Below are 144,179 nucleotides of genomic sequence, written 5' to 3'. Positions count from 1 at the left end.
ATTTTGTTTTTAATTTTTCTTTACATCTATTTTTGTGAAATATCTGTCTATCTCTCTGTTTATTTCTAAAACATCCTCTTTTCTCTATCTATCTATCTATCTATCTATCTATCTATCTATCTATCTATCTATTTAGGTAGCTATTTTATATCTTTCTGATCAATATGTCTTAGGTTTGCCCTATAATCTCTAATTATTTGCATATTTCTTTGTTTCTCTCTCTAGATTGTGCATGAAAATTGTGTGCTATTGTAGGCATTTTTGTTATGTGTTGTACTTGAGAGTATTTGTGGCTTTATGCTAATTGTGTATATTGCATATTGATTCACCTGTATTTGCATGTGAAATGAATATATGTGCACTGTACTGAGGAGTCTGTACCGTACAGGGGATGTCTGGCAATGATTGCCTCTCTCAATGCTAATTGTGGAGAGGAGCCGCAGTGCATTGCTCCAGAGATATCACTGACTTATCTGAAGTTAGGATCCGACCTTTCCATCTTAGCTCTGGAGACAGATGTCAATTAAATATGTATAATTGTCTGAGTGGTTGTATATTTACCATAAGAACCTTTGCTGATTGAGATATATATGTGTATATATATATATATATATATATATATATATATAATGTATTTTTGTGTCTTTAAAGTATTTCTGCTCCAAATTTCTACATTATCATAGATATCAGGATTACAACAAAGGTGAGTTGGCAAAGTTTACATCATCGAACTTTGAATTAACTCCTGTTTAAATGGTCTTATGATTTCCCTTCAATCTGATCAACTAATAAATGGGTTGCACTTTCAGGAACTGATGGAGTTTAATAAAGGCAAATAGGCTGTTCTGTATGCAAGGGAATTTACACTTAATTTGTGAATGAGGTGAAGCTCTGCTGACTTTCATCCTCCAATCAAGTGCAAGGAAAAAAAATAGAACAAAAATACTGAGGGTTTTTTTTTGTTTTTTGTTTTTTACTGTTCACCAAATTCACTAAACTAAGGAAAAATTCAATTGCAAAGTGTAAATTCCTTCTCAAAGTAGTCTACGTGCCTTTAGTAAATCAACCTATGTGTCTCCTGGACTCTGATTTCATTAATACACTCTTGTACAACTATTATTTAACAATACATTATTTACTAAAAATTGGACCACTCATAATCTGGTGCAGATGTGCATGGTAGCCAATCATCTTATAACTTCAGCTTGTTCATTTAAGCTTTGAAAATAAAACCTGAAAGCTGATTGGTTTCTATGCAGAGCTGCACCAGGTTTTGTATTTTCCAGTTTTAGTAAATAACCACCATAAAGTTTATAGTTTATGCATTACACAGACTTCAAGTGAAGTCAAATTAATATTTTATTTCATTGTATCCAAAAAGAGTATTTTTTTTTCAATATACAGACAATATAAAAACTGCATATGCTTCAGTGCTTCTTTAGGACCCCATCTCTCTTCCCCACTGGTTGTACCCCAGAGATAAAAAGTCTTTGGTTATTCATAACTAACAGAAAAGAAGATGTTTCTCCCTATCAGTCAGATCCTTTCATTTTCAAATCTGCATCAGAAATAGTGAGCTGAAATCTGATTGGCTCTAGCCAACGCCCCTCTCCTCTTCCCCCTGCTTGTGTGGAATGTCCCCTGTTAGTGATGAGCACAATGTTCATAAATTAACGAACAGAATGAATTTGAAAACCAACACAGCAACCAAATCTGTACAGGGCTCTTCATCTAGTAAGAGGGAAAACAATGTTAATACTGAAACGTGTATGGAATATCAACCCAAACTCTTTCACATATCAAGTCACAAAGCTGGCACACCAGGATAAGGATAAAAAAATAAAAAAAATAAAAAAATATATAGAAGTTACTTTTTTAATTTAACATTTATATATATATATATATATATATATATATATAAATGTTAAATTAAAAAAGTAACTTCTCAGCAGAGCCCATTGAGTTAAAAATAATAATACATTGCTACATAAAGATCCTTATTCCCCTGATAAAGCTTTGTGAATTGAGCCTGTCAGTGATATGGAAGTAAAGAAGCACTGGATGGGGCAGGAAAGTGCACATATACAGGACCATGAATCCCTCTAGTAAAGTATCTTGCATAGGACGAATTAAGGTGTCCGTTTGTGAACCAGAGAATAGCTGCGATTCAACGGATCTCAGCTATTCTCTGGTCATTCACAGTTTATAACACTCAGGAGATCCTGTCAGCCCTTCTCTGGAGATCTGTGTTCTCCGTCCAGATTCTCCAGCCCAGAGCTGGAGAATCAGAGGGACCGCAAACTAAGCAGAGATAATTTACCTCTGCTTAGTAAACTGGATTTTACTATAATCTGGAGAGATTATAGTAAAATGAGCCGTTTTTCACAGTTTGTAGACCGTTATCCAGCGTTTGGAAACCGTTCTCCCTTCGTTCGGAGAACTGCTTCATAAACTGCATTCACAGGAGAACTTTGTTCTCCGAGAATGCCGGAGAACTGAGCAGCGATCTATTACCTCTGGTTCACAAACGGACACCTAAATTAGATAAATGATGTGGGTTCAAGTTTTTTTTTTTTTTTCTTAAAAAGGTACAAAAATAAGTGTACATGCTGTAGGCAGATAATAGTAAGATATCATAATAATAATAATAATTAAAAAATAAATCCTCCCCTTCCCTACAGTGATAGGTCAGAAACGCAAACTGACAACCTATTAATTCCTGGAAGTGGCTTTGTGATATGGAAGAAGAAGAAGTTGATCGCCTTGCGACAGTCTGTAACAATGTGCGATTTTTATACGTCCCCATCGGTAAGGCTGTAGTATTTGCCGGGGTTGGGGAAGCACAGGTAGGGGATGGTGCTCCCTGGGTAGATGACAGGGAAGGGCATTGGCAAGACGCACCTATTCAAGAAAGAACTGTCTTTGTAGAGGACTGAGAGATCCCCAGCAGTTTCCCCAGATCCGGGACCCTCCAGTTCTGCTGACATCTGTCTTTTCAGCTTGTTCCTTCGGTTCTGGAACCAGATTTTCACCTGGGTCTCAGTTAATTGCAAGGAGTTCGCTAAACAGGCCCGCTCGGCACTGCTGAGATAGCGCTTCATGTCGAAGGTGGACTCCAGCTGGAAGATCTGGCTCTTGGAGAAGATGGTCCGGGTCTTCTTCTTGGCCAGGAGTTTGTTCTTCTTACCGAGCAGGTCGGGCGATGGTGAGGGCCCATCCACCAAGCTGTCAGCGATGTCTCCCCTGTAAGGTAAGTCTCTGTGCTTTGGGGACTGCTCAGTGCAGTAGCTAAGGCTTTGGGTGGAGGTCAGGAGGCATCTGGTGTCTGCAAAAGAAAATCCCAAAAAACAAAAAAGAAATAAAAAGATATGTAAACTGTAACAATAATTTTCCTCCTGTTTGAGGTTTTCCTCGATCTGTGCAAATAAAATGTAGCTGTTCATCCAGCAAAAAATCATGTGAGCTCCTAAGTATAATTATGTGTGCTTTCTGCCTCTGGACTGCTATCAGTTAGCTATGTTCCTACTATAGCCATGAACTACAAACACCTCCCTAAGTGGTGTTCTCTGCCTCTGGACTGCTATCAGTTAGCTATGTTCCTACTATAGCTATGAACTACAAACACCTCTCTCTGTGGTGCTCTCTGCCTCTGGGCTGTTATCAGTTACCTATGTTCCTGCTATAGCCATGAACTACAAACACCTCCCTCTGTTGTGCTCTCTGCCTCTGGACTGTTATCAGTTAGCTATGCCCCTGCTATAGCCATGAACTACAAACACTTCCCTCTGTTGTGCTCTCTGCCTCTGGGCTGTTATCAGTTAGCTATGCCCTTGCTATAGCCATGAACTGCAAACACCTCCCTCTGTTGTGCTCTCTGCCTCTGGACTGTTATCAGTTAGCTATGCCCCTGCTATAGCCATGAACTACAAACACCTCCCTCTGTTGTGCTCTCTGCCTCTGGGCTGTTATCAGTTAGCTATGCCCTTGCTATAGCCATGAACTGCAAACACCTCCCTCTGTTGTGCTCTCTGCCTCTGGACTGTTATCAGTTAGCTATGCTCCTGCTATAGCCATGAACTACATACACCTCCCTCTGTTGTGTTCTCTGCCTCTAAGCTGTTATCAGTTAGCTATGTTCATACTATAGCCATGAACTACAAACACCTCCCTAAGTGGTGTTCTCTGCCTCTGGGCTGTTATCAGTTAGCTATGTTCCTGCTACAGCCATGGACTACAAACACATCCCTCTGTTGTGCTCTCTGCCTCTGGGCTGTTATCAGTTAGCTATGTTCCTGCTATAGCCATGAACTACAAACACCTCCCTCTGTGGTGCTTTCTGCCTCTCGGCTGTTATCAGTTAGCTATGTTCCTGCTATAGTTATGAAGTACAAATACCTCCCTCGGTGGTGCTTTCTGACTCTGGACTGTTTTCAGTTAGCATTGTTCCTGCTATACCCATGAACTACAAACACCTCCCTCTGTTATGCTCTCTGCCTCTGGACTGTTATCATTTATCTATGTTCCTTTAATAGCCATGAACTACAAACATCTCCCACTGTCATGGAGAAGAGAGGGAGGTGTTATGTAGTCCTGAAACAGTAGGGTTGGTTTACTGAAAGCAAATAGACTGTGCACTTTGCAAAATGCAGTTGCTCCAGAGCTTAGTAAATGAGGTAATGTTTTACTTTACAATGAATATCCAATTAGGGCAAGAAAAATAAAAAAAAACAGCATTTTTGCTTGAACATGATTGGCTGACGGAAGTCAGCAGAGCTTTTGCTCATTTATTAAGCACTGGAGCAACTGAGCTTGCAGAGTGCAGCTGCACTTTACAAAGTGCACAGTCTATTTGCCTTTAGTAGATCACCCCCTGTGATACACTTCCTATCCTGGGATGACAATGCTGCCCAGAAAGGTTGTCACCCTAGAACAGGAAGTGAGTTAATGGCATGATTGCCAGGTTAATATGAAGGAAAAAGTATGTGGAAAAAAAAGAAAACTAATGCAGCCATGACATCTAAAGACTGATAAACTGGGGCTTTAGATACATTTTCAAATTGATTACATGGTATAATGAAGGAACGATGGGACACTGGTGATCTCACTGGTGATGCAGATCTGATTAGCACTAAAAACCTTTTTATTTTGGGCTATTTCTAAACTATAATCTCCATAGAATGTACTTTTTTGGAATTCTACAGATGACTTCCCCAGCTCTTCAGATAAAACTCTGCAGGTCACTTGCTTCTATATACTGATCTCAAACTATGCCACACTAGGTTAAAGGATCATCATTACCAAGAATATTATATTAATTATATTATATTATATTATATTATATTAATGTTATGTCCTGCAAACTGCAAGGTGTATTGATGGTATCCACTAGATGAATCATGTTTCGTTTTCCCCTACTTATTGACATTTTCTCCACATTTATTAGGTGCAGACCAAGCTATCCAATACAGTGACAGTGACAGTAACAGGGGCAAATTATAAGCAAAGGGGGGGGGACATTTATTGGCTGCAACTAAAATTTTTATTATATTTATTTTTTATTTGAAAGATGCAACCATTTGGATTGTTGCAAGCGCCCTTGGAAAGTTTTGGCTCAATCACTATCACTTTTTCTGGACAGCTTGACCTGCACATAAATTTATTGGAAATGCAAATGAGGGCATGCGAAAGGGAAAAAAAGTGTTCTTCTAAATAAATGTTGCCTATATATATATATATATATATATATATATATATATATATATTAAAAAAAACACTGCATACATTTATCGTAATATTTTTCTCCATTTTGGTCCTCCAAAACCTCCATAGAACTTTGGAACTGAATTAAAAAGTTCCACCCAGACACAATGTATTTTACCTTATTAATATATAGGAATGATGACAAAAAGCTGCGCGGTATTTACACAGGATCAGCTGCATTCGTTGGATTTAATTGCACAATTAGAATATGACATTGGGGATCCATTTTCATGATCATTTCAGAGCACAGACCAGTCAATACAATCAGGATTTATTGCTATACAATTAACGTCAATCCATAGGCAGATTTCAGGGGCTGGGGTCCATGCCTAATATTGAGAACCTCTCTGTGCTGACCTGTGGCTGAGTGGGCTCAGCCTGCTTGCGCTGGGACTTGTAGTTCTCCAGCAGCTGTAGAACCTCAGGCTGGCTTATCCTGGATTAGTGTAGAGGGTGGGAGTCTCCCATATGGTCATTATATATGGTCCCAGATTCCGGAGTCCCAGCTGTACTGATTCCCAGCCGTCAGATGCTCTGTCCTGGGGACACCAACTTTAACCCAATATAATAGGAATATTATACCATGAGTCGTACTATCAGCAGCTGAAATCTCAGTTCATAACTGTTCGTAAATCATCAAATTAAGGATTGTTTAAATGTCATAACGATCAATTGATATCTCCAATATCTCTATAGCTACATAATAGCCCCAAGTTATATATATATATATATATATATATATAGTACATATGTATATAATTTTATTATTTTCTTCTTCTTTTTTTAACGGTGGAGAGTACCAACAGGCAAAGATAATCTATCCAGGTAACCAGACATGTCCTCCCTCAAAAAGCACCAAAATAAATAAAACTATTGGGGATGCCTGTATTCTCTAGAAGTAATGCATTATGCTCTCTGTGCTATAACCCCTTTGTATTCTATATCCCCCTGTATTATGGATGTTTGTGTGTTACATTGTTACATATATAGGATATTATAGAAAGAGTTTCTGCAGCATTACAATAATTACATTCATATCTTCATAAAAAATAAGTGAACACTGTGTAGAACAATTAGATGTATGATAGTGCCACATTCTTGACTTGTATATAGTATGAGTATTTATTACATATATATCTTCATAACAATAAGTGAACACTGTGTGCATTTAATAATTAGATGTATGGTAGTGTCATATAAATCACACACACACATATATATCATAATATAGTAGGAGTATCTACATCATTACAATAATTGATACATACACACACATCATGCTTGCAGTTAAGAGATGAATGGTAGTGTAATGTATATATCATATGCAGTATAATATAATAGGAGTATCTATAGCATTGGAAAATTAAAACAGGTGTATACATATCTTGCTGATAAATATGTGAACACTGTCTCCATTAAATTGACAGAGTCATGATAGAGTAATGTAAATAACATATAGTATAAAGTATCTACAGCATTGGAATACATATATATATATATATTGCTGACAAATAAGTGAACACTGTGTGCATTAAATTAACAGATGAATGATAGTGTAATGTAAACAACAAACAACATCTATAGTATAGAGTATCTAGAGCATGGGAATAAGTGTGTACACATATATATTGCTGATAAATGAGTGAATAATCTGTGCATTGAATTAACAGATGAATGATAGTGTAATGTAAATAACTTGTATATAGTATAGAGTATCTACAGCATGGGAATAGATGTGTGTGTGTATATATGTATATATATATATATATATATATATATATATATATATATCTTGCTGATAAATAAGTGAATGATCTGTGCATTGTATTAACAGATGAATGATAGTCTAATGTAGTAATGTAAATAACGTATATATAGTATAGAGTATCTATGGCATGGGAATAGGTGTGTGTGTATATGTATATATATACATATATATATATATATATATATATATATATATATATATGATACGTGAATAATCTGTGCATTGAACAGATGACTGATATTGTAATGTAAATAACGTATATATAGTATGGTGTATCTATAGTATGGGAATAGGTGTGTATATATCTTGCAGATAAATACGTGAATAATTTGTGCATTGAATTAACAGATGAATGATAGTGTAATGTAAATAACTTATATATAGTATGGAGTATCTATAGTATGGGAATAGGTGTGTGTGTGTGTATATATATATATATATATATATATATATATATATATATATTGCAGATAAATACGTGAATAATCTGTGCATTGAACAGATGAATGATAGTGTAATGTAAATAACTTATATATAGTATGGAGTATCTATAGTATGGGAATAGGTGTGTATATATCTTACTGATATATAGGTGAATTAACAGATTGATGATAGTGTGATATAAAGACCTGTACATATAGAACTTAGATTATGACAATATATTAGAAGTATACTATACTTATATTTAATGCATTATGTTGGCACCCACATAATAATATGAATGTTACATTGTACCCACAGTGACTGTAGACATTACATGGCCATTTACATGCATGCAGACATGGGTGACAGCCCCAGTGTATACAGTGATTGGTAGCATACAGAATGCGCTGACTGCTCTGGCTGTACCCCCTGTTACAATGGTGCCTGCTCCTGTGTGTGTACCTTGTGCAGTCAGTAAGGGGCTCCTCTTGTCTTCTGTGGCCCTCCGCTCCTCATCTGGCTCCGCTGAGTGTTTGCACAGCTCTCTGCTGTCATCTATGGACCTCTCTATGAAGTCCCTCTGTGTCTTGCTGCCCTCCGATCTCCTGGAGTTTAACTTCAGGATGCTGTCGATGGTGAAGTTTAAGGAGAGGGGTTTGCAGGCATCTTGGCTTTTACTCATGGTGGGGCGGCTGCGTTGCGCTCAGGAGGAGTGCGGGACCTAGAGAGCGCCGATCCGCGGCACAGGGAGCTGCATCGCCCGCACAGCTCTGTGGACTAGGGGAGCATGTAGAGTCCCAGGCAGACACAGACAGGAAGGCAGCACAGCCTTGCTCTCCCATTACATGACACAGAGTGGAGGAGGGGCATGCACTGCACACTCTGCACTGACACTGCACAGCACACTGAAGGATTATTTGGGGTGAAAGGAAAGAGGACACAGACACCAATGTGAGAAAAGCACGTATTATCCGCTTTATATTCAGCCAAAAGCTCTTCTGATTGTTTAATAAGCTTTTAAGTGGTCAGATGTAGAATCATTAATGCGACACACTTGGGTTGCTTTACTAAAGGAGTTGAGCATGTGCACTTTGCAAGGGAATTTTCACTTAGTTTGGGGAATGTGGTCAAAATTAATTTTGCAAAGAATACCCAACTGTACAAGGAAATTTTTTTTTTTTTAAACCTGCATTTTTATTTGCACATGATTGGAAAATGGAAGTGAGCAGAGCTTCCTATCCTTCACTAAGCAAGCTGTGGCTATACACTGATAGGCTGAAGGAAAAAAATCGAACCGATTCCTCCATGCATTTTATATAACTTCCATGGATAAATGCCCTGCTGCAGCTTTTCAATTGTAGCAGCTGGCCCTGCCAACTGTGGAAGCACCCCAACAGTTCCTGCTTCTGATTGGATGGGGAATTTCCCTTTCAAACTGAAAATTCACTTTGGTAAGTGAACAGCCTATTAGCTTTAGTGAACCAGCCTCACTGGCTAAAAGCTGAAATTTAGATATGGCAATTTTTTTATAGGTACATTCAGGGGCATCCCTAGGGTTGGTGTCACCCGGTGCAGTAACACTTGGTGACACCCCCTCCGACGATCCCTGCAGAATGGATCGGATCTGCGAATTGAGCATAATGGATCAGACTTTCCAAATGGTCAGTCCGCCCCTGTACTGCACATACATACATTGGTCCAAGCTGGACCAATGTAACCAGTAGCGTCCCGAGGCAGGTGTGGGGGGTGTGTGCCGCCCTGGGTGACACCTACCGCACGGGGTGACACCGGACCCGCTCCATGAAAAGGTAAGTTGTAAAGCAAGCCGACGGTCCCTGCAGGATGGATTCAATCCATCCTGCGGGGATCGCCGGCTTTCTTTACAACTTACCTTTTCATGGAGCGGGTCCGGTGTCACCCCATATAGGTTGCATGCTGACGATCCCCGCAGGATGATTCGGATCTGCAGTTTGAGCATAATGGATCGGAGTCCAATCCATTATGCTCCCCAATCTGCATATCCGATCCATCTTGTGGGAATCGTCGGCATGCAGCCTATACGGGGTGACACCAGACCCGCTCCATGAAAAGGTAGGTTCTAAAGAAAGCCGACGATCCCTGCAGGATGGATCAGATCCATCCTGCGGGGATCGTCGGCTTGCTTTACAACTTACCTTTTCGTGGAACGAGTCCGGTGTCACCCTGTGTGGTAGGTGTCACCCAGGGCGGCACACACCCCCCACACCTGCCTCAGGACGCTACTGGTTACATTGGTCCAGCTTGGACCAATGTAAGTATGTATATGTATGTGCAGTACAGGGGAAGACTGACCATTTGGAAACTCGGCCACTGCCCGAGGGCCCAGGGTCAGTAGAGAGCCCCATGAGATGCCCCTGGTACCTTTTTCATAGGCTTTTTTGAGTTTGGGCAAGGACACAGGGGCCCCATGATCCCCTATTGCCTGGGGGCCCCATGAGTTGTCAGTCCGCCCCTGGTGCAGTACCTGTAGGTGGTCCTGCTGGCATCACTCTGTCCGACATGCTTCCATATGAAATTAAAGGAGCCAAGCAGAAAATTGTCAGCCAAATAGCGCCTGCATCCAATATGATGCAGCTGCTCTTCTAGTATTCTAATAACTGAAGCTGTGGACTATGGTGTCCTTTTATGAAACAGAGATCAGCGGCGATCCTGAGGATCGTTGCTGATCTCCGATCATTAGTGGTTTAGGAAACAGAGATGATCAGAGGAGAACATATACTACACTAATCATCTCAGCACACAGATGGCCAGTGTATGAAGGAGCGATGTCAGCCCTTCACTGGAGATCTGTGTTCTCCCTCCAGATTCTCCAGCCCAGAGGTGGAGAATCAGGGGAACCGCAAACGAAGCAGCGGTAAGTTACCACTGCTTAGTAAACGGTGTTTGACTGATCTCTTACTGTAATCTTACAAGATTACAGTAACAGCAGCTGTTTTCTAGCGTTCAAAGTGTTTGTAGATTGCTTCTCCCTTCATTGGGAGAAGTGATCTACACCGCTTCATAAAAAGGCATTCAGGGAGAACTCTCTCCTCTGAGAATGCCATTGAACTGAGCAAGGGTCATTTACAGCTGCATGATAAAAGGACACCTATGTGAATACAATAGCCAACAGAAGAGATTCCTCCATCCACGCTGTTTAGCATGAATGGGGGAATTACGCCAGAAATCTTACACAGTATGGCCAGCATTGGTGTCCGTTTATGAACCAGCAGTAATAGATCGCTGCTCAGTTCTCCGGCATTCTCGGAGAACACAGTTCTCCTGTGAATGCAGTTTATGAAGCAGTTCTCCGAATGAAGGGAGAACGGTCTCCAAACACTGGAGAACGGTCTACAAACTCTGGAAAACGGCTGATTTTACTATAATCTCGCGAGATTACAGTAAAAGATCAGTTTACTAAACAGAGGTAAATTATCTCTGCTTAGTTTGCGGTCCCTCTGATTCTCCAGCTCTGGGCTGGAGAATCTGGAGGGAGAACACAGATCTCCAGTGAAGGGCTGACATGATCTCCTGAGTGTCATAAACTGTGAATGACCAGAGAATAGCTGAGATCCGTTGAATCACAGCTATTCTCTGTGTCATAAAAGGACACCATAGTCAGCAAGGCGATGTGCAAATGCTATAACCAAGCATCCAATCAAGAAATCATTATTTATTGGTGTGAGTATTGCAAGGTATTATCTGATTGGCTTCTTTGGGTTATTGTAATTGCTCAACTATGTCAAACGATATACTCATTAATGAAAGACAGCGCTTAATAAGTGGTCCTCACTGCTGTGGATTAGTGATAAGCTGAATGCACCTGGGTTTGGTTCGAGTAGGGTCCTAGATTGTAAGCTCCAAGGAGCAGGGCCCTCCTATCCCTCTTGTATTGATCTGTATTGTTTCTGCATTGTCTCCCGTTATATTGTAAAGCACTGAGCAAACTGTTGGCGCTATATAAATCCTGTATAATAATAATAATCATAACATTAGACAAGATTGGATAAAGTTTCAGAACTCCAGTGAAATCAATGGGAGCAGAACCTGTAAAATGGAAGCATGGGGAGCTGTCACTGCTGGGACAACACACTGATTATTGCTAGCAGCTATAGCCACTGGCAAAATCGCCTCCTAAAAATCCAACTTGCTTGTTGTACCCAAGTCGGTCAATGGATGGACTTGGGTACAATTAGCCTGCCCATACATGGTTCAAATATCGACCGGTATCTGCTGAACAGGCCGAGATTCAAATAATCTATGGCCAGCTTTAGTTTACTTTTCAATATAGTTCAACTTCAGGAATTCTGTTTATTGCAATGGGTCAGCTTGGCTCAATGCAAGCAAGCATAGATGACATCTGAAGGGCTGCTGGGAATGTTATAAATCTTTGTAGTAGTCTGTGCTACAGTGATAGCCCTGATCTTCCAAGAATTGCTTGCTCAGCACCTCCACCATTCATAGAATGCTTTGTACTTTCTTCAAAGAATACAATTCATTCACTGATTGGACGAGGTGGAGTGGAGGGGTCATAATGTCCACCTGGTCCAATCAGAGAATGCCATTAAAAAAATATAAGGTGTTCTATAAAAAGCGGGGGTGCCAATTGAGCAACCCCCTGTGGTCAGTGTGCGGTGGGGAAGCTGCTCACGCAGAACCCGGAAAATCTGTGCCATCATTGTATGCAGTGCCAGTTACTACAGTGATACACAGCATTACCAATGCCACCACATTTATGTTCAAACCTTGATGGTAAAATTACAGAGTGTAACTGACTGATAGCTATGGACACCATATGCTTTCTTATGGAATTTGATCCCTGGAGTCTTTAGCATCATCTACTGCGCACTGAACTGACTGAGATGATGATGATTTATGCTACTTAAGGTGAATTTCACGGCATTTTATTAAATATTCATAAACTGTATGTTAAGGACCAGGCTTCTATCCCCCTACTTGAAGAGCAGTTGCTTTCAAAGCCCTGGTCTTGAAAGACAATAAGATGGATACATAAAAAATGAAAAATTTGGGCAATTACCTTTGCAAAATATTATTTCAATAAGATATAGTGATTATGGTTTACAAAGAAAGCCAATTCAGTGATATATATATATATATATATATATATACAGTCAGGTCCATAAATATTGGGACATCGACACAATTCTAACATTTTTGGCTCTATACACCACCACAATGGATTTGAAATTAAACGAACAAGATGTGCTTTAACTGCAGACTGTCAGCTTTAATTTGAGGGTATTTACATCCAAATCAGGTGAACGGTGTAGGAATTACAACAGTTTGCATATGTGCCTCCCACTTGTTAAGGGACCAAAAGTAATGGGACAGAATAATAATCATAAATCAAACTTTCACTTTTTAATACTTGGTTGCAAATCCTTTGCAGTCAATTACAGCCTGAAGTCTGGAACGCATAGACATCACCAGACGCTGGGTTTCATCCATGGTGATGCTCTGCCAGGCCTCTACTGCAACTGTCTTCAGTTCCTGCTTGTACTTGGGGCATTTTCCCTTCAGTTTTGTCTTCAGTAAGTGAAATGCATGCTCAATCGGATTCAGGTCAGGTGATTGACTTGGCCATTGCATAACATTCCACTTCTTTCCCTTCAAAAACTCTTTTGTTGCTTTTGCAGTCTGCTTTGGGTCATTGTCCATCTGCACTGTGAAGCGGCGTCCAATGAGTTGTGAAGCATTTGGCTGAATATGAGCAGATAATATTCCCGAAACACTTCAGAATTCATCCTGCTGCTTTTGTCACCAGTCACATCATCAATAAATACAAGAGAACCAGTTCCATTGGCAGCCATACATGCCCACGCCATGTCACTACCACCACCATGCTTCACTGATGAGGTGGTATGCTTAGGATCATGAGCAGTTCCTTTCCTTCTCCATACTCTTCTCTTCCCATCACTCTGGTACAAGTTGATCTTGGTCTTATCTGTCCATAGGCTGGTGTTCCAGAACTGTGAAGGCTTTTTTAGATGTCGTTTGGCAAACTCTAATCTGGCCTTCCTGTTTTTGAGGCTCACCAATGGTTTCCATCTTGTGGTGAACCCTCTGTATTCACTCTGGTGAAGTCTTCTCTTGATTGTTGACTTTGACACACATACACCTACCTCCTGGAGAGTGTTCTTGATCTGGCCAACTGTTGTGAAGGGTGTTTTCTTCACCAGTGAAAGAATTCTTCGATCATCCACCACAGTTGTTTTCCGTGGTCTTCCGGGTCTTTTGGTGTTGCTGAGCTCACCGGTGCGTTCCTTCTTTTTAAGAATGTTCCAAACAGTTGTTTTGGCCACGCCTAATGTTTTTGCTATCTCTCTGATGGGTTTGTTTTGTTTTTTTTCAGCCTAATGATGGCTTGCTTCACTGATAGTGACAGCTCTTTGGATCTCATCTTGAGAGTTGATAGAAACAGATTCCAAATGCAAATAGCACACTTGAAATGAACTCTGGACCTTTTATCTGCTCATTGTAATTGGGATAATGAGGGGATAACACACACCTGGCCATGGAACAGCTGAGAAGCCAATTGTCCCATTACTTTTGGTCCCTTAACAAGTGGGAGGCACACATGCAAACTGTTGTAATTCCTACACCGTTCACCTGATTTGGATGTAAATACCCTCAAATTAAAGCTGACAGTCTGCAGTTAGAGCACATCTTGTTTGTTTCATTTCAAATCCATTGTGGTGGTGTATAGAGCCAAAAATGTTAGAATTCTGTTGATGTCCCAATATTTATGGACCTGACTGTATATATATATATATATGCTATATATACTATACTATATATCAGTTGCATATAAAATAAATGCATTCATTATTGTGGGGTTTTATTTTTTACATTTTCCTGGAGTTCAGTTTCAAATACATTTTTGTAATTCAAATAATAGGAATACTTAAAGTCTTGTCAGGAGGAGAAGGCAGGGTGAGCAAAGGGTGAGCTATCAGAGGGGTTGATTTCCTAGAGAACAATTCACTTGGAATTATTGTTCACTCAGGATTCGCGGTGGATCGCTTTTCAGAGGAATTCGACAGGTGGTGAAGAGGTGATATGTTGCCTTTTCACAACCTGTTTTAACCCTGAAAATGCTGACCCTTGAATGGGCCACGTTCAGTGGAGCTAAAACCCGGCGACTGTGACATCATACTGCGTAACAACCGAAGCACGTGTAGAGCTGTAAGTGCATGATTAGGTGAATGTTCAAGGGAAGTAATACTGTGGTTCATCAGCCTTCCCAGGCCGCACATCTGAATGTGCTCTAAGTTTAGTAAATAGGGGGAAGCTGCATTCATTTCAGGACTGACTGATAAAACTGTTCCATATACACTCACCGGCCACTTTATTAGGTACACTTTGCTAGTACTGCGTTGGATCCACTTTTGCCTTCAGAACTGCCTTAAATCTTGGTGGCATAGATTCAACAAGGTGTTGGAAATATTCTTCAAATATTTGGTCCATATTGACATTATATTATCATGCAGTTGCTACAGATTTGTCAGCTGCACATCCATGATGTGAATCTCCCCTTCCACCACATCCCAAAGGTGCTCTATTGGATTGAGATCTGGTAACAGTGGAGGCCATTGGAGTACAGTGAACTCATTGTCATGTTCAAGAAACCATTGTGAGATGATTTGAGCTTTGTGACATTGTGCATTATCCTGCTGGAAGTAGCCATTAGAAGATGGATACACTGTAGTCATAAAGGGATGGACATGGTCAGCAACAATACTCAGGTAGGCTGTGGCATTTAGATGATGCTCAGTTGGTGCTAAGGAGCCCAAAGTGTGCCAAGTACATATCTCCCACACCATTACACCACCAACACCAGCCTGAACCATTGATACAAGGCAGGATGGATCCATGCCTTCATGTTGTTTATGCCAAATTCTGATCCTACCATCTGACTGTTCAAGCTGAAATTGAGACTCATCAGACCAGGAAACATTTTTCCAGTCCTCTATTGTCAATTTTGGTGACCTTGTTAGAATTGTAGCCTCCCTTTCCTGTTCTTAGCAGAAAGGAGTGGCATCCAGTGTGGTCTTCTCCTGCTGTAGGCCATCTGCTTCAAGGTTCTACATGTTGTCAGAGATGGTATTCTGCATACCTTGGTTGTAACGAGTGGTTGTTTGAGTTACTGTCTGCCCATTCTCCTCTGACCTCTGACATCAACAAGGCAATCATACAACTGGCGCCCCCTGGATATTTTCTTATTTTAGACAATTCTCTGTAAACGCTGGAGATGGTTGTGCGTGAAAATCCCAGTAGATCAGTAGTTTTTGAAATACTCAAACCAGCCCATCTGGCACCAACAACCATGCCACGTTCTGATGGTTGAACATCAGAAAGTCATCTTCACCACATCTACATACCTAAATGCGTTGAGTTGCTGCCATGTGATTGGCTGATTACAATTTGTGTTACCAAACAATCCAACAGGTGTACCTAATAAAGTGGCCAGTGAGTGTATGTATCTCTGCTGTCTTTCATAGTCAGTGTGCTATCTCTTGCCAATGCACTGCTTATTTCATGCTTGGACCCAAAGTCAAGTGGCTACACAAACACATGCAAGACTCAATTTGGATTCTGACCCATAATTCAAAATTTTTTTTCACCTTCATGCATTTGTTCTTTTAGATGAATGAGAATTCTTTAAAGGTAAGTTTTCATCTCATTTACTAAGCTGTGAAAGCTTACCTTACAAAATGAACTCTACGCCGTTAGTAAATCAATCCTAATCTCTCCTCCAACTTGCCCCTACCTGCACTGAACTGGCCATAGACGTACTGATCTGCCCAAGTGTGGACGTTCAATATAGATAGGTACACTACCTTGGCTATCACATTATTATAGTCAGATGGAAGGCTTAATGGATTATGGGAGAGATTCCCTATCCTCAATATAACTCAAAGCTGAACCCTAGGCAGATATAAAAGACACAAATTAATTCAGCTCTGTCATTTTTAATACATTTAACCTGCTATCAGCCTCTTGTAGTTCCTGTACAGAAGAGCTGGAGTGTGAGAAGAAGAAGCAGCAGCACAAGAAGCCAAACAATTCACATGGTGCAAAGAAGCATGCGAATAAGAGGAGAGAGCAGAGTGACAGAGCTTTTCACTGTGCTGCTTCTACTTTCTCTTTTCAGTCACAGAATGGGGGAGGGTCCAGGATGACCCGGACCTAGTGGAAGTGGGTTGAATATTGCTAGCCATCATGCTAAGGACATCTAGCAGAAGAAACAAAGCCTCTTGTAGTTCCTGTACAGAAGAGCTGGTGTGTGAGAAGAAGAAGCAGCACAATAAGCCAAAGAACTCACATGGTGCAAAGAAGCATGCTGATAAGAGGAGAGAGCAGAGTGACAGAGCTTTTCACTGTGCTGCTTCTACTTTCACTTTTCAGTCACAGAATGGAGGAGGGTCCAGGATGACCCGGACCTAGTGGAAGTGGGTTGAATATTGCTAGCCATCATGCTAAGGAAATATAGCAGAAGAAACAAATATTGCAGGGGAAATCTCTTAATTGAAAGTCAAAATTGCAGTAAAAGTTGGTTTTGTTTGTTTATCTTTTAACAATATATTCATGTTCAGAAACAACATTTTTGGCTGATGAGATTTTGAATAGGCTGCTTAACTCAATGAAATGCACTTCAATGCACAAAATTGAGCTACTTTGTGTGGCCCTTTGGAGGTGTTGTGGCTGCATTCTTGGTCTTCTATATTTTTCAAGTTGACATCCTCTACTTTTGATAATTGTGTTTTGATCAACTTTAGCATACTGGGCTTTCAGAACTGAACCAACTAATCTTGAAAATGTTATCCTAATTGCTCATTATCACTTCCATAAATGAGTCCTATAAACAGAAAATGATCATGAGGATTTGTTGCATGCCCTTTCCAAAGGAGCACTATCATTGTCCAGATAAATATTTAAAGGAGCGATATACTGCTTACTTCTCCAGCAGCCCATGTTCCCTACCTTCACTGCTTTCATGTCCTGTGGCCTCCATCAAATTATTGTGTCCCCTGCTGTAGACCATGGTTCCATCCAACTAACCATATTTGCTTAGTGGCGTCACCTAAACCAATTTTTATGTCCCCTGCTGAGGGCCATGGTTCCTTTTTCCTACCCTATGGACATGACCATATTTGCTCAATGGCGTCACCTAAACCAATGTTTGTGTCCCCTGTGGGCTGTGGTTCCATTTTCCTACCCCATGGACATGACCATATTTATTCAATGGCATCACCTGGGATCCCCTGTACATCACTTACCAAACATGGTCATATACATGTTAGGTCAGCTGGGATACCCTGCCCCTTTGTTTACATTTACATTTATCTGTGCACCAGAACTATCATTTGCAGCAAGTAGTTGTCAGGATGGATGTGTCAGTAGGTTTTTTCTTGGCAGTTTCTACATACCTTTTACTCATTCACATAGGGTGGGGTAGGTATTTGAGGGTGCCTTATTCTAAATGGGCCTTCCATATGCTGATTAGTCCCCATCCTAAAACCCCACAACCACCGGGTCAGGGCTGTGGGGAAGAGGCCCTTGTCCTCCTCATCAAAATGCTTTATCATGGGGAGTTCCCTGGCAAAGTACCCTCCTCATGTTGGGGGCATGCAGGCTGGAATGCTTTAAAAGGGAGAAGTCTGGTAGGAATTTTAGGGGCAGATCCCACCTTTTTTTTATCTGTAGCTTTCATTGGTTGTTATGGTGCATTATAACAAGGAATGACAGTGCATCCCCCAGCATCCTATCAAATGATAATATCATTGGTTGCTAGGATGCAGACTGTCGGTCTTCAAAGCATCCTCGGTTGCTAGGAGGCAGGCAGTTGCTTGCATTCTAGCATCCAAAGGTGCTTATGCCTGCACATCTGGAAGTTTTTGTTTAGTGGCAGTGGTAATTCTGCTACTACATGTATGACTTCAGACTGCAGGTGAAGGTTGGCTCTGGCAGGAAAACACCCTATTTAGATCTCCCTTTCTACTGTGAACACTGAAGGTTCACAGAAATCCTGTGCAGCCGGATTTGCAAACTCCATCCGTACTGAGAACTACTGACTAGGCTCCCAAGGTCGAATGCATACTGCTTCCCTATAAATTAGCCAGCCCTTCATTGACTAAATTCTCTGGATTGGTGGGGAAATTCTGTGAAATCTCAGTCACACTCTTCTGATTATGCAAAACTATGCCACAAATCCCACACATTTTTCTCTAGGCATGGGTTCTTTAACAATGGAGAACAAGCCAAACACTTCCAAACCAGTCAGTGTTGTTTAGTCCTTGAAGGGTATTGGGATACCACATATGCTGCTCTGTCGCCATCCAAAGGTGTTAGTTATAAGTTAATTGATTGTTATTTTAGGCGGTCTTGGATGAAAAGTGAGTAAATTAAGAACATGTGATACAAAACCCTGGATAAATATTCTACCACGAATCCGGCACGCCGTGCTACACTGTTTTTAAACTGAGAATGTGGATGTTTGAAATTACAGACTTTAGGTCATATAATCCTGGATAAATCTCTTTGTCACAGTACATGTTGCTGAGTTCCGTGACCTTACACAACCCAACAGAGCTCAATAATCCAAATGACATGCCGCAATACCACAGCAAAGCCTTCGGTATATTATAGTAGAACAGTAGATAAACCCATTCTTGTTATCTATCAACTTCATTCTTTCCTTTCTCATAAATAAATGTTAGAATGGCAATACATGGGCCAATGTATATTAGCAATATGCACAACCTGACCATTACAAGGGGTAGAACATTATCTGATAAAGCACATTGGTATAACATCATAAAACCCATTGGTGTTGATTTACTAAAACTGAAAAGTGCAAAATCTGGTGCAGCTGTGCACGGTAGCCAATCAGCTTCTAGCTCAAGCTTGTTCAACTAAGCTTTGAAAAAAAACCTGGAAGCTGATTGGTTTTCATTCAGAGCTGCACCAGATCTTGCACTCTCTAGTTTTAGTAAATCAACCCCAATGGTTCTCTGACTTCCATCTTTATACAGGACTAGTTATCAGTTTCATTTGTAGTAATCTGATTCTCCATACTGAATTGTTATAATAGCTCTGAGACTACCTAAAGTAACCCTGTCAGCACCCAGTCACTTGTGTTATTATTATAATTATTATTCAGGATTTATATACTGTAGCTCCAGCAATTTGCACATCACTTTACAATATAAAGGGAAATAATCAAATTACAATACAATAAAAGAGGGCTAGGATGGCACCTATCATGAGAGCTTAGCCTTGCCATAGATGGAGTGAATTCCAGGAAAGAAATTTGCTTGATTCCCCCATGAACACAGGAAATGACAAAGGAAATCCCTTCCACTGAGCTTTTTATGTTCTCTCAGCTTGGGGGGGGGGCATCCCCGCCGGGAGAACACATTGATTATTGCTAGCAATAATCACATGTAAAATCCAGCAGGCTGGTTGTACCCAAGCTGATCGATCAATCACCTTGGGTACATTCAGCCTGCCCATACATTTTTGAATCTCAGTCATTTCTTGCTGTCCCACCTGAGATCCAAATCGTCTGTGGCCAGCTTTACAATCTAATAGGGTGAGGCAAGCGGAACAAAAAGATAATAACTGTGAGGGATGTGCTGCTGGAAGAATTAAAAGTTCATAGAAACATAGAAACTTTTTTTGTTGACTCACTACCTCTGCTGGAAGTCTATTCCAAGCATCAACTACTCTTTCATAACAATAATACTTTCTAAGATTAGTTTTGAACTTTCCCCATAGTTTGAGGTCATGTCTCTGTGTTCCTGATCTTGGCTTCATATTGAAAATCCATCCCTCCTGAACTTTATTCATCCCCTTGATGTATTTAAAGGATTCATTCATGTCTCCTCTTTCCCTTCTTTACTCCAGACTGTACATATTAAGTTCTTGAAGTCTCTCCTGATATATTTTATCCCCCAGACTTTTCATTATTTTTGTTTCCTGTCCCTGGACTCGTTCTATCAATATCTTTTTGTAAGTGAGGTCTCCAGAACAAGACACAGTATTCTAAAGGAGGTCTTACTAAAGATCTGTAGGGGACATCCTTCTTCCTGCTGGCAACCCCCCTAGTGTTAGGTGGAGGAAGGATAGGCTTCCCTGAAGAGATGAGTTTTTCAGAGATCACCAAAAAGGAGAAAAGAGAAGGAAATAGCTGAATAGATTGAGGCAAGGAGTTCCAGAGGTTGGAAGAAGCTCTGGAGAAGTCCTGGAGGCCAGCATGGGAGGTGACAAGAGAGTTTGAGAGCAGGAGGTCTTAAGAGGAGCAGAGAGGACAGTTTGCATGATATGTTCAGACAAGATTGGTGATGTAGCTGGGAGTTGTGAATGGTTTTGTATGTTGTTGTTACTATTCTAAATTGTATTTGTTGGCCAATCGGAAGCCAATGGAGAAATTGGCAAAGAGGGGTGGCAGACACTGAATGGTGGTAAGGTAGATGAGTTTGACAGCAGCATTCATGATAGACTGAAGAGGGGATAGCTTTACAGGTGTGTGAAATACCTGCTCCCCCACTACACGGTATGGTTTCTTCCACCGGCTGATACATTACTACAGCACATCTGAGCTGACAGGAAGGACTATTGAGTGTGGTGGGGGAAACAGGTATTCAACCCAGCCTGTCAGCTGAGAATAGGTAGACTTTCAACAAATGGGAAAGATGTATATAGAACCTCTTTTTCAAGTATGTAGTTCTTAACAAGTGACTCTTCAAAGCCTAACTTTTTTTTTTGTTTAGGTAGAATGGAGAAGGATTGCACTCTGTGCTCCTGTTCGGGACAATCGCCCTTTCTATTTGTCCTGTTTACCATTATCATTGAAAGTGAAAGAAAAAGAAAATCCCACATTTTGGGTTCTCCGCGAAAAGGTAATAGAATGGACATTTTCCGATGGGGACACTAGTTCTGGTAACAATCAAGGATTCTCACTTTGGAGGTATTTTCTCACTTCCTGTTTTTACTATGGGACAGGAAGTAAAGCAAATTTCCCCAACTGGACATAGATTGCAAAAAAAAACTGACGGGGGTTATAACTTTCCCTTACTCTATCCAAAATGAAAAAAAAAGCTTTGCTTATAGTTATACTTTAAAGAGTGCAGAGAACCTGTGTCGGGTTTTTACTGTATTATGTGATCCCATTGGGGAGGGTTACCCTTACTTCTTGTCAGGACATGAAGTGCTGGTAAAATCTCCCTAGTGGGAACTTCTGTCAGGTTATTATTACTGTGTGTCTCTGTCTGAGTAAGAGCCACTTTCTTCATTTCACCCTCAGAGGAAGTGATATGAAATATCTCCAACCTCACACCTTTTCCTCTACAAAATAACTATATCTTATATGAGGGACAGGGTGCCCTTTCACATATAGGTATGATTGTCTTTCACAATAAGAACCCTACATTGCCCGGCTACGGACACAGAAGAACTGCACGCCTTCAAATGATATATTGTACTGCGCTTCATGGTCCCATTATTTGAATAATCCCTACGCATTAGAGCAGCATCCACTATAATTCTCTAGACTACCTATTATAATCAGTACTCTTTTTTTTTGGTTTAGTTTACTCAACTGCTATAATGTGATCTTTTGTATCAGGGTAATTCACACTTCAAATAAACAACTTATGACCCGTCTGCGCTACGGGAGATTAAGACAGATGTTTATGCGCGGACTGTGCTCCGTATCCGTATATGACTTGTTATGCCTTTCTTATTTCAAAATAAAATAAAACTTTTTTTTGGAAAAAAAAAATCAAAGAAATATCTCCAACAAAGTAAAGGAAAGCAATAAGAACCTGACAAAATTATTCCCTAGTCTATCCAAAAGAGAAAGTTTTGGCTGGAGTTGGGATAACTCTCTCAGGCCCCCTGTCAATGTACACCACTACAGTCACCTGTTGCATTTAGGAGGGACACGCAGAACCGAGGCCCGCTCCACCTGTCCAGTGTATCTCCGCCACCTCTCTTCCAGTAATTAAATGAAGTACACACTTCATGACAGGCTGCTTGCTAGACTTTTACCCTAGGTAACCGCTTGCTGTCTTCCTACCTCAATGTGCCTACTAATCCAAACTGGAAACCATGTGTATGTCAATACTTACATACACCACTTTGGAATAACTTCAGACGAGGCAAAGTTCAACACTTTACTGGAACACGTAATCATGGCAGATGACAAGGGTAACAGTCCTTTCCCTATCTAGCTTAGTCCCTAACTCAGGCTTTTGGCAGCCCCAGCATACCTGCACAAGCAAGAGTCCATCCATGGAGAGTCCTTTTAGACGGTGCTCCAACACACTTGGAGCTGCAGGGCGAACTGCAGATCCCAGACACACCCCTACATGTTGAAGGCACTGGCAGACATATTGGTCGCAGGACTCTAGGCCTCATTGGCTTTCAGCATTTCAGTTCTCTCTTAGGGCAAGCAAGGCTCTCTCTCTTACATCTTGCTGGCTGCCTATGTCTTCTTTCCCATGCAGCAGGCTCTGTGTCTGGGCAGAGCCCTCTCCCCCTTTATTAACAGCACAGGGAGAGAGACAAAGCCCAGAAAAATGTGGGAAACTGTGTTAACTCTTTCCCTTCTGGCTGGGGCAGCAGCTGTCTCACTAAACAGCATTTCAACCTGCTTACACACTGAAGTGCCATTTCTGCTCTGACAAGGAGGGAATACAGTTAAATAACAGTACACACACCTATGCCAGAGAGGTAAGGCAGCACTATTATAGCATCTTAAGAGTGTATATTCAGATTAAAAGGTATAGGGGCAATTTAAAGTGGGTATAAACCCTTACAGTTACCTAGTGAACTATCCTCAAGTGATACACAGAGATGAAACAAATCCTTCTCCATAAGTTGTACCTGTTTGTCTGCAGTAACTCTGCATCTGTCAAAGTGCTAAATTTATAAGCTTGTCTGAGAGTTCAGAAAACGGGCTGGGAGCTAAAGTTATACTCTGCAGAGATCAGTGAGGAGAGCTGATTGCAAGGAATAGACCCCCCCCCCTTACCACCACACACACACACACACACACACACACACACACACACACACACATCCCTTCACATAGCTCACAGGAACAGAGCTGAGGCTATCAATCAGTTTCAGGTTCCTCCCTGTCACCATTTTTATCTTGGTGTCAGGAAAACTTATGCAGAAGTTTCTTATGCAGATAGCAGAGGAATCGCACAGCAGACAGAAATAACACTTAATGTTCTTAACTGAGATAAGTACACACTATAGGAGGATATGTTTTGTTCATATTTCATATCTGAGGGTAACAACCTCTTTAAGGAAACATAACACATGTGGTATTTTATTTTCTACTATATGTTTCCCATGCATATGTTTTTTGCTCATTTATGTGGTCACAATGATGTTTTTAATTCACTAAAGATTTTATTGCACAGAAAATGCCATTTTTATTATATTAATGTTATTCATTGTTATTGTATTTTATAAGTCAGTTTGCAATTGTTGTAGAGATTTGCGCTTCTTTGTCTGCTGGTGTTAACTGTGAAGTTCTCTGACATGGCATCTAGCTAACATGAAAAACATTTCTAATATGTTGCTTCTGTAGTTTGGTCCGGTACCTCAACTGTAAACTCAACAAGCCCATTTTGATCCTGTCCCTGGTGGCAACAAGATTGGTAATTGGTGCAGTTGCTTGCGCATGCTATCTCCTTCCTTGGCTGAAATGCTAGAAAAAATTGCAACAAGGGAGCAGTGGCAGAGTGACTAGTCGATGGGTTCGGCCTGGGAAGCAACAAAGCCATAGCAGCACAAGTATGGTTTCTTTGCCCCATAGTTATTGCCCTCTGCATTGGGATCTCAGTAGTGACATAGGAATCTTCAAGCTTTCTTTATTTTTTTTTAAGCCAGACTCCAAAATCCAATGCACTCATCACTTGTAAATTTTATGTTGGCTACACAGGTTTTTTTTCAGTATTGATCCAGTTGACTGATGTGATCCACCAACAAAAGTTTAGAGTGAGAGGCTACATGAACAGGTTGTAGGTAAACCTTTGCTCCTGTGGCAGATCAATTCTAAATCGAACTGTAGCCTCCCTGGCGGTATTCCCGAGTGTAGCTCGGGGTAAAGTTTCAGTACCACAAGCGGTAACCCCGAGCTACACTCAGGCTTACCATGCGTCGCTGCTCCGCGATCCCTCGGACACTTACCTTGTCCTGCGCTCCCGCGATGTCCCTCCTGCAGTGTCCCCAGCAATGTAATCCAGCGGATGCCGGCATCTGTCTTCTGGGTTCCGTCATCTGCGAGCGTCGAGACGTACGGGGGACGGAACGGCAGGAAATTTGAAAATGACAAAAAGTGACATTCACAAAAATCACTAAAATCACATAGTAAAACATTACTGTATCAAAGCATTTCACATACATTTTGTCCGAGTGCCTTGTCCTGTGCCCTGCCTGCATTTTTACTGTTCTTTCTACCTGGAAACTGAGAAAAAAAAAAAAGCGTCCCTTTAGGTCAAAAGTGGTTTTAGACCGGCTAGAGAACAGCGATAGTAAATTAGAACTACTTGCAGAATTGAGTGATAATGATTTGTGGGGAAATTTGTTATCAGACACTGAAAACGATTTTGCGACTTTGCTCAGTGACGTGCGAACTTGGCGCCATATTTCAAATTTCAGTGTTTTTGGTTTGATTATATTATTGAATTAAATTTATTATTATATTATTATTTTTTCTGATTATTTATTAAATTATAATTTATGATTTTGTGTTTCAAGTTTTATCCTACCCGGGATGTTTACTAGACTCTTGTTCGGACAGATTTCATTGAGTTATTTCTAAGAATTACAGGCCTACAATATAAAATGCCAAATTTCCATGCAAAATAATGGTACCGCTTTCAGCACCAAAAATCTGAAATAATCATACCGCTAGGGAGGTTTTACCAGCAACTACAGGCTTTACCATGATGGTGTAAGAATAGGATATAGTGAAAATGACTCCCTTAGTACATCAGGTTCTGTGATAGATCATTTGACTGCTAGCCATTTTCCTGACACAAAGGTCATAAATCTGCTCATTTTCACCTCTTTGGTGTAAAGTTGAATTATAATAGCCCTCATTAACCTCTGATAACTGTCAGGTCAGGAGGGCTGACTTACAAAGCCCTGTGGCAGGTTACAGTTTTGAACATTATAGATTTTCTCACTGAAACGTTGCAGTTTGCCCAGACTAGACGTTTTTACTGCAATTGTAATAGTAATAGTAAATAATTTCAAAATGTTTGAGTAGACATTGTGTATATGTATATATATATATATATATATATATATATATATATATATAGTAAATAGATTGTTTTTGGCTTGAGAAACACCTACACCTATAAATACAATCACTTTTATTTTTGTAGCCATTGGGCTGTTCACTTTCAAAAGGAGGTTGCAATTTGCAATTGAATTTGCCCCAGAGCTTAGTGAGTGCACTTGATAGGGTATTCTTTGCTATCCCACTTTTAGCACTAAGCTCTGGGGCAAATTCCCTCTGCAAAGTGAACAGCCTATTTGCCTTTAGTAAATCACAGTAATATACTTAAGCTGGTCATACATTGATGGAAATTCAATCAATGCAGCAGGGACCTACCAAATTTCAATCATTGTGTGGCCAACCCTGCTTGACAGAAGTTAAACGTTTGATCGATAGTTGATGGTTCCCTAACTAAGATCCTAATATGAGATAAAACTTTGGAGGTAAAAATGATGTTTGTCCCCATCGCACCCAATACACATTATATCATTAAATGATTCATCGGATTGCTATAATAACAGCCATGGCTGGTCCCTTGTAAGGGCCCATTTAGATTTATATACAGTATGTGGTTTTGTAGTGTTAGGTGGGTGTGTTTTTCATTGGCCAGCCTAGATTTCATGCACTGAAAAGTATTTTAATACCCATGTTTAATGTGTATGTTCGCCTTTTCCGGAAAAAATAAATAAATAAAAGGTGAGCTAGCACCCTACACCCTCTCCATTCCCCAGGTCCCTGCCGCACTTACCTTTGTAGGTGATGAGCTGTCAGTGCCCACACAGTCCGAGGATTTGAAATCTCTGCTATTCTTCCTCTTCTTTCCGTAGGGCTTCTAGTATGGATCAGAGTGTTTCTGACTGGTCAGCACCAGCACATGACCATTTTCACCTATCAGAATTTCTCTGGTCTGTCCCAAAAGCCCTACAGCAAGAAGGGGAAGAAGAAACAGGATTTCCAATCTTCAGACTGCTACACCAGCTGTATGGGCACTGATAATTAATAAACAGGTATTGCCTTTTGGTATATATAAATGTATCATCCTAAAATGTATTACTGTGTTTTGTTCTTGTTCTTTATGTTTGTTCATTATGGCTCTGCTTTTGATTCTAGAGATATATACCAGATCTCCCTGAAGAAGGGAGCTTTAACCTGTGAAACGCGTCAGTGTTATTTACATCTGCGGTATATAGTAACAGTGACATGGCCAACGGGTGACCAGATATGATTATTGCACCACATCCCTTAAAATTGCAAATATTCAATAGAGAAGATGGGACTTTCAGGGTGCATGAACAGGAATACCAAACATATTAAAAAGTTATATAATTTTTATTTCGTATTTTTATAAAAAAACACAACAAAAAAGGAAAAAATACAGAAACATAAAAACAATTTCAGTACTAAGAGTAAAACTGACATTCAAACTTGGTTATATGATTGTAATTACTCCCTACATGTTTCGCCCTCATGGGCTTCTTCAGGGGAGATTTTTTTTAAGAGATTTCAACCGCCGAGGCAGTCTAAAGGTATATCAAAGGAAAATTATACAATTACCAAACAACTTTAATATATCCAATACAACGTATTTACTCATAAATATATATATATATATATATATATATATATATATATATATATATGGGACTCAATGGCTCACCCTGGATGTGAAAGCTCACAGAGCTAGGAGGAAATAACCTAACAAAGATCTTAATTGGCCTACATGTCCAAAACAGTTGTAGAGGATATAATGAGCACATCCACATCCAGGGTGAGCCATTGAGTCCCATATATATATATATATATATATATATATATATATATTTTTTTTTTTTTTTTTTTACTAAATACTTTGTATTGAATATATTAAAGTTGTTTGGTAATTGTATAATTTTTCTTTGATATACCTTTAGACTGCCAGGTGAGCCATTGAGTTCCATATATATATATATATATATATATATATATATATATATTTATGAGTAAATACGTTGTATTGGATATATTAAAGTTGTTTGGTAATTGTATAATTTTCCTTTGATATACCTTTAGACTGCCTCGGCGGTTGAAATCTCTTCAAAACAATCTCCCCTGAAGAAGCCCGTGAGGGAGAAACATGTAGGGAGTAACTACAATCATATAACCAAGTTTGAATCTCAGTTTTACTCTTAGTACTGAAATTGTTTTTATGTTTCTGTATTTTTTACTTTTTTGTTGTGTTTTTTATAAAAATACGAAATAAAAATTATATAACTTTTTAATATGTTTGATATTCATGTTCATGCACCCTGAAAGTCCCATCTTCTCTATTGAATATCGGCGTTATATACATTCCATTTTCCTTATTTACTTTATAAGCAATCTTGGAGCTATCAACATCAAGCCTGATGCTCTTATTGTTACAACATGTAATGGTATATGTTTTTAGAGAGCATATTTATGCTCAATTTTTGTACTACAATTATGTCTTTTAACATTGTACAATAAAGTGATGATTTTTATAATACTTGTATGATTTGTTGTTGGTATGGTCCCTAAAAAGTTCCAGGAGCTTTTCTAGTTAGGGTTTTTGCATTTTTCAGTGTTTCTATAATAAAGGAGGTGTTATCAGTAAAATCCAGTGACAAGGTAGACACTGTTATCTATACGGGTTTCCTTCCCTTCTTTTTTTATATGGTATGCAGTAGAGGGATATGCTTTGTTCGTATTTCATGTGTGAGGTTTGCAACCACTTTAAGGATCAGGAATAATTTTACGGCTGTATTACAGCCCTGCGAATGAGGCCTACATTTTTTATTTTTTTATTTGCAGTGTATGAGTCACATATTGAACTGATCAATCACTAAAATAAATGTAAACTTTTACTGGATGGCATTTTAGTTTGATAAAGCTTAATGAATCATAAATCATTTCTTTTTTTAATTGTTGTATCTTAGTACTTTTGATCTCATCCAAAATCTTTGCAGCCACTACTTGTCTATATGCGCTCACTCCAGCAGTGGCTTCATGTCATTGCTCAGGGTGGGCTTCCTGATATGACAGTGGAGGAACAACACCTCTGAAAGGGTGACAACACACAATTAGGAGATGGAACAAAGTTGTCACACTACAACAGAAAGTGTGTAGGCAGAGACCTATATGGCAGGTTTTCGGGGTATTATTTTAATGAATGCTACAGACTTAAAAATATTTGAAATTACTTTTAAACATGACATTAACCACTTCAATACCGGGCACTTATACCCCCTTCCTGCCAGGCCAATTTTCGTACTTTGAATGACAATTACGCAGTGATGCAACACTGTACCCATATAAAATTTTTGTCATTTTTTTTTTACACAAATATAGCTTTCTTTGGTTGGTATTTAACCAGCACTGAGTTCTAAATAAAACAAAAAACACCTGAAACTTTTGAAAAAAAAAACCCCGCACTTTTCTTCGTTTCTGTTATAAAATTTTGCAAATAAATAACATTTCTTCATAAATTTAGGTCAAAATGTATTCTGCTACATTTCTTTGGTGAAAATAATAATAATAATTGAATTTATATTTTTTTCAAATGTTTCTTTTATTTTTTTTATTTTTTATAAAATGTTTTCTTTTTTTTACTATTTTATTTTTCAGCACACTGTGACCAAAGCAATACATTGTTACCATAGTACCATTGAACTTCTCTGGGCAAGTGATCAGGATTTTTTTTTTAACACATTATGATTGCTAATACCAATGTATTTCATTGATATTTGCAATCATTGTTACTGAATGAAACTGATTAATTCAGACTTTTGTTGTGATTAGTTGTGATTGTCAAAGCTGATCACATGATACAGATGGGCTGTGATTGGCCCTTTCTGTATCATGTGCCTTGACCAGTCACAGCTAGCAACATAATTGTATACAATGGAAGCCATCCATTGTTTACAATCGATATTTGATCTCCTGTGATTGGTCACAACGGTCAGATGACACTTGCAAAGGGCCGTCGTAGTGATATGTCATCAGCTGTGACAGCCGGTGACAGATCATACCGCTGCACGGCCCCGCGGCCGCATGAGTGGCTCATTTTGACAGGACGTCATATGACGCCCAGTCACAATGGCGAGTCTCCCACCCGGCCATCAATCTGCTATAGGCCGGGCAGGAAGGTGTTAATATGTTAATGTTAATATGAGATTTTAGTGATTGGGTTTATATTTATTTTAATTGATATGAATTCACACTCCGCATAATACAGGGCTCGACAAATCCCTGGCGCCAGGTCGCCATGGTGACTGGAAATTGCGTCCTGGCGCCTGGGCTACACTGCAGTAGTAATCTGGACTCATCTTCCCATGTGCCCCCCCCCCCTGCAGGTGCATCGGTCGGGCTGTCCAGTGCTCAGTTGTGGGAACCGGCGCCCTCCTCTGGTAGGCGGGGCTGTGATGAGCGCGGTACGCCTTCCACTCTGACTGAGGGTTTCCCCTTGCTTGCTCTTACTGCCCACCCACCTCTGACATCTCCTTCCCAGTTTGACAGCTGGGTGCTTGGATTGCAGTGATGGGTGCCAGATTCCTCTGGTGAGTGGACAAGGAGTTTGGGGCAGCTGGCTGTTGCTTCAGTTCCTTTTATTCACCCCTCACCCCCACTAAGAGGGAAACACAGATTTAGGTTAGGTAACAGAACAGATCCAATCTCATTATCCGAGCAGCCTCATCAGTGCTTCCTATCAGTGCTGCCTATCAGTGCCTCCTCATCAGTGCCACCTATTAGTGCCCATCAGTGGCCATTAGTGCAACTTATCAGTGCCTATCAGTGCCACATATCAGTGCAACCTAATCAGTGCCACCTATCAATACCTCCTCATCAGTACCTATCGGTACTTCCTCATCAGTGCCACCTATCAGTGCCCATCAGGGTCACCTATCAGTGCCTCCTCATCAGTGCTACCTATCAGTGCAGCCTCATCAGTGCACATAAGTTCAGTCTATCAGTGCCCATCAGAGCACATCAGTGAAGAAGAAAAATTACATATTTGCTAAATTTTATAACAGAAACTAAACAACTTTTTTTTTAAATTAATTTTTGGTCTTTTTTCGTTTGGCACCAGGCGTGAACAATTCCTATTGCCCAATGCCTCAGGGCGCCGGGCAGTTACTTTAAAAAAATGGCTCCTAACTTTTTTAGCTGGCCCCTAGATAAAGCAAATTTGTCAAGCCCTTGCATTATATATATGTGTGTGTGTGTCTGTCTCCAAAAAAACTTGCCTTGAGCTACTTTGATATTTCTGTAAGTACTTCTATCACATTTATTGTTCATGGATGTCCCCAGTCTTGCACTGTAATATGCATGTGTACTGACATTCCTGTGACTTGCCTGCTAGCCATCACTCACAGGTATTTCTTTGAATTCTTTGAAGTAGCAAAAGAACAAAACAGCTGAGTACTGCATGTGCTACTTACTGTTCTATTTGCATTAACAGGTCATTTTTCTGGACAGGTTGTTGAAAGATCCACCTCCTCCAAGTCAATACAGTACACCGATGAAGAATGAATCTCCTAAAAACTTGATCTTCAAACGATGAAAGTATCACGCACAATACTTAACTACATCAAGTGCACTAATATAGATACAAACACCTTATGTATTAGAGGGAAAGTTCTATGTTGCCGTCCAAAACTGGTGTCGATTGGGTACACACATACTGTATGTCCACCCATCCACACTTAAGAACAATGGTGAAATTAAATGGCTTGGATGCTGAAAACTTAAGTCAATATAAAAAAAGAAAGAGAATGATAAAGTTTTTTTGTTATTTGTAAATGCACCATTTCATATTTCTAACAAATCAAATGATTTAAATAATATTTGGTTTGTTAAATACAGTATGGTGAAAAGAGGTTAAAGGAAAGTGAACATTGCTTGCCCCAGATAGCAGTGTGACCTGCACTTTGTAAAGTAAGAGTGCAGTCAGTCTCATAAATTTCAATATTTTGTAAAGCAATTTTCAGGAACATGCTGTTGCTTAGCCACTGGAGTTTTTTTTTTTTAAAGCAAAATGGATATTTCACTTTTCAAAAAATTTAATTGGATATTCAAAATGAACCTAAACTTACCATATTCATTAAGCTGAGACACCAATCTGTATTCCTATAGTAACTTAGCCTCATTGCATACAATCTGAATGTTTAAAGTGATTGTAAAGGTATTTCTTTTTTTTAATAACAAACATGTCTATACTTACCTGCTCTGTGCACAGAGCTGCCCCGATCCTCCTCTTCTGGGATCCCCCGCCAGCGCTCCCAGCTCCTCCTCCCCTTCCAAGTGCCCCATAGCAAGTCACTTGCTATGAAGGCACTCATGAGGGCTTGATCCAGAGCTTGGCTCTGTGTGTACAGTGAAACGCAAAGCACGGCCTAACCCTGCTCCCTCCTCCCTCCTCACAGGCTGTGATTGACAGCAGCAGAAGCCAATGGTTTCTGTTGCTGCCTTCATGGCCAGTGAGAAGAGAAAGCAGAGAAAGACGTTGCTCTCGGGCACAGAGCTGAATCGAGATTAGACTCAGGTAATTATTTAGGGGGTGCTTCTGAACACAAACATTTTTTTCCCTTATGCAGAGAATGCAGAGAAAGAGGTAAAAAACCTTCTACTTTTACAAGCACTTTAGACAAGTACATGTCCAATATCAAAAAGTTTATGAAATTTAATTGCACATTTTCTTTACATTAAAAAATGCTCCTTTCCAACAACCTCCTACTGAAAGTGTTCAAAGTGAATCCTTCTTTATCATATGTTTTAAGCTATGAGAACATACCCTTTAGTACCTCAGCCTGTCACATCTGCACTTTTTCCTGTAGAGCAGTGATCTCCAAACTGTAGCCCTCCGGCCAAATGGGGCCCTTTGCTTGCTTTTATCTGACCCTTGGGCCATTATTACCACCACTGTCAGCTGCCAATAACATCAACAGGGCACTATTCCTTTCAATGACACCAATGATGAGGCACTATTCCTCCCACTGAAACCAATGATAGGACACTATTCCTCCCAGAGACACCAACAATGGGGCACTATTCCTCCACCTGACACCAACGATGGGGCACTTTTCCTCCACCTGACAATAATGATGGGGCATTATGCCTCCAGCTGACAACAACGATGGGGCACTATTCCTCTACCTGACAACAGCGATGGGGCACTATTCCTCCAGCTGACACCAATGATGAGGCAATATTCCTCCAGCTGACACCAATGATGGGGCACTATTTCTCCACTTGACACCAACGATGGGGCACTATTCCTCCAGCTGACACCAACAATGGGGCACTGCTAACTCCCACTGATACAAAGACATTTTCTACTCCAGCTGGCCACTCCCAAAGTTTGAAGGATAGTAAACTCGCCCTTTATTTAGAAAGTTTGGAGACCCCTGCTGTAGAGTATCGTCTCAATGGACTTCAAAATAGTACATGTCAAAATCTAAACATTTATCACATTCAAGCAAACATTTTCTTCACATTATAAATGATGCTCCTCAGCAAATCCTAAGTTAGAAATGGCCAAATAAAAAAAAAGACAAATGAAACATAGATCCAAACTTAGTAGAGTTAAATAAACAAAGAGCAGCACCCTCTTAGGTTCTTCCACTGCTGCAGCCCTATGCAGGTACTTGTCTGAGTAACAAAAAATGTATCCTCAAATATTTTATTCAAGAGAAAGGGGTCCGAAAATAATTTCTTCAAAAGTGGAGCTTGGCCTTAGGGCCTAATTTAAACTTAAGTCCTTAAAATGGCTGAGATATGCAAAGAGGGAATGGGAATGACCTTATACAGCACAAAAACACGACTTTAACATGCCTACATTAAGAGATTATTGGGACTGAAAATAGTTTTATGCTACAGTTGCCCGGATTGCTTTGAAAACCAGGGACAGAGATGGAAAGGACCTTTAAATGTCCTTGGAAACCCAAAAAGCAAGTTATATCACTGGTAAATGTTATTTTTAATTATTATTTTTTGTTAGAACTTACATTTTCACTTGCAGTAAAGAACATGCATAATCAATTCTATACAGATCTGGGATGTTTGTAATCACTGCATGTTTATGTTCTACATTAAAATATAAAATTAAAGCTAGAGCAAAGAAAACTAGAACTAAAGTGAAGTTGTTGCCCATAGCAAACATTTAGGTATCGTTCATTCAATGGAAACAGGCAACACAGAATCTGGTTGATTACCATAAGTCAGTGTTTCTCAACTTGGTAATGTAAGTGACCCTTTATTAAATCTGCTTTTTGCCAAGTGCCCTCTTATGCAAGTCATTATTCTAAAGCACCCCTTGAGAAGAGTACATGTATAACCCCCAACTGTGCATAAATGTTCTCCAAACAACCAGATTAGGTTGATTTATTAAAGGAATTGAGACTGTACACTTAGTTTAGAGAATGTTCATCCAACCATGTCCAAGTAAAAGTCCTGTTTTTGACATCCTTTGTACACTGTTTGATGAGCACAGCTTTACTTTATTAAGGTGCTAAACTAAGTGAACATGCACCATGCAAAGTGAACAGTCTCCAGTCAGTAAATCAACCCAATATTTTTTAAATAACTGAAATTGATTTCTGATATATGCTTTGTCCATGGTTAATTATATGCTAAATTCCCTAGGTGTTATGATGACTTTGAACCCACCAGAAGTACCACATTGGGGTAGAACCAGTGTTTTGTTCAATTTTGTTTTGATCCAGTCTTCCTACACTAGACCAACATCCTAACACAATTAAAAAAGCAAAAAAGTAAAAAAACCATGAAAAAACCTACAAGAATTTCTTTGGAAGTACAAAAAGAAAGGTTTATTTGCGCCATCATGTTGTTGTATTGTTTGCAGTGACTCCCAAGTCAAAGCTATTGCACGTTTTTAGTTGAAATGCAAGAAAATCAAGTATGCTGTAAATAGCGATATGCAGTTCATACAAAACAGGTAGGCAAAATAGTCCCAACAGGGATACAAAGTTCTCAGACCAGTCCGGTCATCTGTGATCTTATAAAGGGTACTGAGTTTGGGAAGGTGGTCAAGGGATAGTTGACAGAGCTGGAGAAGCCTACCAAGGGTGGGGAGATGTGTGGCAAGCTGAAACCCAAGGAAGTGGCAGGAGAGTTCTCATGGTACAGTATGGGCACCCTGACTATCCTTTGGGTTGTATGGGAGATATTGGCAGCCTCCAGGTCAGCGGCCAGTTGCCTTTTCCATTTGTTCCTGCGGTTCTGAAACCAGATTTTTACTTGTGTCTCTGTGAGATGGAGGGAGGCCGCTAGGCCAGCTCGTTCAGAGCTGCTCAAGTACCTCTTCATGTCAAAGGTGGACTCCAGCTGAAAGACCTGGCTCCTACTGAACACAGTGCGGGTCTTCTTCTTGCGGGATGACCTCTGTTCTGAGTCCTGCTCAGCTTTCTCCTCCTCCTTGCAGGGGAAGTCCTCTCTCTTGTCTTCAGAGGCATCATTGCTATGTTTCCTGTATCCTCTATTGTAGTGTCTCTCTGCACCTTCTGAGATCTCAGGAGAATCTCTATCACTTGCTGCATGAGAAAGGAGAGGTGAGTGATAGACATTAGAAACATCTACAATCAGGATTGTTTACCCAATAAAAAGAAATTACAAACTGTTTCTATAGCGGTATAGGATATATTTAAAAAAAAAATTGAAAATAGGTAAATAAATAAAAATGAAGAAACATATATATTCACGTGACTTGCTTTCCAGTTATTTCAAAACTGTCAATTAACACTATGGAGTTGAATTACTAATGGAGTAGTGGCTACTCAAAAAGTGAATGTTCTCTGAGTTTAGTGAATAAGGTTAAGCTCAGCTGTGATCATTTAGAAAATAAAATTGTATGCAAAAAAAAAAAGATATATAGAAATGAGATTATTTGGTAGTATATGATTTGCTGATTGAAGTGAACACAGCTTCACACAGCTTATTATGCAGTAAACATTCACTTTTAAAAGTTAACATTCTCTTTGCTACATGAACGGTCTGTTGTAAATTGACCCATATGATGTCTCCATGAGCCCAAAAGGCTGTGACTACAAACCATGCAGGACAACACGGGTTCTCATTTCACAGTGAATAATAGCAAATAGGAGGAATATGTATTCACTTTTAATATCCAGTTTTCTGGGAGGAATATAATAAAAAAATAATAATAATTTTTGTTAGCACATGATTGGTTTATTGAAGTGAACAGAGCCTTAACCTATTTACTAAATGCATGAACATTTATTTTGAAAAGCAAACTATTCCTGAGAATTTTGGACTTTTCCATACATTACTGTGAATGTTATAAATATTTTTACACCTGTTTCATGCCCCTGGCCCTTTAATTGCACAATTGTTGAACCCCCATTTAACAGGAACTGGGAAAAGTGCAGCTGTTAAAAAGTGAAGTATCTACTCTCCTAAACCAGGCGTTTAGCACAATTTGTCTCATATTACGATTATTGGAAGCCGGTGGCAACCATTCTGCATTTCACCATTAACAGACAGGAGGTTCTGAACAGCCATGCACAATTTATTTTTTTTTCAACATGTGTATGACTGTTAGAGGCTTGAGAAACCCATAAGTAACAGCTATTTTTTTTATTTAAAAAAAATATGTTTTGAGGTTAGAGGGCCAATGTAAATGGGAGTACTTGGCAGAGTTCCTCTTTAATGTGTGCAGAAACAACGTGCAAAGTGCAAAAACCAATCAACCCTGGAAATCAGACTTCATCTGCTACTCATATGACTGTAGGAAAGAGAAAACTGAAGATTATTTTCTCGCCTTCCAAAAAGAGTATATTTAACTAATAATGAAGTGAAGCATGCATCTACAGCCCTCCCTTCTAGGATAATTAGATCTATTACTTTGAGCTCCCAATAATCACTGTACAACACAGGACAGTTACAAATGCTGCTGCAGACAGGTGAATGATTAATACAGCTTCAAGTACAATGCCTGTCCAGATGTAATAGGGCTGAAGGAACTTTTCATGCAAGGGGTAACAAAAAAACCCCAAAACAAAACAAAAAAATATGAAACCCACAGGAAAGAAGTGGAACAGTTACAATAACCAATCCAATACCTTGTTTCATTATCCCAGGGACTGCAAAATGAGACTAATTGCTTGTCTTGGGCAGCTTTTGCTCTAGTTTTTTATATTACCCCAGTGACACTTCAGATACCATGGTACTAGAAGTCACAGCAAGCATGTTCTAAAATATTATCAGAAATATTGCCCTAAGCTACCTACCCTCATCCCTACAGATCCTTACATAAAGTGAAATTAGAAGGAGAAAAATAATCTATAATTATATAATTGAAATATATATATCAATTTTTTTTATACAATGTGTGTGTATATATATATATATATATATATATATATATATATATAACATATGATACAGGTATATAATGAAATACAACTCGCTCCCTGTAATTATATATATGCTGTATGTACTTTTTTCTGGATTTCTGTCAAGCACCCAATCAGAAAATACAATCCTCCCCCCTCCCCAATCCAACCCTGCAGGGCTATTTCTAGGACACCCATGTTAACTGGGCTAACTAAAAATATAACTCTGTAATTCATTCCCACCATGCACAGCACATCTTTTAAATTTCTAATGACAATATTCTATAATTCAAAAAGCAAAAAGTAGCACACACAAAAAAAATTCACATGCAGGTTGCTAGATTTTTTTTTGTTCCACTTGCAGTCATTCCATGTCTGAACAAAATACTGTCTTTGAATTGTTAAAGGCTGAGAAGAATTCACCATAGTTTGTTACATGTGAATGATGTGGTGACAGGTAGAGAGTATGGGCGGGGCTTAGACCACCAGGGTCTTTGAGTTCTGTCCAGACTATGTGACCTCTTGGGAGGCCAATCAGCACGCTGGTTTAATTAGGTGTAACATTTTAAATATATAATCTAAATAAAAACGGGTCGATTTTTGGTTACTGTATGACATATTTTATTCAGCAATAACATTGTTTTTGCATCATTGCTGTTTATATAATACCCCCTGTGTGATTGATAATACCCCCCCATCCTCGCTTTTCTATTGTTAGTATGACAGTAGTTATAGAGATATGTGTAAATAGAATGCAGAAATTAATGAATAAATATATCCCATCAAAACAATATGAAGTACAAATTAGTTGTTGTCGGACATTGTTTTCACATTTACATTTGACATAATACATCCTCATATTTCATCTTATTATTTCTATTGGGATTAGAAAGGTGTTTGCCCGTATCATGAATGTATTGTGTGATTTTGTTAGATTCCCCATAGTCTAATTATAAAGCGTTCTCTGCTCCCAATTTATTGAGCCCACCAATGCAAAAATCAACAATATAAAATCATCGACTTTGGGATCAAAAGTCAATCCGATTAGATAGTCCTTTAAGACTACTTACAGAGAGATCCTCCGGTAATATGTATCTGTTTATTAGTAGTTGCTGTGAGAATGAGACCTTTCCAGACTCAATCAATGTTCATTGCACTCCGAAGATTTCACTGCTTGTTGCAGACAATTGTTTGCAGGATGATGTGTATGTGAGCTGTCGGAGCATGCTCCATAATGGGCCTAGGCTGGGACTTGGAGCTGACTCAGGACTGTCAGAATAATTCCACATATAGGGCAAAATCCAGGGGTACCTGGGACCCCAACCCAACCCATGAGCCTGGAGCCTGGCATTGCTACAAGGCAAATAACACTACATAGCTTCATGCATGGATGGGTTACATTTCATGGCAAACTAAAGGCTGTTGTTATTTTCATTATTATTATTATTAGTAGTAGTATTAGTAGTGCTATTATTATTGTTATTAGTAGTAGTAGTAGCAGTAGTAGTGCTATGATTTTTATTAGTAGTAGTAGTGCTATTATTATTATTATTATTGTTATTATTATTAGTTGTAGTAGTGCTATTATAATTATTAGTAGTAGTAGCAGTAATAGTGTTACTGATACTATTTTAATATATTACTACTGCTACTACTATTATGGTATTCATAGTAAAAATAATAGCAGTAGCAGTAGGAATAGTGGTGGCAATAGTAGCAGAAATATCAATATTGTTCTTGCTGTTATTATCCTGTTACCTATTATATAATATATATAATTAACATACAGTATATTGTATGTATTCTTATACAAAGGGAATTGGATATCATTAATCCCATTATTTTCTAAAACGTAAGACCACAATAAAATGTTCTCGGTAAAATTACATGATTTTTATTATTTTAACAACCACGTCCGTTGGTAATCTAAATTTGACATGACAATAATGACCTGCATGACTGGAAATGAACACAAGCTGTAAAGAAAATGATTTATTTTGTAAAGAATACTTTTAGGTTAGTCTTAATAATTATTAAACAGTATTAACATCAAAGGAATAATAATACTAATTACGACAACATTAATAAAATATAAATAAACGGTGCTTATTAAATATTTTAAGAGCAATTATTTTTAATTTTATATATATATATATATATATATATATATATATATTCAATAGCTCTTAAATAATTATAAAAGATTGTGATGTATCCAAATATTAAAATAATCGATGGATCTAATGTTAAACTATATGTTCCCTGGTATAAAAAAAAGTCTTGAGCAGCTTATGCTCTAGTTTTTTATATTAACCCAGTGACACTTCAGATGTGATCGCACTAGAAGTCACAGCAAGCCTTTTCTAAAATATTATGAGAAATGTTGCCCTAAGCTACCTACCCTCATCCCAATAAATCCTTAAGTAAAGTGAAAGTATAGGGAGAAAAATAATATATAATTATTGAATTGTTAAATATTATATCTCAGACAGCATTCCATCTATCTGTTTATCTATTACATTTTTATTCATCCATTAATATTTATCTCTCTATTTTCTATCTCTATCTATCTATCTATCTATCTATCTATCTATCTATCTCTCTCTCTCTATCTATCTATCTATCTATCTATCTATCTATCTATCTATCTCTCTCTCTCTCTCTATCTATCTATCTATCTATCTATCTATTTATCTATCTGACATAATTCCATATATATATATATATATATATATATATATATATATTAGGTTTTTTTCTATCTTTTCTACCTGTCTGACATCATTCCATATATATATATTAGTTTGTGTTATCTGTGTTATATCTATCTAGCTATTATCTCTATCTATCTATCTATCTATCTATCATCTATCTATCCATTACATTTGTATTCATCCATCAATATTTATCTCTCTATTATCTATCTATTTATCTATCTATTTATTTATCTATCTGACATCATTCCATATATATATATATATATATATATATATATATATATATATATATATATATATATATATATATTTTAGGTTTTCTTCTATCTTTTCTATCTATCTATCTGACATCATTCCATATATATATTTTAGGTTTTTTTTTTTAATCTATCTATCTATCTATCTATCTATCTATCTATCTATCTATCTACCAATCTATACATTACATTTGTATTCATCCATCAATATTTATCTCTCTATTATCTATCTATCTATCTATCTATCTATCTATCTATCTATCTATCTATCTATCTGACATCATTCCATATATATATATATATATGAGGTTTTTTTTTCTATCTATCTATCTATCTATCTATCTATCTATCTATCTATCTATCTATCTGACATCATTCCATATATATATATATATATGAGGGGGTTTTTCTATCTATCTATCTATCTATCTATCTATCTATCTATCTATCTATCTATCTATCTATCTGTCAGACATCATGCCATGGCAGCACAATTTATTAGGGGCTCCCAGGATCATCCTCAGGACGTATTTTGCTAAGAGGAAGTCGGAAGGAAACATAAAAGATTCATGCATTCAGCAGGTCGATGAGCACTAATAAAGACTAATGACAACAGTGGGTCGAAGAGCTGACACTTACTTTCCGGACTGGTGCAGCCTATGTAGGTGGCCTGAGCCCTCCTGTACCACTCCATGGTGTTCTCCCGCAGGGGGTAGCTGCCATGCTGGGGGTTGTAGTTGTAGGGGGAGAGCTGGCAGCAGACGGAGCTCAGATGGCTCACTGGCACTCCATTAATCTGCACCGGGTGCCCATCCTCCGGGCTGGCCCGTTTCTTGGCGTCCTTGGCCTCGGTGCCCAGCAAATTCTCGATGAAGAAGGAGGAGACCCTGGCCGGGGTAGAGCTCTGGCTTTCCGTGGAGTCATCCGGCATGGTGGACGGGTGCTGCACGCCTAGGCTCTTCGCTGCTGCCGGAGGACGGACGGTGCCCAGGCACGGCTCAGCCCCACCGCCTTCTATGGGGAGCGATGGTGCAGCAGCTGAGCAGTCATCTCCTCCTCCGAGCAGCGCTGCTCTCCCACACAGCCATAAAAAGACGATCGGGAAGCAAATAGAAATGTCAGGCCAGTTCACCGATGTGCAGGATTTCTCCGATTGGACGAGAGTGATCAGCAAATTGGATTATTCAAGGGGAGAAAAGAAGGAGAATTGCTGGGGATAAGGAGGAGGATGAGCCGAGTTCACTTCTCTGCCTAGTAGTGTGTGCCTGGGGGCCCTAGAAGTGCCTTGTCAGTCAGGAGCTTTATTTAGGTCAATTAGGGAGGCAAATCAAACTGCAGGAGAGAGAGAGGGAGAGAGAGAGAGAGGGAGGCTGGAATTCCCAGGAGAAATGACAGGGAGGGGAGTTAAAGGCATGGAGAGGAAAGGGGAGGAGAGGCAATGAGGTTAAAGGACAGAAGAGAAAAAGAAGAAAGACATTCAGAGAGGAGGAGAGGAGGAGGGGACCCCACAGGGCAGGTGTATGGGGGGCACTAATGCACCGATTGTATACACTCATTGCAGTAACCCATCCAGACTTCACATGACTATATCTCTGATCATTTTACAAGGACACCAACAAATATCTATTCAAGTATGTATTCTTAAAGCACCACTTGGTGACTTGTACCCACAGGTAAGGCTATAATAACGGTAGGTAGCAGAAATATCTCCTAAATGTGCACCAAGTAGGAGATATTCACGATTTCTGCAGCCAATGCCATCACCGGAGCATGTGCTCTGCGCTCTGAATGATAGCATATTGAATATATCAACTAAAACAAAAACAACCTGAGCCACAAGAACATATTCATATTGAATATATTGTCCATTCAGAGCAGGGGCGGACTGACAACTCATGGGGCCCCCTGTAATAGGGGATCATGGGGCCCCTGTGTCCTTGCCCAAACTCAAAAAAGCCTATGAAAAAGGTACCAGGAGCATCTCATGGGGCCCCCTACTGACCCCAGGCCCTCGGGCAGTGCCCGAGTTTCCAAATGGTCAGTCTGCCCCTGATTCAGAGCACTGTGCCGAGATTGTGTTTCCTGTGCACATGCGCGAGAGTGATGGCATTGCAGCTCGCCCATTCAAACGGCCAGAGCCTGCATATCCAGAAGGGAGAGCGGGTGATGATGAAAGCCCTGTCAGTAGTGACATCGCACTGTTGGAGGGCTTCATTTTAGCATGGGTTCACACTGATGTGGTGCAGAATTTGCAGTGTTTTCTGTGCAAATTTTGCACTGCACCACAATCACACCCCGCTCATGTGAACTGCTACGGGTGTGCATGTTAGCAACATCCCAAAATCGGTCCGCAAAACGCAGTGCGATGTGCAGAATCGGATCGCATGAATGTGAATACCCATGAGATCTGATTCTAGTGCGGACCAAAAAAAGGGTCCTGCACCTTTTTGGTGCGGATGCGGTGTGATTTAGGCCATACAAAATGTGTGGCTCCAATCGCATCGCACACAATTTCGCATGTGATATGCACAGGAATGCAGTGCGGTTCCTGTGCAAATCACATGTGATATACCGCCACACCGCATATGTGTGAACCCAGGCTAAAAGCTAGTATGCCGTGCATACTAGCACATTATGCAATTTACTTGCAGGAGGATTCTTTTTTTACAGCCTTTACTACTGCTTTGAATTATAAAAGTCCATGCTATTGCTCCCAGCTTCTTTTAAATCCCAAAATGTCTTTTTCTTTTTTTTTTTTTTGCTGCTGTGATCCGACTTCCAGTTAGACGGTGGCTCCATGATTCTTCTGTATGCAGAAACATAGCCAGGACATTTTCTTCTCCCACTGGTCACAGTTCGGCCACCCTAAAGTTTGAAGGACAGCAAACTGGCCCATTGTTTAGAAAGTTTGAAGACCCCTGCACTAGGCAAACTAGGTGGTGGCCTAGGGCGCACTGCCACCTAGGGATGCATGGGCGCAGCACAGGCCAGCACTGTCTCTGTGTGGAATGCCACCATGTCATGAATGATCCTCCAGCTGAAGGGAGGGGCAGCAAAGGGGAGGAAGAAAGGACAGAGGAGATGCCAGTTGTCTAGGGCCAGTGTAGCAGCTGAGCTGCTGCTCCTTCCAGTGTTCCTCCCAGACTCAGTCCCTTACTACAAGCCAGCTGGGGGCTGCTGATCACTTTGGAGTTCCAGCACTTCTCTTCCCATTCATCAGCGGAGGTGGAGCTGTGCCTGTGAGGAAGAAAATGTCTGACTCTGATGTCTCATATCTGTGTGAGTGTGACCTGGTCGGCCAGCCGGCCGCCCATCCATCACATGTGCGATGTGTCAGTGAATGATGATATCATCACAATCCCACAGCCTGCTCTTGTAGTGCCTGCTGGGCCCGCTGATCTGTGTCAGTGTTAGTGGTGATGTGTTGTGTTGGATCTGTCACTGTGTGAGATTGCTCAGTTCAGGTGTGTGGGGGCTGGGCTGCCTGTTGTCACATAGTTTTATCCCCCCCCCCCCCCCCCCCCCGTTGCCTGGGGAATTCCAGCCTGGGATCTGTCAGAGTGTAGATCCATCGCCCTCCACTCACTGCAACTGTCACTCCGCCACTGCCAGCCACAGATATAGTCCGTCCGTGACAGTAGGGCGCAAGTAGCTGGTCTTGTCTGGGGCACACAAAAGTCTAGCACCGGCCCTGGTTACAAGGAGGCAGAAAACAGTAAGCAATAATTTAATGAAAAAAAGATTACAAGGCCATAAACAGTGGATTGTATTTGAAGAATATAATTTAGTGTCACTTTAAGATCACTGCACTAGGTGCAATGCTAGACCCTGCCAACCAGGGAAAATGCCCCATGTCTTCTGCTGAGTGCTACAGGTGCCCTTTGAAATAAAGAGATGAAATACATTTTATGCGTTATACCATTTTGGAACATTATATTTTTTTACCAGTAGTGACATTGCAGTTTTTGGACTAATTCATTTTTGTTCAGTTAAAAAGATTAGATTTAGATTTGGCCCAAAGTGGTTATCATGGTATCTTGCCAGCCCCTCAATATTTGAATCTGCATGCCCAGAAGTGCCCCTGGTGTATTAGGGTCCTAGAAATGCCCCTACAACCTACACATTACCCAACCTTTGTACAATCTCCTTTAGGGCTCACTCACCCCAGCGGCTGCTTTCTATGGCAGTTCCTGGTATGTCTTGTGAAGGAAGCAGTGCTGATGTTTCATATAAGTTAGAACTCAAGGTAAATTGCTTTGTCTATGCATTGTGGCTGCCTTGGTCAAGGCTGCCCAGTGCAACCCAACACATACGGTGCAAACAGGCCCTAACGGTAGCCATACATATTACATTCTGACTATACATTCTTTGTACATTTATTTTTAGATTTACCAAATCTATGTAATATGAGGACCTACCTCATCTATCCCATCAATTTATATCCAGTCAGGCGGGTCCTTATACTACATAATTTTTGGTAGATCTAAAGGAGATACTACAGATTGCAACGTGTATGGTGGGCTTAAGAGTTTCAAAAACTCTAATATGAGGACTTACCAATTGATTGTATTGGACCTATCTAATCGATTTATATTTCTTCAGGCAATCCCTTGAACTACATAGTTGTTGGTAGATCTAAAGGAGATTGTGCAGTCAGATTGTAATGTGTGGGGTGATGTAGATGAACGCTAAACTTTACTACAGCTATGTGTTCATCTGTGGCCAAAAACAGCCTAACACATACATTTCCCAAATTTCACAAATACATTTGGATTGCAGTGTAGTGCATTTGTGTATCCTTCCTTGGGAAGTGACAGGTAGCTACACAGCTCTGACCTTTTGCACTATCCCTTTGGTTTACTGCAGGAACATTACAAATTGTAGCTGGGTCCCCTGGATTTGGACCTAAGCTCCTCCACAGGGTGCCTTGTGAATGATCCAGCTCTGGTTAGAGGACTCAGAGTTTGGGTGGCCAAGAGGTGGCCATGCACCAGACAATTGCCCACCTAGAAGGCCATGCCATCCTGACCTATCCACTGATGTTATCCATTACAATACAATTTCTTCCTGATTTGGCTAATGGTTGAATATGGTACATACACAATGAAAGCTTAACCCCCTTTTCTACACTGCAAAGGGAATAATTGGTGATTGGATGCAAAAGATGTCAAACATCTTGGTGTGCAAATTACTTGTGTAACAACAAGGCAAAGAGCACAGTGCAAATGGTAGTAGCCTAGAGCAACTAATCATCAATCATTGATGTCACTGGTTTCTATAGGTAATTGCATTGGGTACATCATGGCTGCTGCTAGAGGTTTGGGTATGAACACAGTTGCAGGAGCACTGGTGGGCTCTTGTAGTTAGAAAAGGCCATGAACAATTGAGCCTGGCACAGTGACCCCAGACTGCCCTACTTTCTAAGAACTTCCTGCCCCCTTCCCATGTCCATCATGTCTCATTTCAGCAGCCTGCTCTCCCTTTTATCTACAAAGAGAGACCTCTCCTACATGGCACAGCTACATCCAACAGCATGACAGCTAGGAACCAGTCTACAATGCATGGACTCCAGAGGCTGATCTGCCATCTACAATGTATATGTGTATATTCACTCTTCTGTACCTGCATACTTCCTCCTCACAAGTATATGACGCATAGAATGTGTACTATGTGTAGGAGCATTGCAGTGCTATAAAATACTGTACATGATGCAGTATTGATCATGTTTGAAAGATGTGTTGTCATACTCTGTGTGTGTATGCATGTATGTAAAGCCCTTCCTCTTTTATTGTGTCAGACCCATCACTATGGACTTAGTGGATTCAGATGCCCCATGGTTCAGTCTCAATCTCTCTCTCTCTATATATGTATATATAATATGCCCCTTCAGTCCATGCCCTACCCCCCCCCCCCTAATTATTGTCGCTCCCGGTACTCCATGGCTCAGCGGTTCAGTATATATATATGTATACTGTATATATTGTATATATATAATATTCCTCTTCAGGCCATGCCCCCCCCCCCCAATTGTTGTGTTTCCTGGTACCCCCCCCCCCTCTCTCTCTCTCTCTCTCTCTCTCTCTCTCTCTCTCTCTTTCTTTTCCATGCCCTAAACACCCCTCATGGCTCAGTATATATATATTGTATGCCCCTTCAGTCCATGGTACTCCATGGCTCAATGGTTCAGTGTATATATATGTATATATATATATATATATGTATGTATGTACTGTATATACTGTAAATATATAATATTCTGCTTCAGTCCATGACCCCCCAATTGTTGTGTTTCCTGGTACCCCATGGCTCAGTAGATATATATATATATATATATATATATATATATATATATATATATAATATTCCCTTCAGTCCATGCCCCCCCCCTAAATTGTTGTGTCTGCAGGTGCCCCAGGCAGGCCCAGTGCCCCCTCCATACTCAGCGCTGTACACAGCAGTCTAGTCATTGTCAGGCTCAGCCTCCTGTATGGCTCATCTATTGAACTGGGTGTCCAGTGTAGCAGAAAACCAATCGCTTTTGACATTCCGTGTTACACACTCGGCTGGTTTTTTACACGTTGTGTAAAGATGTCAGTCAGTGCGGTCCCCCCCTCCCCCTCTTACAGGGTGTAGATGAATCTTCTGGTTTGGGTTGATTTTGCTCCTCTGGTGTCATTCTCCTAGGAGAAAGCTGACATTTCGCTCAGGGTGAATGTCTGGGTGTCTGTATAGTCGGTGGATGATGGGTGGGATGGAAGAGAAGATCCCCGGATCATGTAAGTAGAGCGATGGTGGGGGATGGGGTGATTGGTTGGGGGGGGGGGGGGGGGGTTCGGGCGTGCTCAGTTTCTGCATGAAGTCCCTCATTGCTGGCCGGACCCGGAGCGGAGCCCCCGCAGAGGACACATCCATCCCATATCCATTATTCATCCTCCCCGCACACGGCCGCCTGCCCTCCGCTTTATTATGCCAGAATGTACCTAGTAAATATTTTAGGTGACTTTAGAACAACGTTGTCGGAGGATGTTTTATAACTTGTTTTGTCTTTAAAACTGCGTCCACCCAGAAAGTGTTACCGAATAACACAGCGAGGGGTACAAGGACCGGGAGACCGACAGCAACAACCGTCCGCACCGTCCGCACATCACACCCCATTATGTATAGATATATCCCGACACATGCAAGGGGTCTGTTATACCTCCCTCCCCATGTCTATACATTTATTTCTGTGTGTCCCCACATTATATATGTGTATATATACATATACTGGATAGATAGATAGATAGATAGATAGATAGATAGATAGATAGATAGATAGATAGATAGATAGATAGATAGATAGATAGATAAAAGATTGATTGACTGATTTTCAAACCCTAATAGGGGAATTTAAACAAAGTGATAGTACACAGGTTGCAGTGAAAATTACTTCTTCATTCAATCAACCACTATATGATATACTGTATTGTATTATCATAGACACTACCATCAGAAAAATACAATATATTTCCATATATACTATATCTATACACACATAAACAGTACACTTTCTTACTGTATGCAACGGGAAGAGTGCATAGGTACAAAGGCACATAGATAAAGATAGTAGATAGATAGATAGATAGATAGATAGATAGATAGATAGATAGATAGATAGATAGATAGAACATACATATATACATTCATGACAGATAGATAATAGCTAGATAGATAAAACACAGATAGATAGATAGATAGATAGATATATTATAGGTAAATACATATACATACATGATATATAGATAGATAGATAGATAGATAGATAGATAGATAGATAGATAGAGATAATAGCTAGATAGATATAACACAGATAGATCGATAGATAGATACATATAGATATAACATAGGTAAATATACACATGTATATATATAATATATACATATATATATATATATAACATATAACATAGGTAAATACATATACATACATGATATATATATATAGATAGATAGATAGATAGATAGATAGATAGATAGATAGATAGATCATAAGTAGCTACATACATACCTATATACATTAATAAATACATGAAAAATAGATTAACAAAAGATAGATACATTGATAGATAATTAGATACTTACATACATACATATGTATATAAAACATAGATAGTTAAATAGATAGATAGATAGATAGAAAGATAGATATAATATGGATAGATATAGATATAACATAGGTAAATACACACATGCATACATGAAAGATAGATAGATAGATAGATAGATAGATAGATAGATAGATAGATAGATCATAAATACATTACATACATGAAAGATAGATTCATAAAAATTAGATACATTGATAGATGATTAGATACTTACATATATACGTACATAATAGATAGCTAGATAGACAGATTGATAGATAGAGATAGACAGATACATAGAGAGATAGACAGGTACATAGATAATATGTAGATAGTGAATTACAGAGATACTTGAAATATACAAACAGTACATTAGACAGACACAAATATAAATAAATAAATAAATAAATATATATATATATATATATATATATATATATATATATATATATATATATATAATATATACACAGAGAGAGAGGGAGAAACACGCACACACATAGATAGATTGCTAGTTACATGGATAAATGAAAGCTATAGATAAAATACAGAACCATATATACACAGTCATACATAGTAAGTAGTCAGAGAGACATATAGTTAAATAGATGGATGAAAGATACATTTATAAATAAAAGATACACACATAAATAACACATAGATGGATAGATAGATAAATCGGTATGTATATGTCATTGTCCTGCTGTTACCATACATTACCAAATACATGAGCAGAGAGAATTGGGTGGAGTTACTAAAGGAGATGAGAATGAACTCTATAGCTGTGATCACTTTCAGCAATCATGCAGGTGAAATAACAGCCAGACTTCGCTGTGCCAATGAATGGATGATAGATGTACATATGCACTCCATTGATTGAGTGCAGATTCTGAACTCCTTTAGTAAATCTTCCTCAGTGTGTTTTAAATATAAATTGGTGAATGTGTGTCCCCCTCTTGCCATGTAGACCTGTTCCTAGTATTAGTAGATGGATGATATGTAGGTGTCGGTCCGATCTGATTGGCACATGCCACTCCTCGGCAGATGATCGCACACGTGTGTAGTGTCCCACCCAATGCTGGGACATGTCATGGAGCAATGTGCGGACTGTACACATAAGTGAGATTTATTAGCAGGGCTCTGATGGCTCCCTGTGATCGGGTGATGGGGGTAATGGCTTGCAGGTGCCTCCCCAAATGATGATGAATTTTCTATCATTCCCTATGTACATCTCAGCAGAGAGTTCCCTGCCTGGTCGGGGGTAAGTGAAGCATGGCATGTGATTGTAGGGCTGGGAGTCTGTGCAATGTGGATGTCATGTTTCCTCCCTCCTACTCCCATTATTAAAGGGGAACTCTGCACAGGACACATCAGGCACTGAGGAGCTATTGGAATCTGGAGACTACTTGGTAGTTTGGGAGATGAACTAATACACAGATTATCACACCTTCAGAGACTGAGGACTCAGATCTTCCACTTGATTTACTCAATGCAGCTGATTTGCTAAAGGACTAGAAAGCTTATTGAGCACAGTGAAGATGTGTTCACATTATTAGCCAATGATGTAAGGGAATTAAAAAAAAAAAGAATTTTCCTTATTAACACTTGGATGACTCAATTCACTGCAATTATTATTTATTTATTTGAGGTACTTATATAGCACCGTCAATTTACGCAGCGCTTTACATATATGTCATGCATTCACATCAGTCCCTAACCCTCAAGGAGCGTACAATCTAAGATCCCTAACTCACATTCATTCACACACTAGGGTCAGTTTAGACAGGATCCAATTAACCTACCAGCATGTCTTTGGAGTGTGGAGGAAACCAGAGTACCTGGAGGAAACCCACGCAGGCACAGAGAGAGCATGCAAACTCCAGACAGGTGGTGCCTTGGTTGGGATTTGAACCAACGACCCTTGTACTGCCAGGCAGAAGTGCTAACCATTTAACCACTGTGCTGCCCATATGTAGACGTTTAACCCTTTTCATATATTAGTTTGCACCCAACTCATCCTTTGTGTTGATGGGGAGACTTCCCATTAAAGGAACATTTATTGCAAGTAATTTGAGATTTCTGAACCTTCTTAGAACATAATACTGATTTACTTTGGATGTCACAAATGCCCATTAAAAAAAAACTATTTAAGCAAAATGCAAAACAGTAATCTTTATTAGTGGAAAGGAAAGAAAAATATTATCACTCCCATGATGCTGTCATGTGTTGGCCAACTTTTATGGTGGGTACTTACTGATATCTTATGCACATCACTCTAGCAGGTACATCTGCCTGTAGCCTTTCTAAATGACATGGTACCATATATGTATATACAAAACTTTTTTTTTTTAAATTTTGGATAGAGTAGGGAATGGTTATAACTCCTGTCAGGTTATTTTTTGCTGTTTGTGCCCCTCAGGGAGATTTCAATTCACTTCCTGTCCTGTAGATGCAACAGGAAGCGAGATGTATCTTTCCAAGGTGAGGGAATGTCTGTCTTAGACAGTTATGTCCTCATTGGAAGAGGTCCACTACTTCTGTTCCAGTGTTGACTCAAAACTTTGGATTTTTCCTCACTTCCAGAACCAGTGACAATGGTCACCAAGACAAAGAGGAAGCGGAAATTTCCCAGCGGAGGCTCAAACAGCTTTAGAAACCTCACTATTAACAAACAAATTGCAGTGCTATGTATACATGCATCTTAATGGTATAGCAAAAAAAAAAAAAACTGCACATAAGTGGCAGCAAAGTCCATATGCTGCTGCATGAAGAAAAAAGCCCAATCCAGAAAGAAGACCATCACCTTCCACCCAAAAAAACTGGCCTCTTACCAGAAGGTTTGACCGCCCAAAGGATCGGCCGAAACATGCAGTAGAGTATATCCAACTGATACAGCACGAGATCCTCAGTGCAGACTGCCTCCTATATGATCACAGACACGTCTCCAGATTATAGATACTCTGAGTAGCAAATTTTCCATCGGGTGACACAACACCATATAAAGAAAAAATGCCAAATCATAGTAGAAAAGTTCAACCAGGAGATTTATTAAAACTGCACTTACAAAGGCATCATCAAAAACAGAATAACAGAATAGTATGTTTCAAACCAACAAGATGGCCGCTGTCCTTTTGGAGGACGTCACATGGCGTGGCTCCACCCTATGCATTTCGTCATCAAAATACGTAGTCTGGGTTTAAATAGGACTCGGAAGGAACATTATGTCAAATAGATAAGTGAGCGCAACCTGAAAGTGTAATAGGGAGCAGCTAGCATAAAAAGGCAATCCTCAACACCTCAGTAACAAGTCATAAAATAAATATGCAGCGCTAGGAAAATGATAAACCAGTATGGCTCATAAAACTCTAATGTATGTGAACAAATGTGATCACTATAGAAGGTGCCAAAGCGGCGTGATAATGTCCACGTTATAGCAACTGCTGCTAATACAGATGTTGTTCCAAAAGTGACAATGGTGATAAGTCAATAAAACTGGATAGAACAAATAATGCTCGGTGTTCCGTGACTTCAACTTGCTGGTGTAAAAATCTGGCCCAATAATGCACTTACCAGAAGTACATATACCGTAATCAGGGCATTATATGTATAGCATATCCGTAGCATGATCTAGGTCTGGTCAGCGGTTATGATGACATCCGGCACTATGGTAGACACTCAGGAATGATATGACACACACTCGGGGGTCACCTCAGGCTCACCGGTAAGTCCAACGCAATCCAGATTCCTAATTGCACTCTCCAAAAGGCTCCACCTTGTGAGGCTCGCAAAAAACAAGGGGTGAAAACGTGCTGGTTGCACAAAATATGTCAGGGGAATCCATCAGTTTGACGCCTTAAGCCACCATTGAGCCTGTGAGGAAGGCCTGGTGGCCATGTGATACTTCATGTGAATTCCATTATTGTTTATCTGGATCTTCTCTGTATTAATAAAACATACTACACTATTAGCACTATTTTGCCCCCTGGCTCGTTTTTTGGGAGCCTCACAAGGTGGAGCCTTCTGGAGAGTGCAATTAGGAATCTGGATTGCGTTGGACTTACCGCTGAGCCTGAGGTGACCCCCGAGTGTGTGTCATATCATAGACAAACAGTGACTATCACAGTGACTATCAGAGTCCTATCAGAAGCAATCACAGTTCTGGTATTCAGGCAGCCATGGCTGCTGAATACATTAGCTGGCAGCAGGGGCGGACTGACAACTCATGGGGCCCCTGGGCAATAGGGGATCATGGGCCCCTGTGTCCTTGCCCAAACTCAAAAAAGCCTATGAAAAAGGTACCAGGGGCATCTCATGGGGCCCCCTACTGACCTCGGGCAGTGCCCGGGTTTCCAAATGGTCAGTCCACCCCTGGCTGGCAGAGATTCCTCCAACCATGGTATTGAGGGTATGGATGGAGATCTAAATTTCACATCTCTGAGTTTTAAAGTAGAGGTATGGTGACACCACAGCCATACGTAGCTTTTAGGAACAGGGTGGTTGTTTTTGTGACGTTGCATTGGTATAAAGTTATCATAACATCATAACATGGGCAGCACAGTGGCTAAATGTTTAGCACGTCCACCTGGCAGCAATAAGGCCGTTGGTTTGAATCTCAACCACGGCACCACCTGCCTGGAGTTTGCATGTTCTCCCTGTGCCTGCGTGGGTTTCCCCCCACACTCCAAAGACATGCTGGTAGGTTAATTGGCTCCAGTCTAAATTGGCCCTGGTATGTGTATGTACAAATGTGAGTTAGGGACCTTAGATTGTACACCCCTTGAGGATTAGGGACTGATGTGAATGTACAATATACATGTAAAGCGCTGTGTAAATTGATGGCGCTATATAAGAACCTGAAATAATAATAATAACATTGTTATGTGGCCATTTATGTGATTGAAGTGGACATTCACAGACTTTATTGTGTAAAGATTAGCCCATATGCTATTCTTCGTATTATTCCTTTACCATCATAAGATCCTAATTTATTAAATATCAACCAATTTTAGTTTTTTTTCGTTAGATTTGGATAGAGTGGAAAAGGTTTAGATCCCTTGTTTGGGAGATTTCTGTCGGATCACAAGGACAGGAAATAAGGACAAATTTCCCCCCTGGGGACAGAGACCGCAATAAAAATCTAAAAAACATTTGTTATTATCATTATTATACAGGATTTATATAGCGCCAACAGCTTGCACATCGTTTTACAAAATGAAGGTAGACATTACACTTACAATACAATTTTGTACAAGAGGAAACAGAGGGCCCTGCTCATTAGAGCTTACAATCTAAGAGGAAAGTTCTGATTCTTCTCCAGACTATCCAGAACCTATTTTATTGGACTTTAAATAAACTTGCAGTAAAAAAAAATCTATCTATCTATCTATCTATCTATCTATCTATCTATCTATCTATCTATCTATCTATCTATTATATTTTATTTTTTTTTGCATTTTAGTGCATTGGGATGTCCTTCGAAGTCTATGGCAGTGCACCAAAATGCATGAAACATATGTATTCATCCACAGACAACAGATATTACCAACCCTTGGTCAATGGATGTTAACCCTATCCACTCCAAATTCTAATTAAAAAAATGCATTGAAAATGTGCTTCAACACGTCAGAGCACATGGCAATCCCCTCTAATGCATGACCATGCTGCTGCCTAACGCTACAAAATAATACCTCTATGCACACACATACACTATATTGCCAAAAGTATTGGGCCAGCCCTCCAAATCATTAGATTCAGGTGCTCCAATCACCTCCATTGCCACAGGTCCATAAACTCAAGCACCTAGGCATGCAGACTGCTTCTACAAACATTTGTAAAAGAATGGGTCGCTCTCAGGAGCTCAGTGAATTCAAGCGTGGTACCGTGATAGGTTGTCACCTGTGCAATAAGTCCATCCATGAAATTTCCTTGCTACTAAATATTCCATGGTCAACTGTTAGTGGTATTATAACAAAGTGGAAGCAATTGGGGACAACAGCAACTCAGCCATGAAGTGGTAGGCCACGTAAAATAACGAGCGGGGTCAGCTCATGCTGAAGTGCGCAGAAGTCACCAACTGTCTGCAGAGTCCTCCAAACTTCATGTGGCCTTCAGTTTAGCACAACAGTGCATAGAGAGCTTCATGGAATGGGTTTCCATGGCCGAGCAGCTGCATCCAAGCCTTACATCACCAAGTGCAATGCAAAGCGTCAGAGGCAGTGGTGTAAAGCATGTTGCCACTGGTTCTCTGGAGTGACGAATCATACTTCTCTGTCTCGCAATCTGATGGACATGTCTGGGTTTTTATGGATGCCAGGAGAATGGTACTTGCCTGACTGCATTGTGCCAAGTGTAAAGTTTGGTAGAGGGGGATTATGGTGTGGGGTTGTTTTTCAAGGGTTGGGCTTGACCCCTTAGTTCCAGTGAAGGAAACTCTTAAGGTGTCAGCATACCAAGACATTTTGGACAATTTCATGCTCTCAATTTTGTGGGAACAGTTTGGGGATGGCTCCTTCCTGTTCCAACATGACTGCACACCAGTGCACAAAGCAAGGTCCATAAAGACATGGCGGAGCGAGTTTGGGGTGGAGGAACTTGACTGGCCTGCACAGAGTTCTGACCTCAACCCGATAGAACACCTTTGGGATGAATTAGAGTGGAGACTGCGAGCCAGGCCTTCTCGTCCGACATCAGTGCCTGACCTCACAAATCCGCTTCTGGAAGAATGGTTAAACATTTCCATAGACACACTCCTAAAATTTCTGGACAGCCTTCCCAGAAGAGGTGAAGCTGTTGTAGCTGCAAAGGGTGGGCCAACTCAATATTGAACTCTACGGACTAAGACTGGGATACCATCAAAGTTCATATGCGTATAAAGGCAGGAGTCCCAATTCTTTTGGCAGTATATATATATATATATATATATACAGACATTGATATAGATATAAAATCATTTCTGTATAAATTATAAATATAGGCAACAGAATAACAGAATATTCACTTTATCTTTATTGAGTGTTTTAAGCAAAGAAAGATATGTCTTATAGAGTGTTCCCACCTCCAATACACTAACAATAAATTCTCCCCTTGTTAGGGATGCAATTCATTTCATGCCAGGATTTAGGGAGACCAAATTATTTTCTCCAGTTACCTTGTAGTAAACTAACCCCAATGTTCTAGGAGTGATCTACACTGCCATCTACTGGACACAGTGTGCAGGCTGAGCAGTGCTGCCCATGTATCTTCATTGCCTGGAACTTTGAAATCTGAAGCTGACTCCCCAGGCTATCCTTGCTCTGTTCCCATGTTGTTTTCTGCTTTGAGGTTACCACTGATTTTTTTCCCCCAGCATCTACACCAGTAATAAAAAAGTTGGTTTATTCAAAACTCATATTTCATTCTCAGTGAGGAAATGCAGCAGGTGGAGCGAAACTCAATTGGCTTCATAATGGTAGGTGTCCTTCCTGCATCTAAAAATGAAATAAAAAGCTTGCGGTGGCTGAAAGGCGTTCTCTCCCATATTTAGATTAGGTTAACATCTGCAGGCGTTGTCACATGTAGGGCAGCCCATTCATTTCAATGAGCTACCCTATGCATGAGAAAAGTGAAAAAGTAGTCCCCGACTGTTTTCCAAAAACTGGCTGCACCGAACCACATGGTCCCCGGCATCATGTGGTTTAGTGTGCACAAAAATGTGCGCGTCAGCAGATGTGTGGAGGTGTCATTAACAATTAGGGTACCGCCGCATGTCTGCTAAAAAGCAGTGCAATTCTGTGCATGTTGTAAAAGTGCATAATTTTGTGTTCATTCCCCATATGCAAAGGTATGATCCCAGCCTTAGTGTGTAATATGTAACATTGTAAAATAGCTGCATGTGGATCCCCAAACTGGTCCACATCCAACACCCCCCCCCCCCCCCCCGACAGCATCAACTGTCAATTTTGAATTTTGTGCAGCTGTGCATGGCTCCAGACACCTGTGAATAGATGATCCACAAGTCCCAAGTCCATTCTGGTAGATAGACTTATAGTCAGGGCCAGTTCTAGCCTACCTGATGGTGGGGGGAGTGCAGTAAAAAATGTCAGAGGACAGAAGATGGGAAGTCAGCAGGGCTTTAGTTATTAGTTTGTAAAGTGGAGGACTGGGGTCAGGAGGGCCGTGTAAGGGGTCAGTAGGGCAGATGACAGGGGTCAGAGAGGCAGGGTGTGGGGTAATCAGGGCGGAGGAGAGGGGTCAGAAGGGCAGTGTATGGGGCAGGGGCGGACTGACAACTCATGGGGCCCCCAGGCAATAGGGGATCATGGGGCCCCTGGTCCTTGCCCAAACTCAAAAAAGCCTATGAAAAAGGTACCAGAGGCATCTCATGGGGCTCCCTACTGACCCCGGGCCCTCGGGTAGTGCCCGAGTTTCCAAATGGTCAGTCCGCCCCTGGTATGGGGTCATCAGGGCAGAAGAAAGGGGTCAGAGAGGCAGGGTATTGGGTCCACAGTGGGGAGGACATGGGTCAGCAGAGCAGAGCACAGGGATCATCAGGGCAGTGTAAGGGTTCAACAGAGCTAAGTATCGAGTTCATTGGCTTTTGTGAGGATGAAACTTAAATCTGGGGGGCACAGACCACCCCAGCACCCCCTTAGATCTGACCATGCTTGTAGCTCACCATGGAACACAAGGACAGTAATCACCACACTTGTAGCACATTGACACCTCCTCCAGTTCTCTAAATGAAAGTTAACAGAGGTAGTCACAGACATAGGGCTGGGGAAGAGTGTACATGCGGCCTGACATTGAACCAACCATCCAATGATCATAGTTGCATTGCTTTCCAGGCTCATTTGCACTAAAATAATACATATTTTTTTTTTTTGCTGGAAATATGGGTATTAATTAATATTATTTCTATTTTTTGCAAAAGGTGGACTTATTTAAACTTTAACTGTGTCAGTTGGCTTTATTAACTAGCCCCCTGTCTACAATACCCCCTGCAGTGTGCAGGCCTCTCTATAGATCAGGATGGTATGTGCCTTTACACTATTGTGTTGCTGTTCCAAAGTGCTGGAATGAAGCGTAAAGGTGCTAATTGCATACAGAGCACTCCTGGGTGTGGGACTCGCAGGGCTGCAGGAGGTGAATTTGCTGCAAAAAAGTATGTGAATGTATCTTCTGACCCTAAGGGCCCATTTATAGTGTCATGCAGGAGTGGACTGACAACTCATGGGGCCCCCGGGCAATAGGAGATCATGGGGCCCCTGTGTCCTTGCCCAAACTTAAAAAAGCCTTTGAAAAAAGGTACCAGGTGCATCTCATGGGGCCCCCTACGGACCCCGGGCCCTCGGGCAGTGCCTGAGTTTCCAAATGGTCAGCCCGCCCCTGGTGTCATGTTTTAATACCTGCATTGCAACACGCAAAAACGCATGTGTCCAAGTTTCCATAATAAAAAGTGCGTCTGTTACATCTCAGTGCTGCAGCACAGTGCATTCTGAAGAATACAAAATATCTTGGGGTTTTTTTTTGCATTTTAGTGCATTGGGGGGTTCTTAGAAGTCTATGGCAGTGCACCAACACGCATGAAACATATGTATTGATACGCAGACAACAGATATTACCAACCCTTGGTCAATGGATGTTAACCCTATCCACTCCAAATTCTAATTTAAACAATGCACTGAAAATGTGCTTCAACACATCAGAGCACATGGCAATGCCCTTTAATGCATGACCATGCTGCTGACTAACACTACAAAATAATGCATCTCTGAAATTTCCTTGCTACTAAATATTCCACGGTCAACTGTTAGTGGTATTATAACAAAGTGGAAGCAACTGGGAACAACAGCAACTCAGCCACGAAGTGGTAGGCCACGTAAAATGACAGAGCAGGGTCATCGCATGCTGAAGCACATAGTGCGCAGAAGTCACCAACTGTCTGCAGAGTCAATAGCTAAAGACCTCCAAACTTCATGTGGCCTTCAGATTAGCACAACAGTGCATAGAGAGCTTCATGGAATGGGTTTCCATGGCTGAGCAGCTGCATCCAAGCCTTACATCACCACATGCAATGCAAAGCATGGGATGCAGTGGTGTAAAGCACACCGCCACTGAACTCTAGAAAAATCATGCTTCTCTGTCTGGCAATCTGATGGACGTGTCTGGCAGTTGCCAGGAGAACAGTACTTGCCCTGATGGCATTATGACAAGTGAAAAGTTTGGTGGATGGGGGGATTATGATGTGGGGTTGTTTTTCATTGGTTGGGCTTGGCCCCTTAATTCCAGAGAAGGGAGCTTTTAAGGCGTCAGCATACCATAAGACATAAGCCATTTTGGACAATTTCATGCTCCCAACTTTGTGGGAACAGTCTAGGGATGGCGCCTTCCTGTTCCAACATGACAGCGTAGCAGTGCACAAAGCAAGGTCCATAAAGACATGGATGAGCAAGTTTGGGGTGGAGGAACTTGACTGGCCTGCACAGAGTCCTGGCCTCAACCCGATAGAACACCTTTGAGATGAATTAAAGTGGAGACTGCGAGCCAGGCCTTCTCGTTCCACATCAGTGCCTGGCCTCACAAATGTGCTTCTGAAAGAATAGTCAAACCTTCCCATAGACACACTCCTAAACCTTGTGGACAGCCTTCCCAGAAGAGTTGAAGCTGTTATAGCTGCAAAAGGTGGGCCAACCTAATATTGAACCCTACGGACTAAGATTGGGGTGCTATTAAAGTTCATGAGTGTAAAGGCAATATAGTATATATATAATATATAAAATATATTATATATATTATAATATATATAAGACAGACATATAGATATAAACTAATTTCTGTATAAATAAAGGGCAACAGAATATTCACTTTATCTTTATTGAGTGATTTTTTGTGGTCTTGTGCAGTGGACTGTTCCTGACATCGTCACGCCCATAGACCAACTCTGGACATGAAGACACCAGGGACAGTCCACCGCTGAACATGGGGGAGTGCTGTTTTCCAGAGGATCGAAGGATCAGTTAAGTATAGGCGCTGTGTTTACCCCTTGAGAAAACAAGTAGTTATTCCATGCAGTGTAGTCACAGCCCCACTGCACGGGGAAAAAAAATGCCTAGAGTTGGGCTTTAAGGAAAAATGTATTTTCAGTGAGCAGATATTTTGAGCTCTTATTGCAGTGCTTACTTTTAAAGTATACAGTGTTTTTATATGTCTTTCACATTTTACATGCTTACTTATCAGGGGCGTATTTAGCACACGGCAAACAAGGCATTTGTCTAGGTTGGCACTTTTCCGGGGGGTAGCATCATTTTTTTTGGGGGGGCAGTGCTGCCCCCTGGAAGAAGGGATGGATGAAGGGAAGCACACAGCATGGGGACCAGGTGGAATCTGAGAGAGGCTTCTTGATGGTGTATGCAGAGCCTGACTCTTGTTTCCGGGGATGTCCGGAGCTGCAAAGGTGAGTGTCTTCTCTCTCTTGCCAGGGTGGGGGGGGGGGGGTTGCCAGTGTAAGGGGACGGTGGTAGTGGAAGGCTGTCTTGGGTAGGGAGAGGGCTGGGGTGTTGTTGGTCAATGTCAGGCTCTCTTCATGTAGGAGGGGGGTGTTGGTCCGTGTCAGGGTCTCTCCATGGTGGTGGGGGGCTGATTTTTGTATTGCCTAGGGCAGCACGAAACCTAAATACATTACTGTTACTTATCCAAATTTGTTGTTTTGTTAAACATAGAGACTTGTAGATTAGTCAACAGAGGCAACATTCACTGGCTCAGTGCAATTACTCTGTCTCTCTTTTAACAGCTATTGATGTGATACCAGCCACATTGGGGGTGCATTTTTTTTTAATAAGTCAACTGACCCATAGGGGTACTGACCCATAGGGGTTGATTTACTGAAAAAAAAGCCATTTTTGTGCGCCAGATATGGCATTGAAACTGTCCCACAATTATATCATGCGGGGTCTTTTAAGCTCTTTGTGGACTTCCAGCGTGATTATAATATACCTAATACTGCTTACTTTAGATACTTACAGATTCGCCATACAGATATCACTCAGTTTGGACTTCTTAATGTGTCCTTCCACATTTCTCAGCTCGAACATTTGCTCTCCCAATCAGATTCTTCTAAACTTACCTCCACATAATATACCTCCCTGTTACATTGCAGAATTAAACAGCTCAATCGGACTGAATCTAACTGGAGACAGGATCTTACAGAGGAAGTGTGGAAGGAAATCTTACCTATACAATCCCCTATGCTCATATCTGCCCAAGATAAGATCCTCCAAACACAATTCCTCCATCACTCTTATTACACCCCTTTTATTCTTTGCACGATGGGCAGGCTTCCCTCTCCTGCTTGTACTAAATGCTCTGAAACTGTAGATTCATTTTACCAGATGGTCTGGGAGTGCCCCCCCCCCCCTATAGGAGCATACTGGTCTGAAGTTATGGATTTTACTAGTACAACTCTTCAGATTCCCAATATCTGTAATCCACTACGATGTTTACTGGGTTATATGGAGGCAGATACGCTCCCTACTGGTACTAAAATACTATTACGTTTTCTGTTTTTCTGCACTAAAAAACTGATACTCATGGGCAGCACAGTGGCTAAATGGTTAGCACTTCCGCCTGGCAGTACTAGGGTTGTTGGTTCGAATCCCAGCTATGGCACCTCCTGCCTGGATTTTGTATGTTCTCCCTGTGCCTGCGTGGGTTTCCTCCAGGTGCTCCGGTTTCCTCTCACACTCCAAAGACATGCTGGTAGGTGAATTGGATACTGTCTAAATTGGCCCTTGTATATGAATGTGAGTTAGGGACCTTAGATTGTACGGCCCTTGAGGGTCAGGGACTGATGTGAATGTACAATATATATGTAAAGCGCTGTGTAAATTGACGGAACTATATAAGTACCTGAAATAAATAAATAAAATGGATTGGAAGTCCCAAGCCCCACCCTCATTACCCCTATGGCTTAATCTTGTTAACCAAGCTATGCCTATGTATAAACTAACCTAAGAAGCGGGAGGCGGCCCCAAGAAAGTTACTAAAGTTTGGTCTCCCTGGCTGGATTCCCAAGATACGGTTGCTCCGAAGTAATGTTATGTATCTATGTTCATAACCCTTCTCTGTTGTTGGCTGAGAGGTATTTTGTGCATTTTTTATTTTTATGTTTCATGTGATATTGTGTTTGCTGTGTTGTGTCCTGTGCGTGGACCTTCTTTTTTGGTCCCTATTACACCATCTGGTATTGTTGTGTACAAGGTGGTATCAAAACATTTCAAGACTAGTTTTGTAACATGCCAACAGCTGGCAGCACAAGGCTGCATGCACAGCCACAGGGAGCACCGATCTTCATAAGTCAGCGTGCCAAAATACATAAAAAAAATACAAGGACTAAAAAAGGTTAACCAGGGGCCTGAACAGCCGATATAGAAGGGATTAAATTCAAAATCGCCCAGCATTAATATTGGCTACCATATGATCGCTGACTCACCCATGAAAAACATAATTAAAAGTTAATGGGTGTGGTCCCCGAAACTCATACTCGATACATATGTGCATAGGGAAAAGCGTTCCCCGAACAAAGATAGTTTCCTGTGGGAATACTTGTGCAATGCACATTTGTTTTGTTTTTTCTAATAAAAGCCCTGTGATAAAGCCGCATGGTCCCACATGAAACTATCTTTGTTCAGGGAACACTTTTCCCTATGCACGTATGCCAAAATACATCATCCTATGTACATCGGGAGCTGTGCAACTGCTGCAATTCTGGCCAATGCGTTGCCATGTCTGCTATTTCATCTTGGACAGCAAGTTAGAACAAAAGAGCAAACATTAAATTCTGCATGAAACTGGGACTGAGCGACACCATGAGTTGCATGGTGTCACTGGTAAATGATCAGCAATTTACAGTGCTAATTGCTGGACAACCAGAGTGCAGACAGATGTCAAACATGCTGTTATGCATATATCACGCATATATCTCCTAGATTGTAAGCTCGAAAGAGCAGGGCCCTCGATCCCCTCATGTTTTGCATTGTATTGGTATTGTTCTGTCACATGTTCTGTCCCCCTTTGTAATGTACAGCGCTGAGCGAACTATTGGTGCTTTATAAATACTGTATAATAATAATAATATATCAAGCTACATAAGTTATAAGGCTGTTTATCATTCCTAGGGTTATCTCTAGGGTGAGCTTCCACTTTAATAATTACAAATTGTAAATGTTTTTTTTACAGTACAGTACAGTACTTTTTTTTTCTAACATTACCATATTGCAAATATTATTTACATGTGTCTCTCTTATATGCATATGTAAAAAATATGGAAAAGGCTGTACATCCCCTTCAAAGTACTCCGGAGCTTTTGGGGTCAGGCTGCAGACTTCAGAATACTGCTAATGGCTTGTAGTATTAAAGGATGCTAAAGAGGAGGAACAAAAGCTCCCCCCCCGCCTATAAAGTGGGTCTAAGGATGGCTGTACACAGTCTTTATTACTTACATTTGTTACAACAATAACTCTCAATGAAACTGTTTTGTTTGTAAGGACTAAAGCTGGTCATAGATTGGTAGCACACAAACATTCGTACACAAATTCTCAGTACATTCAACGCCTTTACGAATGTCATTTTTTGCTTTTTCCATCCTGCTCCTTTGAATCTTCTCATCACTGCGGCCAAAAACAAATGTTGATTTGACCCCACTAATAATTAGAAATTTGGATGAATGTTCCTTAAGTGAAAAAAGTTAGAATCAAATTCTACCAGCGTATAGCCAGGTTTAAAGGGGATTTCTGCTTTCTACAAAACAATGGAAAAAGTGGAAAACCTATTTGATGGAGGGGTAATGTTATTGGCCCCAGGCCCCTCCTAATTACACCTTTAGATATCAGACATAGGCTCTTGGAAGAAAAGAAACAAAAACGTTCGCCAGTGGTTTGGATCAGCTTTCAAAACAGCTGATTAGTAAGGACTAATGCTTCCATACACTGGTAGAATTACGCTTGAAAGTTCTGAAAAATCGTTCATCAAAGCATGCCATAGTACCATCCATGAGTCAACAAATTTCATTAGATGCCTTGTGAAAAGTGATCCACTGCAGATCACTCTTCAAAGAGTTAAGCTCATGTAAACAGGCCCTAGGGGAAAGGAGCCCCCCTAATAAGGGAGCCTCACTAGTCCTGAGTGGCCCATCAGAATCCAGATAATGTGACCACTTCAATAATGAAAGAACCATAACAATTAAGCCAATAATAGCAGAAATATCAGTTTTAATATCGCATAAAATGATATATAAAAGCACTATATAGATTTTAGATGAACGATTGTGTAAAAGCAATCAAGACTTTCACAAACATAACCTAGCTGAACTGACTCCCCAAAGACCATGACGTCAACGTTTCTTCTTCCTCTACGCAGAAAAAAAGAATTCTACATACATAAGTTCTGGGGCAATCTGTGTCATGCAGGTTAACCTGAAACAGTCAGCTACCTAGAGTTTGACTTGAAGCCCTTTCACTTTAATATGGAAATAATTAAGGTTTGACAGCTTTTGGGGTCTTTAACTTATTTATGATACAAATCATTCATGTCATGTTCATTCTGGAAACTTAGAAAGACTTTGTTGAGCCTTCCCTGAACTTGTCTGAAGTTGTGAAAAAAGTAAAAAAAAAGTAGGTATTTGGATATTAATCTGATCAAATACCAGGTTTTTAGACCCCAGTGGGTTCGGTGTTATTTACTTACAGGCCTGTCGTGAGAAAATGGCATTTACCCAGAAGTCTTTTCTCCCCTTTCCATGGACTTTGCAGGATTTTCTTTTCCATGTTCAAATTTATTACGGTGGCTGGCCAATGCTATCTAATGTGAATGGTGGTCAATAAGCAAATCCTCCACATGTATAGCTCAGTAACTTTTTCTGTGTCAGTAAGGCATTACAGAAGCATTGCGACCAGGGGCGGACTGACAACTCATGGGGCCCCCGGGCAATAGGGGATCATGGGGCCCCTATTCCCTCCCCCACACTCAAAGCCACATCCAAAAAAGCCTATGAAAGGTACTAGGGGCATCTCATGGGGCCCCCTACTGACCCTGGGCCCTAGGGCAGTGCCCGAGTGCTCGAATGGTCAGTCTGCCCTGATTGCGACCCAAATAAAAATCTAGATTTATAAACCTAATTATTGCAAATAAATCTGCACATCTTTAATGGTAAGCCGCAGTTCACTCATATGCGTGCTGAAATTGCTACATTTTCTTGTGCGGTTCAGGCACGCATTTCTGTGTGAATATCATAGCGTTTTAAATGCAATTTTAGTGCAGGTGTGATTTTATATCAGCCTTCCCCATAGGATTTTTTCTTTCTCTCTCTCCACTCATCTACTTCTATGCTAAATCGCCTCTCATCCTCCTTTATGAAAAATCTCCTCTCTTCCACTTCTATGAAAAATCGCCTCTCATGCACTTCTATGAAAAATCACCTCTCATGCACTTCTATGAAAAATCACCTCTCATGCACTTCTATGAAAAATCGCCTTTCATCCACTTCTATGAAAAATCGCCTCTCATCCACTTCTATGAAAAATTGCCTCTCATCCACTTCTATGAAAAATCGCCTTTCATCTACTTCTGTGCAAAATCACCTCTCATCCTCCTAGTGCCTCATCGTTGGTGCCAGTGAGAGGAATAGTGCCCCATCATTGGTGTCAGTGGAAAGAATAGTGCCCCATTGTTGATGTCAGTGGAAGGAATAGTGTCCAATTGTTTGTGTCAGTGGAAGGAATAGTGCCCCATCCTTGGTGTCAGTGGAAGGAATAGTGCCCCATCCTTGGTGTCAGTGGAAGGAATAGTGCCCTATCATTGGTGTCAGTGGAAGGAATAGTGCCCTATCATTGGTGTCAGTGGGAGGAATAGTGCCCCATTGTACGTGTCAGGGGCAGAAACTATGCTCCATCGTTGCTGACAGTGGGGGGCCAGATGAAAGCAAGCAAAGGGCCGCATCCGGCCCTCGGGCCATAGTTTGGAGACCACTGGTCTAGGGACCCGATGTCATCAAAACCAAAACAATGTATATATAAAACTGTTTCTCCTCAGCCCTAGACAGAATTTTCCAGTTTCCATCCCCCAGAATTGGGCTTTAAAGTATAAAGTGTTTTCAGCTTAGTATCTCTCAGATCTCAGACATTTGAGCACTGGAAGTGTGTCCGGTTTTCCATGACCTATATAGATGGCAATTCACCTTTTTGTGATATTTTTAAGTATATTTGTAATAAAACGCGTTGCACATTTTAGCTTAGGTTCACACCTATGCGTCTTTTCCACTGCGTTTTGTAGAGACGCACAGCAGTCCATTTAACATGATTTCCTATGGGACAGGTTGACATTGCCGCATCTAACATGACCAACATACAGTGATAATACAGCGGCTTTTCATCTTACATTTAGAGGGATTTTTAAGGCAACCTTAAATTGCACAAGAGAATCCACTTTTTTAAAAGAATCAATATTTTATTTGTACATCCAATATATCATTAAAATTCTTCTTTCCAAATACGTACAAAATGAATATCAAAATATTTCCAGATATATTACACAATAATAAAGACTACTTGTTGAGTTCAAATATTAAGATACATTCCAACATGGGGCCGGTGGTATCCACCATAGCTGATTTCCATCTTGCAATCTCAATATTTGATTACAGATATATTCAGACTGAGATCCAGATGTAAAAAAAAAAGCGGTTTCTCTTGTAGAATGTAAGGTTGCCTTAAAAATCCCACTAAATGTAAGATAAACATCTGCTGTATTAAAGAAATAGGGATGATGGCAATCACACCCCTAGCTGCACTGAATTATTTTTTCCACATACAGTGAGATGAATGTTGTGAGCCCACCTCCTATAGAAAGCATTATCCGTTCCTTCATATTATTGACTCTTGAGACTTAACTGATCAGGACTGTGTTTATCATGCAGCTCTAGGCACACCGTAAAAAAGAGGGGGTTTGGAGTGTATGATGGTTTTAGATATATTGTGTTCTTGTTCCAGTACCATGGTTCATCATTAATGCTTCCAGGATCACCTCCTTGCAGAATGGGCAGAAGTGATGATTGAATAATTTGTCAAATGAGCTGTCTGGAGGTGGAGAGGTAATATAGGAAGGGTCATCAATGAACCAAGAAAAAGATTGTCATCTACGTAGTGTGGTTTATTCATGAGATTTACCAGACAAAATTACAAATCCTTAAAGCCGTAAATATTTTCTCCTTAAATTGAATATTCACTTGTTGACTACAGTTCTCCATTAGCATCCATTTGCTAAACTACATTGTATGCAGGGGCGGACTGACCATTTGGAAACTTGGGCACTGCCCGAGGGCCCGGGGTCAGTAGGGGGCCCCATGAGATGCCACTGGTACCTTTCATAGGCTTTTTTGAGTTTGGGCAAGGACACAGGGGCCCCATGATCCCCTATTGCCCTCTGGCCCCATGAGTTGTCAGTCTGCCCCTGGTTGTATGGAATCTCAAATAAATATCATCCTGGCTGTTAAGATGTCTTTGCCATATCCTATTAAATCCAGAGACTAGAGTGAAAACAGGACCTTGGAAAAAACATCTGTATGTGTTGCCTGATAGCAACCAATCAGACTGACAGTTGACAGTTAAAAGGATAAACCTGCTGGTTACATTGATAGAACACAGACTCCGATCTCTTCCCAGCTGTAATTGTCTAGCTCAGGTTTAAATTTGATTGGTTGCTGTAGGGGAGGCATGTTAGACTAAAATGAAATAGAGCGATAAATCATGTAGGATAATTCAGTAGTGGGGTACCTTTACTGAGATGGAGCAAGATACTAGCTTAGTGCTGGGCTTAAACTGGGTTACCATATTTTATGAGAAATTGGAATATCCTATGTTGCCCCCCTGCTGTTAAGGAGGAGTGTCCCATTTGAATCCCCTGCTGATCAGCCTAGTTCTGCCCAAAAACAAAGACTTTACCAGTACCTGTGGAAATCAGATTCTACTCATCCTCAGAAACCCATTGTTTTCTTTGATGCAGACGAATAAACTGTGGTAATGATAGCACTGTTAGAAATTCCAAGTGGTCCACACTGTAGACCAGGGTTTCTCAGCCAGGGTTCCTCCAAGAGTTTCTAGGGGTTCCTTGAGCAATGAATAGTTTTAATTCCCACTGATATTAATCATTTTTTAACTAAGAAGGGCAGTCTTCTCACTGGCCAACGATATGAGAATATTCTTCTCCCACATACCATGAATATAAGGGGTTATTCTCCAATATACCACCAATGTATGGGACCATTCCACTGACCACCACTGTAAGGAGCACTACAATTTTCACTGTTGGTGTTTCTACTCTGGCCATTGTTATTTGTTCCATTTCATAACTGTTACTGAAACTATTTTTTTTGATGTTCTGGGTGTCCGACATGCTAGGTATGCTACATTCTTTACTCTTTCGTGTATTATGTATTATGTTTTCAACTTACTGACCACACAATATGCTATGAGCTAGAGATGTAATAATTTAGCTGGGGTTCCCCAAGACATGAAAATTATTTCAAGGGTATGGAAAAAACACTGAGAAAGGCAGCTGTAGGCTATAGACTTTTCCCACTTTGGCACTGTTTGGGAGGTTGTTAGGCTTCATTGTGTAGTGGCAAAATCCTTTACTGACATTTGTAATGACAAATTCATGCCTTAAATGGCACTTAAATCTGCTGAATTTCTAAAATAAATCAGGATTCAGTAATGATATCCAGAGTAATTTTTTATGGATTCCTTACTTGTGCTAGACAGTCCTTTCCTCATAAACTATGATAAATAAGGTTTTGTATTAACCATAAAGAGCATACTGCTCAGCTTTATGGTGTTACATATTCTCAGTCCATTTTCACACCATGATTTTGCAGTTAGTGTAGAAAATGAAAAGCAGGCGCACAGTCCATATCAATCTAGTATAGCTGGAGGGCAGCTGGCTGTTCCCATAAGATCCGCCACTGCACTCCTGCCACAGGTTTTCTCTGGAGTACCGAGGGGCACCAACATCTGAGAGCTGCAAACTGTGCTTTCTATTAAGCAAACAAATAGTGACAGTGTGATGGCCTTGATCTTTGTGAACAGGCAACACATAACTTGCTGAGAAAAGGTCTTATCACCGTTAATTGCCTATTTATGTATGGAAGTTGGAAATTTGACTTCCATTAACATTTAAAAATCATGGTTCTTCATGATTGCTACCTGTAACATGTCAGTTGTTAATCCAATTTCCAATTACGTTTAATCACTTCCCTTATTAATTGTTTTCTATATCACAGTGTCCTCGTATCTGCTGACCCTAACCTTTCTGGTTGCCATAAAAAGTAATATATTGCAAAACTGACCACACCACCCTATTGCCAACCCCAAAAAACAAAGACATATGAGATAATAACATTGTAGTTCTGCACTTGAATAAATAAAAATATAATGAAAAGAAAAAAGAGAGGAAAGATGCTGGCACAGGTAATAGGATACAACCAACCTCACAAAATACAAATCAAAAAGTGCAGCACTAATAAACCAAAAAGTGACAGTTCAACAAAAAAAAGTGTTCCTATAGCAAAAGTCCAAAATATGTGGAAAATAGTGCTTCCAGAAGATCCAAAAGGAAGAAGTGCCCACCAATCCACCAAATTTGAAGGAAAAAGGAGAGCACCTCGGAGGTCCGGTGGTAATAAAAGTAAAGTGGATGCTTACCAGAACCAGTTGGCTTTCAAATGTATGATGAAACGCACTGGGCGGTGCCTAATGTGACGTCACCACGCTGATTGCCGATTGGAAATAATGCTATGCCGTGTTTGTGTATGCTGCAGCTTTAGAAACTTTAATGCCCGTTTCTTCTAAACACACGTGAGTGCAATACTGCTGTTTTAATAAATTATATTTAGAATATACTGCACCATGAGGCTTTATGTTTTATATATTCGTGAACTTTTGAGTGGAGTCTGAGCAGAGTCCAGGGTCGGAATGGCATCAGTTAGGGATTGATTTGGGGCTATTCCCTAAAGCGTTGTTGGCTTTTCCATTAATTTGATCCCTCTATGATTCCATTGGTTTCCACTCACCCAACAAATAAAATTCAAAATACTAACAACAACCTCCAAAGCCATAAACAACTCTGCCTCCAGCTCTATCACCAACCTTGTCTCAAAATACCAACCAAACTGTTCACTTTAGTCCTCACAAGACTTCCTGCTCTCTAGCTCTCTTGTAACCTTACCCCATGCTTGCCTCCTGCACTTCTCCAGAGCCTCTCTCATCCTCTGGATCTCCCTATCCCAATCTGTCTGACAGTATCCTACTCTACCCACCCTGAAAACCCATCTCTTTAGAGAAATCTGTCCTGCTTCAAAATATTAAACTGTCTTTTTACTTTCTCCATCAGCTAATCCCTAACAGTTATTACGTTTTATATCACTTGACCCTCCCTTGTGTTAGACATTCTGTATATAGCCCTACAGAACAGACAGTTTATTGCTAAGGTTAGCACTTTCATGAACCTCTTGTAATCCTTCCCACATTTCTTTTACAGTTTCACACCTACATACAGTTGTGCTCAAATGTTTGCATACCCTGCCAGAAATTGTGAAATTTTGGCATTGATATTGAAAATTGAAAATTGAAAAATGTCTTTTCTTTAAAGATAGTCATCATATGAAGCCATTTATTATCACAGAGTTGTTTGGCTCCTTTTTAAATCATATTGATAACAGAAATTATTTAAATGGCCCTGATCAAAAGTTTACATACCCTGGAATGTTTGGCCTTGGTACAGATGAACAATATGATAAACACACAGGGTAAAATGGCAACTAAAGGTTAATTTCCAACATCTGAGGCTTTTTAAATGGCAATTAGTGTCTGTGTATAAATAGTCAGTGAGTTTGGATGCATGGATGCACTAAGCAGGCTAGATACTGAGCCATGGGGAGCAGAAAAGAACTGTAAAACAACCAGCATAAAAAGGTAATGGAATTTTATAAGGATGGAAAAGCGTTATACAAAGATATCCAAAACCTTGAATATGCCAATCAGTACTGTCCAATCACTTACTAAAAAGTGGAAAGTTTGGGGATCTCTTAATACCAAGCCAAGGTCAGGCAGACAAAGAAAGATTGTAGCCACAACTGCCTGAAGAATTGTTCAGGATACAAAGAAAAAACTCACAGGTAACCCCAGGAGAAATACAGGCTGCTCTGGAAAAAAACTGTGTTTTTTTTTAAGAAGCACAATGCGACAATACTTCAACAACAATACCAGAAAGAAATCTTTACTGCACCAATGCCACAAAAAAACCTGGTGAGGTGTGTCAAGGTGTATTGTAACCATACACACCCATCTGCTATGTCAGTGAACTGCAAACTTTTTAAACAAAGGGCCAGTTTAGTCTCCTTTGGGCTTTAGGGGGGCTGGACTGTGGCCAGTGTAAGTAGAACATGTCCCAGCATCAGAGGGAGTAAACACTACCCCATCATTGGTATTACCAGGAGGAATAGTGCCCCATGGTTGGTATCAATGGGAGGCGTAGTGCCGCATCGACAGGGTCAGTAGGAGCAATAATGCCACATGGTTGGTCTTAGAAGGAGGAATAGTGCCCAATAAATGGTGTCACTAGGAAGAATAGTGTCCCAAGGGTCAGACAGAGGCAAGCAAAGGGCCACTTCTGGCTCCTGGGCCGCAGCACTGCCCTTCTGTCTTCTTTACTTAATGATGCAATTACACAACACTACCTGTTGATCCTGACAGAAATTTGGTGATCTCCTGACTTCCTATAGTGTGCTGACGATGCTGCCTTTGCTGTATAGAGTTCTCCCCTACTCGACTACAGAACACCACTTTCCATCTCATCTTTATAACATAAGGGAAAGGTGTTCTGTAGTCCAACAAAAAGGAACTCAGACAGAGCTGACAAAACAGTTTGGGATTTCAGTGCAGCTGGGACAGCATTGTCAGCTGGCAGGATCCATTTTTTCTGTACTTGCAGAATATTTAAAATATAACTAAAGGCATTTTTTTTGTTTTTGATATAGTGGAGAGGGCTTAGAACACCCATCAGATTCTTATTGCTGTCTATTAGAGAGATTTACCCTCTGTATTTGCCCTGGTTGCTGTTATCATTGAGGAAAAGAGGGGAAATCTTCCAATGGGGATAGTTATGGCGAAAATCAGTGATTCCCTCACTTAGGAGGAATTTCATCTCTTTCCCTGTTTTGGTTATAGGACAGGAAGTGAGGGGAAGTCTTCCCAAAAGGGCACAAATGACAAAAAAAGTATAGCCCTCACTTATTCTATCCAAAATGAAAAAAAAACATGTTTTGCAATTAGTTCTACTTTAAAGAAATAAAACATAGTGAAATGTGCACGTATTGCGGAGGTGTATTATATACGTTTTATTTCTTATCTATAATGTCTGTTATTTTACTTCATGTCAAGCAGGTTGGATAATACAATGAGAAAAAGAATAGACTTTGAGTTTGAGAGACTGCTGTTGGCTAATGCATTTTGTATTTTACCTTCAGTCTGTGTATGCTGTACTGAATGAGCCTTATGGGCTAGTTTATACCTTACAGGCCTAATTATGCTATAGGTAAACCTATGAAGACACTTTGTAGCGAAAAAAAAATGAAACAAAATGTTTCCTATGTCCTCCTAAGTGATACTAAACAGAGAAGTGTTTATTGCCATAATTAATTCACATGAATCAATGATATCATACCACTGGATTTTGTTGTTTTATTTTATTTATGACAGGTACTTATATAGCGCCATCAATTATGCAGCACTTTGCATATACTATATTGCCAAAAGTATTGGGCCAGCCCTCCAAATCATTGGATTCAGGTGTTTCAATCACCTCCATGGCCGCATGTGTATAACATGAATTGCCTAGGCACGCAGACTGCTTCTGCAAACATTTGTAAAAGAATGGGTCGCTCTCAGGAGCTCAGTGACTCCAAGCGTGGTACTGTGATAGGTTGTCACCTGTGCAATAAGTCCATCCGTGACATTTCCTGGCTACTAAATATTCCACGGTCAACGGTTAGTGGTATTATAACAAAGTGGAAGCAGCTGGGAACAACAGAAACTCAACCACGAAGTGGTAGGCCATGTAAAATGACAGAGCGGGGTCAGTGCATGCTGAAGCACACAGTGCACAGAAGTTGCCAACTGTCTGCAGAGTCAAAGCTAAAGACCTCCAAACTTTGTGTGGCCTTCAGATTAGCACAACAACAGAGAGCTTCATGGAATGGGTTTCCATGGCCGAGCAGCTGCATCCAAGCCTTACATCACCAAGTGCAATGCAAAGCGGCAGATGCAGTGGTGTAAAGCACGCCGTCACTGGACTCTAGATCAGTAGAGACATGTTCTCTGGAGTGACGAATCATGCTTCTCTGTCTGGCAATCCAATGAACGTGTCTTGGTTTGGTGGTTGCCAGGAGAACGGTGCTTACCTGACTGCATTTTGCCAAGTGTAAAGTTTGGTGGAGGGGGGATTATGGTGTGGGGTTTTTCAAGGGTTAGGCTTGTCCCCTTAGTTTCAGTGAAGGAACTCTTAAGGCGTCAGCATACCAAGACATTTTGGACAATTTCATGCTCCCAACTTTGTGGGAACAGTTTGGGGATGGCTCCTTCCTGTCCCAACATGACTGCACATCAGTGCACAAAGCAAGGTCCATAAAGATGTGGATGAGGGTGTTTGGGGTGGAGGAACTTGACTGGCCTGCACAGAGTCCTGACCTCAACCCAATAGAACATCTTTGGGATGAATTAGAGTGGAGACTGTGATCCAGGCCTTCTCATCCGACATCAGTGCCTGACCTCACAAATGCGCTTCTGGAAGAATGGTCAAACATTCCCATAGACACTCCTAAACCTTGTGGACAGCCTTCCCAGAAGAGTTGAAGCTGTTATAGCTGCAAAGGGTGGGCCAACTCAATATTGAACCCTACGGACTAAGACTGGGATGCCATTAAAATCCATGTGCGTGTAAAGGCAGGCGTCCCAATACTTTTAGCAATATAGTGCTTATTGTACTTTCACATCAGTCCCTGCCCTCAAGGAGCGTACAATATAAGGTCCCTGACTCATACATATTAATACATACACATACAAGGGCCAATTTAGACAGGAGCCAATTAACCTACCAGTATGTCATTGGAGTGTGGGAGGAAACCTGAGTTCCCAGAAGAAACCCACACAGGCACAGGGAGAACATGTAAACTCCAGGCAGGGAGTGCCATGGTTGGGATTCAAACCATGACCTGGTGCTGCTAGGTAGGTGCTGCTAGGTAAAAGCGCTAACCACAGCCACTGTGTTGCCCCCCTTTTTTTAATCCTCTAAGTACCTTATTTCTGTAGCACTGTTGTGTGGCCACGTCTTTCCCAGTGTATTGGCATCTGTGGGGAAAAATATTTCAGAAGGGCTTCTATTACTCCGCTGATGTATGCTCTCTACAGTATAAGTCTGTATCTGGCCAGCCCTGATTGGTGCTGTGTCAGTCACATGACTATAAAGAACAGTTTTAGAAAAACTGAAACGGTTAAATTATAAATATAGAAAATTGTTTTACAGCTCCCCAGAAATCTTTATTGAACATAATATTTTTTGTGCATTAACATGGTGTGGGGGCGGAGTCAAAGATGACTGACACTAGCTTTAATTTTGTTCACACAGCATCTGCATCCAAGGCTCTTTATTTACTTTACAGGTGTTAGCAATTCCATTTGATATATTTAATACCAATTTCTATTAAACTTATGCTTTTTTCTAAAGTTTCTTAGTGAATGCAGTCGGCCAGCATATTATATCCCACCCCCATAGTATTTAGCAACAGGAGGACATGGAGCAGGGAGGGAGGGGAGTGTCATTTTCCACTGTGTATACACCCAGAGGTGTGACTCTATGGTCCTCCTCTGGGCTGCACAGATATGAAAAAGTAAGTACAGAGTAAATGAACAGCTTAAAATGGAACCATAATTGGAGCATGATCAGTAAATGATATCAGCTTGTCTTCACAATCTCAGCCTGCAGTGGGGACACAGAGAAGGCGGGAGGGACAGCTGAAGGCAGGATCAACCATGTATATTTCACTCTACACAGACTGAATGCTTTAGTGGCTTTGTGAGTATGCACACTCTGCTGTACAGCATGTAATGGCAGTTTTTCATAGTCTGGGTTTAGTGACACTTTAATATTTTGTTGCACTTTTAAATCCTTGTTTCAGCACAGTGCCAGGAGGAAACAATTCATCAAGATGTTGGAATGACCTAATTAAAGTTCAACTCCAGGCTTTTTTGTGTTTTAGATACAGAAAGCAAGCATAGGACTTTCTGTCTAGTAATACATTCTATCTGTGTCCCAGATGAGAAGATTTTATATCAGACATTAAAGTTTAAGTTTAATCTGCCTATATTTTATGTTCCCTGGTTCCTCTCTTCCCTCTTATCAATCATATTAAGAACAATTTTATACAAAAAAGTTTATACAAAACAACAGAAACTGCGGGTATGTGTGTACGTGTGTGTGTGTGTGAGGGGGGAGGGTTCAGGTAAGTCTGATCACAGAAAACTGACCACGCTGTTGTCTCATGCCTAGTGAGGTCAGTTTTTAATAGGAAAGCAGGGGGACTGGCAGGAACACCAGGGATTGGTGAGAACAGGATGATTTTTCATACAAATACATGGTACAGCAGGCACATATCAGGAATATGAAATGCTGGGTTTACATATTTTTTAAGCAGCCTGTTTTTCAGAGGGGAATTCTCCTCACTTCCTGTTCTTTAAGGCAGGTAGTGAGGGGAAAATCATCCTAATGGGGACAAAAAGTATTCAAATTCTGATGGAATTTGCAAGTTATTCATACTGTACTCGAAAACACATGTTTATTGCTGTGTGCATTCCTGTTGGAGGGATTTCCTTTCACTGACACCTATCAGAAAAACAGTAAATGAGAAGAAATCTCTCAAATGGGAAAACAAACAGAAATAAAACATTGACAGTGATTCAAACCCAACTTCATTATATCCAAAATTAAAAAAACGTTTTATCTGGAGTTCAGCTGGTGACCTTTATTAGCAGAGAAGGCATATAATAAGCGTGTGCAAACTGTTGGCACTATATAAATCCTGTATAATAATAATATTCATAATAATATAAAACTAAAGAATATAAAATATAGGATTGAGTAATGTGATCATTATGTATTATGTTTTATTGGAATATTTCATAGCATATGAACAAAAAATAAAACCCACATCATGAGAATGCTCTTTTTTTTTTTCTTAAGTTAAAAATCTTTATTCAATAAAATGTGTGAAAATTCACTTCAATGATCCAGTCATGGGAAAAGCAAGTTCTATTTTTTTTAATTTCATCTGCACATGTTTGCATGGTTTAAATAAATATGTGATGATTTTTAACGCCTTTAGTAAATCAGCCATCATGTGTCAATTCCGGCAGTGAGGAAGAGAAAGAAAGAGGAAGGAGAAAGTCTTAGCCTGGCCATACACTATACAATTTTCTGTTCAATTTCTGCCCAATTTCCTTTAGATTTACCTTCAGCTATGTAGTGCAAGGGCCTGCCTAATTGGATACAATTGAAAGTGTTGTTAGGTTTGACCTCATATTATATGGTTTTTGGTAAATATAAACCAAAAATCTCAAGAAAATTGTATAATGTATGGCCAGCTTTAGCTGTACTTTGTAAATAATTATTTCTAGAGTATAAAATGTAATCATTTCTATATTTTGGAACATTTATTTATTTTTTAAGATTAGTGGAGTAATTTTGAGAAAATTGATTTCACAGCTAAAATACTAATTTTGCCATTAACAAATTGTTAATTAATTCATTAATTTCATTTGTTAGGGTGCTTAGGCAAATATATTCCTAATTTTCTTCTCATTTATAGGATTTGTTTTTAGAGGGGGATGTATTTAGAGTAGTAAAGTTTATTCAGTGTTATTGGTATCTGTATTCTATGTTTTTCTTCTTTGTTGTGTGCATGTGGTTGTTTATTTGTGTACTATTATGTTGATTTCTTTTCTTTTTTATCTTTGCAAAAAAATTGTAATTAACTAGGCTAATGAGAAGAAACAGAAATTCTCATTCATTCCAACTAGTAATCAGCCAGTGGAACCATTTTATTTATTTATTACAGGTACTTATATAGTGGCCTCAAACTACGCAGCGCTTTACATTTATATTGCCAACTAAATTATGACATAAACTTAGAACAATAAATAGACTTAAAAAAAAAAGAAAAAAGAATTTTGTTTAACCTCCTTAGCGGTATTCCCGAGTGTAGCTCGGGGTAAAATTTCTATACCAAGAGCGGTAACCCCGAGCTACACTCAGGCTTACCATGCGGCGTTGCTCTGGGGGTCCCTGCAGCACTTACCTTGTCCTTCGCTCCCGTGATGCGTCCCCTGCAGCGTCCCCGGCCATCTCCTCCGGCCGATGCCGGCATCTGGCTTCTGTGTTCCGGTCCCTGTGACGTCGGGACGTACGGGCGCCGGAACCAGCGGGAAAGTAGAAATTTTTAAAAAATGTCATTTTTGCTGTCATTGCTGTTTCAATGCATTTCACATATGATTTGTCCTGTGCCCTGCCTGCATTTTGAATGTTCTTTCTGCCTGGAAACTTAGAAAAGTCCATGGCGTCCAAAAAGCGTCCCTTTACGTCAACAGCGATAGTAAATCAAAACCACTTGCAGAATTGAGTGATAATGATTCGTGGGGAAATTCGTCATCAGACACTGAAAACGATTTTGCGACTTTGCTCAGCGATGTGCGAATTTGCCTCTGTATTTCCAATTTCAGTGTTTTTGGTTTGATTATATTATTGAATTAAATTTATTATTATTATATTAATATTTTTTATGATTATTTATTAAATTATAATTTATGATTTCATGTTTCAAATTTTATCATATCCGGAATGTTTAATAGACTCTTGTTCGGACAGATTTCAGTGAGTTATTCCTAAAATATACAGCCTAAAATAAAAAACTACATATTTCCATGCAAAAAAATGGTACCGCTTTCAGCACAAAAAATCGGAAAGAATCATACCGCCAAGGAGGTTAAGAGCAAGTATAGCTGAAAAAGTTTGCAAATACAAAATGTTTGTGTTACAGATATAATTTTTTTTTATTATTGTTGTTGTTATTATGAATAATAACAATAACAACCAAATTGTTGTTGTAATTATTATTAATATTGGGCCAAGCCAAGAGTTTTTGTACTTTCCCTAGGAAACTTTTATTGCTTATGATTACCAAGTATTCCTTTATACTGTGTACTGGAACACAAGAAACTGGGACATTACTGGGTTGGACAAGGATTATACTTTTTGCATTAATATGTATGAAGGGTTTTAGTCAGTATTTACAGCAAGTGGAGACCTTAGCAAACCGTTACCTAGTTTGTTCCCTATCATTAGAGGCTCCGGTGCTTTTGTCTGTAAGCTCTTAATCTGCTCTTAAGTGATTTCTGATGTGTAGTCACCAGAGTCCTACAACTGTTCCATTCCTGTCTGGTACTGATTCCTCCTCTGATCTGGCTCATTAGCTTTTAAAACACAAACAAATTGAACTTTCCACCCCCAACCCCTAAAAAAGCTCAGGTTTAGTCACTGAGTACAGTGCAATGACTGAGACCATGCTGTCATAATAAAAAGGGCAGTGTGTCTGTAATCTTCAATTTACTACATGAGACTGCACCTAGCCTTCCAAGTGTAATCTGCTTTACCAGCTCTATTTATTTCTAATGCTTCTTTCCTGAACAGTGCTCAACTATAATATGTAAAACAAAATAAAGAGTAAAGAAAAAAAAAATGTTTTTTTATATATTTCATATATAAGCAAAAAAAAAAAGAAATATTTCATATATTTATTTATTTATTTCAGGTACTTATATAGCGCTGTCAATTTACGCAGCACTTTACACATATATATTGTACATTCACATCAGTCCCTAACCCTATATTGCAGCTTACCAGTTTTTAAACCTAGTAGCTGCATTAGTTTTCAGCTTTTGTTCCATTATTGTTACCTAGTAGCCCTGCCAGTATCACAATTCCTGTCTGAAGGTGACAGCTTTGCTCCTCTATAGATAGTTCACACCTATGCAGGTTGCTTTTGAGCCGTTTCTGCATTGCATTTTTGCTGCATTTTGCGGGGTGGGTTTTTTTTTTCATTTTTTTAATGTCATGTTGCTAGGCAGATTTAAACCGCAAACTGCAGCAAAAATGCAATACATGCTTTTCTGCAGCATTTCCATTGCATTCTATAGAACCAAAAATGCTAATTTTAGCGTTCAAAAAAGTTGATGCTTTACAAAAAATGTACCTGGTGAAAACATGCAGATGTGAACATGTCCTATTGGAAATCATTTAAATGGACTGTACTGCGTTTCTGCAAAACGCTGCAGAGAACGCTTAGGTGTGATCCTTGGGAAAGCATTGGGGGGGCAGCTGGAGTAGACATTTTTTATTTTTTCTATGGTTGAACTGAATGGACTTTTGTCTTTTTTTTCAGCCAGACTAACTATGTAATTGGAAACAGTGCTAACTGATAAAAGTAGGCACAGGCAAAAAGCACAGGAAGTTAGGAGCTCACTCCATTTCTGGCAGGATCGAAATGTTTTTTTTTTGCATATGAAAAGACAGCAACATGCTTTCAGATCAAAAAAGGAAGCGATAAAACAAGTTCAATGTTTACATTCACTTTAAGGGCTCTTGCACATGGTTGCAATTTACAGTGTCTGGGTGTAGAGTGTAAAATATGGCTGATGGTGTGCTGCCTAGGAGCCACAGATGCAGCAAAGTTTTCCCATATGAAATGTAATAGAGAAAATACTCTCTGCACTAAGGGCCGCTTCACACTACACAAACGTGTTCCGGATGCGTTTTTGCATGCACGTTTTGATGCTTTTTGACACGTTCCAGTGCATTTTTTTTATTAATTTCAGTTCATTTTTTCCTCTCTCGTTTTCTTAAATTTAAATAGGGACATATGCGTTTTTGGTGTGCTCTAGTGCGTTCTGGTGCATTTTGTTATGCATTTTACTGCGTTCCAGTACAGTTCTGTGCAAAAAAAATGCCACCTGTTCTACTTTTTTTTCTGCACCTGGAACACTCTGGAACTGTAAGCACTGATGTGAACTATGACATTGACAACCACATAACCTACTTTCTGTGCGTTTTCAATGCAGAAAAAAACACAACTGAAACGCATGTAGTGTGAACCAGGCCTTATGCATGGATAACCCTGGGCAGCTACGTTTACTCTTATGCATGCATATGGGCGCATTTTTCAAAATGTAACATTTTTTAGCCCTATTATTTATATTACAAGCATTGATTTCCTATGTAGCAGGTAGTGGTCATTGTATATGAGAATTCAGTTGTGTCGATTTCCTAAAGCAAAGAAAGAAATAAAATGGTATACCTTGTAGTAGTAGGTCACATTCACATGGACTTGTCCTTTGGCCACTTTGGAAGAATTAGATGAAGCTGTGTTCACTTTGAGTACTCAACTGTGTGCAAAGAAAATAAGAAAGGGTTTTTCTTGCACATAATTGGAGGATTGAAGTTAACACACCTTCTCCTCATTCATTATACACTCTTGATTCCTTTAGTACAGTGGTTTTCAACCTGTGGGTCGCGAACCCTTTGGGGGTCGAATGGCCCTTTCACAGGGGTCGCCTTAGACCATCGGAAAACATATATTTCTGATGTGTAAAGATCAGCTGCTGTGTTGAAAGCAGCTACTGTGTTGAAAGCAGCAGTATTGGAGGTAAAACGACACTTCATGAATTATAATTACTGGGTAAATAATTTTATGGTTGGGGGTCACCACAACATGAGGAACTGTATTAAAGGGTCGCGGCATTAGGAAGGGTGAGAACCACTGCTTTAGTAAATCAACCTCAATGTCTGTAAAGCATATAATAGAATTGTAATATGGTCACGGCTACTGGTCAGGTAACCATGCATGTCGTATTCTACGGGGTTGATTTACTAAAACTGGAGAGTGCAAAATCTACTGTATCTCTGCATTGAAACCAAGCAGCTTACAGGTTTTATTGCCAAAGTTTAGGTGAAAAAGCTAGAAGCTGATTGACTACCATGCATAGCTACATCAGATTTTGCACTTTTTATTTTTAGTAAATGAACCTCAATAACTGTAAAGCATATAAAAGAATTGTATGATGATCATGGCTACTGGTCAGGTAACCATACATGTATTGTATGTCTTCATATGTTTATGTCTGTATAGTGTAATAGAATGGTATTACGATTATGTTCAGTGGCCAGGTTGTATAAGAGGTGAAGTGCTCTACGTTAATATAGAGAGTAGCAGAACTGTTTTATGATTATATGCAGTTGATATGAGTTTTCATTGCCCTAAACCTTCAATGAAAATTGAGATACTTTGCCATTTTGGAGAAATGCCTTTGAGTAGGAGGTGAATGCATCGGAAGAAAACATTAAACTGGTTTTGTGTTTCTTAAAGGTGTAATGGGCTTTAAGAGGCTTCTGGGGGTTATAGGAGCTTCTTTCAAATATCCTGGACCTGTTCTTTTAACAAAAATACCCCAATTTGTAAAGAAAAAAAAAGAAAAAAAACACTAATAATTGAAAAAATAAAAAAACACCAGTACACAAATAAAAAATTAAATACACCCAAAAAAGCTAAAAATAAATACAAAGAGCACTAAAAAAATACATTAAATTACCCCAAATATGCCTATCCAAAAATAAAGAAAAAATATCCTATTTTTAAAGAAAATGTATCTAAGCAGCTAAATGGGCAAACAGTAAGTTTGTGCTTCTGCATGGTTTCTGTAATGGCAAAATTGTTAGTTTTTTTGTGGAATTAGATTATTTATCACTAAATACTATCTGATGCAAAACCTGATAAGAATTTATTTTGGTGCCTGTAATTAAAATAAAAAAATATTTACTGCATATTGAGAGCAACATATTTTACATTAGGCCAGCATATCCTGTACAGTTTTGCACTTTTTGCAAATTTTATTTTATAATTTTAGAAAGAATAAATGTAGAGATAATATGCCTGTCCTGTCAATAAACAAACTATACCTAGTGTACCTCTGTCTAACAAAAGATCTCACATGTGTTCCCACATCCACAAATATAATATAGTAAACATACACTGATAAGTTAAAATCCAGAGTATAGTCATCAAAAAAAAATCATTAGTATCCTCTTGCAATTGAACTGTGATACCACAACTCTACTGCTACACATCAAACAATGAAAACATCAGCACTGGAGTTGTGATAAAAGAAAATCCAAAGTAAAAATGTAACTAAAAAGTCCTTGTTGTCCACTTGTAATAAGACTGTGATACCACAACTCCAGTGCTGCACATGCAGCAAGCAATGAAGGCACACGTGCTTCACCTCTATGAGAATTGTGCCCTCACCTTCAACTTATGACCCACACAACACAGGTCACAGTGCACATAGAAACCTCCGCTTCAGGGGTACCCAGTAGGTAAAAGGTCACTCCCCCAGGTCCAGACACTGGCAGCCACTGTAGGTGTGTTCCTTTTGAGGGGTCGAGATCCTGCTTGATGACTAAAATAGGCTCAGGACAAAAAGGAACCACCATAATGTATTGTTCACAAAAATCCCATTTATTAAAGGTAGAGCACTTATATGTAATAAAAAGCAACATCGCATTAATAAAAGCATTGGAATACCACAAGTCACTATGAGTGCTCCATTTCCAGTTTCAGTACATGATGACGTCACCCGCCTCTGTCCAACGCATTACGCCACACATCACATGACTTCATCATTCCCCATTTTTTATTTCTGTCTGTATTGCTGTTGGAGGTTTTTGTTTGAAGAAACTGTTATCCCTGGGGCAGTAATGAAAGTACAAGTCTCGAATGAAGCCAAGATGAGTGTTCCACTTTCAGTTTCCGTACGTGATGACGTCTCCCCGGCTCTGCCCTACACATTATGTCACATATCACTTGACTTCATCATTCCCCCAATTTGTTTTATTTCTCTCTGTATTGCTGTTGGAGGTTTCTGTCTGCTGAAACTGTTATCCCTGGGTCAGTAATGAAAGTAAAATTCTCTAATGAAGCCTAGATGAGAGTTCCACTTCCGGTTTCAGCACGTGATGATGTCCCCCGGCTCTGCCCAATGCATTACGCCACACATCACATGACTTTAGCATTCCCTAATTGTTTTATTACTTTGTATTGCTGTTGTAGGTTTATGTCCGTTGAAACTGTTACCCATGGATCAGTAATGAAAGTAAAATTCTCTAATGAAGCCAAGATAGCAGTAAAAACCCAACATGGACTTTAGGCTGGCCATACACTATACAATTTTCTTACAGTTTTCTGCCCAATTTCCTTTAGATTTACCTTCCACTATGTAGTACAAGGGCCTGCCTAATTAGATACAATTGAAAGTGTTTAGGTTTTACCTCATATTATATGGTTTTTGGCAGGATCAAAGAGTATTCTATTCTGCATTTTTTAAAGGGACAGCACAGGGTAAATGTTCAGTGTTGCAGAGATGTAACATTTTTATTTTTTCAGGACATACACTTTAAGTAGTGGAGACTGCTCACTTTGTAACGTGAATTGTCCCTTAGCTTAGTAAATAAGAAGTGCCAAATACTCACTCATATACATGAAAAAAACCACTTTATTTGCCCTTGCATATGTTTGGATGATGGATGACAAAAACCAATGACAAAATGAGATGCCTTTTTTTCTTATTTTTTTCCTTTAACATTCTGTAATTGTTGAAGAAAACCAGGCTCAGATGTAGATTTAATGTATATACCTTTACAGAGTCCTCCCATCTGAACACATGCCGGTCATCCTGTATGTCATACAGTGCTGAGCCCTATTGGGTGTTTGCACACAATCTCTCATTTAGCACTCATTTTGCAAAATGTTAGCAGCTGCACTGCCCGGCCGTGGCTTTTACTCAGCATATCCAGAGCCGAGGTAGAGAGGAATCTGCAAGTTTTTTGTAATCCTTCAATCTATGATAATAATTGTCCTGGGGGGACTTGTTTTTCTCTTAAAGTATACTTGAACCCTCACCTTGTAAAACAACCCATTCAGTTTAGAAATTAGAATTTGTGTGTAGAAAAAAAAACAACAATTATAAACTTTTTTTTTCTCTTTTTTATGTGTTCTCCAGGGGCAGACTGACAACTCATGGGGCCCCCGGGCAATAGGGGATCATGGGGCCCCTGTGTCCTTAGCCAAACTCAAAAAAGCCTATGAAAAAGGTACCAGGGGCATCTCATGGGGCCCCTACTGACCCCGGGCCCTCGGGCGGTGCCCGAGATTCCAAATGGTCAGTCCGCCCCTGGGTGTTACACTATTGCAACCTCAGCACCTTGTTTAGTATCTGGGATAGAAAAACGGCTGAAGAGAATTACAAATATTGGAACTTCCAATGCTTGTATTTAAAAAAAAAATGATTTAAAGTTGTTCTACAGGCTGAAGGTATTTTACCGTCATCCATTCTAAGGTAAAATAAACCTTCTGTGTGTATCTCCCACTTTCCTGATCGCAATCTTGATCTAATGATTTGCATGAGAGCAGCGGCTCTCCTGGCTCTCTCTCCTCATTGGCACAGACACAGCAGCAGGAGACATTGGCCAGTCTACTATATTCAACTCTGATAGAAATAATTATTCCTTGCAACAGTAAAGGGGAGAAAATATGGAGAACCCCAGAGGTACTCAAATGATCAGTTGGTGGGTTAGAAGGCTGTCAGTTGGTGGGTTAGAAGCTTCCTGACCCGGGGCGGACTGACTGACTGACTCGTGGGGCCCCCCGGGCAATAGGGGATCATGGGGCCCCTGTGTCCTTGGCCAAACTCAAAAAAGCCTATGAAAAAGGTACCAGGGGCATCTCATGGGGCCCCCTACTGACCCCAGGCCCTCAGGCAGTGCCTGAGTTTCCAAATGGTCAGTCCGCCCCTGTTCCTGACTAGTGCTTGGTGAAATGTTTTACATCACCTTCCAGGTAATGGAGACAACTATGAGTACGGTGCATCTATGTTCATAGTGGGGTCACCATGCTGATCAGTAGTAGGGATATCTGCCTATCACTGGCCCCCAAAAGGACTGACAGGGGTGTCTGCTGATACCCATAGACATAATGGCTGCAAAATGGAATGCTGTTCAGGCTTTTTTATTTTGTTCTCCTTCCCACAAACATGTAGGGGAATGATTGCTAAAACAAGGGGGGAGAACTTCTGCATGCTGTAACAGAGTGTGAAATAGACATGTGCAGAACAACAAAAATCTGTTTCATTTCAGGTCGATTAGTTAAGTTACTCATTTCATTTGTTGCATTCATAACTAAATTTGTTTCATTTCGTTTATTCGTTTCTGACTGGATTTTAATTTTTCCAATGAATTTTAAGTATTCAAATCGAATTCGAATAGAATTCAATTTGAATTGAAAATATCAAATTGATCCGAGTTCATCATGATGAATAGAGGGGTTCTATTCTATTTGAAATGCCAATTTTGGAAGACGATTATATATTTTTATTTAACTCTATTCTGTTTTTGTTTCTATTCTACTTTTTTCTATTCTATTTTTTTACTTTCTATTCTATTCTATTTTGTGCTATTATTTGCTATTCTATTCCTTTATTCTCTATTCTATTTTATTCTATTGTTGTATTTTTTATATTATGTTTTGTTTTACTCTGTTCTTTTCTGTTCTGTTCTATTTTATTCTATTCTTTTCGAAAATTTTAATTTTGGATGACAGCTATGTTCTTTCTGTTTTATTTTATTCCATTCTAGTTTGTGCTATTTTTTTATTCTATTCTATTCTATTCTTTTCTATTCTATTCTTTTCTATTCTATTCCTTTATTTTCTTTTCTATTTTCTACTATTGTTTTCTTTTCTTTTCTTTTCTATTCTAGTCTATTTTATTCTATTCTATGCTTTTCAAAATTCGAATTTCGGAAGACGGCTATGTTCTTTTTATTTTATTCTATTCCATTCTAATCTATTCATTTTTTTATTTTCTATTATATTTTATTATTTTGTATTATATTGCTTTATTTTCTATTCTCTTTTGTTCTATTCTGTTTTACTCTAATCTATTATTTTATTTTCTTTGTCTATTTTATTCTTTTATATTCTAATCCTTTATTTTATATACTAGTTTTCCTAATCTTTTATATTCTATTCTGTTTTACTCTATTCATTTCTATTCTATTTTCTTCCATTCTGTTTTATCCTATTCTGTTCTTTTTGAAATTGGAATTTCAGAAGCCAGCTATTTTCTTTCTATTCTATTCAAATCTTCTCTGTTTTTTCTATTCTGCTTTATTCCTTTTTTCTATTCTATTCTTTTATTTTCTATTCTTTTTTCTTCTATTATGTTCTTTTCAAAATTAAAATTTTGGAAGACAGCTATATTCTAACACTGATACATACAGTCTTTGAAGGAAATCAGTAATATTTAGCTATGTTCATATTTCGAATTTGTTTTGGAATTTGATTCAAATTTCAGATTAAATTTTGTTTCCTTATTTTGGATTCATTTAAATTCGTTACTATTGTAATTCAGAAATTTGGATATATCCAAATCTCCCAATAACAAAAATGTTGTCCGAATTTCGATTCAGAGTGAAATGAAATGCACATATCTAGTGTTAAAAGGCATCTACAAACCTCCACCATGAGCAGAGACCACTAGACAATCATCTGCATGTCTAAATACCACATGAAAGACCCTGATTTGCCCAAGGCCAATTCTATGGAGCATAGCATGTCGATGTCATGGCTCCGTGCCATTGGCGTCTCTCACTTTGGTGATGTGGCATAGAAGTGGACACTTTTTTCTTGTCTCAGCCAACCTTCATAAAAACTATAAGGTTTCGTTTATTCGACTGTATTTGTGTATAAAAGCCTTTTGAAACAATATAGGTTTATCACACTGTCCTTGGTTGACCTGTTGAGCTGGTGGTTCCTGAGGTGGAAGGGTTAGTGCTGCTGGCAAGATTTTGCTGCTCTTTTCAGGAAGGTTATCATCCCCTACAGGTCATACCATATAAATAGGGGCTCATTAGTGCCCCAAGGGAGGAGGCTAGGAGAAAAATTGCCAAGATGTAGCATTTACTCGGTTTGCCTGCAACCCCTTGTGGGAGCCCAGTTGGGGTTCCAAGGGGTATTGATTGTATGGACCTATACCTACCAGCTGCTGGACCATTTTGTGGAATATTGCTACCAGGGGCAGAGTGACAACTCATGGGGCCCCCGGGGCAATAGGGGATCATGGAGCCCCTGTGTCCTTTCCCAAACTCAAAAAAGCCTATGAAAAAGGTACCAGGGGCATCTCATGGGGCCCCCTACTGACCCTGAGCCCTCAGGCAGTGCCCCAGTTTCCAAATAGTCAGTCCGCCCCTGATTGCTAACTCATTTGGATTTACTCTTGCCTTGCAAAGGACTTTTTATGGACTTTCTACCTAACTCAGGTACGAATACCTCATGGGCACTACTTAGGGGCACTGAGAGAACTTTGTATGGAAAGTGTATGGAAGATGTCTTTGAGAACTGTTTATTTGTTACCTTTAACTACTTCAGTAAAAGATGATTATTCTTTATCTAATATGCCTGATATGAAGTCTCTAAAGGAGGAATGTATGGCATTTCAAAGAACAGGGCTTACAACAGGGGACTGGAGTAGTTCAATATAGAGGTCTAAAGAACAGAGAAGCCGTGCTACGGAGGTTATCTCGCTGTTGCTAATGACTACCATACTTGTGTCGCATGCTAAAGCAGCCAATCAGCCAGGAAACAGGTGACTTGGCAAGAGTGACAGATGTTCGATTAGTGAAGGGGTGTTATGCTTGACCCCTCAGTAGCATCTGGCTCCCCACATACTGAGTACCCAGGGACCTAGCCTGGAATCATGGAGATGTAGTGGGGCCCCAAGAGGAAAACAAGCATGGAGATATTGAGAAGTGCATTTCCTATACAGTAGCAACATACAGATTGATCACTGGGAGTGAGGTGACTGGATGGCTGAATTGGTGGAGATTGATACATGCTCTGCGGTACCGGCTCAGAAACGCTGCACACCTAGGAAGAAGTGATCTCTAACAGAAGTTGTGTCCATAGCAGGGGCGGACCGATAACTCATGGGGCCCCTGAGCAATAGGGGATCATGGGGCCCCTGTGTCCTTGCCCAAACTCAAAAAAGCCTATGAAAAAGGTATCAGGGGTATCTCATGGGGCCCCCTGCTGACCCTGGGCCCTCGGGCAGTGCCCAAGTTTCCAAATGGTCAGTCCGTCCCTGGTCCATAGTGCATTAGTGTCAACAGTGTAGAAATTTGGCCACAGATTACAAACTATGCAATTAGCTTGCTTCTAAATCAGGAGTGCTGCCTAAATGCTGTATTCACTTGACCACAGTGTCCTCCAGGGGCGGACTGACCATTCGAACACTCGGGCACTGCCCAAGGGCCGGGGGTCAGTAGGGGGCCCCATGAGATGCCCCTGGTACCTTTCATAGGCGTTTTTGGGAGTGGTTTGAGTGTGGGCGAGGACACAGGGGCCCCATGATCCTCTATTGTCCGGGGGCCCATGAGTTGTCAGTCCGCCTCTGGTGTCTACCTGCAGTGCAGGCATTAGCGAGTGCTGTTTCACAGTGTCCCCACTAGGGTGTGTTAAGCCCCGCCCACAAGCTGTTTGTGCGGCTGGAGCTGCCTGATACTCTAGGACAGCAGCCCTGGTATTCAGATTCAGTTTCTGGGTTTTTTGCTGATTTTCGGCCTGTTTACCAAACTATTGGAGAATCAGCAACACTAATGATAATAGCTTCCATTACATCACATAAGGAGAACTGGAATCAGCATAGAAGGAATTCACTGAGCAGCTCTTGAATTTAGAGGCAGTTCCCTAAAACTGGTAAATGTTATCTAATTAAGCAGGAGACATTCATCTTCATTTGTCATCTCAAGGAAATTGCTACATCATTGGCCCTTTTATCTGATCATAATTGTTCTGTAAGACCTTGAACACAAGAAAAGACAATGATGAATTGGTTCAACTTAAACTTTCTTTCTTTTTCTTTCTTTTCAAGTTCAGTTGTTTAAAAGTCATAATGACCATATTTCTAACCGCAGTCTCGTTACATGCAGAAAAAGCATATGTCTGTCATTAGTGGAAGTGATCAGGAGTGTTCTGCTAAGTTTGTTTTTATCTCCTTTACTATCGAATCATAGAATGTTTTAGCAAAAGACATCATTCTAAAACAAAAAATATAACTATTCCAGGGGTCTCCAAACTAGGGAATATAGATGGTACATTTTACAAATATTTGGGGGCTGAGAAAATCAGTTTTATAAATAAATGAATACAACTTAAATAAATAGGTTTTACGTGGATATTTTTTGTAATTAGCATAACATGATTCAGAGCAAAACAGAAATCAGAATCTCTCCTACGTCTGGGGTCCCCATTACAGTTCTCTTTACATCAGGTATCTCATCAGAGTCCCCATTATGTCAGGGTCCCCATTAATATCCCCTTACATCAGGGTTCCCTACATCAGTCCTCCCTACATCAGACCCCCCACTTACATCGGAGTACCCATCAGAGTTTCCCATACATCAGGTTTCCCATCAGAGACCCTATTAGATCAGGGTCCCCTTAATAGTTCCCCTTAAATCAGGGACCCCATCACAGTTTTCCATACATCAGGGTCTCCATCAGAATTCCTCCTCACATTAGGATTCCCATTAGAGTCCCACTTACACCAGGGTCCCCATTTGAGTCCTCCCTACATCAGAGCCCTCACTTACATCAGGATCCCCATCAGAGTTTCTCATATCAGGGTCCCCATCAGAGTTCCCCCTTACATCAGGATCCCCATCAGAGTCCCCCTTACATCAGGGTCTCCATCAGAGTCCCCCTTACTTTACAGTTACCCCTTACATCATGTTTCCCATCAAAGGCCCCATTATATCAGGGTCCCCCTTACATCAGGGTCCCCATCATAGTTGCCCTTAAATCAGGGACTCCATTAGAGTTTGTCTTATATCAGGGTCCCCATGGGAGTTCCCCCTTACATCAGAATCCCCATCAGAGTCAAGGGGGACATTAGGGATCCCCATCAGTGTCCTCCTTACATCAAGGACCCCTTCAGAGTTCCCCTTAAATAGAGGTTTCAATGAGAGTTCCCCTTATATCAGGAACCCCATCTTCTCCATCTTAAATCAGGGTCCCCATCAGTGCCCTCACTTGCATCAGGGTCCCAATCAGAGTGGACCCTTCCTCAGGAACCTCTGCAAAGTTCCCCTTACATCAGGGTCCCCATCAGAGCCTTCACTTACCTCAGGGTCCCCATTAGAGTTTCTCTTACATCAGGGTCCCTATCAGAGTTTCTCTTACATCAGGGTCCCCATCAGAGTTTCTCTTACATCAGGTTCCCCACCAGAGTCCCCATTACATCAGGGTTCCCATCAGAGTCCCCCTTACATCAGGGTCCCCCTCGGGGGTGGACTGACAACTCATGGGGCCCCTGAGCAATAGGGGATCATGGGGCCCCTGTGTCCTTGCCCAAACTCAAAAAAGCCTATGAAAAAGGTACCAGGGGCATCTCATGGGGCCCCTACTGACCCTGGGCCCTCGGGCAGTGCCCGACTTTCCAAATGGTCAGTCCGCCCCTGGACCCCCTTACATCAGGGTACCCATCAGAGTCCTCCTTCCCACTGTAAGACTGTAGCAGGGGGGTGGGAATCAGAGCAGGCCTGGATGGATGAAGTTCTGGCCTCCTATGAATGCCAGGCAAGCACATCATTGGTTGTTAAGATACCAGTTGTCTTAGCAACCAATAGCAGGGATGATGACAGTGCAGCCACAGGACCTGCACTAAAGAGGGTTGGGGGTTTGCAGTGGAGACCACAGGAAACCTCTGCTGACCTGAATCCTCAGCCTGTGCACATAGAGGATACCATACTGGCCCTGGCTGCAGGACACATAAAGCCTTGTAGCAGGCTGGATATAGTCCACGGGCCATAGTTTACAGACCTGACTTATACATCGCTATTGTACTTTTACAGATTTGTTTTAACAATTAAATGAGTACAGCAGGGGCGGACTGGCCATTTGGAAACTCGGGCACTGCCCGAGGGCCCGGGGTCAGTAGTGGGTCCCATGAGATGCCCCTGGTACCTTTTCCATAGGATTTTTTGAGTTTGGGCAAGGACAAGGGCCCCATGATCCCCTATTGCCCGGGGGCCCCATGAGTTGTGTCTGCCCCTGGAGTACAGAGAGTATTCACTGTCAGTAATTTCCCCCACCGTTTTTTTTTCCCTGCTGCTAGATGTCCATAGTCTGATGACCAGCATCATTCAGCCCACTTCCTCTGAGCCCAGGCTGCCTTGGACACGCCTCCAGCCTGTGGCTGAACAGTGAAAGGAGAAAAGGCATAGTGATGTGCTCATCCTCCTATCAGCAAGCTTCATTCAGCACATGAACTGATTGGCTCATTGTGCTTCTGCCTCTTCCATTCACACTGATGTTTGTATACTTGGACAATGTAATGTTTTGATGCCTAATATGTATTATACTGTACATGCTTACTCTCCAGTTGGATACATGATTTATAATAGAAGAATGAGCAAATCTAGTTTAATTCTGTAAGATCTGGTTATCTTCTTCAAAGGCTGACTCACTTTCTTACTGCGCTCTGCACAATATACAGGGAATGAGAAACCCAAACACAGAGCAAGACTAACCCCATCCCATTAGGTGTCTGTTTATGAACCAGCGGTAAATGATCGCTGCTCAGTTCTCTGGAATTCTCGGAGAACACAGTTCTCCTGTGAATGCCGCGTATAAAGCGATGTAGATCAGTTCTCTGAACGAAGGGAGAACGGTCTACAAATGCTGGAAAACGGCTGCTTTTACTATAATCATGCGAGATTACAGTAAAAGATCAGTTTACTAAGCAGAGGTAAATTATCTCTGCTTAGTTTTCGGTTCCTCCGATTCTCCAGCTCTGGGCTGGAGAATCTGGAGTGAGAACACAGATCTCCAGTGAAGGGCTAAACATGTTCTCCGCTGATCTCCTGAGTTGATTTCAACTCCTGAGTTGAAATTGTGAATGACCAGAGAATAGCTGTGATCCTCTGAATCGCAGCTATTCTCTGTGTCATAAACGGACACCATAGTCCTAGTGAGTAGGCGGAGCTGGGAGCTATTGTATACAAAGCTTCCAGAAGAGAAGCTGGCCCTGTTCACCTTATCTACATATTTCCTGTTTGGTTGGATTGACACTTTTTAACCTCCCTGGCGGTATTCCCGAGTGTAGCTCGGGGTAAAATTTCAATTCCAAGAGTGGTAACCCCGAGCTACACTCAGGCTTACCATGCGGCGTTGCTCTGGGGGTCCCTGCAGCACTTACCTTGTCCTTCGCTCCCATGATGCGTCCCCTGCAGCGTCCCCGGCCATCTCCTCCGGCCGATGCCGGCATCCGGCTTCCGTGTTTCGTTCCCTGTGACGCCAGGACGTACGGGCAGGAAATTTAAAATTTTTTAAAAATGTCATTTTTGCTGTCATTGCTGTTTCAATGCATTTCACATATATTTTGTCCCTACTGCTTTGTCCTGTGCCCTGCCTGCATTTTGAATGTTCTTTCTGCCTGGAAACTTACAAAAGTCCATGGCGTCCAAAAAGCATCCCTTTACGTCAAAAGCGGTTTTAGAACAGAGATAGTAAATCAGAACCACTTGCAGAATTGAGTGATAATGATTTGTGGGGAAATTCGTCTTCAGACACTGAAAGCGATTTTGCGACTTTGCTCAGCGATGTGCGAATTTGCCTCTGTATTTCAAATTTCAGTGTTTTTGGTTTGATTATATTATTGAATTAAATTTATTATTATTATTTTTTATGATTATTTATTAAATTATAATTTATGATTTCGTGTTTCAAGTTTTATCATATCCGGAATGTTTACTAGACTCTTGTTCGGACAGATTTCAGCGAGTTATTGCTAAAAATTACAGCCTACAATAAAAAAACTACATATTTCCATGCAAAAAAATGGTACCGCTTTCAGCACAAAAAATCGGAAAGAATCATACCACCAAGGAGGTTAAAGAGCACCTGTCATTACGCAATTGACTTGTATGAAAAACCTCAGATGAAAGCTGACTCTCTGACTGCTGTGATGAATACTAGTTATAACAAACGATGAACAAGATGAAGCCAGCTTCCATTCAAGGCTTCCAGATTTAACTGAATTTGCAACATTGGCGAAAGCTCATTTTACATGGGCAGTTTATCACACGGATCTTATCGGAAGCTCCATGTATGTTTGTGGGTGTGTCCACGTCTGAAATAAGAAAAAAATGGAAACGGTCTACATCCTTTTCTGTTTTTCCAGACCTAAATGTGATGGATTGGAGGTTTTCTACTGTCTAATGTAAGTTGATGCAAGTCCATTTTTTTATGACTACCATAGATCCAACACTAGTCTGCAAAACCACAGTTTGAAAAAGTAGACAAAACTGAACAGGCACTGATGTCATCAAAGTAACATCTGTCTTGTTCTGCGCGACTCAGCATGGGATCTGTTCACAGATCCTTTCCTGATTGGACCAGGCACCACCAGAGTGAGAGGTGCCAAAAGAAAACCAGGCAAAATTTACAAACCAACCAAGCTGGTTGGCTTGGGTATAAACAACCCCCATCAAAGTATAATGGTGGCTTCTAATGGGTATGGGTAAATGTGTCACATTTTTGTGTTGTAGAGCATTTTGAACAATATAGAGATCACTCTACAAATCCATGGTTCTATTGGCCAGGAGGAGTGGAAAAACATTAGGCTTGATTCCCTTGTTTTAGGAATGATTTCAAACATTGGCATGTTATACATCATTACATTAACCACTATCCCTCCAGAAGACTTACTTCCCTTCCTGACTAGGCCAATATTTTGCAATACAGTGCTACGTTACTTTAACTGACAATTGCGCGGTCATGCAATGCTGCACCCAAATGAAATTTACGTCCTTTTCCCCCCGAATTGAGATTTCTTTTGGTGGTATTTGATTGCCTGTGTTTTTTTATTTTTTGCAGTATAAAAAAAAAGGACCGACAATTTTGAGAACAAAAACTATATTTTTGACTTTTTGCTATTAAACATGTCCAGTAAAAAAAAAAAAAAAATCTAATTTCATCATAAATTTAGGCCAAACTGTATTCTGTGACATGTCTTTGCTAAAAAAAATCCCAATACTTGTAAATTAATTGGTTTACATGAAAGTTATAGTGTTTACAAATGGCGGTATAGATACTGGAATGTTTTGTTTTATTTTTACTAGTAATAGCAGTAATCAGTGGGACTGCGGCGGGCATTCTGACACTGGGCGGAACCGACCTGTTGTCACTGACATCCCCAGTGACACCAATACAGTGATCAGTGCTAAACAAAAAGCACTGACACTGTACTAATGGCACTGGGCAGGAGGGTTTAACATGAGGGGCGATCAAGGGATTAACTGTGTGCTGTGTGCTGTTTCACAGTAAGCTCTAAGCGTATGTGTGCTTCACTGTAATCACACTGCTTTGGATGGCCATACAAAACAGTGTTCACGAGCTGACAGGGAGGAGAACTGTATTGTTTACATACAGTTCTCCTCCCCGTAGGAGATCCTCGGCAATCACCGAGCGCCAGCGAGTAATCACCGGCCGGGACCCAGTGATTGACAGCTGTGGCTGCAAATGGGGGGCTCGCGCGCGCCTCCTACCCAGAAATGCAAAATCATGTATATATATATGTGATTTTGCGCACCTGTGCTGCCCTGTAGCAGTATATACGTATAGCTGGAGTCGCTGTTCTGTGCCGTTAGCATGCTCACTTGGTGCCCCTTACAATACAATGTGTTGTCACCCTATCTCATGGGCTTCCAATGGAAACTACACGTGGCCTTCAACACACATTACACATGCATTGGAAACCCACCCTGAGAAATGACATGCAGGCATGGCTGAGCTGCATGTAGACTGGAAGTGTCTGAAAAGAGGTTGCACAGCTCAACTTTGCTTTACTCCCAGCTTCTTCATTCATTACTGGATTCAGGGAATGTACCTGATATTTCTATGTATGTAGAAGCATGTGAGAACTCTGGACTAGGGATCAGTTTGGTTTCGGTCCAAACACGGAAGGCAGCTATAAGTGCCGGGCCGATGAACTGCAGGTGGGGATTTCAAACCCTGCAGCGGCAGGTACATAAAGTGGAAAGGGGTGGAAGATATTGGTGACACAGACCTAATATGACCATATGGCCCTACTAGGTCCATGAAGACACACATTTCCACACCATTTGGGTATGTTCAGCTATGCCTGCATGTCATTTCTCAGAGTGGGTTTCCAATGCATGTGTAATATGTGTTGAAGGCCACGTGTAGTCTCCATTGGAAGCCCATGAGATAGGGTGACAACACACTGTATTGTATGGGACACCAAGTGAGCATGCTTCCAGCACAGAACACCGGGTGGGAAATCACCTGGTGCAGCTCATTGGCCCAATGCTAACAGCTGCCTTTAAGGTTTGGCTGAACATGGGTTTGGACTGAACCTGGAGCTGAATCCAATCAGCACTGTCACCCAAGGAGTCCTTAGCCTTTGTGTGACCTATGACTCCAGGGACTCTGAGCTCACACAGTTCTTGTCTTTTACGCCTGGTAGATGAACAGAGAGACAGGAAAGTGAAAGGTAAGTATATACTGCTGGGGAGGATTCATTTAAAGTGAACCCTGTGTGGGTAAATCACAGATTTCCTTTAAAGTGACTTTGCATTATCATTTCACACATTATTATCTAACAATTCATAAAGCATATTGAAAAATAATACTTAACAGATGTGTGGACACCAATATTTAAATGCACGCTTCCTAGGTATGAAAGAATATTGCAAAACCACATTACAGTTAAACAGAACAATCTGTGCAGCAGACTAAAGTGTAATATTTCTAAGCCACAAGCACTTACCGCTATAACATTATGCAAATGATCAGTGTCAGTAGGGCTCACTGGGCTGAATATTTACACAATCAATTCTCCGCGTCACAGTTTTCAGCATCGGCAATATGTCACTTTCACAATACCTGGAATGCATTGTGCTGGAATCACAGATTTCCACAGCTTCAACCCTCATGTTTGATCTCCTTATACGAAACACACTCGGGCTCTGAAAGAGGAATAGGCATGGTTCTAGGGTGACAGGAATATTTATTAGCCTTCATTACTTTATGTTTTAATGACAGCTCTGGGCGCATCTTAATTTTAAGCAATTGTACTTCAAAGGAAGATGAAAAACCTTTCAAAAGCAGATTGTTATTTGGGTAAAGATGGGGTGTTTCAATCGAAGGCTCGTTCATTAATCACTGTGGAGCTGGAAGGTGATGACAGAATAGATTTAAATATTCTATTTTGTGGTTCACTATTTTAAAGGGGAAAAGATTTGATGTGCAAATAAATAGGTGTCTGAGAGAAATAAAGGCTGAAGAGAAAAAAAAAATGGTTTCCCAACTAATGGAAAGTGCATTCTCCACATTCGCCTAGTGCATTCCCTGCATTCGCTAAGCTGTATCAGAGCATTAAGTGGCCACAAATGACTGCCAGCAACGTTTAAATTAACAGACCTAAGCAAACTTACACTTTGGGCATACAGTACCAAGCAACAGGTCCACTTTAATGTCAGTCCTGCCAGCTATGCATACTCACGTTTTGTTCCCCTGGTGCTCCATTCAGCTAACTCCATTCAATTAACCCTTTGTAAGCATCAAGTGACTTGAAGCTTACACAAGGCTGATGTGGTAACCCTGAACACCTGAAGGGCCAATCCAGAGCTGTCAATCTGGAGGAAGGGGAGCGAGTCACATGTTCCCTATACTCAGAAGTAGCAGTTCTTTTTTTTTTACTACTAGAGGCTAAATGAAGCAAAAGGAGAGCAAAAGAAAGCTAAGCATCTGCTGGTAGGATCAACATTGAAGTTGACATTGAACCTTTTGCTTTGTCCTGCATGGGCAAAGCAGAATTTCACTGTAAAATTTCTGAAAATTTCAGCATATAGCATATACACATCTCATTATTACTGTATTTATCATGTATTAAGTTCCATGCATTATTTTCTCTTTCCTTTAACTGGTAGGATGTGAGTGGTCCCATTTCTGAGTAAAAGAGCTAAAGAATTCCGGAATCAGCAAAAACAAATTACGCATTAGTACACCCCACTACACAAAACACTAAACCGTTAATAACATTTTGAAAATCCTTACCATTTAGCAGAAATGTCTAATTGAATTTTCATGATCTCATCTCTGTAATTCAAAAGATAACAGCATCTTTTCTGCCAAGGAGGAGATGCAACAGCAGGGATTACATCATATCCTCTCCTCTCTCTCTCTGCAGTAAAAGGAAACTACAGTTCCCATCAATCACAGGGAATTGTAGTGAATGTGGGCAGGTACACTAGGCCTGTACATGCTGAATGTGTCTGAGAGTCCAGGTCCACCCACCACTGCAAGTGGGGCTGAATTATATCACTGCTTCCGGGAGAAATAACTACAGAAGGGATGAGGCAAGACCAGTGGCTGGGAGAATATTAGGCATAGCAACCACCGGTTTTATAAAACAGAAAACCAAATAGAATTAACAGTTTAATTTGAAAATGAATAGGCTTTTTCAAAGCAACTACTGAGTGAACCCGAAGATGGATGACATATTCAGTGAAGATAGGAAATCAGCAACAAGGACATGTAAAGAACTTGGGTTTGTGCCATAACACGCAGAATTGAAATGTGTTGTCTCAAATTCTTTGTAACTACAGTATAATGCACTGCCTCACCTTTTCACTGAGGTCAGCAGGGTTACCATGGCCAATAATGGGTGCTCTGTTGTGCAAGCCCCTTCTATAAAAAAGGATGGGCTTCCAACAGCCATTTGTCCCTAGGTGTTGAGGACCTTTAGGAAGAGCTGATGATCTATATAGAGAGAATTTGTTGCTGTATGGTGCTATACTGTACTATATTGCACTAAATGATTGTATTTTGACATCTTTTACCAAAATGATAAGCTATGACAAGGCAGTGTTTAGTGATACACTCCTCCCGAGGCACAAATTTCATGGCTTGATCGACCAGTCACTGGAGGCACAGCAGCAGGGGGGGTTGTTGTTGCTCAGGGCCTTTGCCTACAGCTTTTGCCTTTGCCTATTGCCTCCATTCCTGTGTAGCAGAGTGAAGGGGGTGGGTTTGGAGGCTTTCAGTGAGGAGCATATAAGGAAGACTTCTAGGAGAATGTGTCACACCTCCCAAACCAGAGGGATTGTACATGGGTGGGGCGAGATTGTTGAGGACAGTTTTGTCCTGAGCAACACTGAGAACATAGGGCCCTCTACGTTAGGCAATATGTGGTGAATGGGGCTTTTTGTATGGGGCAGCAAATACCTGTACAAGGACCACAGGATTTGGATCATGAACAAAAGGAACAAATATAGTGTTGCCACCATTTTAGATCTCTGCCACGAATGTAAAATTTACAATCTACTGCCTGAATCCCAGAGGGAGCCACAAATGTGGCACTTTAAGGAGGGTACTGCATTAGAACCTTTTTGTTGTATTTCTTAATGGTGGCCGTATTCCCTCTGATGACTAACATACACTCTGGTCTCTGAAAGGAGGAGCAGTGATGGTGATGGCTGCCTCAGTACCACTTTTCAGATTTTTTTAAAACCAGGCCTGGCTGCAGGCAGCACCCACAGGCAGAGCCTGAATTACATGGCTAAATCAGGTCCAAGGCTGATGCAGACACTCTCAGAAGTGATGACCCCATGGACAACTGGTTGTCCACGCTGGACAACTGGTTGGAGCTTGCACAATATGCACTGGAAATTCTGGCTTGCCTGCGCCCAGTATGCTATTTTAGAGGGTCTCCAACACAGCAGGAGGCTTTGTTATCAATGACTATAAACATCCTGTTGCTAATCTTACAGACTGATCCTTTAATTATCATATGCCCCCCCCCCCATATTTTCCACAAATACCACCTCTGATTCCACCTCTCCTAATCTTTTCTGGTGCTCCAGCACTCCAATGGTGCCACACAAAATTTCTTGACCTCAGCTGCCTAATTTGTAATGCTTGGCTTCAGGGACATTTATGGCCTGTTGTGGTGCTCCTGAATAAATTTGTAGCTCTGGAAAAGATTGTGGCTATTGTCTCTCAGAAAATAGGCTCTCATTTTTTATTGAAAAATAGAACCTACCTATCCTAACCAAGCTGTGTAGATACTGTCAACCACTGTACAATATTTGTGGTTAACATCTCTCAAAAATTAAATTTTTAATACAAGGTAAAACATCGCTTGTCTCTCCCTCTTATATTGCAGCCCAACCAGGGTGCTTACATATTTTCCAGCGACTGTACAATATTTATGGCTATTGTCTCTCAAATAACATAATGCTTGTTTTAAGATAAAACTTGCCTTGTATTGCTCTCTAACCAAGATGCTTACATACTGTCCAGCCACTGAACAAAATGTATGGCTATTGTCAGTCAAATTGTATATTCTAATTTTTATTTCACGATAAAGCTTGTCTCTTATTTCCCTCCTTTATTGCAGTCTAGCCAAGCTGCTTTTATACTGTCCAGCCATTAAACAATATTTATGGCTACTGTTCCTAGATGATATACTTTAATTTTTTTTTAAGGATATCACCTGCCTTGTTTCTTTCTATTTACTGATTCAAATGTTCACGTACTGGGGTTTATTTACGAAAGCTGGTTCACTCAGAATCTCGTGCACCTGTGCATGGTAGCCAATCAGCTTCTAACCTAGCAATAAAACCTGTAAGATGATTGGTTTCTATGCTGAAATGCACGAGATTCTGAGTGAACCAGCTTTCGTAAATAAACCCCTCTGTACTGATGCTAGTCACTTGCAACCATACACATAGCTGAAACCTATATTTTGAATATTTGGGAATAATTGGGGATACTGAGATGGGGTATGTGAGACTGTAGTTTTGAAGTGTTTATGTACATACTGTTTTGACTTTTTATTTAACTTTTATGAAAACACAGTGTGGTAAGGTGAAAAAAGAAGCTCCCAAACTGTACTTATGAACTTATTTGACACTAGCCATGTTGTACATAGTTGAGGGCTTCAGCTTTTTTATTTATGAGTAAACACTCCTGTAGCTTTTAGACTTATTGTGGCTACTTTCACCAGTCAATTCAACCCTATTACTGCTTTATAAAAAAAAACAGGTGTTGCAAACTTAAATACCTAAAACAAGCCATTTTAATAGTGATCCTTGATTTTTGCTGATTGGAAATGTATAGGTCTGATTCAGCAGAGGTGTGCCAGACCTCTTCAGAATGGTTACTACTTCCACACAGAGAGCAAGGGTCCTTCTCTGCAGTATACTGGCAGGAACTGGCTTTTCTACTCAATCTGTGGCTGCTTTCCAAAGAAAACCAGCTGTATGGCTTTGCGCACCTTTTGTCTTGATGCAACAGGAATGTAGGTAGCTGTTTTAAACTAAAAGTTCTGTTGAGCTCATTACAGGAAAGACAGCGAGGCACCAGAGGTCTGCTAATGGTGAAAATAACTGACAGCAACAGATCACTCTAAGACTATATCAATGGAATTAAAACAATTGCAAAATATGTATAACTGTTGAAAAGTTATTGATCTGTTAGTAATTAGGAAATATCTGCCAAAGTTTAACCAGCTTAAAGCAGCCCATAAAAATATAATAACAGATGCCCATTCTGGGAGTTTTCAGCTGGGTCAGACTACAATCTCATGTCTATGGCCTGTAGCATGTTAGCACATTTCGGGTAGAAATCTGTTTCATTCTTACTGTGCTCCCCTGAGAATAGTAGTGCTCAGGGGTGGACTGACCATTTGGAAACTTGGACACTGCCTGAGGGCCCGGGGTCCGTAGGGGGCCCCATGAGATGCCCCTGGTACCTTTTTCATAGGCTTTTTTGAGTTTGGGCAAGGATACAGGGGCCCCATGATCCCATATTGCCCGAGGGCCCCATGAGTTGTCAGTCTGCCGCTGGTAGTGCTGCAGTGTCCTCCTGTGTGTCCTGCCCACCTTGCCTGTAATTAGGCTGCTTGAAATTTAGCCTCAAGTTCTAAGCAGTCTTATGGGGAAAACAATTAATGGATTGCACAACCAAATAATTTTTTTTAGTGCTGTTCTTTACACAGTATATACATCACCCTCAGAATGCCATGGAAGCCACATTGATACATTTATTGTCTCCTTTTTTGTGCCCTGCACACCTTTTATAGGAAATAATATGGGCTCTGTACACACTTGACTTTTTCAGTCTTAGAAAATAACAACAGCAATTAACAGATATGGCAAAGAAAAAAAAACTTGTGTAACAATAATGGGTCTGGCACAATTTTTTTTTCCTTTAAAAGTGATGATTGGTGATACTTAAAGTACAGCAATTTTTTAAAAATGATTTATATTATAGCAATTGGGGAAATGTTTCCTTTCCTGTACCTGAGACACAATAGGGGAATCCCCCTTTAGGAAGTTGTCCCTGTATATATGTCCCAGTGGTGGACCGACCATTGGAAACTTGGGCACTGCCCGAGGGCCCGGGGTCAGTAGGTGGTCCCATGAGATGCCCCTGGTACCTTTTTCATAGGCTTTTTTGAGTTTGGGCAAGGGCCCCATGATCCCCTATTGCCCGGGGGCCCCATGAGTTGTCAGTCCGCCCCTGATATGTCCCCATTGGAAGATTTCTCTTTACCTCTTGTTCTTGGAAGAACCCAATGTCCTTCAATTGAAAAATTAAAGGAGCTGTGCAGAAAATGATCAGCTGGAAAGAGAGAGCATCCAATGAATTGCAGCTGCTGTTTAGCTGTTTTTTTCAGTGGCCACCACCAGGCTGTATAGAAGGGATGGGGAAATCTGCTTTACACACTATACAGCTGCCACTACACTGTACTGCCTGCTTAATCCTTCCACATTCTATCTAAAAATGTTTTGCCTAGAGATACACTGGAAAGATTTGAACAGCTCCTATGTTCCTGCACCCATCTCAGTAAATAGCTGATTTCTGTATAATGCCTAATATTCTCTGTACTGTATAATACAGCACCTATCCTTCTACCACTCTATCTATCTATCTATCTATCTATCTATCTATCTATCTATCTACATTTCTGTACAGTGTCTAATATCCCCAGTATTGTACAATACAGCACCAATCCTTATATATCTAATTTCTGTATAGTGCCTAATATTCCCTCTACTGCACATTACAGTACCAATCACAAAATATATCTGATTTTCAAAAATTGACTAATAATCCCTGTACTATTCATTACAGCACCCATTTCAATATATATTTGTTTGTTTTTACCATGTGTAATATTCCTTGTACTGTACATTACAACACCCATCCCAGTATATATCTGATTTTCAAATAATGAGTAATATACATAAATGTGTATAACATTCAAAATACTAACCACAACATACAAAGCCATCCAAAACATTTCCCCTAGCTACATCACCAACCTCATCTGCAGATATCGTTCAAATCGCCCGCTCCACTCCTCCCAAGACATCTTGCTTTCTAGCTCCCTCATCACCTCCTCCCACATTTGCCTCCAGGACTTCTCCAGAGCCTCTTCCATCCTCTGTAACTCCCTACCCCAGTATGTCCAGTCAGCCCCCACCCTGCCTGCCTTTAGGCAATCTTTGAAAACTCACTTATTCAGGGAAGCCTACCCCACCTCCACCTAAGAACTGTACTTGAGCCACCTCCATCTGATCATCACCTACAGCTATCACCTTTTGTAGCACCAGCCCCTGTCAGCTCCACGAGAAAAGCCCCCCTATTCCTTCTGTACTGAAATGTATTGTAATAGTACTGTCTCGCTTTACATTGTAAAGTGCTGCGCAAACTGTTGGTGTTATATAAATAATAATAATAAATTCCCTGTACTGTATTGTACATTACAGCACCTATCTCAATATACATTTGTTTTCTGTGCAATGGGGTTGATTTACTAAAGAAAGTGCAAAATCTGGTGTAGCTCTGCATGGTAGCCAATCAGCTTCTAACCTCAGCTTGTTCAATTAAGCTTTGACAAAAAGAAAAAAAAAAGAAAGCTGATTGGTTTCTACACAGAACTGCACCAGATTTTGCACGGTCCAGTTTTAGTAAATCAACCCCAGTGCCTATTGCCTGTACTGTGTGGAGCACCCATCATCATTATATATATGTATCTGATTTCTCTATATGAAGAATTTCCCCTGTGCATCTATTATAGCATCCATCCACACACATGTTATTTTTATATATATATATATATATATATATATATATATATATATATATATATATATATATATATATTGGACTTCTGCCTAATGTCCAATATGTCCTACGCATTATATTACTGCTCCCATAATTATATATTTAGGTACCTGTATAATGTCTAATATTTCTCTAACAATCTTGCACCCCTCCATAAAATATATGTATTTGATTTCTGTATAGTGACTATAACATCCCCATCATAGGAGAGCCCTGATTTGTCCTTCATCCAATGCTCAGAATCCTTGCCTTGAGAGCATTAACAATCAAGTAGCTCTCAGCTAATGAAGGATATGATGAATAATGGTGCGGACATCGGGCTGTAAGAGCAAGAAAACCGATCCTCCATGTATCTGCAGAAGCTGCAACAAGTAGAAGTGGAGGCAGAGCGGACGGCCCCGACAGACTGGCCGACGCCGGCTCCACCATGGTCCATTGGAGAGCGCTGAGCACGAATTAGCCTCTCACCCCCTACATGCCGGAGGAGACCGGAGTGAGTGTGTATGCGGACATCTCCAACTTCACCCACATCCCTATCAATGCTCTATTCCATCGGAGAATGGCCACAGCCGACAGAAAGTATATCTAAAGTATATACACCGGGCACCGAGACGTATCGGCATCTGAGCGGGCACCGGCAACTCCAAACGCTGTAACCCTTTACTAGCCAACACATACCATCTATATCATTTCTGCTGAACTAGATAAAAACAGCCCTTCTAAAGAAAAATAAATGAATAATAACACAAAATAAAATAATATATAATTTTAGATATTTTTTGTTATATATATATATATATATATATACATAATTATTTATTTATTTTTCTCCTTTGAGCACGCCAGCAGCAGCCTGTCTATCCGGCCCATTCCACAGTGCAGAGATGACAGGCTGGAGTGATGTGCGGAGACAGGCGGAGGTGGCTCTGTGTACAGTGATGTCTCCTCGAGAAACAAACACAAATCCCCGCATATAAAGGGGGACTCTGCTATGCACAATGCAGGGGACGTCTAGTTTTCGTTCTGTACTGTACAGGAGAGACGGCTCAGATCATTTTATTGTTTTGTTTTATATGTTTTTTTTTCATCTATATTATGTGTGTGTATCCAGCTTTATAAGGTGCATACAGTATAGAACTCACAATTAGGTATTGATTAGGTTGATCATATTATCAGTAATAATATTTATACACCCAACGGCAATGGACAAACAAGTGTAGTTTTTTTCTTGTTTAATTAAAATATAGTGTCCTCCATCTTCAGAAAAACACATAGATAGATAGATAGATAGATAGATAGATAGATAAATTAAAGAGCAAGACAAAGAAGAGATAAATAGATCGATAGATAGATAGATAGATAGATAGATAGATAGATAGATAGATAAAAAAAGAGATAAATACATAAATTAAAGAGCAAGACAAAGAAGAGATAGATAGATAGATAGATAGATAGATAGATAGATAGATAGATAGAAAAAAAGAGATTAATACATAAATTAAAGAGCAACACAAAGAAGAGATAGATAGATAGATAGATAGATAGATAGATTAAAGAGAGATAAATATATAAATAGATAGGTAGCTTAAAGAGAGAGAAAAAAACTGCACTCTAACAATTTACAAAGATAATAAGCAGTTTTTGTACATTTATGTTGTTCGTTGTTTCTTTTGTCGTATTGATGTGATTTATTTTTGTACATATTGATGATCCATCACCTTTCCTGGCATGTATACCCCAATGTATGTAATACCTATAGCAATGTACAATATATATATATATATATATATATATATATATATATATATACATGGGATGTGGTGGTTCCCGGTACATTCTGCTGGACTCTGGACTCCCCGGCTGACTCTCCAGGCTCCATATCACAGTGTAGATCTATATGAAGTCTCCCTCTTCTCTACAGATCGATAGGTCTGTGTGATGGTGAGATTGGATCATATTGGTGATTGGAAGGAACTTCTGGAAAGCGTCAATACTTGCCGGGATCGGTGCCCGGAGATCGGGCGGTGTGTGGATCATTGTCTGGACTATTCCCGTCCATGGCAGACCTCTCCATTGTAGGCAGACACTGACAGCAAAGAAATATTTGACCTCCAGACACATTTACATAAAACAGTATAGGAGGGGGCCCGATAACTTCGTACATAAATACCACTACATCGTTATAATTAGCACAAAATATACAACTCCACTGTTTAATAATAGCTTGAAGAAATGTTTGAAGTGTGATAATAACTATTATTACCATCAATACGGACGGTAATGGCAATTATTTTAGAATCTAGATGTATCTGGGTCTGAGACATAATTAAAAATACTAAATGACAACAGAAAATTTTATGACAATAATAATAATAGTAATAATAATACTAACAACAATAATAATAATATAAATAATAAACGTTATAACAATATCTTCATAATCAAAATATCAAAGATAATAACTTTTATAACAATTTCAGAATACTCTTTTATCCTTATTGCAGATCTATTTATTAATGTTTTCACCCAAGATTTACACAATTTTCATGAAGGATTCACACATTTTCCATTAGAAAAATCCAGATAGAAAAAATGTGTGAAACTTGGAGGAAAGAAATAGATAAATGGGACCCTATGTTAACCTGACGTTGGCCTCACAGCACTGCAAACAAGGGTAATAATAATAACAATAATAATGATATCAAGAATAGCTGAGGTTTTTTTAATTTACTTTAGTAAATGTAAAAATTATTTTATTCTCTTATTTTGTTTTCTTTTAGTTGGTGTGAGTTTTCTTTTAGTAACTGCTTCCTTTGCAGGGAAACCCTGACATGTGAGAAAAGTTGGGCTAGATTTACTAAAACTGGAGAGTGCAGAATCTGGCGAAGCTGTGCATGATAGTCAATCAGCTTCTAACTTCAGCTTGTTCAATTAAGCTTTGACAGAAACAAAAAAACTGGAAGCTGGTTGGTTTCTATGCAGAACAACACCAGACTTTGCACCATGCAGTTTTAGTAAATAACCCCAAAGATCACAGAGCACTGCAGAGATTGCATTGTTTTTTTATAAAGCCTCACCTACATTGCTGAGTAATCAGAAGTGGAAATTGATCAGTTTGGGCACTTTTTATTTAAATTCAGAGCACTTTAGCAAAGTATTTCCCTCTAGCTTTTGTTTAGACATTGGGGTTGATTTACCAAAGAAATAAAGACTGATATAGCAGAGTGAATGTTTACTTAGCTTTGTGAATAAGGTAAGAGCTGTGTTCAGACATTCAATCACATGCCAGCAAAAATCCTAATTTTGAATTTCCCTTGTACATTTTGTTGGGTATTTAAACTTCACCATATTTACTAAGCTCAGTGAACATACACTTTCTAGAATACATATTCATTTTGCTATGTGAACAATTTCTACTCCCTTAGTAAATCAACCCTATTGCATTTAAACAAACTTCAAATGTCATTGTGTTTTTTAACAATTGAGTACTGTCCGTGATACTTTGTGTTTTTTAAAAAGACAAGTGAAAGTACCTGAATTTGCTCTGAGATCACCTTTGCAGCAGAGCCCAGAGTGGAAGAAGGAGAAGCAGCACAAGCAGACAATCTGTAGTGCTGACAAGGAACATGTTGATAGGAGGAGAGAGAAAGGTGATAGAGAGATTATTATTATTATACAGGATTTATATAGCGCCAACAGTTTGCTCAGCACTTTACAATATAACGGGAGACAATCCAGCAACAATACAGTTCAATACAAGAGGGATAGGAGGGCCTGATCCTTGGAGCTTACAATCTAGGAGATGACCTCATTAGTCTGCTGTAGTGGTGGCCCTGATGTTCGAGTCGAGGCAAACACACGAACGGCAAGGGCGTTCAGTGTACTGGTCACCCGCCACGCCTTACAATGCACTGTGCCCTAACAGTGCATTGTGATTGGCCAAAGCAATGCACCTGACCACAAGTCAGGTGCAATGCTTTGGCCAATCACAGCGAATGATGATGTCACATGGGGCGGGGTGACCCCCCCCCCATCACAGTATTTAAGAACTGTCATCTCAGCGCAGCTGTCAGAGGGTGGGAGCTAGTATCAAGAGCAGAGAATTGTTTTTTTATTTGGGTTGGCGGTGGGTTTACTTCGGGGGACTTTTTTTTGTTTTTGTTTTTAATAAAGGACTGGTCAAAGACTGTCTCCTGTCATTTTTTACACTACACTTTTTTTTGTGAATGGGTAGCTGTACCATGTACCCCATACTCATTCACATGGGGGGGGGTGGAATCTGGGGGCCGCCTTGTCAAAGCCCCCTGCCTGCAGACCCCCATAACCACTGGGCATGGTTGTGAGGAAGAGGCCCTTGTCCCCATCAACATGGAGACAAGCTGCTTTGGGAGGGAGCAGCTTTACCTTTCTAAGATAGGAGGAGGGGTGGACTGACAACTCATGGGGCCCCCGGGCAATAGGGGATCATGGGGCCCCTGTGTCCTTGCCCAAACTCAAAAAAGCCTATGAAAAAGGTACCAGGGGCATCTCATGGGGCCCCCTACTGACCCAGTTTCCAAATGGTCAGTCCACCCCTGGATAGGAGTGCGTTTTTTCCAATTTTAGTTCAGAGTCAGACCCTGATTGTCCCTTGCCTGAGCTTAGGACTGATATTGTAACTGACACCGTAGATGTAGCACCCTCCTCTAGTTAGGTTGTCAGGCTACATTTGGTTATTGACCTCACTATAGTCAGTGATCTATTTTTTTGTCCTATCAGGGATTCCTAAGCTGGGCGATGGATTTCTCCCACCTGCTTCTGGAAGAAGCTTCTAGAGTGTAGGGCACTGAGCGTCATATGTCCAGTATGAATATTTATGATGCCCCAGCCAATCCCTGGAAGTAGTTGTCCAGAAGGTGGCTGGGGAGGTGATAAATGTTTGGGAAGCCTAAGCAGGGGGTTCTTTACTCTGCTTGGAGGGTTCAAGTTCTCCTGGGGCTGCTGCCCCTAGGAGGCAGCTATAATAAGATAATAAATGCAGTATGGGCCTCAGAACGGGTTGGGCCAGGGACCTGGAGAAGATTGCTAATGTAGTTTTGATGGAGGGCATTGTTCTCAAGTCCTGGTCTGGAGAAGGATCTCTCATCTTCCTCACTAAGGATCTATCTGGGAAGGTTGGGTGGCATACAGCTTCTGGGACATTGTGAGCAAGACCTAATGTAGGACTTTAGTGAGTGCTTGCTACTATAAGGATTTTCTACTACAAAGTTTGATTGCTACTGTTTGGAGTTTCGTGAAACACCTGACCCCCTCTCCTATTTGATGTTATTCAGCAATAAATGAAAAAAAAAACATCCTCTAGATTGAGCCTGTATTTTTGGTGTGCATGGTTCTGTGCTTATGGCCGGTAGACTCTGTACTATTCTGGGAGAACCTGTGTCATTCTCAATGGACCCTCTGGGGGTAGTGCTACATACAGGCTGCTGGAGGAGGGGAAGAAGAAATAAACCCATTAATTTTGCTGAATGCAATCCTGAGTGCACCTTTGTAACATAAGAGTTTTGTAGTTTTTTGTTTATTAGCATGGACACCATTAGAAACCATGGGGCCCCTACAGCTTACCTGAGAGTGTCCATACAACTTTGCTACCCACTCTCCACATGGGCATAAGAATTTGGAGACACCCAGAAAAATTAGGTGAAATGTTGGTGTAGCAAGGTTGCGCTAACATTGGGAGAGGCTTAAAACTGGAATCTACATACAGAGTGCAGGGAACTGAAGTATTGTACTATTATACAAAGTTTTAAGTTCAGAATTATGCAACACATAGAGTGCAGGGGTCAGGTGTGTGTCATGTACATTATACAGTGGTCAACAGTGGGTAACACACAGAGTGCAGGGGTCAGGTTTGTGTAATGTACATAGTGCAGGGGTCAGGATTATGTAATGTACATATGGCATCAGGCAAGAGATGCAAGGCAGGTGCCCGGTGTTAGTGATGCCTAGTGTGAGGTAAGTAAGTAATGTACAGAGTGGAGGGGTAATGAGTATGTAATGTACAGAGTTCAGGGTTCAGAAGAAGTATGAAATGTACAGAGTGCAGGAGTCAGGTTTGTGTAGTGTACATCGTGCAGGGGTCATATGTATTTAATGTAAATAGTAGAGGGGTTAGGACTATGTAATGTACATAGGGCACCAGGCAAGAGATGTGGGGCAGGTGCCCAGCATTACTGACACCCAGTGCAAGGGTCAGAAGTATGTAATGTACAGAATGCAAGGGTTAGGTGTGTGCAATGTACATAGTACAGGGGCCAGGACTATTTAATGTACATGGGGCACTAGGCAAGAGATGTGGGGCAGATGCCCAACATTATTGACGCCCAATGTGGGGGTCATAAGTATGTAATGTACAGAGTGCAAGGGTCATGTGTGTGTAATGTACATAATGCAGGGGTCAGGACTATGTAGTATATATAATGTACTAGGTAAGAGATGTGGAGCAGGTGTTATTTGCTAGTGATGCCCATGCCTCCAAAAATCCACGGGGGGTTGACACCTTACCCTCCCACAGCCAGCCTGGGCCCCCTTACTGACCCGATAGGGTGGAGGGGTTACCCTTACCTATCGCTGTAAGATAAAACTGTGCTTTAAAGATACTTCAAGAGTGGAGATACAGATTACTACAAACAGTGGCTGGGGAACAGCTATTCCTAGCACCTCACTAACAAGATGACACATCAAACACAAGATGTCCTGAGTCTGAGGATGGAGAAGCCAAAAGAGACAGTTGGCCCACTCTGAGAATGTACTCTTAAAAGGAATGACTAGGACAGGACAAACCATTGCCCTTCTCTGGTAGTAGTACAGATCTAATTGTACGCGTCTATAGGGGGTGAGCTGTAATTACAAATACAATAACAAAACACTAGAACAGCAAAAATGATGACCCAGCTGGACTGCACCATCAAGCAGGCAGACAGTCTGGAACTTTTCCCTATATATGAGAATGTGATAGTCAGCAAGGTGAAGTATGGGTGGCTGTGTGCCTTCCCTGGCAGCCATGCTGCTGAAGGCAACTGAATATGTTTGCTTTGCAGAAATCCTGCCCTGCTAGTTCTCCTTAATCTGGCTCCATGCCGAGTCCACAAAATTTTTTATTTTTTTCAATAAGAGAATTGGTTCATCCTGGGCAGCACAGTCGCTAAATGGTTAGCACTTCCGCCTGGCAGTACTCAGGTCATTGGTTCAAAACCCAGTCACGGCACCACCTGCCTGGAGTTTGCATGTTCTCCCTGTGCCTGGGTGGGATTCCCCCGGGTACTCTGGTTTCCTCCCACACTCCAAAGACATGCTGGTAGGTTAATTGGATTCTATCTAAATTGGCCCTAGTATGTGTATGTATGAATGTAAGTTAGGGACCTTAGATTGTACACCCCCGGAGGGTTAGGGACTGATGTGAATGTACAATATATATATGTAAAGCACTGCGTAAATTGACGGCGCTATATAAGTACCTGAAATAAATAAATAATAATCCAGAAAAAGAAAAAAAAACAGCTGAAATATGTTTTGAACACATTTGTTTTTCTATAGCAACCTGGAACTGGGCAATATTTAGGAATGCAAGGATATTTTTCCTTCTATTTGAAATCACATGACTGCTAAGCCAAATTCTTCCTGTCCCTCCCCAGCTGCTCCCAGCGCCCACTACACATGCACCCACCTTGTTCTAAGGTCCAGAATGTGAATGGTGTTTAGTAGTATCGATGAGAAGCGTAGTGTTGGTCGGTGGAGGTAGGGCGGTGAGACACTCTTTATTTTTAGGACTGCCTCAACTATTTTCATGCTAGTGAATTATTCCACTGAGTGGCCACCTGACAAGATGAAGTCAGACAAAATTAAGAACGCTGAGTTAAACATCAGCCTGTGAAGAATGTGGAGATCTCAGTGATAGCTCAGCCCATCTGGAGAATTCCTCCGCATGAATAGCATAGTCCACCATATATATATCATTATCTCTTCTTCAGCTTGTTCACTCAAAGGAATAAAAACAACTTCCATTCAAATAAAGTAGGTAACCACCCGTCTAAAGAAACGCTTGCATAACAAGGACATTTTGCACAATTGTTTGACAATCTCTATGTGTATGAGCAAAAACAGGATTTTCTTTTTTTCCTTTTTAATTTTATTTGCAGTCTCTCTGCATTGCTCTAATGTTATTTCTAATGTAGTGCTCACCCCCTTAGGGGCCGCTCAGTTTGATTGGGTCCTCCCTAAGCTCTGCACAGCTAGGCAACATATATTTTCCACAGTGTTACCCAGAGAGTCAGTAAAAAGTCCTTGAGCTGTTTTTTTTTTAATTGAAGGGTTAAAACTTGGATGGGGTCCAGGGGTATATGGGATGCCCAAGGAACTGAAAACATAAGGACAAATTACTTAGAAAACCATACACTGTACAATAATCTGGATGAGCAAAACAGCACTGTCTCTTTAAGGAGCGCTGAAGTCCCCTTGATGTACCTCCTCAGACCCCAGATGATTCCTTCCTCCTTCACCCGGCTGCACTGAGGGTATCCCTGGTCAAGGGATTCCAAGATCTGCCAATTAAGTAGTCCTGAATGAGAACTAATTGGGTCTTGCACCTGACCACCCTTTCCCTATGTCTGGCTCAGGGGGTGTAGAAGTACTCACACTGTCCTGTCCTGCTAGCTTTGTGGAGTGCAGCTGCTTTCAGGCCTTTCGTTGGGCTGGCTCCTTCCCTGCTGACAGGATTGTCCTGTGAAGGAGAACAACAAAAGAGAAGCGCACCAACCTTGCGCATTACCTCAGTAACCAAAAATTTATTGAATAAAAGAATGGTACTCACAAACAGCGAATAAAAACAAGCATGTAAGTCCTCAAGGGGACTTTAGAGGCAAGATGCCAATGCGAATCCCGTCATGGAGGAAGCCACTCAGTACAGCTGACGCGTTTCGAAGGACGTGCCTTCTTCCTCAGAGCCCCAGGAGACTTGGCATAGTAATGGTTCTTCTGTCCAACAAACAGCCTGTAGGTAAGCTCCCCTCCATGAGGCCCCCTCCCAGGAGCCACTCTCCAGCACCGTCCATCAGTCCATCTTCCACCCGACTCCCCTGCTGCACAGGCTGTCATATTTAAGAGTTGCCCCTGGCCACCATGCCCAGTCTCCTGTCTGGGTATTATCCAAGTTCCCCAAAACATGCAAATCTGGGCCTCCTTCCTCTTTCAGAAAGTGCCAGAAGTTTCTGGACGGGTGGGAGGGCTTCAGAAGACCTGACCTGTAGAGCCCCCCAGCCTGTCCTGAGGTGACCTCTGTACCTCACTCCCAGGCTAACTCATCCCAGGCTTCTAACAAACCTCTAACTAATGAAAGTCCCACCTAGCTACACTAACAGTTAAATAAGATCACCTTGATAGACTTGCAACAACATTGCATGGGGCCACAGCTTTGTTGTAATGTCTAATAGAGGGATGTGTCTTTTGAGGCAAAAATGTGTACCCTTGAGAAACTTCCACCTCACTTCCTGTTTTATTGATAATGAATTTAGGATTTTCTCTCAGTTTAAGACCTAAAGATAATCATCACAAAGACAAACAAAGAGGCTGATCTCCCAAGTCTATCCAAAACTAATAACATTTTGACTCTAGACTTTAATACTCACCCAAAACTCCTAAGGAGTAAGGAGTGCAGCATTTATGCCCTCCAACTAAAACTTTCCAACACCTAACATTTACCCCTAAGCCATTCCTAAAATGAATCCTTTACACTTTTCCTGACCCTAACATTTAAAGTGGTAGTAAAGTCAATTTTTGTACTTGTACCTACAGGTAATCTTGCAGGTTTTTATTTTAAAGGTCTCTGTTTACTACCGCCTTAACTCTGACTCTATCCCTAACAGATCGCCTAGCCCCTAAATTCAGTTCCTAACATTTGACCTAAATCTCATTCCTAAAACCAAACTTAAAGTGGAATATCAACCCAATTTTTCTCAATTATTGAAAGGATTGGAACCTCTGTTGGTTTTTATTGCTGTCTGTGTGTTCATTGGGGAGAGGTACCCTCTTCATTTGTACTGTATTCATTGTCACTACTGGATAATAATAATGTAAGCTTGTCACCAGAACATAGGGTGAGGGAACATCTAAAAAATCGGCACACCCTTACCAGTAACAACTGTCAAAGATGAGCTTTCCCCTCAGTTTTGGGAGAAAATGTCCTCTTATTTTGCTAGGATAGAAAGAAATTATATAAGGAAGGACACAAGGGGGGGGGGGGGTGCTGTTCAAATCCTCCCCCACTCTGTCCAGATGGTAAAAAACAGTTTTAACTGGACTTACACTTTCACCAACTAACCTTTGACCCTAACATTAAAGTGGACCTCCACCCAAAAGGGGAAGTTTTGATTTAAGGCCTCCTCTCCCACTCATGATAAAGAAATAACACTTTGGGGGGAGTGGGTACCTGATTTAGACAGATATCAGCTCCCAATTCTGCTCCAACCATCTAGGCGATCGGAATTGGAATTTCACCCCCCCCCCCCACAAGTCTTCTGACATGTGACAGGAGCAAGACGACTGCAGGACCATTTACAATGCGCAGCTTGGTTTGCACATGCGCAGTGGGCACCCGGCTATGAAGCTGCAAGCTATCACAGCCAGGCTCATACAGTTAATATGCCAACACCAAGGAAAGATGACAGGAGATGAAAATGGCTGTGGTGAGGACACCGCTGGATCCTGGGACAGGTGAGTGGGTGTTTATTAAAGGTCAGCAGTTTCAGTTTTTATAGCTGCTGACTTTAATTTTTACCCAGGAGACTGGAGCTCATCTATAGCTAAGGCTATCTCTAAAGTAATCTCTAATGTTATTTAAACCCCAAAACAATAAATAAATATATTGAATCTTATCAGTTATTAGATGCACTAGCTGCATTAGTTTCCTTTGTCAGGCTTAGACCATTTTCAGCAAGTACAGAAAATACATGTTGATCTTGTAGGATATGCAGTGTCTTAGTTGTGACGGGCGTGGCGTCAGACCCAGTCCTTCTCACCAACTTGTGACAGAAGGACTAGCCAATCTAAAACCACGCTGCCACTTGCGTAACAATGCCACGCTCAGCTGCACCCTGCACAGAGATTTTCTAGCTCACTGGACCACAATCTATGTGCCGCAGCCTGAGAGCCATTGTTGCTGGGTCAGGTTAATTATGCAATTAACCCTTCACACTGCCACCACCACCTTTTTGTACAGAGAAGGAGGAAACTCACAAATCTTAGCACTAAGACTATGATGTTTGAATAAGCGTCTGTATACACACTGTCACCTCAGGCAGATGTATGCAGAAGTTTAAAACACACAGTAGCGCTTAGTAGCGGGATTCTTAGTTTGCATTAAAGAGCTTTAGAAACAGTTCAACACTTTTCAGAAAATAGGATTTATTGCTAAAAAGGTCAAAATGGTGCAATAAAAATATTTACAGAAAAAGATGTAGCCAATATATATATATATATATATATATATATATATATATATATATAAATACAGAGAACAATAACACAACAGAGAGATAACAGAAAGATGTTTAGAGAGGCAGAATACTTGTAAGAGTCGTTGGTTTAAGCAGATTCAAGTGTCCTGAACAAAAGGGTACCGTTTCTCCCAAAGTTGGTTCCTGATGTTAAAAAGGGAGAATCTCTTCATCTTACCTCTCTCAGGCCTAACAGCCTGTTTTCTAGTCCCCCAGCAGGGGGTGACTACTGAAGCCAAGGGCCAATCGCCTCATTTGGGGAGGGGGTTTAGGCGGAGACCCCGGCTGTGACCCAAATCCCTCACTAGTCCACACCATGGTCAATAACCTCCCAGAGGTACATGTAGCATCCTATCCACTGGTAAAATAATGTGCAAAATCATATTCTGAACGTCCAGACACCAGATATTACATATCTGCCTGTGACGGTTAAAGAGATATCGCTTTCTGCTCTCGGGTAGACGTAATCTAGGGATGTAAGGTATCAGGTGACTCACATTAAACTGACCTATCTGAATATATGCTTTGTTCTATTGTACTTTGTTCCTGCCTGGAGTTATGAAATTGAATGAGAAAGTGGTTTTCAAGTGGGATGTATGTTTTACTGCTATTTTGGAATGCTTTTCAAGTCCAGTGACTGACGGATTTATAGCTTTACGATCCGGCCAGAGCAAGAGTCTGTCAGACACCCTGGAACCAGCTAATTGGGTTTACAACCATGAAGGGTATCCAGCTGTGCCATGTGCACTCCTGAACTCAGCACACACACAGGCCACATGCCATTCAACAAAAAGGGAGGGGGGCTGATTTGGAGTGAGAATGACACAAGATGGTGGATTTTAGCAAAATGGTTGTCCCCGTCCATATCTGTGCACACGATTGCTACATTAGTCACTTCCTGTGAGCTGAAAAGAAAGCAAAAACATACTGTCCTATGTAAACAACTAACCCAATCAGGATCCCCTCCAAATCCCTGGAAGAGGAGTAGCACTGGATTTTTAAATAAATAAGACAGTTATTATTATTATTCAGGATTTATATAGCGGCAACAGTTTGCTCAGTGCTTTACAATATAAAGGGAGATAATACAGAAACGATACAATTCAATATAAAAAGGTTAGGAGAGAGGGGGTGGTGGAATGAAAGGTAATAACTGGGGGGGGGGGATGAACTGATGGGAAAGATAGAAGATTCAGTTATTAGCTGACGTCAAGGTAGGCTTCCCTGAAGAGATAGGTTTTCAGGGATTGCTTAAAAGTGGACAGAGTAGGAGATAGTCAGACAGATTGGCGCAGAGAGTTCCATAGGATGGGAGAGGCTTTGGAGAAGTCTTGGAGATGAGCAAGGGAGGAGGAGACAAGGGAGCTAGAGAGCAGGAGGTCTTGGGAGGAGTGGAGAGGACAGTTTGGGTGATATTTGGAGACAAGATTGGTGAGAGGAGATGAATATTTCAGCCAGAAGTTTGAAGAGTGAAACTGTGAGAAAAGTTTTTAATTTTATTCTGGCCAAAGTACCATTTCCTTGTTTAACTAAAACCAATCATAGAGGATTGAATCTTGTCCAGTTCAGCAGGGACTGGCCAATATTTGATCCATCTATGGACACACACTGGTTGTACTGAGGTCGATCCATTGATCAACTTCACGTACAACCAGCCTGTTGAATTTTCTTCATGCGATCACTGCCGGAAACTATAGTCCCTAGCAGTAATCCTTGTGTTTTGCCAGCAGGGAAGGCTCCCGCTGGCAGAGCACAATCGCTGTGTTGATGGGGGAACCAGGCAATTTTCTTTCCTTCCAACCATGGTAGAAGGAAAGAAAATTGAATAATCTATGAGCTGCTTTAGCTGTACTTGAACTTTAATGTAATTTAAAAGATAGGAAAAGACAAAAATTATTCTGAATGAGTCATACCACTGGGTTTAGTTATTCACAGGGAATATTACCAAATTCTATGGAGCAAGTATACTTATTTTGATGAATACAAAAAAAAGTAAACATTCTTCCATGTTTTCATAAGTACACTCATTGGGGATTTACAGCATGTACCTAGTAGTGAATGTCCATATCAGGTCCAACCAACGTCCTAACACACTGGATGCGACTTGGCATGCAATTTGCATGCCATGCGACTTGCAAATCATATGACAAATCGCACCCTAATGTCCGCAATTACAGCGGTCATATCGGTGCAGTTCCGACTTGGTCGGAGCTACACCAATTTCTAAAGTAATACTTTTGGTGCGATTTGCATAGACATCTGTGTCAGATGTCTTGCAAATCACACCTGAAATCAGTGGGTCCCCCAACTTTGAAATCGTGCAACTTCACTGTAAGTGGCACAATTTCAAAGTTGGGCTTGATGTGACCCGGGTGTAAAACCACGGTCTTATAGTTTCAACAAGAAAGGGGGAAACCAATTGATATACCTCCCATTCTGATAGCAATGGGATCCAAACTGTCTGAAAAGCTACCAAGCTTTTGAAACTGATTTACCATTATGAGCATGAGGCAGCTCTGGCTTAGAAACTTTTCACAGGACTTTCCAGCTAGAAATGTGGAAGGCCCATTTTAGCTGCCCATTCATGGGGAATTATTGATTTTTTTTTCTATTATTAATTTTGATGATGATAATGTTATCCATTTAGTCCTGTTTGACTCCTCTCTCGTGTAATTTCAATCTTGTAGTTGTTTCCTTTTCTCGCTGGTGCCAGCTTTTATGTTGTCTAACCCAGCCTTTCTCAGCCAGGGTGCCCAGGCACCCTGAGGTGCCTTGAGGTTTCTTCAGGGGTGCCATGGCAAAATGTCTAAAAATTGCCCAAAACTTGAATACAAGCCAGCGGGTGGAAGAAGCCTGACTTTTAGTTACACAAAGCCACAGGTTTTCATTGTGCACCATTACAACCTTCTAGCCACCGACGTTCTGATAACCAACAACATCATCAGTTGATAAGGAGGATGTCGGTTGCCTGCACAGCATCCTTGTTTGACTCTCCCCTGACCCTCTCCATCAGTACTGGGGTTACATTAGCTCAGTGATGGAGAACAACTGTGAGAAACATTGTAATACTAATCAGGCCAGTGTGCAAAAGTGTATTTGATTTGGAAGAATAAATCACATCTAGCATTGGGTGTCCAAGTGTGGCTATTGCTGCATTATTAGAATAGTTTTTTTACATTTTAGAATGGGGTGCCTCAAGACTGTCTATAATTATAAAGGGTGCCTCAGGACTGTCCATAATTTAAGAGAGTGCGTTGAAATTGACCATCTTTTTTTAGAGAGTGCCTTGACTGATAAAAGGTTGAGAAACACTGGTCTAACCATTGTGTTCTTTGACAGCCTGACTTCCTTTTGCCACTAACCATCCTGAGCATAACTGCCTTCTCCAGTGCGGTTGATTGCAATACTTTTCTGAAATTGGTCAAACATCTGGTTTTATGCATTCCAACATTTGCTTGTTTGTCACTGCTGTCCATAGAATGCACAGGAGCCTTCTTCAGCACAATAGACTCAAATGCATTTATTTTCCTCTTGTCTAGTAGTTTTCATGGTCCAGCGTTCACTACTATAGGTATCTATGGAGCACACATTAATGCAGACCAATCTACACTTGGTTGCCTGGCTAACATCCTTGCTTTTCCATATTCAGTTCAAGCTCATCATCGCTGTGCAAGCCACGGAGACACAGCAATTCCTGCATTACAATCACCAATTTGATCATTCTGTGATCCCAGGAAAGTGAAATCCTGCACATCTTTATAAATACTGTATAATAATAATAATAATATTTGATCTACTCATAATCAGTTGCTTTTTTGACATAGTGGTCATGATCCTGGTCTTTTTTATATTTAAGGATCACCAAACTTGCCACTTTTGCCACTATGAGGAGGGTCATGTCATCAGTGTATAGAAGATTATTGTTGTTCCTTCATCCATCTTTACTCTCATTTTTGATTCTTCAAGCTTCAGTGTCCTCATGATCATTTTCACATACAGATTGAATAAGGAAGGGGACCTTCATGTATTCCCTGCTTTATCTTGAACCAACCAATGTCCCCAAATAATTTTTGCACAGTGGTTTCTTGGTTTGTGCACTGCGCATGTACCAACTTCACAAGATGTGTTGTCACACCCAGTACTTGTAGGTCTCTCTTCAGCTTTGTCTTGATTGACACAATCTAAAACTTTCTTGTTGTTGATGAAAAATATATTAATGTTTATTTGAAATTCATTATAATTTTTCCATGATCCAGCATAGATTTTCAAATTGGTCGCAAGTGCAATAGCACTTACAGAAGCTGGCTTGAACATCTGGTAATTTATTTTCAAATTTTATTCTTATTATATTAGGAATAAGATATTGAACTTGAGGTGCAGAACATGTAGCAGTATAGTAGCAGCATTGACCTTTTTATAGTTCTTCTTGTGTATATTTCCAAAATGTGGCAATCCTTAATCTACTGTATCTAAAGGTTTAATATTGATGGAACTAACTGAGCTCAGTTCTCCCTCTCCATACCATAGACAGTGCCCATGGGAGACCTCAGATCTACAGGCAACCTGGTCCACAGACTAGAGCCTGAAAAGTCTTGGATGACTCTTCCATCTTCTTCACTTAGCCTACAGTCTGTGGTGTCTCTATAGACCCTAAATGATAAGCCATCCACATACAGGCTATTTTTTGGCTGCCAATAGACAACTTCTCCATTAGGGTCTGTGGAGAACAACTTAGGCTTTTATTTCTCTATGTTCCACCAAATATACAGCAGGTGCTGAAAGACAAACTATGTTCAGCCTTTGTCAGTGGACATCCATAATTCTTCTATCTGAGGGAGTTGCAGCTGACATATCCTCTACTCAAGATAACTGGCAACAGGGATCATTTAATCCTCTCCTTGTCTATAAGATTTAAACTTGCTCATTCAGCTAATGTGACCCCAGTGCTGCTGGAGAGTGGCAGGGGGGCAAACGAAGCTGCTGTGCAAATGCTCAATGTCCTCCTTGTAAACCAGTGACGCCATTGGTTGTTAGAAGGCTGATGGCTGGAAGGTTGTACTGATGCATAATGAAAACTTGTGGTTTTGTGTAACTAAAAGACTGGCTTCATTCACTTGCTGACTTGTATACAATTTTGGGCAATTTTTAAGCATTTTGCCAAGGCACCCCTGAAGAAACCTAAAGGCAGCCTAGCTGAGAAAGGCTGATCTATAGAGATGTACCTGCCAGCGAATCTGCATAGAATAGTGACCTGATGTGCAAAGTAGAGCGAGAGGTACACATCCAATGGCAGGGACATGGTCAAGGACATTTATACTATCAGTCAGCATGTCCTTGATAAAACAAAGATTCACTCTGATAATGAGCTTATTATTATTATTATACAGTATTTATATAGCACTAAAAGGTTTGCTCAGCGTTGTACATTATAGTGGGGGACAGAACATGAGACAATACAGTAACAAAACAAAACACGAGGGATTCAAGGGCCCTACTCTTTCGAGCTTACAATCTAGGAGCTTATTTTTATTATTATTATACAGTATTTATAAAGCGCCGATAGTTCGCTCAGCACTGTACATTACAAAGGGGGACAGAACATGTGACAGAACAATACCAATACAATGCAAAACATGAGGGGATTGAGGGCCCTGCTCTTTCGAGCTTACAATCTAGGAGGGAGGGGATAGTGGCACAGGAGGAGATAGCTGTGGGGGATGGAGTGGTAGGAAGAGTGGAGGAGGTCGGCAAGTTAGCAGGGGGTGGGGTAGGCTTCCCTGAAGAGATGGGTTTTCAGGGTGCGCCTAAAGGAGAGGAGAGTAGGTGATAATCTGATGGGTTGGGGCAGGGAGTTCCAGAGGATGGGTGACACCCTGGAGAAGTCCTGGAGGCGGGCATGGGAGGAGGAGACCAGGGAACTAGAGAGAAGGAGGTCTTGTGAGGAGCGGAGTGTGCATGCTGGGCGGTACTTGGATATTAGGTCAGTGATGTAGTATGGGGCAGTATGGTGGACAGCTTTGTACGTCAGTGTTAAGATTTTGAATTTGATCCGTTACGCAATCGGAAGCCAGTGGAGGGATTGGCAGAGGGGGGTGGCGGAAACGGAGCGGTTGGAAAGGTGAATGAGTCTGGCAGCCGTATTCAGGATCGACTGAATACTAGCTTATGCTAGGTATTACCCCAAAGGCTACCTTGGATGGCATATCATTAAAATCTGACCCAGTTTAGAATAATAATAATAAAAAAGATAATATCTGAATTTTGCTTTATCTCATTGTGGGCCTCTAAGGCCTTTCTACGAATTTTGCCTGCCTATATATATTAAGCAGCAACACAGACATTTTCTAAAGACACTTCGATACCTGAGGCCCAGAGTCAATCTTCCCCTCCAAGGTCTCCAGTGACAGGCAGCTATGGGACATTACTTACCAAATGATGGAGGGCCAGGTCACGGCACACACTGAGAAGATGGAATAGCACTGAAAATACCGTCAATTATTCATGCATTTATTCTAAATAGGTTTTTCTCTTCCTCCTCTTTTTCCTGGGGAGTATGTCCACCTCAGATTTGTTTTTGATTTAGACACAGCACTTTGTAGAGCTGCAGTGCTTGCTGTTAGAAGCTTATAAGGTCCGTTTGTTTAACCTTTGTTAACGGCAGCTTGACCTTGTCAGAAAGCACAAATCACTTGGAAACAATGTACTAGTGAGGAATTAGGGCTGGAGGGAAGTTCCAGCAACACTGTGGAATGAGAGCGGTGGAGGGGGTCATTGTGTTTGTGTTGAGAACAGAGAAATGAAGTCGTTTGATACACAGCATTAGGATGTCACCAAGTTGTATGCATATTCACATTTTTCATGTATAAGGTTTATGACAAAAGCAATGACACTTTTAAATACTTATTCACTGGAAATGGGTTTTTACATTTTGTTTGATGTGTTGGTGTGGTTTTTGATCATGTTCTTTATAGAGTTTAGTAAGTTTGGGGTACTTCATCACAAGCCCAGAGTGCCCTATAACATTAGGTCATTTTTGGCCATGGTGCAAAAGCTTGCTGATTGAAATCCGTGGTGGTTTGTATTTCTGCCTCTTTCCATGAAGCCATAACTAAGGTGTCACCATTTAAAGTGGAACTTCACTCTCTCAATCAACATTGACTGTTTTAAATCCTTAGGCCTCATGCACACAGGACATTTTGAAAACTCTCCTAGAAGCCTTTCCTCTTGGCAGCAGTGTTTTTGCAGAAAAAATGCCTGTAAGATGTAAATGTCTACAGCTTTTGGCCTCTGTCACACAGGTGTTCCGTATGTCCGTTTACAGATGAAAAATGGACACCCATGTATTTCTATGGACTAGTGGATGTAAACGGATGATCATCTGTTTACCCCCGTTAATGTCCTTATCTGTTAGCACTCGTTTTTTTGAACAGAAGAAAACCCTATTTTTCTTCTATAAAAATGGAATGGACAAAAAACAGATGTAAACGGATGAAAAGGGGATGTAAATGGATGTAAACGGATGTAAAACAGATGAAAAATGGATGAAAAAACGGATGTAAACTGATGAAAAATGGAGGTAAATGGATGTAAACGGATGAAAAATGGATGTAAGAACAGATGTAAACTGATGAAAATCAGATGTAAACTGATGAAAAAACTGATGTAAAATGATGAAAAAGTGATGAAAACTGATCTGTTTTTTTCTTTGAAAAAACGTGACTGAACTGATGAAAAAAACGGAACGCCCATATGAAAGGACCATTTAGGCATTTACAGGCGTCAGCCACTTGGATGTTAATTAATTTCATTGGCCAGAATAATAACTTATTCTGGCTATTGAAATGAATGAATTCTCAAGTTCTAAACATGCCTAGAACAGAGGCAGACTGACAAATCATGGGGCCCCCGGGCAATAGGAAATCATGGGGCCCCTGTGTCCTCACCAACACTCAAACCACAACCAAAAAAGCCTATGAAAGGTATCAAGAGCATCTCATGGGGCCCCCTACTGACCCCGGGCCCTTGGGCAGTGCCCGAGTGCTGGAATGGTCAGTCCGCCCCTCGCCTAGAGTCAATATACATTTAGACATGTTTGCAAGCGACAAGCTTTTTTTTTTTTGCCAAACTGCTGCTACTCCTGGATGCACTGGCAGTGGGTTTTTTTTTGCTTCTAAACTCTCCTGCCACTAAATTCTGCTAAATGTCTGTGTGTGCATTGATGTATAGTCTAACATAGAGGGGTGTTTGGAAGAAGGGAAAAAATGCCTGATTATATTATAGAGGATTTATATAGTGCCAACAGTTTGCACAGAGCTTTACAATATAAAGGGAGACAGTACAGTTACAATACAATAAAAAAACAAGAGGATTAAGGGGGACCTGCTTATAACAGTTTACAATCTAATATGGTTGGAGTGCCCCTAAAAGCATGCATGAGGCCTTATGCTGCTAGCATTCATAAATACATAGGAAAGTATACCACATTTACTTGTTTTAAACTGTTTTTCACATTTCTTTAGTTACTTCCTGGTTTCCATACTGATGTATGTATGATGTATACTGATGCAAATGATGTCATGCATCCCAGGAGTCTTCAGGAGGGGAAGAGGTGTTTTCTCAGCTCAGCACACCCTGCTGCCTGAGCTAAGGGCAGATGGATTCCAGGGAGTGAATACTACATCAATCATCTGCCCTTACTCAAGATGACCACAGCCAAAAGTGTTAGGGGGTGTTTTTCAAAGTTATCTCTCAGAAAAATAAAGCATGGAGACATGGATGGATGAGGGTTTGATTTGAATAATTTTTGAAAAAAGAATGAAATAGCTCTTTTGGTTTGTGGTACTCAGATGCAGTGTAGTTCCTCTTTCATAATTAACCTGTAGACAGAAATATCCAGCACCCAGGGCTAGCATTTAAATGCCCAGAATAGATCCTTACCTAATAAAATACATAGCAGTGCTTAATACATTGTGGATCAGTCTGTCTCCACACTGGACATGAATTCTGCTGCACTGATATGCTCACCAATTCTCCTAACACAAGAGTGATGGTACTTCTGTGTTCTCTGGCGGTAATCTACAGGTTCCTCTGGACGCCCTTACTTGTTTTCTCTCTTACACCTGTTTTGCTATTTAAATTAAATGCCATAGTATTTTCTTTCTGTTATGAAGAAATTATAATGTGACACCATAGTGTAGCTGTGTAACAGCTAATATGATTGGGATATCTTGCTACTGAAATTCCTAGTAGTTATAAGAAACCAGCATACAATTCAATTTTTTAACAACCACACAGAACTGAAATACCAGTTTAGAGTAGAGGTAGACTTCACTCGTTGGCTCATTCATCAAAATGGGATTCAGCTAATTTGACAAGGTTTCCTGCTATTTGTCGGTTTACCAACCAGGAATGGCTATATTTTTAGAAAATGGGTAACAAAGGGTCAAGTAGAGTTTTACAAAACAAAACAGTTTTGATTCTTCATTTATTGATCATGTTGCCTACTTGGTCTACACTATGATCAATTCAAACTTACTAATTAATCTAAAAGGACCTTGGGCAGGCCTTCTTCACACACTCATCACCAACACATCACCTCCCAGCTCAAGCTTCATAATGTTAATATTCCCATCGCACATGTTCTTGGATCAGACTCAGAAGTAGAGGGTGCTGAACATACAGCCAGAAACTGGAACCATCACAGATCCACGTTCCTATTTGCCAGCACACTACAGATCATCAAAATTGTCTGAAAAAACTTTTTTTTTAAGAATGATCACATCACAAAGAGAAAGGTGAAATGTTTCAGAACCACAAAGTTCATGTGATGAAGGGGTCCTGCGTAGCTTCAAAACTTTGCACCTTTCTCTTTGTGATGTGATCATTCCTCAATAAAATACTTTTCGGATGATTTTGATGATCCGTGGTGTACTGGCAAATACAGAATTGCTGGCATAGCTCAAGCTTTATGATACTCATTTTTATTGCCGGCAAGAATTTTTATTGCCAGCATGCTCAGGCTTGGGTATATGGCACATTTATCAATGAAAAATTAACCTCAATACTGGAAGACATCCACAAGTTTCTCCCAGTCTGGCAGCCATGACTTAATTATTCTCCCCCTCACAACAGATCTCAAGCCTCCTTCAACTTTTAGATTTATAGGCAAGCTCGGCACCTGAATTGAACTTTTACCTATCATAACTATCCTAGCAGCCTGTAAAGAACTATTACCTCCCTTTTCCTTTACTATTTTTTTCCCCACTAACCCTTCTTTCTCTCCTACCCCTTCTTATCTTCATTTTCTTTCCTTCTTTACAAACCTTCTCCTCTTAATCTTTATCTGTTCCTTCTAATTCTAGTTTCCTTTCTTTTTTCTCTTTTTCTTGGTTTACCTTGTCTTCCTTTATTAAGTCTTGAGGGCATAGCCCTCCTGCTCAAAGTCATGCAGTTAGAGCCTTCCATTCTCCTTCTTATACTGTTTACGATTAGTTCATTGGCTATTATCATATGCCATGTATCACTGGAATATACCATATGCCATGTATCTTTTGTGCTCGCAAGTATGCCTGTAAAATAACTAAGGAATTGATACCTTGTTCTGTTAATGTTTTACGATATAATGATTGATTATTGTACATTTTTTGTGCATGTTACTCAATCTGTCATTTTGACCCTGCAGGCACTCTGATTCAAGACACTGTGATTACAGCTGTAATGTTGAACCCATACTGTATATTTTTACTTGAATTTCAATCAAAAACTTTAGTAACAGAAAAATCTGACAAAAAACCCCCAGTATCATTCATCATTTATTGCAAGGCAAATATTTGTTGAGCTAATTCCTTGAAAAACATAAGCACTGTTTCATTGTTGGGAGACCTCCAACCATTCCCATGCTAGGAGATCCCCAGTGGTGTGCACTCATATGACTTTATAAAAAGTTCTTAGCTACGGTTTGATTTACTAAAACTGCAGAGTGCAAAATCTGGTGCAGCTGTGCATGGTAGCCAATCAGCTTTTAACCTCCGTGGCAGTATTCCCGAGATTAGCTTGGGGTAAAGTTTCAGTACCAAAAGCGGTAACCACGAGCTACACTCGGGAATACACTGCGGCGCTGCTCCGGGATCCCTCGGTCACTTACCTTGTCCTGCGCTCCCGCGATGTCCCTCCTGCAGTGTCCCCTGTAATGTCCTCCAGCGGATGCCGGCATCTGTCATCTGGGTTCCGTCCCCTGCGAGCGTCGGGACGTACGGGGGACGGAACGGCGGGAAATTTGAAAATGACAAAAAGTGACATTCACTAAAATCACTAAAATTACATAGTAAAACATTACTGTATGAAACTATTTCACATAAATTTTGTTCCGAGTGCTTTGTCCTGTGCCCTGCCTGCATTTTTACTGTTCTTTCTGCCTGGAAACTGAGAAACGTCCATGGCATCCAAAAAGCGTCCTTTTACATCAAAAGCGGTTTTAGATCAGCTAGAGAACAGCGATAGTAAATTAGAACCACTTGCAGAATTGAGTGATAATGATTTGTGGGGGAAATTCATCATCAGACACTGAAAACAATTCTACGACTTTGCTCAGTGATGTGCGAACTTGGCGCTGTATTTCAAATTTCAGTGTTTTCGGTTTGATTATATTATTGAATTAAATGTATTATTATTATATTATTATTTTTTATGATTATATATTAAATTATAATTTATGATTTTGTGTTTCAAATTTTAACATACCCGGGATGTTTACTAGACTCTTGTTCGGACAGATTTCAGTGAGTTATTCCTAAAAATTACAGGCCTACAATAAAAAAAATACATATTTCCATGCAAAAAAATGTACCACTTTGAGCACAGAAATATGGACATAATCAGATTGCTAGGGAGGTTAACTTCATCTTGTTCAATTAAGCTTTGACAAAAAAACTGGAAGCTGATTGGTTTCTATGCAGAGCTGCGCCAGATTTTTCAGTTACCAGTTTTAGTAAATCAACCCTTTAACCTAGGTTCACACCTATGCGGCTGTGCGGGACACGTTTTACTGGGCACAAGAGCCCATTCATCTGAATGGACTCCCGTGCCAGTGACACACAGGGAATAAGTCCCTGCACTAATTTGGAAAACGTTTCCCAGTGCCGGCAGCGTGCCATTAGAACCAATGGCACCCGCCCGTAAGTCTGCAATTTTCTGTGCGGGTCGGGTGGCTGCACGGATTTTTGTGCAGGTCCGCAGTGGCACCACCCGCATAGATGTGAACCGGGGGTTAGAGTTCAATTACAACTAGTTAAAAGTAGTTTTTTACTCTCATGATTTCAGAAGAGAGAATCTCGATTGGTAATTTTGGGTTACTACACTTAAGAATTAAGAACAAATATTAAGCCCATTGGTATTTACTATTAAATATCTATATACAAATATAGGTAACTGAGGCCTCAGGTTTAGATAAGACAAGGCAATATTGCAGGGTACAATTTTATTGTGCTTTGAGGATTTCTCTAACTTTAGAGCTAAAGACCAAACTAATACTTCTCAGCATCTTTAGGTGGGTATCTTTTCAATTTTTAGTGAATCACCCTCTGTATATAGCTGTGCCACATCAAATACTTTTGGACACACAAACTCTCAGTAGGCTATATCATTTGGAAGTTTTTTTCAATCAAATGTGTCAGCTGTGAAATAATAATGACTAACGAAAGGGACATTTGAAATCTGATGCCATAACACTGGTGCTAAGCTTGGACTGCAGGGGGCAAATGGCACGCCAGGCTTCGAAGCCAGCAAACATTTAAGTATTTATCTTATATCATCTAGGACTAAGTCAATTGTTTAATTAAGTGATAATAGGAAAAATTCTTAAACTCTCACATTCTAGCTGCCCTTGAGGACCCAGAAATGTGCTCTGAGCAAGGAAGGAGCATACACAAGGTGTAAAGGTTAAAGTAACAGAAAGGGAGAAAATGTGTTTTTGTCCTTTGTCACTTTAACCCCACTATATATTTTTTGAGATTCAGGTTTCAGTTGAACATTTAGTGAGTCGTGCTTCAAAATCTGAGACAGAATGAAAGGGCTTCACAAAGTTTGACTTTGACTATAGCTGACTGTACAAAAAAATAAGGTGAAGGTGTGAAGTCATATTATATTAATGTAAAGCACAAACAAGCTCATATGTGTAAATTGTAGGCTATCGTCATTCCTTCTATAGCACTGAAGTCCAAAGCCACTCCTAGAGAACTGGATGTCAAGAAACCTTCTGGGTGCCAATGAAGGTCTTGACATGCCCAAGAGCAAATAAACACATGCCGGTATGCTGTGGGTATTAGTATCTATGCACACTGCAGACACTCCAGGCACCTCTTATCTGATAGAGGCTAAAGACTAAAACAGCCTTTCTCAATCTTTTCAAACGGAGGAACCCTTGAAATACCTTTCCAGTTTCAGGGAACCCCTGCTAAATGTTACTATAGCTACAACTCATGATGTGATGGGGTCGGGGCAGACTGACCATTCGACCACTCAGGCACTGCCCGAGGGCCCGGGGTCAGTAGGGGGCCCGATGAAATGCCCCTGGTACCTTATTATAGGATTTTTTGAGTGTGGGCAAAGACACAGGGGCCCCATGATCCCCTATTGCCTGGAGGCCTCATGAGTTGTCAGTCCACCCCTGGATGGGGTTGATTTTCCAAAGGCAAATAGACTGTGCACTTTGCAAAGTGCAGTTGCACTCTGCCAATGCAGTTGCTCCAGAGCTTAGTAAATTAAATAAAGCTTCACTTTGCAAAGAATACCTAATCAGGTTCAAGGAAAATAAAAAAAAATGCATTTTTGCTTGCACAGGATTGGATTATAGAAGCCAGCAGACCTTTTGCTCATTTACTAAGCTCTGGAGCAAGTGCTCTTGCAGAGTGCAACTGTAGTTTGCAAAGTGCGCAGACTATTTGCCTTTAGTAAATCAACCTCATTATTGATGAATAAGCATGTTTTACTTACCTGCTCTGTGCAATGGTTTTGCACAGAGCAGTCCAGATCCTCCTCTTTTGGGGTCCCTCGCTGGCTCTCCAGGCCCCTCCTGTTCAGCGAGTGCCCCCATGGAAAGCTACTGATATGGGGACATCCGTGGGGGCTTGCTCCAGAGCCACCCTATCTGCTTCTATAGACACAGACCAGGCCTCCCCCCTATCCCTCATCACAGCATTTGATATCAATATGCCCAACAAGAAGGGAGAGAGCAGCAAGAGCCACTGCTCTCGTGCAAATCGCTGGATCAGATCGGGCTCGGGTAAAAAAAAGCAAGGGGGGGGGGGCTGGTGCAGATTAATGCATAGAATAGGTAAAAAATACTAGAACCACTTTGATTGATCTAGAGCCTTAGAACCACTTTGATTGAACAAGCTGAATGTAGAAGCTGATTGGCAGTGGCGGACTGACCATTTGGAAACTCGGGCACTGCCCGAGGGCCCTGGGTCAGTACGAGGCCCCATGAGATGCCCCAGGTACCTTTTTCATAGGCTTTTTTGAGTTTGGGCAAGGACACAGGGGCCCCATGATCCCCTATTGCCCGGGGGCCCCATGAGTTGTCAGTCCACCCCTGCTGATTGGTTACTATGCTCAGCTGCACCAGATTCTGAGTGCTCCAGTTTTAGTAATATCCTCCATACTGTACTATGCAATTGTACTGTTCCATGCATCTCAAGACATGACCTTGTTTTACCTAATAAAGTCTTCTGTGGTTAAAAAATTACTGAAGCCTTTGGATCAGCATAGCAACCAATCATTATTTTCATAAGTGTAGTATAGCAAATTTATTAGTTACAAATTTCCTTAGTATAGATATTTTATTTTAAAGTTATCTACCAAAAGTGATAATATGTCTATGGATGAAAACCAGATTTTTGTATCTTTCAGGGACTCTGGGGCTAAATCTCCCAGATGGAGCTCACAGCTCAGCCTCACCACTCTAGGAAGGCTTACTGCTCTTTATATATAAATGATTCAGACATTTATCCTCTGGATTCCAATGTCTCGCAGGGCCTTTGTAGCTAGTTCTGTTAGTTGAAGATCTAAGATCTGCCTTATGTTTTTGTGAATGCTTACCTAAATGAATATAGTAGGGTGAATGCTGGTGCTGCCGCTGCAGTCTACATAACGTCAAAATTTGGAGAGATTAAGATGCCTTTGTTTAGATTGTGACAGGTAGTACCAAATCTTACTACCTAAGTCTAGGGAAGATGCAAGGTGCTGGTAGGTGTGAAATAAAAAAATATGACCTGATATGTGTAGCAATATTTAATTTTCTTTATGACTTATTTCCAACATCAATAATCACTTAGTCTTAACACTCTTAATCTGGCAATACACAAGTAGAATTTTGCTAAAAATTGTTCATTTTAAGAACGTTCCAGTGATTTTTGTAATTGTTAGTGGGGCCAAATCATCATTCAGTTTGGACTGCAGTGACGAGTAAATTCAAAGAAAGATGAAAAATTTTCTCGAACAAACAAACTTCTAACACAGTTTGTGGTTTTCATTCAGGGAAGTTCATTCAATCCAAAATTAACAAGCAAATGAAAATTTTAAATCTTTTGAATTATGTTCACTGTTTGAAAATCTTTCTAATGTACAGCCAGCATTACCCCAGAGTTCTACAAAGAAGTTTTTGAAATGTTAAAGTGGCCCTGGATATAATAGCAGTTAAACTGGCCATACATGGATCAAAATTCAGCGGGTTCAGCAGGGACTGGCTGAATTTTGATCCATTTATTGGCACCCTGGTTGTACACAAGTCAGTCAGTCGATCGACTTGTGCAGTGGTGTATTTAGGTTTTGTTCTGCCGTAGGCAACACAAATATTGGACGCCCCCCCCCCCTCCTCGATGGAGAGAGCCTGACACCGACCACCCCTCCATGGAGAGAGCCTGACAGTGACCAACAACACTCCTGCCCCATCCCCCACCAAAGAGAGCCTTCCACTAACACCACCACCCCCGGCGACAGAGAGAAAGACACTCACCTTCACAGATCTGGCCATCCCCAGGAACGCCAGTTGATCTCTGCCCCCCTAAAAAATGCTGCCCTAGGCAAATGCCTTGTTTGCCTTGTGGTAAATACACCCCTGGACTTGTGTACAACCAGCCTGTTGGTTTTTTCCCAAACAATTAGTGCAAGGAAAGAAAATTGCATAATCTATGGTCTGTTTTACACATAGAAAACAATAAATGCTTTTTATAAGTTTATCTGGCAACATTGATTTTTAGACTTGACTGCCATTGATCACACTTTTGTTCCTAAGGGTGCTGTTCCACAATAGAGGGACACAGCTTTGTATGGTCTCTACATCAACCAATACGCTGTGGGGAGTCTTCATGGTTCATCCTGCTCCACCAGACAGTGAAATGTTGAGCACTGCTCAGGGACAGAGGAAACTATGTGGCTCATTCTTTCAATCATCTCAGCTAAATTTTGTTTCTAAACAGATTGACCTAACCATGAACACACTGATGATTTGGACGATGAGGTTGTTTCAGCGTAAACTTTTCAAAATAGCCAAAATGTTTCTTTTTAGTTTGGGTAGAGTAAGGAAAGGTTAAAGGATGCATTTTGATGCCTGTAGGGTTTAGGGAGATTTTTTTCCCTTCCTGTCCTTGGGCACAACAAGAAGTTAGAAGGGTATTCCCCTCTCAGACAGTTGACACAGAAATAGGTGTCCCCATAGTAACAGTGGTCACCAGGACTAGAAGGAAATCATCTACCTAGTAGAGATACAGACAGCAATTTAAACTTGTCAAGGGTTCTAACCAATTCCTACTCTATCCAAAACCGTAAAGTTAGAAAACTTTGCCAGGAAGCTGAACTTATAGTCAAATGTTTGAATGGTTTCACTTGGATTTTGTTTCATATATGCTTTTGTGTAGTACTTAAAGGAATTTTAACATGGTTGTACACAGTCTGGGCCTGACTTGTCCATTTTACTAAAGTAAAAGGCAAACATTTTACTGCATGAAAAAGTATTTTTAAATAGGATCCCCAAGAAATACCTAAGAAAAGGACGACAGGAGGTAAGTGCAATGTCCCCCTGCATACTCTTTGTCCTACACATACTGTATGTGCTTTGGCTAAATAATTAACATAATGAGAGAGACAAAGTCCACTGGGCTGATGGAGATCACCAAGAGTATGACTCTACATAACATTGAAAAGCATGGAGCTGTGGCACATGATGAACACCTGGCAGAAGAAAGGCTGTGCTGCTCTGGGTAAGGCCATGCTGGAATGAGAACAGAGATACGTTTTCGATCAGGTGGGTTGCACTCTGGGGGAAGTGGACATGTCTTAACAGAAAATTTGTACCTAGAGTACAGTTTTCTTTTTAACCACATAATTAAGAGGTAACCATCTGGTAGATGCCACCATAAGGATGCATCACCCAATATACTGTACAATGTCTCCAAAAATGCATGAATTGTATGCATATTTCTTCATCCTGTCCATGAATATTGTGTTGTGGCCCAATTAATTAATATAGGGTGAGAGACATAGGGGTTGATTTACTAAAACTGGTGAGTGCAAAATCTGGTGCATACCTGCATAGAAACCAATCAGCTTCCATTTTTTTTTGTCAAAGCTTAATTGAACAAGCTGAAGTTAGAAGCTGATTTTCTACCATGCACAGCTGCACTAGATTTTGCACTCTCCGGTTTTGGTAAATCTATCCCATAGTCTATGACTCCACATAGAATAAAACTGGGCTGTGGCTAAGGAAGACCGTGAAGCTCCGGGCAAGGCCACACTGGAACCGGGCATATATATAAGTGTTGAACTAGGTGGGTTGAACTCAGGGGGATGGGGATATGCCTTAAGAGACAACTTGTACTAAGAGCACAGTTGTCTTTTAAACCAAAAAAAAGTAAGTATCTTTTAGGTTCCACCCAAAGGAGGCCTCCCCAGCTCTCAATATACTGTACAATGCCCACCCCATGGTATGCATTATTTTGATTTTTATAACAAGTCCATGTATAGCAACTGGGCCAAAGCATGTGTTAATTAGGCAAGCATTATATTACCATTATATATGAAAAGAATGAAAACCTGAGGTTTGAGCCGGCCATAGACAGTTCGAATCTCGGCTGGTTTAGCAGACACTGGCCGAGATTCAAACCATGTATGGGCAGGCTTAATGTACCTAGCCTGTCGGGAGAACACTGACTGTATTGATGGGAAAATCAAGCAATTTTCTTTCCTGTAGTTGCAGGACAGAAATTTTCTCCGTCTGTCTCCGTCTTTATTCTGCTCAATTAATAAAACCTTGATCCTCCTCTGCCCTTGCAGTCTTTGGCTTGATAAATCTCCTCCAGTTAGAACAATACCAAGGACATTATGAGATCCAAATAATTGGTTACCACATCACTCTTAAGCATTCCATTGCAGTGCAGTGCACACGTAAGCATTCCATTATGGCAGATGTTAATATGCATTGCATTAAGGCAGCCCTTTTTTTATTATAAATGGGCTGCCAACACAACCCAATGGATGAAAAAACATACATGCTTTTTAAAGTGCAGCACACAGCAAAACACATTGTATGCATTGTGGTGCACTGAAGTGCATTGGGCTCTACTGTACCATGCGTTGTGGTGCCATTCACAATAAATGGCAACACATCACAAATTGAATAGGTATGTTGCCATATAAGTGTGCGTTGCCACAGAGCCCAAGTGTGAATGAGCCCTCAATCTCTGAATGTGTTTCCAGTTGTTTCTTATTGATATATCAGTGATAGGCCAGTGGTGTTCTACAGTAAATAGATGCAAGCCAAGTTCCTACTTCGCCTGTATCTTGCCCTAGCCTTGCCAGTAAAGTCCATTCAATTTACTGAATGCTCGAAAAGGAGTCAAATACAAAGATGCCATTATTCCAATACCTCTGCAATAATATGGCTTTAATCACTACAGAAAAGCTTCTCTTTGATGTGGCGGCACACTACAATCTATAGTGGAATATTTTAATGTTTCCTTTTGGGAATTCTGATAGAAATTAAAGTGCAACGTCCATTTTTTTTTCTACTTCAGATTTCCAACTTCAATAGTTTTAGCGGTCAGGAAAACTGCTGAGCTAATGCATATTTTTGTAGATGACCACGAAGGATATGACTCTGATTAACATTTACCAGAAACAGATGCAAACAAGACATTTAGGTATTAACAGAATTGAAAACATAGTACTAAATGGAGAGTTGAAATAGTGACACAACAGAAGTCGCTTTAATCGTTGATTTTACAACTCGACATAGCATAACAGTGCTACTTGTGTGTATTATCCCTTTAACATCTGATTAACCTTTCATCTGATGTAAGCCTTCTTCAGGCTTATGGTGCAGTGATAAGGAGTCCTAGGAGGACATTTACTGTTCAGAGCACAGTGCTGAACACACTCTGTGGGAACGACCAAATGGCTCATCTCAATATGGTCAGAAGTTTCAAAGTCTAATTCCAGCCATTTTTCATGGATATCCCGAGAGGCACCGGGAGCATCCATTCACTAAAGCAGGAAGGACCTAGTGGTGTGTCACCAGGAAGAGTGCCTGTGCCTCCTGATAACATCCAGGAAAAAGATGGTGGTATGAGAGAGTGTTGGCTACAGAGAAGGGGATCTCAGCAGGACAAGGCTGGAACCACTGGGTGGGTGAATATCCTACCGGAGCAGAACACTGCTACAGGTAGACGTGGGGGGTGGAGGGGGAAAATTAGGTGGGTAGGGTGAAGTTCCCCTTTAAAGTGGAACTCTAGGCAGGAAAAAAGATACAGCTCTGTATATATTTAAACATCATTAAAAATATTGTTATAAATACAAGCAGTGTAAGTACCCGAATTAGGTCTTTGGCAGTGCCAGTACAGCAGGTCTGGGATATGGGAAGAAGTATCAGCATAAGAAACCAATCATTGCATGCGCTGATGAGATGCATGCTGAAAGGAAGAGAAAGCAGACTGATGATGAGCCAATCACTTTGCTGCTTCTCCATTCAGTGTCCAGTCACAAGGTGGAGCTGGTCCAGGACAACCTGTGTTAAATGATGCTGGCCGAAAGGCTGAGGACATCTAGTTGCAGAAAAAACAATGCAAAGGGAATCTCTGGATTGAGGCTGAATATTGCAGCAAAATCTGATCTTGCTGTTTTATCTTTTAACAGGCTATTCATTTTGCCTTTTTATTTTTGGCTGAAGTTTTAGATTTTGTCTTTCCTGCTTGTCCTGTGTGTAAAGTTCATTGGGGAAGTGTCTCTTCATCACCAGTCCCTTTGATGGCCATATAAAAAATTATGGGACCAGTTGTCACAAGAACAGGAAGACAAGAGCAGCCATCTTGGTTTGCTAAAGTACAAAGTGTGTACATTTTTTAAAGGTTCATGTCAACTTGTGTCTTCAAACATACCTTAAAGTGGTTGTAAAGGCTGAAGGTTTTTTCGATACATGAGAGTAAAAGACCTTCAGTGTGCAGTTCCCCCTGCAGCCCCCCCAATACATAAGTGAGCCTGTATATGTACAGCCATCTGTCCCCTACAGCCATTAAAAGTGCAGAATTTCCCCAGGATCTTTCGGCTCTGAAAAGAAGGGGGCAGGGAGCTGAAGTTAGACTCTGTGAGGAGGGCTCTGAGAGCTGATTGGAGGGAAGGGTCACCCCCCCCCCTTTCTGACAGCACACAGGAACTGAGCTGAGGCTGTTAGTCACAGAATGTACCCTCCCCATCCCCATTTTCTCTTGGTGTCAGGAAAACTTGTCAGAAGTGCCTTGTGTTGATAGCAGAAGAATGAGGCAACAGACAGAAATGACACTGGTGCTCTGTATTGAGACAAGTACACACTATAGAAGGATATGCTTTGTTCATATTTCATGTCAGAGCTTTAGAACCACTTTAAAGCTGGCCATACATGGAGCGAATTTCAAGGCATGGTTGGCCCTGTCACCACCCTTTCATCTGACATCCTTCCATCTGAAAATCAAAGGAGCTGGGTAGAAAATTGACATCTGAACAGCAGCTACATCCAGTCAGATGCAGTCACTGTTTGGATATTATGACAGTCACAGTGTTGGCTGTCAAAATACAGTAGCCAGCAGAAAAAGAGTCCTCCAGTATCTTTATCAAGGCTGACCAAGGAAATTGTACAATGTATGGCCAGCTTGAGGACTCACCATGTGTCAGAGATGTTAATATTTACAGTCTTCTATTGCAGAAGCAATGTTTCTTTTTGGGAAGCAACAGAGTCACTTCAAATATTGACAGCCAAACCCCTAGAGCAGACGGGATCTAGCTCTTGAAATCTTCATTCCAATGTTTGCACTAAAAGACACAAATATCCAGCATTTGTGCGTCACTGATCGGAAAGCACACCCATAATTCTCCATGAGGGAATTTGGGTGTGCTCCATTGCTGATCATCACACACAACTGCACAGATCTATGGTGTCATTGGGCTTTACTGGCACATAATATGGCTAATATGTGCAGATAGGATAAGCCACACTGGAATGCTGATAACAAACCCTCTAGGACTGCTGACATCTCCTTCTGAAATTGCCAATTATTTATTTTATTTATTTATGTACTTACATAGCGCCATCAATTTATGCAGTGCTTTACGTATATATATTGTACATTCACATCAGTCCCTAATCCTCAAGGGGTGTACAATCTAAGGTCCCTAACTCACATTCATACATACACATACTAGGGCCAATTTAGACAGGAGCCTATTAACCTACCAACATCTTTGGAGTGTGGGAGGAAGCTGGAGTGCCTGTAGGAAACCCACACAGGCACAGGGAGAACATGCAAGCTCCAGGCAGGAAGTGCCGTGGTTGGGAGTCAAACCAATGACCCTAGTACTGCCAACCAGAAGTGCTAACCACTTAGCCACTGTGCTGCCCCAATTCCCTGGCTGTCCTGCTGCTCCACATGATTCAGTGCTTTCTAAGTCATTGTGGTTGATTTACTAAAGGTAAATGGGCTGTTCATGTATAAGGTAAAGCTGTGTTGTTTTAATCACCCAATCACATACAAGAAAAACTGTTAACCACTGCACCACCTGCCTGGAGTTTGCATGTTCTCCCTGTGCCTGCGTGGGTTTCCTCCGGTAACTCTGGTTTCCTCCCTCACTCAAAAGATAAGCTGGTAGGTTAATTGGATCCTGTGTAAATTGGCCCTAGTTTGTGTATGTATTAATGTAAGTTAGGTACCTTAGATTGTATGCCCCTTGAGGGTTAGGGACTGATGTGAATGTACAATATATATGTAAAGTGCTGCGTAAATTGACGGCACTATATAAGTACCTGAAATAAATAAATAAATACATAAATAAGTTTTTTTTTATTTCGCCCACATCTGATTGGGTATTCAAAGTTAGCACTTCCTCACTATATTTACTAGAGAACCTACCATCTGCTAAGTGAACAGTCTCTGTTCCTTTAGTAAATTAACCCTTCTGACTCTGAATAGGTATCCAAATTTAGGATACATTCACATGGGCATCAAAAAGAATTTACAAACATTTTTTATTTACGGATCTGAACGTGGCTGCATTGTTTTGCAATGGAGGTGTGTAAGCATGCGCTGCGTCCAGATATGCAACATAAAATCCAAAAATCTGCATCTGAGAACATATACATGTATACCTGATGAAGGTATATAAAAAAAGAACAATTTTAACAATTTTACACATTTAAAAACAGATACGCAGGAACTTTTGCTCTAGAAAAAAAGTGCGTAATAAGTTCATCAAAATTTTTACGTTCATGTGAACAAAGCCCTTAGAAATGGCAGTTTGCTGCTGATATACACAGTACTTGTTTGAGCTTTATCAGCCCATCCATATGTTCTATGACCTCAATGTACATGGCCTAGCAGGGTCCAGGCTGGGACTTGCAGCTTGCACTCAGTAGGTCACATTGAGCAATGGGGGAATTTTCCCTGATGTCACTGCAGCCCCTCCAGTACCTGATGATGATGTGGTGAGAATAGTCACATGTCCCCCCCTCTAATCTGCCTGCGTGTGAATTGAGCCCTTCATAAGAGTCCCATTAGAGCTCACATGAACACAGGAAACATGGGGACATCTGAGGACATCTAGGTAACACAAGAGGCTTTTGTACCAGCCTAGGAATGGGGGGCACATATGAAGGTAATTGCAGGGCAAAATGGAGGATTTAGTGTGTCAGCTGATAGTTCTCTCAATCACAGAGATGACCAATATAGCCAAAAGAATCTTATGTACTATATTATAAATAACCATATTTGTGATATTCTGCATGGAGTATGTATCCTTCTGTTCATTCCTGGCAGCAAAAACCTCCCCTGTCACCTGCAAGTCTCATCTGATCAGTGAATTATTCCCACAGCTACATCTGATTATCTACACGATCCAGAGTTCCAGACAGTAGTATAGTAGATGTGATTTTTATTTACAATTTCCCTTGTATCTACTTATTGTCCTGTGTGTGCCCTGTGTAAAATATACTACTACACACACACGTATATATTTATATATATATATATATATATATATATATATATATATATACATTCTATAAATGTGATCCTAGTTTTACATTTATAATCCCATTTCTGCATTTTGAAATTATGGTACACTACTATATATATATATATATATATATATATATATATATATATATATAACCCTACTTCTACAGTGTATATGTGTGATATTACTTCTACATTTTGTATATGACATCTATTGCTATATTGTATGTGTGTGATTGTTCTTCCACATTTTATTTGATCTTACTGCTACTGCTACAAATTATATATGATACTACGTTTACATTGTGTATATGAGATCTAGTGCTATATTGTATATATTTGATTGTTCTTCCACATTTTATTTGATCTTACTGTTACAACTTATATATGAGTATTATCGTTACTTTATGTGTATATATATATATATATATATATATATATATATATATATATATATATATTTATTTATATATATATATATATATATATATATATATATTTATATAAATATATATATATATATGGATAGATAGATAGATAGATAGATAGATAGATAGATAGATAGATAGATAGATATAAAATCGTTCTTCTACACTGCATACATTTGCACCCACTGCTACATTTGATATATGAGGTCTATTGCTATATTGTATATATATGTGGTCGTTTTTCCACATTTTATATGATCTTACTTCTACATTTTATATAAGAGATCTATTGCTATATTGTATGCATGTGGTCGTTTTTCTAGATTTTATGTAATATTGCTGCTAAAATTGATACATGAGCTCTATTGCTACTTTGTGTATATATATATATATATATATATATATATATATATATATATATTATTATTATTATTATTATTATAATACAGTATTTATATAGCGCCAAAGGGTATGCTCAGCGCTGTACAGTAGCAAGGGGGAATATATATAATCGTTTTTCTACACTTTATACATGTGTACCTACTGCTACATTTTATATTTGAGATCTATTGCTACATTGTACACGTGTTCATTCTCCTGCATTTTATATAGTGGTTCTACTGCTTCATTTTAAATAAGAGATTTTTTTTCAACATTTTATATCTGATTTTATTGTTACATGTTATATATGTGATCCTACATCTATACTGTATTTATATGATCCTATTGCTACGCTTTACATACTTAGGGCTATTGCTACATTGTATGATCAAGTCATTGCGATTGTTTCTCTTTCCTGTCACTTTGTAAAAGAACTGACATTTCAAGTAAAATGTGTCACTATATTTCGTTTGTGTTATAATTTGCAGCAAATATGTCAGTGTGAGTAGTAATGGTAGAAAACAACAATACCAACCATGAAACAAAGAAGAAAGATTACAATAATATTAACAATACATACCATTTTTAACTTTCCCTTCTGTGTTAAAAATTGTAAATCGCGTTTCACTGCAAGCAGGCAAAAGGAAGACTATTTTCTATTTTTGTGACTATTTAATTTACCATTTTATGATACATTTTGTTTCTCTCTTCTGTATTAGAAGCCTATAAAGAGTTGAACTATTTCCTGTTTTCTGTGGCTATTGATCCTTGTAGTTCTAGTAATAATGACTCCTAGTAGTGAGGATGGGTAGTGATGGCTGTGTGTGTCTTGCAGGTATTGGCAGTGCCCGGCGGTGGATCTCTGCGGTCTGCCCTTATGGAATATACAATCTACACTCCGCCAGACACAGCGACCTGCCGATAACAAGCGATTTACATTTCAACTTTCTGCAATTACAGGAACAGCCTCAATTAGAATCGATATCGCCCCTGATCAATCTAAGCTAAAAGGCTTTTGAGAAGAACAGACAATCCATACAAAGTTTTCTTTCCAATTTATGCTAAACGCTTTAACTCTGTGTGTGAATGTTCTGTCCTTTTATAGGAACTGATTTTAGTTTCTGTTTATTCTATTGTTCTTTTTATTTATCTGTTATGCTTTATATATACATATATATATATATGCTCTATATTCATGTGTATTCAGCATATATATTTCGGCGATTAAAAGTACAATTAAAATATTCGATGATTACTTCACAAAACATAGTTTTATTCTTTGATATTTTATTAGTTTTGATCATGTGTTTGAAAAATCATTTCAAATTAAATAAATTAATCTGCATCGTTATAAATAAGGTCTGTTTATTGCGATTCTGAATAGTGTCGATCGTTCCTTTATTATGTAGTAATTCTTATTGCTGTTTTATTTTTCAATGGTGCTCTAAATAATTCTGTTTTTACCACTATAGTTTTCTTTGTATGTCATGTGCTGTGTAATCCATATTGTGTGCTGTAATATGTAATTTTTAGGAATTGTTGATTGGTCACACGAAGGGTACCATTAGTCACCATAATTCAAGATTTGGATATTTATAGAAGAGAGAGAGAGACTATAGATAGGTAGATATATAAATAGACAGATAAATAGATAGATAGATAGACAGACAGACAGACAGACAGACAGACAGACAGACAGACAGACAGACAGACAGATAGATAGATAGATAGATAGATAGATAGATAGATAGATAGATAGATAGATAGATAGATAGATAGATAGATAGATAGATAGATAGATAGTTCTATTCTTTAATGCTTCTCAAGCAGGATACAAAGTAACAGAAACCGTTTCAAGCATACCATGCTCTTTTTCAAAGCTAACTACAAATGAACAAGACATGTATATCAAGGAACAGATAAGAAATATAAATATATATATATATATATATATATATATATATAATTTAAATAAATACATAAATATCTATCTATCTATCTATCTATCTATCTATCTATCTATCTATAATAACAATCCAGTGATCTTAAAAAAAAAGCACACACACACACACACATATATATATATATATAGAGAGAGAGAGAGAGAGAGAGAGAGAGAGAGAGAGACAGACAGACAGACAGACAGACAGACAGATAGATAATATACGGATGCAACACACTTCTTTTCTTTATTGCTTCTCAAGCAAGATGCAAAGTAACAGAAACACTTTCAAGCATACCATGCTCTTTTTCAAATGAATAACAAATGAACAAGACATGTATATCAAGGAACAATAAGAAATACATCATCAAATGATCTATGAAAAAAAAAAGAAAAAAAAAAAATATATATATACATATATTAAAATAACAGTCAAATGATGTTAAAAAAAACTACACACACACTATATATGTATATAAATACATAGAGAGAGAGAAAAGAGACTATATATATATATATATATAGTTATAGAAAAATGTTAACTGTTTCTGTTACTTTGTATCCTGCTCGAGAAGCAATAAAGAAAAATAAGTGTGTCGCAATCATCTGTAATATATATATATATATATATATATATATATAAAATTATATATATATATATATATATATATATAATTTTATATATATATATATATATATATATATATATATTACAGATGATTGCGACACACTTATTTTTCTTTATTGCTTCTCGAGCAGGATACAAAGTAACAGAAACAGTTAACATTTTTCAAGCTAATTACACGTGAGCAAAATATGTATATCATGGAACAGATATGAAATTGCCTCAACAAATTATCTAAGAAAACGTTTTTTAATGTATATATTTAATAGTGCAAATGTATAAATTGAAATTATATTATTAATATTTTTTATGCTCACTCCACATATAATTAACATAAACAAAAGGAGCATTTAGCAGAACTTTTTTTAAAAGCAACCTTTGATTTTAATTCTTATCTTTTATTAAGAATGGAAAGGTTTAAAACAACATCCCTTTAATTAGGCAAAATGTCCGTATCATAGATACAGCTGTACATACGCATAGTCCCCAATCTATCTGCAGGCTTGTGTAGTCCATTGTCATGATGATGAGATGGGTCAGTGGTGGTAGTAATGGGGTGATATAGAGGGTGTGATCTCCAGCCTTGAACTGCCTCCATTTCCATACTTCAGGGCTCTGCTCTTGTTCTCTATACATTGCTATTGGAGCTGCTGGTTGGAGCGGAGGTAATGTGATTACTGATCTCTGCTTGGGGAGAAAGCAGAGAAATTAACTAAAAGCGACATAAAAAGTGTAGAGTCTTGTTTTAATGTTGGTTTGTGGACTGCCTCTCTGCTCAGAGCTTTGTGTCCCCTTGTCACGCAATGGTCCTGTGGAGGGTCCTCTGAATGTAGGGATGGACTATTTTTCACCCATTTTGACCAACATTTGAGTAGATTAGAATGACTGCAATAGAGAAGAAATCTTAAAGTGTTACTAAACCCACAACAGTAAAATCAGTCTGTATATGCAGTAAAGCATGCTTGTTATACTCACTGTGGACTCAAAGGGGTTAATCCTCTGCATTGTGTTAAAAGGCTGCTTGATCCTTTCTTCTCTGTTCCTCCCCTTTTTCAAGCAACCACCACTTATCTCCAGACTGAACCGTAGACCTGCACATGCTCAGTTTGGTGTATATGCTAGAGAGTTTTTTTTTCTTGGGAGAGTGCATGTGATCAGCACAGGGCCAATCAGCACTGTCCAGACAGAGGTTAGTGATTCTGCATCCTCCCAGAGCAGAATGAAAACTCCTAATACAATCTTTAACCAGTACTTGACTGGAGGCTGAGAGAAGCCACAAGACTGCTCTAACTGCTGATGAGAAAAGCTATTTAGCAGTTTATATTTACTAAAATAATTTCATTTTCATGTTCTGTGTACTGTGGGAAGCCAGATATAGGTGTCCATTTATGAACCAGCGGTAAATGATCGCTGCTCAGTTCTCCAGAATTCTCGGAGAACACAGTTCTCCTGTGAATGCCATTTATGAAGCGGTGTAGATCAGTTCTCCGAACGAAGGGAGAACGGTCTACAAACGCTGGAAAACGGCTGCTTTTACTATAATCATGCGAGATTACAGTAAAAGATCAGTTTACTAAGCAGAGGTAAATTATCGCTGCTTAGTTTTCGGTTCCATGAAATTTATTCTGCGATCTTTTTAGTAAAAAAAAAAGTAACACAAATTAGTTTATAACCAAAAATTAAATTTTTTCAAAAGTTTTTTTTACTTTTTTTATATTATTGTTTATGTTTTTTTTTAACATACCGTCACCCTAGCAGTACAGTGTCACCATAGTGACACTGTACTACTTGTGGGGGGTGATGAAGTTTTTGTTTTCTTTTTTTGCACTGATTGCTTTTACACCCATAAAGGCTGTAAAAGCAATCATTTCTCCTTCTCTCTGGCTGCATTCTTACAGCCACTGAGAAAAACTGTGAGAGCTGTGATTGGTCACAGCTTGTCACATGGTACAAGGCTGTTGTGAATAGCCTTATACCATGTGACCTCTGTGATCATTCACAGATATCACAAGTAGTAAGCAATGATGTCAGGAAGTGACATCTTGCTTACAACTATTCATGTGATCACTGATTGGCCAATCAGTGACAAATCGGGACCCGATACAGCGATCAGTGTTCCGCTGTGTCCTCCGGAAACAGCGAGCACCAGATAGTGGTGCCGTGTGCTCCCGGGGAGTGTGCACAGGCAGTGAATGCGGGGACCGTTTATAAACAGCCACCCACTTCGGCACTGCTCCTGTCCGGCTGTTTATGTACATGGTCCGAACGGGAAGTGGTTAAAGACAGGTAAAAAACCCTTCTGGTTTACATTTTTAATTGGCGTTTTCTGACAGAAAAAAATGCTAAACTTTTCTAAAGTAGAGAAAAGATGTTGCTCTGCTCCTAGTACTAAGGATCTTGTGTAAATTGTGCAAAATTGTTCAAATGCAGATGAGTGCTATCATGCACCTCCCCTGCTCATAAATCATTCATATATATACACTAAGTGCTCCTGGGGTTGGGATGCAATGTAGCCCCTATCTCCCATATGAGAGAC

At 40.3% G+C, this 144,179-nt stretch overlaps 2 protein-coding genes and 1 long non-coding RNA gene across 3 annotated transcripts; 1 reads left to right on the top strand and 2 right to left on the bottom strand.

Moving 5' to 3' along the window:
• Nucleotides 1-1,341: 1,341 nt before the first annotated feature.
• On the bottom strand, nucleotides 1,342-8,779 carry LOC149450721 (homeobox protein HMX2-like). Its single transcript, XM_089691569.1, has 2 exons — nucleotides 8,414-8,779; nucleotides 1,342-3,325 (listed from the first exon to the last, which is right to left on the bottom strand). The coding sequence occupies exons 1-2, from the start codon at nucleotides 8,631-8,633 to the stop codon at nucleotides 2,793-2,795; spliced, it is 753 nt and encodes a 250-aa protein (XP_089547695.1). The 5' UTR covers nucleotides 8,634-8,779; the 3' UTR covers nucleotides 1,342-2,792.
• A 25,881-nt stretch (nucleotides 8,780-34,660) lies between these two features.
• HMX1 (H6 family homeobox 1) lies at nucleotides 34,661-42,097 on the bottom strand. Its single transcript, XM_089691568.1, has 2 exons — nucleotides 41,280-42,097; nucleotides 34,661-35,845 (listed from the first exon to the last, which is right to left on the bottom strand). Exons 1-2 carry the CDS (start codon nucleotides 41,569-41,571, stop codon nucleotides 35,286-35,288), a joined length of 852 nt encoding a protein of 283 aa, XP_089547694.1. The 5' UTR covers nucleotides 41,572-42,097; the 3' UTR covers nucleotides 34,661-35,285.
• A 5,183-nt stretch (nucleotides 42,098-47,280) lies between these two features.
• LOC149450719 (uncharacterized) lies at nucleotides 47,281-140,434 on the top strand. The gene is made up of 2 exons (XR_016315224.1): nucleotides 47,281-47,416; nucleotides 139,912-140,434. It is a non-coding gene; the product is annotated as an uncharacterized LOC149450719 (long non-coding RNA).
• Nucleotides 140,435-144,179: the final 3,745 nt, after the last annotated feature.

Source organism: Staurois parvus, unplaced genomic scaffold (assembly GCF_062004578.1).
Source record: "Staurois parvus isolate SC_StPar_1 unplaced genomic scaffold, SC_StPar_1.0 ptg000564l, whole genome shotgun sequence".
In the NCBI taxonomy this organism is placed as follows: domain Eukaryota; kingdom Metazoa; phylum Chordata; class Amphibia; order Anura; family Ranidae; genus Staurois; species Staurois parvus.
This window is presented reverse-complemented; position numbering and strand designations above follow the sequence as displayed.

Coding starts and splice junctions, on each gene's coding strand:
- LOC149450721 (XM_089691569.1), bottom strand. CDS start 8,633: ATGAGTAAAAGCCAAGATGCCTGCAAACCCCTCTCCTTAAACTTCACC. Junction 3,326..8,413: donor CCCCTTACTGACTGCACAAG/GTACACACACAG, acceptor TTTCTTTTGCAG/ACACCAGATGCCTCCTGACC.
- HMX1 (XM_089691568.1), bottom strand. CDS start 41,571: ATGCCGGATGACTCCACGGAAAGCCAGAGCTCTACCCCGGCCAGGGTC. Junction 35,846..41,279: donor AGGCTGCACCAGTCCGGAAA/GTAAGTGTCAGC, acceptor TTTCTCATGCAG/CAAGTGATAGAGATTCTCCT.